General features: G+C 36.3%; 2 protein-coding genes and 1 long non-coding RNA gene across 6 annotated transcripts; 2 read left to right on the forward strand and 1 right to left on the reverse strand.

Moving 5' to 3' along the window:
- Positions 1 to 10655: 10655 nt before the first annotated feature.
- Positions 10656 to 38808, forward strand: STEAP2 (STEAP2 metalloreductase). Of its 2 annotated transcripts, none has more exons than XM_043463411.1 (5): positions 10656 to 10793; positions 23913 to 24437; positions 26856 to 27383; positions 30318 to 30482; positions 32559 to 38808. In XM_043463411.1, exons 2-5 carry the CDS (start codon positions 23946 to 23948, stop codon positions 32844 to 32846), a joined length of 1473 nt encoding a protein of 490 aa, XP_043319346.1. In that variant the 5' UTR covers positions 10656 to 10793; positions 23913 to 23945; the 3' UTR covers positions 32847 to 38808. The 2 variants fall into 2 exon arrangements, with proteins under 2 accessions (XP_043319346.1, XP_043319348.1); XM_043463413.1 differs by lacking the exon at positions 10656 to 10793 and adding an exon at positions 10831 to 11063.
- Positions 38809 to 39494: 686 nt separating this feature from the next.
- On the reverse strand, positions 39495 to 44780 carry LOC122438502. Its single transcript, XR_006268574.1, has 4 exons — positions 44666 to 44780; positions 44135 to 44272; positions 43086 to 43163; positions 39495 to 39612 (listed from the first exon to the last, which is right to left on the reverse strand). It is a non-coding gene; the product is annotated as an uncharacterized LOC122438502 (long non-coding RNA).
- Positions 44781 to 44821: 41 nt separating this feature from the next.
- On the forward strand, positions 44822 to 104017 carry CFAP69 (cilia and flagella associated protein 69). 3 transcript variants are annotated; one of them, XM_043463414.1, is made up of 23 exons: positions 44822 to 45151; positions 54444 to 54503; positions 55938 to 56003; positions 58548 to 58657; positions 61480 to 61556; positions 64256 to 64354; positions 67330 to 67479; positions 67579 to 67756; positions 69423 to 69546; positions 74062 to 74110; positions 74207 to 74328; positions 77085 to 77301; positions 80095 to 80259; positions 83288 to 83406; positions 85074 to 85192; positions 91596 to 91677; positions 95752 to 95944; positions 96940 to 97077; positions 97647 to 97723; positions 99201 to 99398; positions 101116 to 101202; positions 102493 to 102597; positions 103088 to 104017. In XM_043463414.1, exons 1-23 carry the CDS (start codon positions 45032 to 45034, stop codon positions 103256 to 103258), a joined length of 2826 nt encoding a protein of 941 aa, XP_043319349.1. In that variant the 5' UTR covers positions 44822 to 45031; the 3' UTR covers positions 103259 to 104017. The 3 variants fall into 3 exon arrangements, with proteins under 3 accessions (XP_043319349.1, XP_043319351.1, XP_043319350.1); XM_043463415.1 differs by lacking the exon at positions 44822 to 45151 and adding an exon at positions 45246 to 45562; XM_043463416.1 differs by lacking the exons at positions 74062 to 74110; positions 74207 to 74328.
- Positions 104018 to 111901: the final 7884 nt, after the last annotated feature.

Consider the following 111901-nt stretch of genomic DNA (forward strand, 5'->3'; position numbering starts at 1 on the left):
GGATTTGAAGTGCATAGGTCCACTTACATGTGGATTTTTTAGAAAGTAAATAGATGCTATAATACTGAATGATCCATAGTTAGTTAAACCTATAGATGAGGAACCATGGATACAGAGAGCCTACTGTAAATAAATACTTGGATGTTCACTGTGGTGAAGTGGAACCCCCTCTGTTAACCCCCTTAGCCCCCTCTGTTCAAGGGTCAACTGTATTTCATCTATGAATAATGATCATTCGTTTCCTCCTTTTTAATCATTTTGCCTTTTATTTCTTCTTCTTTCATTATTACACAAGCTAGGACTACAGGTACAGTGTTGAACAGTGATGGTGATAGAAGACATCTTTGTCCTGTTCATCATTTAAGGATATGCTTTCAACACTGTGTTAGGAAGTACTGCACATTTTTTGGACAGGCTCAATGGTAGGTTAAAAAAGTTTCCTTTTAACCCTCCTGCACAGTTAGTGGGAATGTAAATTGGTGCAACCACTATGAAAAACAGTATAGAGCTTCCTTAAAAACACTAAAAATAGAGCTACCATATAATCCAACAATCCCACTCTTGAGTATATACTTAGATGAGAGAGAATGCTAATCCAAAATGATATGTGCACCCAGTGTTCACAGCAGAACTACTGACAACTGCCAAGACATGGAAGTAATCTAAGTGTCCATTAACAGATTAATGGATAAAGATGTTGTACGTATGTGTGTGTGTGTGTGTATATACATACATGTAATGGAATGTTACTCAGCCATAAAAAAGAATAAAATATTGCCTTTCAGAAACATGGATGGATCTGGAGACTATCATAAGTGAGGCTAGTCAGACAGAGAAATACAAATATTGTATGATATCACTTATCCATGGAATCTAAAAAATAAAACAAATGAATCTGTTTATAAAACAGAAACAGATTCACAGACATAGAAAAGAAACTTATGGTTTCCAAAGGGGAAAGGAGTATATAAATTAGGAGTATGGGATTAACAGATACACACTACTCTATATAAAACATAGGAGCAACAAGAAATAACTGTACAACACAAGGGACAATATTCAATATCTTGTAATAACCTATAATGGAAAATAATCTGAAAAAAAAAACTGTATAAATAACTGACTCACTTTGCTGTACAACTAAAACTAACACAATATTGTAAATCAACTTCATTTCAGTTTAAAAGTTTCCTTCTATTCTGTTTGCTAAGAATTTTTTTATGAACAGAGAGTTATGCAGAATGCCTTTTCTGCATCTACTGAGATAATCACGATTTTGATGTATTATCTTTTTTAAAAATTTGCTATCAAGCAAATCAGGTTGTTCATTTAAAAACATTTTTTATTTAATAAAAAAATAAAATTGTACCATATCTTAGTAACTTTGGTTTCAAGAGTTATGCTAACCTCATAAAACAAGCTGGGAAACATTCTTTCTCAATTTTTTTTCTGGAAGAGTTTGTGCTTTTTTGGATTGTTCTGTTCTTTAAATGTTTAGATAACTGACCAAGAAAGCTTCCTGTGCCTGATTTTACTTCTTTTTTACTTTTTACTTTATAAAAAGTTTAATTAAAGATTCAATTTCTCAAAAATGTGTTAAAATCTCTTACTGCAGTGGCAGACTTTAAAAAATCTCCTTGTGATTCTGTCATACTGTGTTTCGAGGCTACATTATTAGAGGCATACAAATTTAGAATTATTTTACCTTCTTAGTGAACTGAATATTTTACCATTAAGTAGTAGCTCTCCTTAAAGTCATTTTATCTGGTAATAATATATTTAGATCATGTTTCTTTTACTTGACATTTGACAGGTACCCCTTTTGAATACTTAATTTTTAGTTTTTCTGTGTTCTTGCATTTTACACCTGACTTGTAAAAATAGCATAAATGTTTGTTTCAATCCAGTCTAAAAATTTTGCCTTTTGATTGGAAAGTTTATTCCATTCATAGTTGTGATTACTCATAAATTTAGACTTCTTTCTATCTTATTATGTGCTTTCTATCTGTCCTATTTTGTGTGCCTTTCCCTCTTCTCTCAAATTTTCATTTTCCCTCATCCTCACTCTCAGCAGACAAATGCTCCCTGTATCACTGAGAAAAAAGAAGCAGTCAGAAGAGAACTTCCCCACACTCACCCAGAACATCTAGCCACTTCACTGCATCTAGACCCATCTATAGTGTCTTTTCTTCCATTGAGGATAAACTATTCATCCTCCCAACAAAGGCCAGCCCCACCATTCATGCACTGAATCCCATCCCCTCTTACCTTCTCAATGACCTTGCGCCAGCAATTCTTCACTCTCTGTTATGCATCATCTGTCTTCTGCTCTCCTTGGGATTGTCCCTATACGAATATACATACAATTTTTTCTATCTTAAACTGTTCCTGGCTCTGGAACCTGTTTTCTCCTCCACTCATCACTCCAATTCTCTTCTTTATTTTACAGAAAAAGTCTTAAGAAGAGTTGTCTATACTTGGATTGCTCTGTTCTTTGACTTGTCTCCAGTTTCTGTTCTCCCCTTCTCTGAACCAACTGCCATGAGGTAAGTCATCAATGATCTTCACATTTTAAATCTTGTTCTTATTTCTCATCCTACTTGATCACATAAAAGCACCTGACACTCCCCTGAGTACTCCCCTTTCCTTGAAATACTCCTTTCACTCAGCTTCCAGGGCACTCAACAGTTCCACTTTTCCTCTTACCTCCTTAGAAGTATCTCTTAATGGTATCTTAATTTCTTTTGTCCTTTACTTTTCATCACTCTCACCACCACATGTTGGAAAGTTCCACAGCTCAATCCTTGGAATTCTTTTCTTTTTTAACTACCTGTACTCCATTGGTGAGTTTGTGATTTAAATATTTTAGATGCCGGCGCAAGCTTCATGGCAGTGGGGATCTGCTTTGTCTGTTGCTGTGTCTCCCAGCCCCTTAGAGAGGCACAGAAAGAATATTCAATAAATACTTGTAGAATAAATTAATAGTTTGAAAAACATAAAAATAAAAGTTATTAGTCACTGTTTTAAAATAAATATGAAAGTGGCTCAGTCATCTGACTGAGTCATCTGACTCTTTGCAGGCGACCCCATGGACTGCAGCCCACCAGGCTCCTCTGTCCATGGGATTCTCTGGGCAAGAATATTGGAGTGTGTTGCCATTTTCTTCTCCAAGGGGGTTTTCTGACCCAGGGATAGAACCTGGGTCTCCTGCATTGCAGGCGTGTTCTTTACCATCTGAGCCACCAGGGAAGCTCTCAAAAACAAATGTTCTTAACAACATACTTCTGGAAAAGATGGCTCAAAACATTAAGCTCCTCTTAAAATAGGTAAATTGACTGGAGTAAAATAATCTAGGAAATAATAAGGTCCAGTATATATGTATATTGAATATTGGAAAACTGGGGACTCGTTTATTAAATAATTGCTTAATAAAATAAGAGAAATGTTGTCCTGGGCATTTTTAAGCCAATGACCTACCTTTTACTTTTTGCCTTAACAAAGTATATTGCAAATTTTAGAAAGGGCCTTTAAATAGTAATACCCTTGATGAGCTGCTTAGAGAACAGTATTTGATTGTTCAAATTTAATGAACAGGAAAGGAAAAAGAGATTATAGAAAGTCCATTGATGGTATCTTTCCCAGAGTCTCTGTTTATTAAACAATTTTATTTCTTCTTTATTAAAATGTCCATCAATTCTTTTGTTCATTTACTGCAGCCTAAATTTGTGTGAGCTATTTTAAATAATTTGACAACAATTTTATAAATTTTCAGGAAATATGTTCCCCTCAACTTACATTTTTAAAAAACATAGAACTTCAAATTTTAACACTTTGACCTAAACAGAATTTATTTTGGGGTACTGTATGAAATTAAGTATTATAAAACACATTGTTATTTGTAAACACTATAAATTCTAAAAATATTTGTAGTAAAATAAATGGAAACCTCTTTTTTAGGGATAGTTGGATTTAGTTATAAAATTTCAACATCTTAAAGAACACTTCAATTTTACTTAAATGCATTTTAAGGTAAATAACCTAGGTTAAATATAATGTTAAAATAATAAAACAGATTTAAATGGACTACTGTTTAACATCTTTCCCACTCCTAATCTTCTCTGATCCTTTTATAGTCATAAGGGTCAAACATGTATGTTTATAGAAACAGTAGTTATGTTTTATTTCTTAAAGCTAGTTTCTTTCATGGGTATTAATAACAGGATTGGCAAAGTTGATGATGACTCAATTATTTCCGGAAAATGAATCTTAAACTGAGCATCAAAAAGATGATGAAATGACATGAAACCATGTGTTTGTGATTATTTTTTTTAATTAATGAAACAAAGAGGAAATTGTCTACTGAAAAAAATTATATGGCTATACTTTTTTAAAAAGGAGTTCATATGAAAGGGATATAAAGTAGATATAATTGATCAAAAGAGAAATGAGCATTTTTTTGGCCCTTAAACAAGCTTATCTATCACTGCATAACAAATTGCTGCCAAATCAACAGCTTCCAACAATTTATTATCTGTCACAGTTTTGTAAATTAAGTTATTTCGGCTTGGTGACTCTCATTCTGGAGTCATGCTTTTGCTCAGATAGTAGATGAGGCTGAAGTTATATGAAGGCTTGCCTTGGACATCCAAGATGGCTTCCTCATTTCACACTTCAACTGGATAGGCTCTTCAGGCATCTCTCTCTTCCATGGCCTCTCTATGGGGCCAGGTTGGGTTTCCTCACAGCATGGTGGTCTAAAGTAAATTTTAAGTGGCTACTTGTTTCCCCATAACATGAGCTCTGAGACCAAGACAGAAGCTACAAGGCTTTTTGTGACTCAGTCTTAGATGTCACAAATCATCACCACTACTGCACTCTTATTTGTTAAATGGGGCCAGCCCAGATTCACTGTGGAGGTATACTGCACAAGGGTGGTAATTGCTATAACTTGTTCTTCTGACTACATTCTCTTCTGCTACTTTGGAGAATTTAACTGTGTATTCACACTAACAGCAGAGAATGAGAAAAGGGCAGAACAAACACCTAAAAGTGTTAGTTGCTCAGTCATGTCCTACTCTTTGTGACCCCATGGACTGTACCCTGCCAGGCTCCTCTGTCCAAGGGATTCTCTAGGCAAGAATACTTGAGTGGGTTGCCATTTCCTCCTCCAGGGCATCTTCCCAAGCCAGGGATCAAAGCTGGGTGTCCTGAATTGCAAGCAGATTCTTTACCCACTAAGCCAACAGAGAATCTCCCAACTGAATGATAACACATGAAAGTTTGGCCCCTTGAAGGGCACATTTCTTTATTAAGTGCCAGATGTAATAACAACTTATCATACTATAACAGTGGGCATACTGAAAATGTCATAAAATTTTAGACCTTGAAGGGATTTGAAAGTCAATCTTTTTTTTCTGTTTTGTTTTTTGGCTATGTTGCATGGCTTGCAGTATCTTAATTCTCTAACCAGGGACTGAACCTGTGCCATGGTAGTGAATGAACCAAGTCCTAACCACTGCACAACCAGGGAATTCCCAAAAGCAAATCTCTATTTCAAAGACATTCCAACTAAGGCCAAGACTGGTTAAACAACTTGCTAAAGGTTTATTTAAATCATTGAAGACATTCTAACTCTTAGTTTACAAATTTGCATGCAACATGCCTCCTTCTTTTATCCACGAGTATTTGAACTAAAAGGCTTCCCTGGTGGCTCAGACGATAGAGAATCCACCTGCAGTGTGGGAGACCTGGGTTCAATCCCTGGGTTGGGAAGATCCCCTGGAGGAGGGCATGGCAACCCACTCCAGTATTTTTGCCTGGAGAATCCCCATGGACAGAAGAGCCTGGTGGGCTACAGTTCATGGGGGTCGCAAAGAGTTGGACATGACTGAACGAATAAGCACATGTGAACTAAAACTTTACTAACAAGACAACTGGACTAAGTATGGTTTTCTTTATTAATTTTTTTTCCTTATTAATTTTTAAGAGCTCAGACAGTGACACCTGTGATGTATTAAAAAGTATATATAGAGAAAAAAAGTCCAAGTTTATTCTAGACTAATGATTCTCAAATTTGAGTAAAGTATGAACCTCTTTTTAAAAAAAAAGAAGGGAGAAAAACTCTCAATGGCCACATTATTGACTTAAGTTTCTTTTTTAAAAAACTACATGATTATAGTTTTGTATCATATTTCAATTATATATTTGTATTATAGTTCAAATGCAAAACTTTATGTAAAATTCTTAGGATTAGAACATATGCATAACTATGAAACCAAAACAAATGTGCAAGTTTGTTAAATAATATCTAACAAATATACTAGTTAATGGATAATAGCCACTTTATATGTAGCAACTCATTTAACACCCACAAGAACTCTATAAGGTTGGAGACTATTACACTCATTTAATAGATGAGAAATCAAGATATAGCTGGTCAGTGGGGACCTGGGTTTCACAATTAATTGAGTATGAAAAATGATATTGTTGGACAGAAAGTAAATTGCTGCTTGCAAATTGAGTGTGGTACTGACTGTGCCTCTGTAGATCTTCTGGGTTTAACATACTTAAAATGAGCACTTGAAAAGATACAGGTACCCCAATGTTCATAGCAACATTATTTACAATTGCTAAGACATGGAAGCAACTTAAGTGTTCATCAATAGATGAATGGATAAAGAAGAAATGGTATATATACTGTATGTACACACACAGAAATACTACTCAGCCATAAAAAAAGAATGAAATTTTGCCATTCACAACAACATGATGGACTTGGAGGGCATTATGCTAAGTGAAATAAGTCAAAGAAAGAAAGACAAATTCTGTATGATATCACCTATACGTGGAATCTAAAACATACAAGAAACTAGTGAGTATAACAAAAAAGAAGCAGAGTCACGGATATAGAGAACAAACTAGTGATTACCAGTGGGGAGAGGGAAGGAGAGGGGCAACACAGGGGTAGGGCTTAAGAGGTATGAAGTATTAGGTATAAAATAAGCTACAAGGATATATTGTACAAAACAGGGAACATAGCCAATATTTTATAAAAACTATAAATGGAATATAACTTTTAAAAATTATGAATCACTATATTGTATACCTATAACTTATGTAAAATAAATTTTTAATTAAAATGAGTTGGAGAGTGACTAGTATCTCCCATCCCTTTTTTCTCTTCTGTCAGTTGTCAACTACATCTTGAAAAAGCACAAGTTAATGTTATTTGGTCTTCACTTGAAGAGAATGTTTTCTTAGAAACTAAGTCCGCAGATAACATTCAAATCATTTGTCCATTTTATAATTGGATTATTGTCTTTTTATTGTTCCACTCTAAGATCTCTCATTAGACTTTGACAGGGTGATATTGCTGGGCACCAATGCCATGACAGATGCAAAAAAACATGCATTCTGAAATTGCATACTTGTACTCGGTTACAAAGTGGTCATCTATGAGATCCAGAATCAAATCTGCTTTTACTGAAATTTTGTAGATAATTAAAAATATACATTTTAAATGTTTAATAAAATACTGATATCAGAAATATTCCTTCCACTTACTACAGCAAAGAGCAAATTTTTCAAAGAGGTTAAGGCAGTATTAATTGCAACAGCAAAAGAATAAAAAAATGTATTTTTCTAAAGCTCAGGGTAAAGAAAATAATTCTATACTAATATTATGGACTATAGCAATTAAAAATTATAAGCATCTGGACTATATTGATGTATGCAAAGTCATTCATCAAACAATGTTAGCCACAAAATATGTCTTAAACAGATATACACTCATACATTCTAATAGATTTATAAATGTGTCTACATCATTTGTCTTCAGACAAAATCTATGAAACATATTCTTATAAATCTACTGAAATTTATTAATGTACTTATAAATGTATATAATTTTATTTTCAATCTATTTCAAATGTACTATATATAAATTTATCAAAGTACATGAATATGCATTGACAAAAAATGTAAGGTAATGTTAACAGAATTTTATGTTTATTGGTTTCAGAGAGCAGTGTTTCACAAAAATGGTGCTATTTCATTAATATTCAGTCCTCAACAAAGTTTGGGAATTTGTTGGGGAGAAGTAAAGGAAATGTCTTTTAGGTAGAAATTCTCAGAGCCTTTAACCCAATAATTTGCATTGTGAATCTCTAAAATAAAGAAGTTCATCATATTATTTATCTGTTATTATCTGTTATTTTAGTCTGTTATTTTCATCATGATTTACATTTATTTTACTTGTGTAAACAAATTTGTGTAAATCTCATTTGTACTTGTTCACTAATTTATTGTCCCCAAACTATCAATTCTAATGGGACAGGTAAGTATGTCTGTTCTTCACCATTCTCCAAGTGCCTTAGCCAGGGCACACAGCAGGAGCTCAATAATCACTTTTGTAGTGAATGTATTACTTGGAAGAGCATTTTGAGGGACTAGAGCTTGAAATTACATACTTTGGAAATGACCACTCTCAAGTTATTCAATTGTATAATAACTTCAAAGAAAATACTGTGTGAACATCTTTAGGCCATTAGAAATCCATTTAATAACTTATTGCTGTGTACTTCAGTGGAATTCATTACTACTTCATGGAGCTAAAGCGATTTCTCAGAGAGCATGTCATGACCTGGAAAAATCTTGCGAAATCATTTTTATACTCTGCAACTCCAAATGACAACTGTAGTAAAAATGACAGTAACCATGGAAGAAGAAGTTGAAAGGAATCATGTTTGCATCAATACCAGCAATTCTGGGGAACACATCTGGTGACATGAGATTTTCCATCAAGAATGTCTTATTTTAATAGTTCAAGTAGACATGTCTTCTGGAAATTGCAAATTACTGACTCATTGCTTCTCTTTTAGGATAAGCGATTTCACATATAACTTGTTTTTTTGAATAGTTCAAATCCATGTTAAGACAGCTATTAAAAATATATAAAATATATGTCGTACCTACCTGTTTGATACAATAACTTATAGTTTAGGATACTTAAAAATCCTTTGTTTTTAATAACCCTTGTAGAAGTTATATGATGCTATTGTATATTTTAAGAACATGGGAAAGCTAAACACTTCATCAACTACTAAGTTTCATGAATTTCCTCTACCTGCCCTATAGAAGTGTTAAAAATACGAATTTCATTATTTCAGAGTAGTGTTGAAACAAAATAATAAAAATTGATACAAAATTTAATTATTTTTTTCCCAGTTACCTACGTGGAAAGAATTTTACCAGTTGCCAGTGCCACCACATCTTGACACATCATTAACGGGTAACTCATGCCTAAACTTTTGAACTTAATATTTGGCTGTGGGGGAGGGGGCACATGTTAAGTCAAACAAAGAATGTATTTCCAAAGCAGCATTTGCAAAGGTTAATCCCAGTATAGACTGCAAAGGGGAAAGTGCAGTGTCCAATAATCGATCCAAGACCTGCTTCAAGAGTTTTTCCCCCCTAGTTAATAAAACACCGGAAGAGATTATTTTTTAAACTTAAATTTGCTGAAATGGGGGTTTACTGATGTATGAAAACTAATTCCCCAAATTTGAGAATCTTCAGTAAATCGATTTGCTATTTGAGAATAAAGATCTCTTGCTTCTGCCTGCATCTTCTGCACAAAAGATGAAGGATACCTGGCTATTTGGCAGTCTGCGGGGTTGGGGGTGGGGGCTGGTATTTACATAATCCTCAAACCAAAGGCAGCCTTACCGCTCAGGAATCCTCTGAACACTCAAGGCCATTGTGGCCTAGGCAGTTAAGTGGCTTTCCCAGGAACCCAGGTATCCTATATCACCTGCGTTCCCCGGCCCCCCACTCCCGACCTAACCCTCTTTTTCTCCTACACCAAGCTCAAGCACCACCAGCTAGAGTGAAGGTCAAAGCTAACAAACTGCCACGTGCTCCGCCAGCTCTGAGGGTTCTCTCCTAGCCCAGGGAGTTGTTAAATGTTGTTCATTAAAGGGCATTTCTGAACATTTTATTCCAAGGACACAGTCAAGCCAAAAGATGATTTGGGTGGGTAAAGGTGAGGGAAAGAACACGTACAGCATAAAAAGCGCAGTTTCTTGGAGACTTGTCAGGAACTGGAGTGGGGAGAGCGGGGGTGTAATTAAAAGCAAAGTCTAGACTGGAAAAGGCGGCTGTACAGCACACAGGCAATGGAGGAGAAAAGTGGGCTCGACTGTTCTAAGCGGCTTCAAAATGAATCCTGGCGGAGCCCTGCAGGGAGGCTCAGGCCACGGGTGGATACTCAGCGGCTCCCAGGAGGTGCAGAGGGCGGGGGAAGGGCCAAGCTGGAGCCGTACAGCCAGCACTCCCCGCCGCTCTGCTTGCACTTCTTGATGGCCCTCGTACTCCCGGGTTCTCCCCAGATCTTCCCCTCACCCTCTCCCAGCTCTCCGACTCCTCCCCCGCCGCCTCAACTCTCCCGCCTAGCCCGCTAGGCGTCCCCGGTCCGGCTCCGCGCTCTGCGCGCTCCCTGCGCGCAGCCCCTAGCGGTGGGTCTTGCGAGGCCGGCCTCCGCGCGCCTCCCTCCCTTCTCTCTCCCTCCCTCCCTCCTCCCCGTGCTCCCCAGCCCTGCGCGATCCAGCTTGGGGAGGCGGGGAAGCTGCCCGAGCGCGACCGCTGCCCGAGCGCGACCGCAGCTGCAGCCACCCTGCCAGCCGCCAGCCGGAGGCACGGTCCCTAGGCCCTAGAGCCCGGGGAGGCCCCCGGGGAATCGGCACTGCTGGCGAGAGCTGCGAGGCCCGCCCCTGCCCGGCGCGGAGGGCGCGGAGGTGAGTCTTTCGGGGAGAGAGCTAGACGCGGTGGCGGCTGCAGAGTTGGGGGTCAAGATGCGGTCGGTGCCAAGCGCTGCATGCCTCTTTCCCAGGATTCTGCGGCGTCCGCTCTGAGCTTCTGGGGTTCCTGATCGCCTGGTACCTTGAGGCAGGGAGTGGAGAGGGAGTCTGTTCCACGGATTCCGTCCCCTACTTCCCCGAGCTCCCAGAAAGTCCTGGGGTTGGTTGGGCCCAAGAGAAAGAAGGCCCGGAGAGACACTGTCCCAGGTAGGATGTGGCCCAAGGGAACGAAGGGAAAGGACGGACAGGTTACCTTCGCCTGCCTGATACTCTTCTAGCCACTTTAGGTTCATGCAGCGTGTTTCACTGAAGATCCGGCAGCGCTGCTTTGCGAACGTGTATATCTTTCTAGTAGTCATTTTGTTTATTACCCAATGATGTGGCCGTGGTGTGTTCAGGCCATTATGTGTTAGAAAGTAATTGGCCTCTTCTTTGAGTGACCTAAATTATCTAAGCCCTGTATTCATCCACAGCCAAAACTTGTTGAAAATTATGGCCTAAAAATCTCGCTCTTAAAATAGAGCAGAGAGATAAAGAGAATTTTTGTCGAGAGATTTCCAATTGTTATCTTCCTTACTGCCTTGGAGAAGGATTGGTGTCAGTTTTTGCTCCTCAGGCAGTGCATTTTTTAGATAGAAAAACTTATTCCGGGTCATGGTTAATTATCACTCATCACCTTGAAAGTGGGAGAAGTAGAATTTCAACTCCTGCCCCACCCCCACTCTCTTGACTTTGATTGGATTCTAGTCCTGCTAACAACCCCCGCGCTGGGAACCTTTTTAGTTCTCTGCAAACCACATCCCCGCCACACCCACACACTTTTTTCACCTATATTATTTCTTCGCCGTGTTGATCTCCATTTATTTATTTTTTCTTTAAGTCTCTATTGTTTTTTAGTCTGCAGCTGTCTCTCTTTGTCTCTTCAGAAGAAAAATACCCATCCTAGAGATTTTGCAGGATATTTAGAAACATAATTTGAAAGGCTACAGTTTCTTTGTCTTAGCTAGTCAGACTGGGGGTGGGGATGTGTGAGGGGGTCGGGGATGGAGAGCTGTTGAGGGAGTGAGACAATATCAGTAATAATGAATTGAACAAATTGTTCAGAAAGGAAATGAAAGGCTATATATCCAGGTCACTTTTTATTATCTAGTGACATGGAAAACAGACTTATAGTGAGTGAGCATAATTATATTTTAGTACTGCAGTTTCAGTGAAGAACACATTCAGGGCATCCGGGAGATGCATTTATTCTGTGTTCAGTCAGTAACCATGACATTGACTTAACTATGACATTGATATATCACCCCCTTTGGGTCTGTGGGCTTGCTGCCTTCATCAGCAAAATGAGGGATCTTATCTGGAGACCTATTACATCTCTTTTGTCCATGACATTTTTGGATGCATTTGACAAGGAAGAATATTTATCGTGTTCTTATGTACTATGTGTCAGAGACTGTGGAGGGAGTGATGGACAAGACAAACATGGTTCTACCCTCAGGGAGCTGATTTTCCGGCCAGGAAAATAGTAATGAGTAAAGAATAATTCCATAAGAAAGGAAACTTAACAGGGGCTCAAACAAAACGAAATTGGAGTGAATCATTTCACTGAAGAGATACGATAGCCTGTTCATAGGATGGGAAAGTGATTGGTCCTTTCTACTTCAAGAAAAGGGTTCTGAGACTGGAACATAGGGAGGAACAGTCATACAGGATGATATTGAAGAGTTATACTGGGGCTAGCTAGTCCATTCAGAGCCTTCAGGTCAGGTTCATTTAGGTCAGAAAGGTGTGTGAGTGAGGGCTGAGTTGTGTCCAACTCTTTGTGGCCCCATAGACTATAGCCTGTCAGACTCCTCTGTCCATGGAATTTTCCAGGCAAGAATAGTGGAGTGGATTGCCATTTTCTTCTCCAGGGGATCTTCCTGACCCAGGGACTGAACCCATGTCTCCTGAATTGGCAGGCAGATTCTTTACCACTACCCCCGCCACCTGGGAAACCTGTAGGTCAGGAAGGTGACTGTAGTTCAAAATGCAACACGAGGCCATTGATTTTTAAGGAGGTGAAAGATATCATCTGATCTACATTTTAAGACAATCTTAGCTGCTACCTGGAGAATGGTTTGGAAAGAAGCGAAGAAATAAGAGACACCCATTAGAAAATGTCTGCAGAGTTCAGGTGAAAGATGAGAGAGACTTGGATTAAGCTGGTGTCATTGGAGAGAGATTTTTAAGAAATACTTTGGAAAACAGAAGCTGGTGTTGGGTTTTACGTTAGGGGTGAGGGAAAGCAAGGACCTGAAGTTCACTTCTAGGTTTCTGGCTTGACCAAAGGATGGGTGTGTGTGCTTAGTTGCTCAGTGTGGTCTGGCTCTTTCCAACCCCATGGACTGTAACCTGCCAGGCTCCTCTGTCCATGGGGTTTTCCAGGCAAGGATACTAGAGTGGGTAGCCATTCCCTTCTCTAGGGGATGTTCCTGACCCAGGGATCAAACCCACGTATCCTGCTTTGCAGGAGGATTCTTTACCACCTCAGCTACCAGGGAAGCCCAAATGGTGGGTAATGATATCATTTACTGAGAGGAGAAAATTTGGATGAATGTGAATAGATCTGAGTAGAAAAAGCTGTTTAATTTCATTGAACCTGTTGAGATGTCTCTGAGGAGATCATAACAAAAGCTGCTTGGAAGGAGAAAAGGGATGGTGTCCAGGCCAGAAATGGACAGACTGTCCTTTGATAGGTGAGATTGATAATGGTGAATTTAAGGTGAGCTGAGTTTTCAGATTTTTCTTTAGTAGCTTTCACCAACTTGAGTACAGATAACAGTAAAAATGGGTAGCTGGGTTCTTCCACAACTAGAGATTTGACAAGTGGATGTGATGGAAAGGAACTATAACAGACTACCACTGCCTGAGTAGCTTAAACCACAGACATTTATTTCTCCCAGTTCTGGAGGCTGGCAAGTCCCAGATCAGGACACCGGAAGATTCAATCTGGTAGGGGCCCACTTCCTGGTTCATAGACTTCTCTCTGTGACCTCATATGGCAGATGGGAAAAGAGAGCTCTCTGGGCTCTATTTTATCCTGTTGATAAGGGTTCCACCCTTGTGACCTAATCCCCTCCCAAAGGCTGTGCATACTAACACTCTCACATTGGGAGTTAGGATTTCAACATATAAATAGTTTGGGTAGGGTAATAAACATTTAGTGTGTAACAAGAGTCCATCTTTTTAAGTGAGTAATGATAAATACACACTGTGAAATCTAGGATGGATAAAGAAACTAGTAGAGTGAGAATATAGTAAACAGATCAGATTTCTCTTCCTATCTGGAATTATCAGTATGAGTATTTGACTAAATTATTGGAAGGCCAAGAGATAGTGCTTGGAGATATCTGAGGTGAGGTGGAGGCAAAGATTCATTGCCTTAGATGAAGGGAATGAAGCCATGAGATTGAATGGTTCATCCATTTGAAGGATGAAGTGGTTGGACATGACAACTGCTGGGGTAGAGAGGAATACTGTTAGTATTGGGGGCCAAAGTCACTAGTAATAATGAATAAGCCAGAAATCAGTAGATGATAGCAGTGAGCATAGGGAGAGGATGTTTAATTTTGCCATGAGCTTCAAAGGAGCTTGGGGTTTGCAGGACAGAAGAAGAAAGGTTCAGTGTAGCCTGCAAAGTAAAAAATATACCAACCTCATTGCCTGGTCCCAGGGGATTACCTTTTCTTGGTAACACATCCAAATCAGCAGGCTTTGAAAGTCATCAAGATCTCTGAGAACAACGGTCCTCTCAGAGTTATTACCATCCAACAATTAATGTTCTAGATGTTTGTGAAGCAAATGTGGTTCTGTTTTATAAAATTAATATAGCACAAGAGCTGCCATTCAGCCAGAGGAATATCAAGGAAATGCCACTAAATTGAAAATCTTAGGAGGTGATGTATCTGAGTGTAATAGAATTCTCTTAGCTTGATAATATACTTCAGGTGGAAACAGTGACAAATTTCTTCTTGGGCTCTAAAATCACTGGATGGTGACCGCAGCCAGAAATTAGAAGACAATTGCTTCTTGGAAGGAAAGCTATGACAAACCTAAACAGTGTATTAAAAAGCAAAGACATCACCTTGCCAACAAAGGTCTGTATAGTCAAGGCTGTGGTTTTTCCAGTAATCATGTATCGATGTGAGAGTTGGACCATAAAGAAGGCTGAGCACCGAGAATTGATGCTCTTGAACTGTGGTGCTAGAGAAGACTCTTGAGAGTCCCTTGGATAGCAAGGAGATCAAACCAGTCAATCCTAAAGGAAATCAACCCTGAATACTCATTGGAAGGACTGATGCTGAAGCTCCAGTACTTTGGCTACCTGATGTGAACAACTGACTCCCTGGAAAAGAGCCTGATGCTGGGAAAGACTGAAGGAAGAAGGAGAAGAGGACGACAGAGGATGAGATGGTTGGATGGCATCACCGATTCAATGGACATGAACTTGGCCAACCTCCAGGAGGTGATGAGGGAAAGGGAAGCCTGGTGTGCTACAGTCCATGGAGTCGCAAAGAGTCGGACATTACTTGGCAACTAAACAACAACAACATACTTCAGGGATTAAATGCATACATCAAGTCAAAGGTCCACTCAGGAAAACTGTGACCTTGAAATTTCAAGGAACCTATGTACTACTTAAATCATACTGTTAAATAAAGCTCACAAATTTGAAGTGTCATAGTGTTAAATATAAGCTAGCAATTCCCATTATTATATAGCTATTAGTCTTAGAAACAAAAGAATTTTAGGTTAGAAAGGACTGCAGAGTCAAGTACAACTCTTTTGTTTTAACAAAGGAAACTGAAATTCATAATAACAAGATGATTTCAGAAGCCTAGGCCTATTCTTTCTCCTTGACACCACATAAACAAAACTTTCTATAAATGCCATAGTCTTCTCATTTATTTAGCCTGTATCACCTGTAATTAAGATCAAAAGAAAAGGTAGAGAAACTCTAGAGCCATGCTAGTCCAAGTCTGGCCGGTGAACTAGGACCATGTGTATCACCTGGGGGCTTGGGAGAAAGGCAGGCTCTCAAGTCTCCTCCAGACGTAGAGAATCAGAATGTGCATTGTAGCAAGATCCTCAGGTGATCCTGCCCACATTAAAGCTTGATAATTGGTCCACCTGGAAACCCTTGTCTGCTCAGGTCAGTGGAACCTATGATGCCTGAAGAATTGAGGAAAGAAGCCCCTAGTCAGACAGAAGAGACACTCTTACTGGAACACTCTGAAATTTGAATATTATGAAATAACAGGAACAAAGTATGCTGTGCGGTGGGATGACACATTTTAAGGAATGGCACAGTCCTTTCCAAAAAATGAAGAGAGGAAATTGCAAAATAGTGAGTGGACTTTCTGAGACAGCTGAGAGCCTGCAAGGGAAAGGGCTGCATTCTCCAGCTTCCAGCATCCAGGGGCTGCTGTTAGTCTCTTGCTAGGGTTACTTTTATTGGAGAAGGAAATGGCAACCCACTCCAGTGTTCTTGCCTGGAGAATCCCAGGGACGGGGGAGCCTGGGGGGCTGCCATCCATGGGGTCGCACAGAGTCGGACACGAAGTGACTTAGCAGCAGCAGGGTTACTTTTCATTATTACAACAACAATGTGAAAAGAAATGTAACTGAGCATCAAAAAGCCATATCTGTTATCTCCAAATACCCAAATGAGTATGTGGTTGAATCCTACCTTTTTTAGTATAGTTGTTGTCAATCTTGGCTGCGAATTAAAGCACCTGAGGATATCGTTTAAAATCCTGATGAAAAAAACCTCTTAAAAAATTCAGGCTGAAACTTAGACTAATTAAATAAAAATCTGGGGTTCAGGGGTGGTGGTGACTGGGTATCACTATGTGGTAAAGCTCCTCAGGTCACTGGAGGGTGCAGCTGGAGTTGAGAACCACAGCTTTTGAAGGTTGTTCTCCATTGTGGAAAGAGGCAGCTCTGAAACTGAGATTCTGCCTCTCCACTTAAGCCAAGTAATAGGTGTCTCTATTATACCCATATAGTATCGAGCAGAATCAGCAAAAGTCAGGCCACAATCTGCTGTGTGAAAGCCAGTGGGATGTTTAGGACATTGCAGGAACAAGGATTTTTTTCTTTTAAGAAGCATATACTAGTTTAAAAAAAAAGAGGCATATGCTCTCAGCAAGTTTTTATTAAAATTTGAGTAATAACAGTTATTGCTGGTGGAAATGTTCTAAAACTGGATTGTTGTGATGGTTACATAACTGTAAATATACTGAAAATCATTAATTTATACATTTTAAATGGGTAGATTTTACAATATGTAAATTACACCTCCATAAAGCTTTTTTTTTAGTTGCTATATATGCTTCAATATTTATAATTTCATCATATTGTTTAGAAGACCAAGAAGCCAGTACTTGTTTAGTGTCACTGAAGTGTTAGTACCTAGCTGAATGCCTGGTGGGTCAGGCTCAATAAGACACTGGATAGGGGAATGGTTGGGGATGGATGGTGAGTATCCTCATGACCTTTGGCTCTGGACAGATTTCTAAATTGATGTCAAAAATAAATAAGTAAATAAAATGATGTCAATCATCAGAGATCCCTACAGTTCACAGCACCCAGTGGACACTGGTGCCTTTTCTAACCTATTTATGGTACGGCATTGAAAGGGGAAATGGGTTTGTGTAGAGGCTAGAGTGCTAGGCCTTTCATAGAAGATTATTTATTTGTAAGTTGCTACAACATAGGAAAACTTGTATTTGCTAGCCAGTAAACATAGGTGTGGGCTTCTCTGGTGGCTCAGTCGGTAAAGAATCTGCCTGTAATTCAGGAGACCCAGGTTTCATCCCTGAGCCGGAAAGATCCCCTGGAGAAGGAAATGGCAACTCACTCCACTCTTCTTGCCTGGAAAATCCCATGAACAGAGGAGCTTGGCGGGCCACAGCCCATGAGGTCACAAGGGTTGGAAACGACTTAGTGACTAAACCACCACCACCAAACATAGGTGTCCTTATCTCAAAGTATAATCTGCAACAAGTTATAAAATGGAGAGATTATATCAGCCATGATCTACCCTGCTATTCCCAGCTTCATTTGGGAATATGACGTACCCCCTTGTAATTCAGTTTGCATTGCTATGAGAGTCCAGGTATGCACAAGATCCCTGATTCTGCTTGATGTAACAGGCTTTCTTATAAGGTGGATGGAAGGATGTATATAGCATCTTCTGTGGCCTAAACATAGAGGAAAAGTGGGTGGGTGGGGTGGTCTTAGACAGATGTTGTTGCTTTAATTTATTGAAGAAGATCCTAAAATATTTTTATCAACTCAAGTTGTTGGACAATACATTTTTAAAATTGAATTTCTAGACTAACCTAAATTTAACCAGCAAGCTTTTTTGTTTAAAATGTTCCTACCATGAATTAGACTGCTTTCTTACCCTAGTAATTTCAACATAATAAACATATAAAGCTCTGTTTTGGTGATTTAGGACCTAGGAATATCATAAAATCATACCCATATAAAGGTGTATATTGAATACATATGGAGCCTAGGAAATATTTTGGGAGTTACTTGTAATTTTTAATATCTCATTAAATCATATTCAGGTTCTTTGAAAAGTCTGGAAGGCATGGAATTAGTTAAGCTTTTGCTGTAGTGCTATTATATTTCTTTTCTGAAAATTCTTCAGTTGGTTCTAGAAAACATGAACACAAAAAGACACTCAGATCCAAGTATGAAATATTAATGAATCATTTGTAATTACCATAGTTTATAAACAGAATTTCAAAGAATAAATCTGCATAGTTTTAATAAAATTACCATTTCATAATTTTGAGAGAATGATTTTTAAATGAGGATGCATACAAATTACCCAAGAGTTTCAGCTGAAAGAATTTAATAATCTGAGTTAAGTGGATTTTAATATTCAAATGGTGAATAGTGGTTGGACTGCATTACATTAGGGCAGTTATTCTCAAACTTTGATGTGCATCAAAACCACCGGAGGACTTTTTATAACAGATTGCTGCGCTCCACCTCCAGGGTTTCTGATTTAGGAGGTCTGGGATAGTGCCTAAGAATTCACATTTCTAACCAGTTCCCAGTACTGCTGATGCTGCTGGTTCAGCGACCATACTTGGACAACTGCTGTGTTAAGAAATCACATTCTGATTTTTCAAGCAGAATTGTTGCTTCTGGTCTTGTCTAAAGGACTTACAAATTTCTTCCAAAAAATGAAAGCCTAAAAAAAAGACCCCACCTCTTCCCTCAAATAAATTTTTTATTGTTATAAACAGTTGAAAGTGAAACTGAAAATTGCTCAGTCATGTCCGACTCTTTGAGACCCCGTGGACTATACAGTCCATTGAATTCTCCAGGCCAGAATACTGGAGTGGGTAGCCTTTCCCTTCTCCAGAGGATCTTCCCAACCCAGGGATCGAACCCAGGTCTCCCACATTATAGGTGGATTCTTTACCAGCTGAACCACAAGGGAAGCCCATAAACAGTTGGGTTTTATGTTTACTTAAATACTGAGAGACTGTAGAGGTTATCTTTTTGCAACCCAAAGATCATGATAGTAAAATCTCCAGTTACATAAAATTAGATGGGGATATTTGATATATCATCTGAGGGTTAAGCAAACATCTCCAGCAGCAGGGAACTTGTCCAAGGTGCTTTCCCCCTTCTCCCCAGAAAGGTTTTCTCTCCAAAAGGCTTAAGGAGCACGTTTATATAAGAGTTTCCAGTAAAATAAAAAGGGGGGGAGAGGATCTATATAGGACTGCCAACTCAGACAACTTTTATCACTATCCTTTTATGAAAAACAGACATTTTGACCCCTAAAGTTAGTCAAGATATACTCTCAGAGGAAAAGACAATTTGGCAAATTGAACAATTTTATGAAAAACTTCCTACTGTATCCATATACTTTTTAATTGCTATTGACCAGTTATAGCTTCATATTTGGGAGCCAGTGCCCTAGTGCTTTGAAAGTAAGGTCACAGAAAGCCAAATTTAATTTTGGGTCCTTGAGGTTTTAAGTTAGAATGAACCTGTAGTGTACCTCCCTTGAAACATTCTGTGTAATTTTGAGATTATTTTGCAGGTACAATTCATATATATAGAATGATTTGAGGTAAAGAGACACTATGTGACACTTTTCTCTTGCTGATTTTCTAGAATAACTATGCTCTGGTCATACTATATAATTCTTAATTATATGCTGATATGAGTTTGTTTTTCTTTTTCTTGCTTTTTAATCCAAGTATATCTTGTCTTTTCTTAAATGGAATATTAACTTAAGTGTAAGCACTGTGCTTCTCTTCTTTATTTCTTCTGTGCAAAGTACACAGTGGCCTGAATAAATTGATGCTGGACCACGGAAAAACAGATCTTTCTATTAAAGTTGCATCACTCCTTGTCAGTGGAAATGTACCATGTAAGATATTTATGACTCTTACTTTGTAAATAGGTAAACCTTTTTCAGCTGTTGACATTATTCACTTCTTATAACCCCATTAAAAAAATACTTATTTATTTCGCTGCACGGGATCTTAGTTGTGGCATGTGGGATCTAGTTCCCTGACCAGGGATCAAACCCAGGGCTCCTGCATTGGGAGCTCAGAGTCTGAGCCACTGGACCAAGGAAAGTTCCTTATAACCCCATTTTTTATGGACATCACAATTGTAAACTTCAGCTCAGCTGTTAACTAAGTGATCCAAAATGATGGCTTACAGAATTGAAAGGAGATTCATGAGATTTTTACTCCAGTGTCTCAGCACCCATAGTTTGTGCAGAGGAGGTGCTTTTTAGGTCTATGCACAGATGAGTTCCACAGGACCCACACATACTTCTTGCCTCTTTTTTCCTCCCCTCTAGAAGCAATATATACCTTCACGGTGTTTGCAGTGCCCCCACAGAAAACGGGTTGCTACCTAGGGGTTCTTCAAGAATTACCCAGCAATCAATCATGTTTTTTTTTTTATAGTATTAATAAAGTTAGGTCTTTGGTTGATTTTGATCTAAAATTTGGATTTACTGATGATTGATTGATTAATAGCTATAAATCCAAACTATATAGCTTTGTCATTGTGTTCAGTTAGTTATAAGTCGTGTCCAACTCTTTGCAACTCCATGGACTACAGCACACCAGGTCTCCCTGTCCCTCACTATCTCCCGGAGTTTGCCGACTTTATAGCTTTGGGTTTACCTAAAACTATCTGAGCTATGATTCATACTTTATTTAGAGTTAGTATTTCTTTTGGAGAATAAAACTAATGGGTGACTTTTGGTGATCTTGATAGTTTTAAGATATCCCATACAATGTTTGCACTGCAGTGTTAGAATTAGCAGAGGTCAAAGGCCTTATATGTGAAGCTGAGTTGTGTTAACTACAAAGTGCACTGTCTTTGATAAATTGCTAAAGTTCTCTAAGCCTCTGTTTCCTCATCTTTAAGATGGGTGTAGTATGTACTTCACAGCCATCTGAGAATTAAATAAGGTAATATATGTGAAAATATTGCAAACTACAAAATAGTATGTGCCATTATCATATGCTTACAGCAGTATACAAATAATCCATCTCTCAAATCCATTAAAAGTTGTTTTTTTTTCTTATGAATGTTTTTACATTACTTAAAACTTTGATGAGAAGAGTCTCATTTATTAGACCAACTTCTATTTATAGGCATAGTCATACTATTAAAGGGTTCAGTTAAAACTTGCCATTAGAAATACAATATGAATAAGGCCCAGACATGTTAGGACAGAGTCATCTATTAATATGTATAAGATACATGGTATTATGAGGTACCCAGAGATGACATTAATAGGCCCTAATGTATTTTTACTTGTTCACATTCTGATTTACAGAAAGGGTTTGAACTTACTTTGTAAAATAAGCAGATCAGTGATACTGTTTTTATTTTTGCTTTCATTTAAAAAGGTCTTGATCATCATGATTCTTGGATTTAAAGATTTTGCAATTCTTACATTTTGGGAGATGCTACGATCTCTACTCAGAAGAACTTGAGACTGGGATATAGGAAACTTGGTTTCCTGTGTGAGAATCGAGTAACTCTCTTTACCCTTAGATAATATATATGACTAGGGGTAGGTCAGTCAGTTCACCTTGAATTGTTTAATGAAATGAGCATTGATTTAATTACTTCTGGTTTCTTTAACTGCTTCTGATTCTCTAAATACCAGGAATATCTCTCGGAGGATGCTGACAGTTTTGTACCAACTTGGTGCCTCTGACACCTCCCCCACCCCCGCTTTTCAGGGTGTATGGGATCACCCCAAGGGAAAGCAAATGCTAACTTGAAAAGTGTGAAATGAAACATGTAATAGATTTAAAAATAGTGAGTTTTCCCCTTTCCCAGGACCCAGGTTAGACATTGAGATGACTAGGTAATGCTAAGGAACAATGACATGGCTGAAGAAGGAGAATATACTAATATGAACACAACCATCTCTCTTCCACCTTGCCTCTGCCCCTATATTTTTCTTTAATTCCTTACAGGCACCCAAATGACACATACCTTGCTAGATTGCCTGGGTTCTAATACTGGCTCTTCTAGTTTCTCTTTTGTGACCTTGTACAAATTATTTTCTGCATGTATCAGTTTCTTCATCTGCAAAATGGGCATGACAGTATTAGTACCTGTCTCATAGGGTGGTTGTGAGGATGCAGTCAGTAAATCTGTAATCACAGAGCTGGCATGCAGTGCATGCTATATAAGTATCAGGTAATGTTATTATCTTTCTAAAGATTAATTTACTGATATATTTGGAGTCATTGAACATGTTCCATTTCTAGGGTAAAAAGTTGAATTTTCCTGGCTCTAGTAATTTGAAATTCCAGTGACTAAAAACCAGAGAAACATGTTTTTTTAAAAACATTCCACCTGTTCCTGTAAAATCCATTAAGTTCTCTGAAGAGATCCACATCTGCTATTAGTATAAAAGAAATTGCACATTGCAGATAAAATGGAAGAGTGTTTTTCATTCAGACCCAACAGTGACACTGATTCATGGCCATCTGATTTGTATTCTTGAGCAAGTTACTACAAATATGAACTTTCCAGGTGTTAGTCACTAAGAAAAGAATTTGACAGATTTTTTTCTGGAAAAAAATATTCAAGGCAACTGATGCAAGAAAGGAAGAAAAAGATTTCATAAGTATTGTGTAATTTAAGACCATAAACATACTACTAACCCCCTTTATACGGGAAAACTTTCTCAATGATAAGTTAATGAGACATAAGGTTGATGATAGAAGTCTATAGTATTTAATTAATTCTTTATTATATTTTGATGGCTACTTTTCTGAAAACGGTAAACCCCAGATTTCATTTTTTTTAGTAGCTGATTTAGCTTACTCTCATTTAATAATAAAGCTCTTACTAGCTACTTACTAGCTACTGAGGTAATCCCAAATGACTTTAGACAGTTTGGGGTTATAAATGGTTCTTTGGGTTTTACTATTGTTTGTCTGTCTTCTCTTGTCTCATGAGCTATGATGAATCATCACAGTCCTTCTTTACCTCTAGTGGCATTTCTGACTTTGCTGCCTCTGGTCTGCTGAGAAACTGAATTTTCACACTGGTTGCAACTGTGTTTTTTAAAAAGTTCTCCCTTGTTGAAAACTTCACTCTCTGCTTTTGTGCTCTAGAGCCTTGCTGTTCAAAGAGGGGCCCCACAGACCAGCAACATTGGCATCACCTTATTAGAAATGCAGAATCTTGGGCCTCACTCCAGACTTACTGAATCAGAATCTGCGTTTTAACAAGATTCTCAGATGATTCAAATGCACATTAAAATTGGAGAAGCTCCAATTTAGCACATCAACTTTGTGACAGTTCATTTTTCTATTTCGAGATCCATTTCTGGCTTACAAATTGTGTTTTGTGGTGTTTGATGTTATATAGTTTGCCAGATTGTTTTACCTCTAGAAACAGGGATGTTGTTATAACATCAAAAGTGTATTCATGTTTGGTAATAAGTAATTGATGAGTGCTTTATTTTCTCTCCCCTAGGATATCCCTGGTGATCTTGGAAGAGTCCATATCATGGAATCAATCTCCATGATGGGAAGCCCCAAGAGTCTTAGTGAAACTTTTTTGCCTAATGGGATAAATGGTATCAAAGATGCAAGGAAGGTCACTGTGGGTGTAATCGGAAGTGGGGATTTTGCCAAATCCCTGACCATTCGACTTATTAGATGTGGCTATCATGTGGTAATAGGAAGCAGAAATCCTAAGTTTGCTTCTGAATTTTTTCCTCATGTAGTAGATGTCACTCACCATGAAGATGCTCTAATAAAAACAAATATAATATTTGTTGCTATACATAGAGAACATTATACCTCCCTGTGGGACCTGAGACATCTGCTTGTGGGTAAAATCCTGATTGATGTGAGCAATAATATGAAGGTAAACCAATACCCAGAATCCAATGCGGAATATTTGGCTTCATTATTCCCGGACTCCTTGATTGTGAAAGGATTTAATGTTATCTCAGCTTGGGCACTTCAGTTAGGACCTAAGGATGCCAGCCGGCAGGTATGTATTTTTACATTTTATTCTTATTTAGCTGGTATTTTATACTTAGGTAGACAAATACATACCTAAAAAACGAATTCTGATGCTCTCCCATGATTATCATTTTGAAAACTATGTGTGAGCTCCTGAAGATTTGTGTTCTGACCTTGTAAGGACATATTTCTATCCTCAAAATGATGTAAAAAGCTGAGAAAATAACTTGAACTTTCCTATCATAATCAGCTAATTGAAGAAAAAGACAAGATTTGTAGATGAATAATGGGTCGTCTCCTTGCTTCCTCAAAAATTAAAACAATCTCAAACATGTCTTTTTTCTTTGCCTCTCTTCCTCCCACCCTTTCTTCCTTCCTCCTCCTTTCTTTGCAAACAAAAAGACGTAAACAGTGTTTGCCTATTTGGTAAACAGTGTTCCAGCTCTGCTTTTATAAGTAAACACATAGAGTAGTGCACCTTAAAAATCTTTCAAAAGTGTAGTTATGCATTATATTGGAGCAAGATGATAAAATACTTTTATTATTTTTGCCCATAAAGACAGTTGACTAGATGTCTTAGAAAATAAATTCGAGTATTTACATCTCTGTATGCTGCATATCATGCTTCCCTGGTGGCTGAGCAATAAAGAATCTGCGTGAAATGCAGGAGACACCAAAAACATGGTTTCGATCCCTGGGTGGGGAAGATCCCCTGGAGAATAGCATGGCAACCCACTCTAGTATTCTTGTGTGGAGAATCCCCATGGACAGAGGAGCCTGGCGGGCTATAGTCCATGGGGTCGCACAGAGTCAGACATGGCTGAGTAAAGTACAGCACAGCAGAGCGTGCTGCACATGAGTGTCTTGATAACTATTCATTTTCAGGTGTTTAATTTGGAAGACCTAGTAAAAGAATACATACTTTCCTAGAGACTGTTCTGAAGCCTTTTTTTCTTTTGCATATCCACCAAGGTTTAGCGATAGATCAAATCAAGTAAATGAGAGATAAACCAGAATTTAATCCTTTGCCTATATTAGTGATAATTTTAATATTCAACAAAATAAATTATGGAACAAGAGATTCTTCAGTGGGAAATCCAGAGAGAGTTTCATCTGTATCTTCTGCCTTTACATATGTTTGATTTATTCTTTTAGGTAAATTATAAAGTTTTATAATTTTTAGTGTTTTTTCCCAATGAATTAAATAAAAAAGTTTAATTCACCATTGTCACACCTGTAATAAACTGAGAATGCTTTTCCTTATTTCTTTGATATCTATCTCTCTACCTTCACTGTTCCATTTTAGAAGTTCTAACAGTATAGACTTTTTCATTTATATGGCTAATGTTAGATAAAATTAATAATCCTAAGAAGTCTACATTCTTTCCATTGTATAACTAGGTTTAGCAGGCAAGAATTTCAATGTGGCCTGTTCCAGAGCACGTATATAAACATCTTTTGGGATATATTTAAGAATTTGTTTTCCCTGAACATCACTCAGAGATTTTACAGCAAACTTTTTCTAACACTAATCCAGGTTCACTCCAACATGAACTTGGTGTTCAACAAATATTTGTTGTCTTCTCAACCATATTGCAATATATAAGAGTATTTGGTAGCTTGAAAGCCCACCCTCACCCCTACTGATCTCGATCACATCAAACAGCAGTTACTTTTACTATTTAAATTAACTAAGCCTAATAATGCCATTTCCCCCCACCAAATATATTATCCTAATTTAAAGATGAAAGAATTTCATAATTCTGACCAATGAAGTAATACACCTGAGATTATCCATGGTTTTGGTGAATTGGTTTCTAACCCAGAAGGTAAATTTTATAAATAGTATAGCATCATGACATAATTTAGAAAATTTTAGTTGCAAATTCAACCATCTCATTCAGTATACTCATTCAGCATCTTTTCCCTTGCTGAACAGCCATAAAGGGCATTGCTTGCAATCACTCTGCTTGGCAGAATCACTGCAGTCCTAGAGCTAAGCTGTCCACCAAAGCCTGGAGAACCAGCCCCAGCCCACGCCCTGCAGAAGTGTGGGAGCTGAATGGGGGAGGGGCATGGCCAGCAGCTTGAATTTCACCTAGACTACTGAAGAGAAGACCTTACCTTATCTGTTCAGAAGCACGTGGTTTAGAAATCTTTCCTCCTGCCTTCCTTCCCCTGAGAACTTGGTCCCAGGTTCACGCTAGATTTTTCTGCATTTTCATTTCATGTCATCGAAGCTAGCAAGGGCTTTGTTGTATTTTTACAATACTATTTAACCTATAAATAAATAGATTAATAAATTAACAAATGCTTTATCACCTTAGTTTTTTGTATCACTCCAGGTCATCATATGTGATGCTCCATGGATTAAATGGAGCATGTGATTATTACCATTTTTATAAGCAACAATAGTAATGATGAGTCTTCTGGTTTTTCCCCACAGGTTTATATATGCAGCAATAATATTCAAGCTCGACAACAGGTTATTGAACTTGCCCGTCAACTGAATTTCATTCCCATTGACTTGGGATCATTATCATCAGCCAGGGAGATTGAAAATTTACCCCTGCGACTGTTTACTCTCTGGAGAGGGCCAGTGGTGGTAGCCGTAAGCCTGGCCACATTTTTCTTTCTTTATTCTTTTGTCAGAGATGTGATTCATCCCTATGCTAGAAACCAGCAGAGTGACTTTTACAAGATTCCTATTGAGATTGTGAATAAGACCTTGCCCATAGTTGCCATTACTTTGCTGTCGCTGGTCTACCTGGCAGGTCTCCTGGCAGCTGCTTATCAGCTTTATTATGGCACCAAGTATAGGAGATTCCCACCGTGGTTGGAGACCTGGTTACAGTGTAGAAAACAGCTTGGATTATTAAGCTTTTTCTTCGCTTCGGTCCATGTTGCCTACAGTCTCTGCTTACCAATGAGAAGGTCAGAGAGATACTTATTTCTCAACATGGCTTATCAGCAGGTATGGAGCATGTTTGATATTTATCTGATGCTAGTAAAATACTTGATTAGTATAAGTTATAAAAACTAACATTTAAAATAGTGTAAAACTTTACATACTTTGTAATAGAAATGTTGGTATATTTAGGGAGGGGAAAGAATTATTCTTTAAACAAGGTTTTTGCATAAGAATTATATGGCTAATTCAGAATAATTTATAGTTAAAGCTTCTGTCATCCCTTTCTCTGCAGAATAAAAGCAGAGAAGTGAAGAGTTGGGTTTTATTTTCCTTTTTTGTTACAACTGCAGTGATTACTTTCAGCATCAGTTAATTATGTTATAATTGGCCATGTTCCGTGAAATAATAAGGCAGCTTTTAGTAAACACATACAATAAAATTAAGCCTAGTGAAAATATAAAAAAGAATAGCAAGTCAGGATTGCTGGGTTTTGTTATCAAAAAGCAAGAAAGGTACTAGTTCCTCAGGTGAAGCTTTTCTAACACTTAACTCTTACAGAAAATCTCAGGGAGAGCCTCGTGGAATTGGCTTGATGATGGCATAGACTATGATTTTCCTCAACAATTTCCATTCAGTAAATATCAGGGGTTTCATTGAAGCTCTTTGATGTAGGATTTTTCATTGAAGCTCTTTGATGTAGCATTTTTCAGTGAAACTTGAGCACAGTATGCCAAACAAATGTGTAAGAGCTTTTGCATTTTATAAGGAAACAAAGCATTATGGTCCAAGTGTGTAGCATCCAGTAATTACACTTGTTTCAACAATAAAACCTAAAGTAATTTGAAAAAAAAAATTACTAGATTGATGTTCTTTAAGCCATTTTCTCTAAAAACCACTTCACTTAAATGAATGGTAAAGCTTTGATATCTACTCTACCAGCTTCCTCACCTCCTTCAAGTCTTCAAATTTGTTGACACAAATAGTAAACAATCAATAATCAGATTAGAAGAGAGTTTTATCCACACCAAGCTGAAGACTATAACCTGGGAAACAACCTCTCAGGAGCTCTGAGGGGACTGCTCTGAAGTGGCAGGGAAGGAGCCAGAATGTATATGAATTTTTTAGCTAGGAAATAAGTGTGGTCAAGCATACATCCTTGATAAAGGATTACTGCTAATCACAAAGAACAGATATTTCAAGTTAATAATTTCAGTGTTTTTCTATGTATTGGAAGATGCAGGAATCTGGGGTCATTGAAATTCTCCCAGAGGTATGCATCTTAACTATCTAGGGGCCTATATTTCACAGCCCAGAAAGCCTCATCCTGTTTTCCTCCTGAATTCTCCTCATGGCCCATTGTGAACTGACAATGGATTGTGATTAAACCCTTTGTAAAACTTGATGGTGGGCAGCATTCTTTTTTTTAATGGTAAAGCTGATGTACATTGTATGTTTGTACATAAGACAGGCTGTTCTTAGTTATAAAGTTCAAACCAAATCATGTATGAGCCAGAATGACTTCCCCATACCTCAGAATGTGAAATTTTTTCCCATCAAGTCCTTATCTCCTCAGCGAGGCCTTCACTGGACACTGTTTTACATTCTGCCACCTGCTTCTGACTCAACCCTGGTACTCCCAGCCTCTCCTACTTCCCCTGCTGTACCTTCTCTTTGTTCAATAGTATTTTCCACCTTCTAACACACTTTGTATTCTTTATTTACTATTCTCTGCCTTCTCTCATCAGAATGTAAGTTCACAAGAGGAGGACTCTGTCCATTTTGCTCACTGATATATGCCTAGTGCCTGAAATTGTGCCTGACACATTGTAGACACTCAAAAAACATACTCATGGAATGAAGGGGTGAATTGGGAGGGCAGGTGTTAATAGATAGATACAGGTTGTAGTCTCCGGGTATACTGGGATATGCTGTTATTCTGTATTGTTGTATAGAAGCCAAATAAGATAGTAAGTACATTTTCTCTACAGAGGAGCTCTGTGGCTTCTTTCAGAATGTTGGTATTGATTGCTTCAGTGAACTAGTGGCTAAGAAATAGCTTTTCTCTCTTTTTTTCTAAACTTAGGTGTGGTTACCTTGTAATGGTTCAGGTATGGTTACCTGAACTAAACTTCAGTTTGGTTACCTGGAAATGGACGAAAAGTCAAGTTAAGTTAGTTAAGTTAAGTTGGAACCTGTTTTCCTTGAATAGATCAAAACTTCAACCCAAGGAATCCAAACCTTGATTTGTACTCTAATTATATTGTTTGCATGTAAACAGACAATTCTAAAAGTAGTTCCTATGCAGAATCCGACGTATTCAGAGTTAAAGTCTGGCTTGATTATATGTGCATTATCAATGTAAGGGGAAGACATTTGGAAAAGTACTGAATGAGGCAACTAGACAGTTGAAAAGTATACTAATGAGGTCATTCAAGTAGATAAATATTTGTGCTTCGTAGGGCTTTATCCTCAGGGCAATTTCAGCTTCCTGGGGAAAAGAAGGTAAGAAGAAAGAGGCAAATCAGCATAAATATTCTATGAGAAAGGAAGGCACAAAGTTTAGAAATCCCCTGCTTGGATTCTAAGTTGAACTAGAATTGTCTAGTTGAACATTCAACCAAGTTTTAAAAATACCGGAAAATTAACTGCCACTACTTCTTTAGCCTCCCTCTGGAACCAAACACTTAGTATTTCAGTGTTGGGACTCCAGAGTCCATGTCAGCACAATGTATTACAAATGTGTCAACTACCCTTATCACACATGGGTGAGGAAGGAGAGGACCTTAGTCCTCTTTTTGTTTAACTCTCTCTTCTCTTTCCCACACACCTGGAACAAATACCATCCAGTAATAGGCTCTCCATACCAGTTCATTAAATTGAATTAGTGCAACTTAAATATGTCTGTATATGACGTATTCTTAGGCCAAGAGTGAACTCTGTGCTGAATCAGTTAATGTTCTACCAAACAAAGGAAATTCACATTTGCTTTCTTCTTAGGTTCATGCAAATATTGAAAACTCTTGGAATGAGGAAGAAGTCTGGAGAATTGAAATGTATATTTCCTTTGGCATAATGAGCCTCGGCTTACTTTCCCTCCTGGCAGTCACCTCTATCCCTTCAGTGAGCAATGCTTTAAACTGGAGGGAATTCAGTTTCATTCAGGTACATGGTGTTTGTTTGGTGAGGGGATGGGTGGTACAGAATTTTAATTACAGTTAAGTACAGTTAAATTTTAAATATGTTCCTTATGAAAGAATGCCTCTGGGACTGCTGTTTATGCAAGTAGCTTGTGGAATATATGCTGCTAGAGGCCAGTTTAGGACCATTCTGATTTAGTTAGTAAAAGACCAGCACAGGACTTTACTGGAAGGTTTTGATAGCACTGCCTACTATGTTATAGATAAAGGTTATTTTAAAAAGGAATAGAAAGTGGAAGGTCACTTTGAGTCAGCTTAGATCAAATTTAATACCAAAGTCAATTTGTTATTGGCCAACTCAATGGAGACTTAATTTATATTCTGAGTCATCTTAATCTGTCTAGAATTCAAGTGGAGAGAAGCTCAGTCTCAATATTTTAAAGGAAATGTGTATATATACACAAACACAAGCAATAACAAAACTATGTTAATGGATTATGGCAAGCTACCAGCCTTATGAATCTTGTTAGTATATGTATTTGGCACATCAGTTGTATACATATGTGTATGAGGGATTTCAAAATAACATTTGTTGTATGATAAGTTAAACATTCACTTTCTCTAGTAATAGCTATTTAATGAACTTGCATATTTTAAAAATATATAATTCAAATTTAGACCCTACCTAAATTATCATAAAACCAATATTGGCTGTATCCAAATGGTTTATAGCACAATATGCAGATGAGTGGCATCTGGTGGTACACTAACTTTTGGTTGTTTTGGGGTTTTGTTTTTTGCCTATTTGCTTGTGTTTTTTTTTTTTTTTTTTTAAGTGGTCTAAAAACCTCATTCAGAATAAGGGCCTATCCCTCATCTAAATTAATTTTTCCTTTTTGAGGGAAATAAAATGTGAATATTTTCCCAACTGCTAGTTTAATACCACCTGAAAAGAAATAGAAGGCCCTCTGATAAAAGGTGCTAGACAGGTGCAAAGTATCATGATAAATTTAGATGAGTAATTGCAAGCAGAACAATTTTCTGCTAGAGAGTTAATCCTTCCCCAGTGAAGTTAGACATTACATTATTATGCTGTTAGTGTGCTACGTTTTGTGTAACATAGACCATTTCTCAAGTAAGCAGTTAAATATAATATAGGGAACCCAAAATGCTGAACTTCTCGATTTTTAAACTGTAAACTTTTTAACAAAATACTCTCAAATCCATGGCTGATTCATGTCAATGTACGGCAAAAACCACTACAATATTGTAAAGTAATTAGCCTCCAACTAATAAAAATAAATGAAAAAAGAAAATAAAAACAAACAAAATACTCTAGCAATCTCATTCAATATGGTCAGTAAAACCATTTGAAATGCTTTTTATGTTACACATTAATACTATAAGATTTTTCATATTTATCTTCAAGTTATATGTGTGTATACCTATGAGAATGCTCTTTAGCATTTAATTATATACATGTGTATATATGTATACATGTATTACATATATAATATACATTTTAAAAAATATACACAACTGGTAGAAATGTGGATAACCTTTAAAAGAAAGTTTTCCAGTTTTTATCAGTATCCTTAAAGAAAAGCCAGATGTTTTGACCAGTAATCCCACTATTAGAAATCAATTCTAAGGAGCTAAACCAAAATATAGAAAAGGGCTTAAAGTGACATATAATAGTTGAAGAAGGTAAAAAACAGTAAATGATCAACAAAAAGGAATGGTTAGGTAAATTATAGCACATCCATTCAGTAGCATACCTTTTAAATTAAACTCATGTTTTCATGTTTAATAACATGAGGAAAGGTTCTAGATGTGATAAATAATCAGAATATTAGAATATAAGCAATGTGGCCTTATTTGTGTAAAACAAAGTGTGCATATAAATGTGTAAGAAATATATGAAAATATTAAAATTGTTTAATTCAGTAGATAACAAAGAGTAACTAAATAATTTAAGATAAAGTTGTATTTTCAAAATATATCAAAATATATCAAAATAGTATATCTGGATGGATTAATTCATGAGTTTGAATAATTTTGCTTCTTATTCTGTTTCTCTTTCTTCTTCCCCTGTCCCAAGTCTACCCTTGGATATGTAGCTCTGCTCATAAGTACTTTCCATGTTTTGATTTATGGATGGAAACGAGCTTTTGAAGAAGAGTACTACAGGTTTTATACACCACCAAACTTTGTTCTTGCTCTTGTTTTGCCCTCAATTGTAATTCTGGGTAAGATTGTTTTACTTCTTCCATGTATAAGCCAAAAGCTAAAGAGAATTAAAAAGGGCTGGGAAAAGAGCCAATTTCTAGAAGAAGGTATTGGAGGAGCAGTTCCTCATCTCTCACCAGAGAGGGTTACAGTAATGTGATGATAAATGGTGCTCCCTGCTGCTATATGAAGTTCTCCTCATGCCATTATTTTTATGACTTCCTTTATCTTCACTTGCAAGTGTACTGTCAAACTGCTGTGGGCTGAAACCTGTTCAATGAGATCTCAACTGAATTAATGGTAAAATTTTCTTCAAATTTGTTTTCCCTTATGTCACATTTTGCTAATATGAATTTTTATAGTCAATTTATGTTGAAATATAGGTATGTTTTGTTTTGTACAATTGTAATGCTATTGTTATTTTAATAAACTTTATTCCATAATCAGGCAGAAATATTTGTAGTTAATAGTACAGATAAAACATAATATTAAAAAAAAAAACTGTGCAAACCAGCAGAACTTTAAGTTTTAATATAATGTGATGGATATTTTTTTCCTGAAGCTTAAGTAAGATTCTAATTATTATTCAGCTTAAGAAATAGAAATGCATAAGTACATTATTTTTAAGAAAGGACACATTAGGTTAGCATCTAGGTAAGGGTATATGTTAATATCCCTATATTTCTTTCATAAGATAGGGTTTGAACCAATGTGATTTGTGAGCAAACACAAATTAAAGAGACAAACTGAACTTAAAATTATATTTAAAACGTGTTGTAGACATGAAATATATACTGATAATGTGTACCTCATGAAGAGTTTTATTCTTTATCTTGTTACAGAGCAGTTTTATTTGCATATTAATATACTGGAGGGAGAAGACAGTAATATATGGCCTCCAAAATTGATTTTTCTAATTTAATAACAATCCTTGGAATCATATAGTTATTTTTAGTTAGAGGGAAAGCATTAAGTTTACATACAAGTAGTTGTTTATCAGCTGATTTTTTCTGTTGCACATTAGCCAGTCATATTCTGAGTGATATAGGAATTTACTGACATTCATTAAGGGATTATAACATGCCAGGCACTGTTCTAAGCACTTTACTTATATTTTCCCATACAGTACTTACAACAACCCCTTGACAGAGGTGGTTATTATCCTCATTTTACATATAAGGTTACTGGATGGAGGATAGAAAAGTTAGGTAATTTGCTCAAGGTCATGCCAGAGCTAGTATTCAGGTCCAGGCAGTCACATTTCAGAGGCTGCGGTTTTAGCCACTAGGCTGTGTGGCCCCTGCCCCATCCCCATGCATTCCAATCTAGATGCTTCCTCTTTGGTATAAAGGCACTGACATTCTTTACAGTGCGTCGTGGGTGTCAAAAGATATGTGAAGGTACAATTGTAAATTTATCCTTGCTTGGGGATATAATTCACACTTACCCTAGGAAAGAACCTTGCCTGGGACAGGACCCTAGAGATCCATGGCAGTCCATACACCTCTGTATGCAGTAAGGGACTCCAGTAGAGATAGGACCATAGTAGTAGTTAACAGCGGAGGGTCCTACAGAGTCTTAAAAAAAGTCCCTGTAGATTTGGTCATCTCTTTCTCTCTCTTGAGATGTCTTCCTGCCTGCTCAGCCATTCGTTAGGGAGCAGTTTGCAAGTATGAAGGATATTTAGATGAGTGGGTTAATTATGAATCTGCTCTAGAGACATAGAATCATACAAATTATTCATGAAAGTTTTCAGTTCTGACATTCCACATTAAAAATTGCATTTTGTTCATACTTTGGTTAGAAAGTCCTACACTTTCCCCCCATTTGCTCTTTCTTCATTAAAATAGAAAGTTTCAGACAAGATACAATGATATGTATTCCTCTTCCTGAAATTCTAACATTTTAAAACTTAAGCAGTAAGGTTCTACTGAAACCAGCTGCCAAAAAGAAGAGGACTTTTAGTCAGTAGAAGCTACCTTTCCCACCAGTGGTTCGCTCCCTACCACCATATCATGTCAATTTGGTAAACTGCTCGTGTTTCTCTGATGTTCTCTTCTTGGTGAATTTTAGTAACTTGTACTTTTTAATTGAGCTTTTCATTTTAATTGTAGCCTATCTGTCTTGATAATCATTTACTTGTTAGTTCTCAGCAGGGATTCATTTGGGTGATAACTTCAAGGTAATACCTATAAACTATATAGTGGACTTGTGAAATTAACTACATATTTGTAATTATTTCTTGTCCCTTCAGTTCCACTCCCTTTAAGCCCACGCTTTCACCAGTTAATGTGAAAATACAGTGAAATATTTTTAAAACTTAGATTACTATTGAAGTATATTTATATTGTTGCATGTATATATTAATTAGCTAATAAGATAAAATTATCACTATTACAGATAAATGGGGCCTTTGAAAATATGAAAAAGCGAAGTTTATGAAGTGTATATATGATGTAAAAGTTGTTTGGAATGGTAATATCTTCTTTTCAGTACTACAAAGTTGACATAATTATGAAGTTTTAGAATAAATATAATATGTGCGTGTTCAGTCACTAAGCCATGTCCATCTCTTTGCAACCCCATGGACTGTAGCCTGCCAGGCTCCTCTGTTCATGAGATTTCCAGGCAAGAATACTGGAGTGGGTTACCATTTCCTTCTCCAAGGGATCTTTCCAACCCATGGATCCAACATTGGCAGGTGGATTCTTTACCACTGATCCACCAGGGAAGCCCAAGTGTAATATGTTCATTATAATTCTAAATGTTTAAAAGCTTTTCTGAAAGTGGAAAAATACTGACTTTTAATTGCTTTACTTAAATAACTTTTAACTGGTTTATTTTACTATTTCCTACCTGATTACTTTTCTTAATTATCATTTCTCATCATTCTTTAGAAATCATGACTCTGACCTCAGAAGTATGACTGAATTTTGCTCTTGGTAGATGTGAGAAAGTAGTGGAAACTTTAAAGTAGAAGGCTTGTTTTTCCTAAATTATATTTTGAGAAGTGTCCCTGAGAAAATTATAAGAATGTAGAAAATATATCTAGTTGTGAAAGTGAAAGTTGCTCAGTTGTTTCCGACTCTTTGCAACCATAGACTATGGAGTCCATGGAATTCTCTAGACCAGAACACTGGAGTGGGTAGCTTTCCCTTCTCCGGGGGATCTTCCCAACCCAGGTATTGAATTCTTTACCAGCTGAGCCACATGGGAAGCCCTAGTTTTAATCCTATGCAAAATAATTAATTTTTTTCCTAAAAGGAAATTAATTTTTGGGCTGAATCATGCTACCTAGCTTTTATGCGCAGATTTCATAGGTCTCCTCTATTAAGGATATTTAAAATCATGTTTAAATAGGAATATATTCATGTTAGCATATATTTTTCAAAGCATATATGGAAATTAGCCTAGATTGTCCACAGGTAGAGATTTTTATTTAAATTTTGAAGTATTTTAAAGTATGAATAAATTATATTTATAGGTATTTATCAGAGATAATTATTTTGTGCTACATATGGGATTGGTTAATGAGCTCCAATGTTAAACTACCTGATTATATTTCTTATAAATTAGCATAATTTTGAGTTGATTAAGGGGTTTTACTTTCAAAATTAATTTGCTAATAGTAGCCTAATATGTATTCACCCTTACAGTGAAATTATGAAAATTATTTGTGTAAAAGGGCTTTTGAGAATATATCATATCCAATTTTTTTGTTTATCTCTTATTAATGTGATAGAATCTTAATTATTTTTAATTGCCTTTTGCCATTAAACTGTTTCATAAAAAATTCTGTACATAGAGGTTCCCCCTGCCAAAAAAGTTTTTATTTGTGAAATTTAAAAGTTTCTCATGTGATGTTTTAAACAAAGTGCCATCAGTGTAATTCATAAGTATTTCTTTAGGAATACTATGAACACTGAACCTGTGTCAGTCTATAAAATCTGTTTTGAAAGAAGTATTTAAACAGCCTAAGATGTTGCATTGAAATTATTTTGTAAGTTCATGACTTAAAGTATTGTAACACATGGTATAGTAACCTGAGCCTGGTGTTAAGATTTATATTTGTGATGTGTTGTCATGAAAATGAGCTGCTCCACCCTCCGGTGTTCATAAGCCACTAAAGCAAATTCTGATACATATTCAGTATATGTAATTGCTCTAAATGAAACTGTAATAATTTTTGTTGGAAACAATTTGTTCATACTTTTTGAACAGTGAGTTTTATAGGAACGAATAGGTTCTTCGATTTTGTTTTAAGCAAACCTCTAAAGTGCTAATATTCAGAGATTCTGTCAATATGTTACCAAAAAACATTTAGTTTAGCTGAATACACGTACACACCATAGTCCCCCCCACAACGGTTTCATTCTCTGTGATTTCAGTTACTCACAATCAACCGTGGTCTGAAAATATTAGATGGAAAATTCTGAAAATAAACAGTTCATAACTTTTAAATTGTGTGCCATCCTGAATAGCATGGTGAGATCTTGGGTGTTCCCACTCCAGCTGGCCTAGGATGTGAATCAGCCCTTTGTTCAGCATGTCCTTCCCCTTAGTTACTTGGTAGCTGTCTTGGTTATCAGATTGGCTATTGTGGTATTGCAGTGCATGTAATTCTTATTTTACTTAATAATGGCCCCATAGTACAAGAGTAGTGACACTAGGAATTCAGATATGTCAAAGGGAAGTTGTAAAGTGTCCCCTCTAAGTGAAATGGTGAAAGTTTTTGACTTAATAAGGAAAGAAAAAAAATTGTATCCTGAGATTGCTAGGATATATGGTAAGAATGAATCTCCTATCTATGAAATTGTGAAGAAGGAAAAAGAAATTCATGCTAGTTTTACACTGCACTTCATACTATGAAAGTTATACAGTGTGTGACAAGTGCTTAGTTAAGATGGAAAAGATATTATATACAATAAGAGATTTTGAGAGAGACAGACTACATTCACATAACTTTTGCTATAATATTTTGTTATAATATTTCTATTTTATTATTTGTATTTTGTTGTACTCTCTTACTGTGCCTAATTTATAAATTAAACTCTGTCACAGGTATGTGTGTATAGGGGGAAAAAAAACAGTATATATAGAGTTTGGTACTATTAGTGGCTTCAGGCATCCACTGGGGGGGTCTTGAAACATCTCCTGAGGATAAGGGGAGGACTACTGAACAGATATATATATTTTTTTAACTTCCCAAATCATTGGATTAACATCATGCAGTCATCCAAAATTAGGGCGGACTATTTGGATTCTCCCAATGGCTAGATGGGCTAATATAAATGACCAAAGCAGGTGTTATTTTTAATGATTTCCAAATTGCCAACTCCAAGGATGATTCTCTTATTTTCTTTAAAGGTCTCTCATAGTTTTGCAGATACTGAGTCTGAAGGGGGACTGGAAATTGTCTCCCTGTGTCTAGTTACCCTACTTTAAAAGCTGCTGTCCATCACATTGCTCAACAGCCCTCACAGTTAAGTCTTCATTTGTGACTGAGTGTGGACCAGTGAGATGTAGAGGTGCAAATAAGTGAATTCTTAGAAGTCTCTTCAAAGAAAGCAGCATGTGTTCCTTTATCTTATTCCTCTGTCTTGCTGCCAGATCTGTAATATAATAGGAACTCTTGCAAATATTCAAGAAGACCAAGGCCAAACCCTAAGGAGGGCATGTTAGAAATTAAAAAGGTCTTGACTGCTTCACTAGTTCGACTGCCTTTTCCTGTATTTAAGCCATTGTAAATTTGGGTTTCTTTATATGAAATCAAAATTAATACATCCTGGCCTTCAGTTCTTTATTACAATACCGTATAACACTGTTTGAATAAACTAGATTGCAATAATTCTTACGTTTAAAAGTTTGTAAAGGATAGTGTGCAGTTCACATTAGAACTGATTTTCCATTGTTAATTAATGATACTCATTTTCCTGCCTTTATCTTTCATTGAGTATTTTGTATCTGCTTAGAAAATACTGTCTTCTTTATAACTGTAATAGATATTTGCTAAAACTTCATAATCTCCAAAATACTGTTATCAAATTATATGCCATGTTTTTATATCATTCTCATAGATCTGCCTTATAAATATATAAATAAAAACCTACTATGTAATGTGATTTAGTTTCTTTTTTGAAATGTTATGTACAAACAGAGTTTTCTTTCTTACTGAATAATCATTCCAGTATTTGATGGAAGCCATCTATACTTTTCTGGCTGTTTCTTTTTAGAAGCATCCAGAAAGCATTCATGTAATTGTTTTGGGTTTGGGGGGACTTTTGTTTGTTTTTATCAAAGAAGACATTTAGAAAAACATCCATCTAGTGAGATGGTATTCTTAAAAGTAATTCACTTCACTAGCATTTATTAAGTATCTTTAAACTAAGACTGAACGCAGTATTCAAGCTATATTCTATAAGTTCCTGATTTCAGGAACTCTGTCTTACCGCTATATTCCTTTGTTGTTGTTCAGTCGCTCAGTCGTGTCCTACTCTTTGTGATCCCATGGACTGTAGCACATTAAGCTTCCCTGTCCTTCACCATCTCCTGGAGTTTGCTCAAACTCATGTCCATTTTGTCAGTGATGCCATCCAACCATCTCATCCTCTGTCATCCCCTTCTCCTGCCTTCAGTCTTTCCCAGCATCAGGGTCTTTTTTAATGACCCTGATGGTCAAAGTACTGGAGCTTCAGCTTCAGCATCAGTCCTTCCAATGAATATTCAGTGTTGATTTCCTTTAGGATTGACTGGTTTGATCTCCTTGCATTCCAAGGGACTCTCAATTTGAAAGCATCAATTCTTAGCGCTTAGCCTTCTTTATGGTCCAACTCTCACATCCATACATGACTACTGGAAAAACCATAGCTTCGACTAGATGGACCTCTGTTGGCAACTGTATTTCTAGTGTCTAGTAAAACACGGTCCTGCAGAAACCAATGAGATAGTATGACTTGCCTCACTTTTACAGAAAATTATGTTATCTATCAGCCCATATCTGCGCAGCCGTGCCTGCATCCTCCTGCCCATACCCTCCCCATCACCATCTCAGCTTCCTGTTTTGCCTCCTGGCCAGTGGTGAGAGCTGCCCTGTGGGCCCAGAGAGGAGTCATTGCTATTGCTGCCACTGCCACCAGCACCCCACCACACTGTTGTACTGATCTTCGTGCCTGTGCACAGGCTCTGGGGAGGCTCTGGCTCCCCCTGCAGCTGCCTGGAAATGTGTGGGTATTAATATCCTGAGAGTAGGGTTCAGATAAAATACAGGACACTCAATCAAGTTTGAATTGCAGAGAAACAACAAATAGGGATAATTCTGTTACAAATACTGCATGGGTTTTCACCTACTTCGAGGATGAACTTTGATCAGAGTTGCAGCATAAGAGGGTGCTAGTAGGTAAATTCTCCCTTCATTTCCCCAGATGGACTGTTCCAAAGTTCAGTAATTCATAAGGCCTCCATGAAAATATCCTAAAAGACTGAGCACTTATTAATAACTCCATTGTTCCAAAGCTATGGCAGCTCAGTAACACCTATATTTGTACATCCTCCCACGGCCTGCCTCACTTCCATCTTTTCCTCCCTTCTGCTTAGCAGAGGCAGTGCCCACCCACCCCTGCCACCACCACCAACTGGCAGAAGGGGAAGGTTTCTTGTTTGTGGAAGACTCTAGGGAACCTAGGCTAGCACAGTAATTTTGGTAGTAGATTCTTCAAATGGAAAATAAAATATGATGATTTTCCCAAAATCAGGCATAGGACTCTGCAGACTCAAAATCCAGATTGGTTGAGAACCTTGAGTGGATACATCTCCCAGGGATGGATTCACATTGATAAATGTACAGTGATAGATTGTTAAGTCAGAAATATCTGAGAAATATCTGGACTTCCCTGGTGGCTCAGATGGTAAAGAATCTGCCTACAATGCAAGAGACATGGATTTGATCCCTGGGTTGGGAAGATCCCCTGAAGGGAATGTCTACGCACTCCAGTATTCTTGCCTGGAGAATTCCATAGACAGAGGAGCTATTGAGAAATATCAATGTCCTAACGACAAATAAACTGGTATTGCCTCAACTAAGCACATTCTACTCTTCAATCTGTTTTTTATAAGAATTCTAATTATAGTCCAAAGGATGTCGGGATCAATTACAGGCTAAATTATGTCCCCCTAAAATTCACATTGAAGTCCCAACCCCTAGTATCTCAGAATGACTACATTTGGAGAAAGGGTCTTTAAAGAAGTAATTAAGGTAAAATGAGGTCATAGTGGTGAGCCTTAATCCAACATGATTGGTGTCCTTTTAAGAACAGTAAGAAGAATAGATTAAGATACAGAGGGAAGACCATGTGATGACAAAGGGAGAAGCCAAAGAGAAAGGCCTCATAATGAAACCAATCTTGGACACCTTGATCTTGGACTTCTAGCTTCCAGACTGGGAGGAAATAAAATTTCTGTTGCGTAAGCCACTCAGTTTGCAGTATTGGTTCCCACAGCCTTCAAAGACTAAAACATGGTTCATAGAATCAGAACAAGTCAAGTTAGTTACAGAATTTGGGTAATTAATGTCACTGGAATGAGTTTGTCCAATTAGTCCTACCCCACAACAAAGACAGTTCTCTCCTGGGGTTACTATAACCTCCCACCATGTAAACACAATAAATAGCTTTTAGTTCTAAAAGTTCAAGAAAATTTTCAGTTCATGGAACTATGAACTGGAACTAAGTCATGGAGCTTTCATCAGATAAAAGTTGCTCTTTATAAATTAATTCATTTATTACCATTTATTTCGATGCTCCACTAAACATGAATAGCTCTTGCAGCTTCTTATTTAAAAATCACTTGCAATTTGGATTATTAGTACACTTCATTGGAATGGTTGACAACCGAACAATGGTTGACTTTGTTTTTAATGTTCCATGTACTTATTACTTAGTATCAAATTTAATGATTCTGTTAGAAGGAGGTAATTACTTTTGTTTCTCTTTTATGCTTTGTTTCTACAACACTCAACTTGAAAGATTTTTTAAAACACTAAAATAGATTAAATTTCAGCTTTCATGTATTTTTTCTGTTACTTAATTCCCCTACAGGGGACTATAACCACACTTCCCAAGTGCTATAAAATTTTTCTGTTTAAAATAAATTACTCTCAGAAAGAAACAATACTTGTGTGAACATTTAGAACATTTGGCACTAGGTTATTGACTACCAGATTCATATATAATCTAAAATGTTAATTAGAAACATTCTTAATTCATGCTAGTGAATAATTAAAATTTTACTAAATATTGTTAATTAGGGTGCAAACAAGTATCAAGAAAAAATCAGAAGAAGAATATTTATTTCCTAATATTACATTTAAGTTAAAAATATATTTAGCTTTCAATGTTACTTTTAAAAGTGGTGCATAGTTCAATAAATTATTAAAACTTGTAGTTAATCCTTAAGTCTACAGCAGCTTTTAAGAAATTATAATTTGTAATTCAACAGAAATGTTAAATTCTGCTGAACTGTTACCAGGTTGAAGTATTTTTATTCTCTATGTATGTCATCTCTCATACATTTCTCTACTATTAATTTATCTTTTTGCTGAAATAATTTACCATTTCAATAGTTAGCCATTTAACCCCACATCCTTCTGTGTTCTGCTGTCATAAAAATATCTCTTGTGTTCTTACCAGTTTTTAAAAATCAATACTAAAGAAGGATCAATGGGACTTCCCTGGCAGTCCAGTGGTTAAGACTCTGCTTCCAGTGCAGGTGTTAAGGATGCTGGGGGTGGTTAGGGTACAATGTGGGGTTAGGGACATTGATCCTGATTTGCATGAAAACCCAGGGGTAACATTACAGTTAACCCTCTGTATCCAAGGTTCCATATCCATGGATTAAATCCACCAGATTGTGTGGGACTGTAGTCTATATTTATCGAAAAAAATCTGCATGTGAGTGGAACCCGCAGTTCAAACCTGTGTTCTTCAAGGGTCAACTGTACATGCAATCCCTTGAACCCTGCCCCAACTTACTAAAGCAGACCCTGGAGATGGGACTCAGAAGTCTTTTAATTAGCTCTCCAGATGATTCTCATGCACATCAAGTTTTGAGAAATACTTCTCTAGACACTATGCGGAGGGCTTGGGGTGTAAAAACCTGGGTAAGTAACTCTCCTTGTTTTAAAAAATCTCAGTCTAGCAGGGAGTCTGCTGAGCCAGTAAATACCATTAAATGTGTGGAGAGTACAAAAACAGAATGACAGACAAAGCAGCACCTAAAATAGCAGAGTATATAGAGAAGGTTTCCTAGAAAAGGTCACACGAACTGAGTTTCATAAGGAGTTAGACATTGGAGGATAGTCATGGGTACAAAAGATACAAAGGTAATGCAGGAGGAATTTTGGCACCTGTGTAGAAGTAAAGTAATTCAGTCAATATGGCTTGAGCATGGGGTGATTGAGGATTCTATTCTGATTGCTTCTCACCTGTCAAAAGATAAAAATCATTAAAGCAAAAAAAAAAATTACAGTTAGATCTATTAACTTCCCAGTAATGGACTCACTGATGGAGAAAAGTCAAAAGTTTTTAAGTGCTAGAAAGGGGGAGTTCATGGGATTTGTGCTAATTAAGGATGGGAAACTGCTACTCTGGATATGGGACAGAACGAATATATAGGTTGGTACACAACTAGTTAAAATAAAAATCCTATTGCCCGTTTGTTAGAAAAATGTCTTCAGTTAAGTCCAGTGAAGAGTCTGACTTCCCAGGGCCATTGCGGTTTGTGGGCTCTTATCACCTTCAGTCTATTGTGCTAAATCACAAAAGTCAGTTGACATCTCCTAGGTAAGCTCTACTTTAAGTGGAAAATTTTCCTTGGCAATCCTTCTTCTCTTCATCCTTCCTCATCTTGAGATGCCAGGATGAACACACAGAGGATCGCAAGTCGTTGGGTTATCAGCTTTCCAACCACCGTCTTAGGCTTTGGTGCCATTCTCACAGGATTCCACTCTGTTTATCCAAGTGGTTTCAGTCTCCTCTTGATGTAGTATATTTACACAGTAATTAAGGTTACGTTAACAATGCACTTAACACACCCTTTGCACTTTCTCGGGTTAATAGCAACCTTAGACCTACTGAACTACCTCTAGGTGTAAGGCCTGAGAGGAACTCTGAAAGCACCAATGAGTAGCTGTAAAGATTAAAAAAAAAAAAAAAGAATGCTGAAAACAGAGCTAGGGAGTTTCAAGAAAGGGTGAGTGGTCAACAGTGTAAAATACTATAAACAAGTATACACCAAGATGAGGACATGAAAATGTACACAGTCTTTGACCACAAGTGGTGGTAACCTCAGTAAAGGCAGTTTCCGAGGACCAGGGTTAAACAGAATTGAGGAAACAGGGACTGGAAGCGTGCAGTACTCTTTCAAAGAAACTTGGTTTCTTTGGCTGTGACTCACATCAAGCGCTGCCAACCCCAATCTAGGTTTTTCATTTCTATTTGTAGAGCCAGAAATGTCATGTAGATCATCTTGCTTATGATGTGCCAAGCACCACTTTACAAAACCATCATCTCATTCAGTCCTCTCACAGCAATCCTATTGATGAGAAAAGTGAAAAAGTGATGAGAAAAGTGAAAATTTTATGAGAAAAGTGGAGTTTCCAGGGGTTAACTTGCTCTAAAATCAACGGTTTGACTCGAAAGCCTTCCAGCATCGTATACGATGCTTTAGTGCTCACTAAAGTACAGAAGAGGTAAACGGCTAGGGAATGTAGGTAATACTGGTCTCTTCTTAGGGGTGAGATAAACTTCTCAGCTTCCAATATTAGCATTCTATCATTCATCATTCCTGCATCCCACATCCATCCCTCATTCCTCCACCGGCCCATTCTTGTTTTAAGAAAGCCCAGAGCAAACTACAAAGATTGAGACACACAGCCGCAAAGATTAACACTCCACTGTTACCTACCGAGGTATTCGCCCCTCTTACCTCTGGAACGCATGCAAACCTAGCCACTCCAGAGTTTAGGGTGTAGATAAGGGTTTGGGGTAGTTTGGATCCTCCGGCTTCCGTAGGAGCCCTTTTGGCAGCCTCTGGCTCCGCCCCTAGCAACGTTTTAGCTTGTTAGCAACCTGCCAGCCTGAAAGCGGCAAGGTGTGCGGGTGGGCTGCAGGGGCGGGATGCGAGTGGCGTCGCAGCAGCTGAGGCCACGGCCGGACCCCTGGGACTTTTCGCGACTCTAGCCGCTCTTGAGCGGCTTTCACTTTTTGGTGGCAGCCTCTTTCGGTCTCGCGGCTGCGGGCACAGTGTAAGAAGGAAGGAGACGCACCCATCCCTCGTTCCGCAGCCACGGCCATGTCCACAGCGGAGGCCGCGGAGACGGCCGAGGCCCGGGAGCCCATCGGCAGGATCAAGTTCAGCAGCCCTCGCCAAATCCCGATAGTCGGAGTGGTGACGGAGGATGAGGAAGTGCAGGTATGGCCAGGTGTCTGTGCTTTGGAGGGTGTCAAGGAGTGGGCGGGGGTTGAAATCTGGGGGCGGGGACGATGCCTGGGGGCTGTGAGAGCGGAAGTGGGGGCCGGAGTGGAAACCAGGGCAGCCCTCGGGACGCAGGTTCCAAGCGCAAAGCTGATCCTTCGAACTGCGCTGCCTGCGAGGGGAGTTGGTTGTCGTCAATCAACCTATCTGGGGACTTGTGTCTCGAGGTCCTCCTGGGTCCTCCCGGAGCGTCCCAGTAAATTGAGTAGCCGAGGTTTGGAGACGGCTTTGAAAAGTGCGAGGCCACGAAAGGCCTGAGAGGGAGGGAAACATTCTTAGCGAAAATTTGATTTGCATTGGGCTTTTATATGTAGAACCCTGTTATCGTGTGCTGTTCTTGACATAGGGGTAAGTCCTCACGTGTTTGAATTTGCTGCTACCAAAACCTGCATCTGGAGGGGAGGAAAATACTATTAAAATTAGAAATTAAACAACACTTTTATATGAATTTGGAATCTGGTTTGGGAGGGCGTCAGAGAGAATTGGGATTGAATAGAATTGATTCTATTGTGCTCATGTTTTTTGGTTTTTAGTTACTTTTTGTCATACAAAACTAATTCTAATTTCTGTTGAGAAATTTCACTTCAGAACCCTGTGGCTCCGTAGCAGGGGTGTTTAGAAACTCCATGGTGTGTGTTTCATACTAGAGTTCCATTGCTCCTCCCCAGAGAGCCACGATCAAGCCCTATGTTAATATGAATTCTACAGAGGAATCCTGCCCTACCTCCTCACACTGATGATGTGGGGCCACTCTGGGAATTCCTGTTGAGGCCTCAGAAGGCTCAGGCTGCGTCAGGAACCCTGTCTCCTGCGTCCACATCCTGGAGCCTTGGAGAGTTCCTTAGGAGTGGTTGGTTGACTGGGGACCTCTGCTGTGGTGGGAATAGGGTTGCACCCTCTGAAGATGGACAGACATTTAACTCATGGAGCAGCAACACTTTTGCATGAAGAGGAGCAGGTGTTGAGGGAATTTACCTAATCGATTTTGTGGAAGTAGTGCAGTCCAGGCAGGGAGAAGAATTTTGAGGAGCAACAGATGTCCCTTCACTCCCAAGGCTGCAAGGGGCTCAACACTACCACTGTTCTCCCAGGCACCTGGCAAAACTGAGAAGTATGTGAATTCGGCATCTGAGAAGTAGGTGAATTTGGCATCTGATGGCTCTCATTCCTCCTTTACTTGGTATTACAAAAGGGGGTGGGGTGCAAAGTTATAGGAGGCAGACAACCGTGGGTTAAAAAGGAGAAAAGGGGGGAAATACTTTTAACAGACTATTGCCAATATAGTCCACAACATATCAAGTAATGCAGAACAAGAATACCTGTGTATATATGTATATTTTCTCCCTTCCCTTTCCCTTTCTTTTTTTCCTTTTCTTTCATTACTACCTCTTGTTACAGGCCGTAGGATTCTCCTCCAGGTAGAAATCAGTTTGTATTGATTATAGTTCCTACCCTGTTAATAACTGCTTCAAAAAGGCAGTTTCTACCAAAAGAAATGAAACTGAATAAAGACATTAGAGCTGAGAGAAATGGTCACTCAGCCTTCTTGGTTTTTGTTTGTGGTTACTCTTACAGATGAGGGCCCTACAGCCATGAGAAGTTACCATGAGTTACTTAGTTACTTTACTGGGAGAGAAGTCTAGTGCTCTTTTTGCCATTAAAAATGATAACCTTTTAGACCAAGGTAGTTCCTCTACCTTGGAACTCTAAATGTTTACAGTCTTTTCAAATCATTCCATATTTGCAACCTACAAATGACAGAACAGTATATCCTAGTTGCCAAAAGCGAGAGGCTAGAGTTTATCTCAGTTCATTAAGCCAGCTTCATCATATACTTGAGAAATCACAAATTGTTCACCTATTGTCTAGTTTCCATTTATTTTAACATTGTTTCTTTCATTATAAAGAATCAGAAGTCCTTTGGAACAACTGATTATTCAAGATTTAACATGCATTTGGAGCACTTGGGGAACTTATTAAACTATTTTTTTCTGGTTCTGTAGGTCTCGGGTGGAGCCCTGGATTCTACTTTTCTAACAAGTTTTCAGGTGGTGCCTGAAAACTTGTACTGGTTGAAGGATCCCATTTCCCACTCAGCAGTACTTTGAGTATCATAGCTGAAGTATGGTATGAACAGTGTGACAGTTTCAGAACAGTCAACTCCTGGAAAGCAACAGGAGATGATTTCATGTGGATTGGATTATAAATCAAAGTAAACAGTAACAACAACAAAAATTCCAATCCTACCCCTGCCAGGTCAGAAGATGTGGTACCAAATGGGGCTTTAAAATAACTACTTGCTCTTCTTTCCTGCCACCAGCGTCCCTCAGTCAATCCTGGATTAATGTCAGATCCTTTGGGTCGCACCTCTTTCTCTCTTCCCTTCTGTTCTCCATAAACACCACTTTATCATCCTTCTTCCTCCCTCTGAGTCCCACCTGTTCTTTCTTTCAGGCTTCCACAGTAGCTCCTTATTGCTTCCCTCATCTAATATCATGACACTGACCAGATCACTCAACTCTCTAGGCCTGTTCCCATTTTTATAAAGTGAGCCTGTACTAGATGAGTGTTCCCCAAACTTGGGTGACCATCACAGTCATCTGAGGAGCTTTTTTAAAAATGTACAGAGCTGGGTACTGTAGAGTTTCTCAATCATAATCCCCAGTGTGGAGCCTGGGACTCTTAAAAAACCTCCCTCAAATGATTTTAGCCTCGAAACCTCTGAACTCGATGTATGTAAGATCTTTGCCATCCTATGCGTCAGGTCTTCTGTCTGCAAGGTTTCCTAATGCACAGCCTGTACTTTATCTCTGCAATGCCGTCTGCCCAGTGCCACCTCTGTGAGGGCAGAAACCTTCTCTGTTGTTTTTTCTGTAGTGTCCCCTGTTATCCCCCAGTAGCAACCAGCACAACACCTGGTACACAGGAGGGGATATTAACTATATGTGAACTCAATGCCCTCCCCTGTTTTTGGAATTTAAATCTTACCCTACCTTCAGGTCCTACCTCTCCGCCATAAATTATCCCCAATAGGAAGCACTTCCCATTCATTTTCACAATTACAGACCTTCTTCTCATAAATGGGTATAGTCCCCAGCCTGAATCACACAGTTTCTTACCTAATGATCTCTTGTTTTATATTTATACTATTTCATTTGTCTTGTTTTGTCTCTCCCATTAGCGTATGGGTTCCTTAAGTGTAGGACATATATCTTAATACTTACATATCCTTCCCCACTCAACTCTAAACTCAGAGTATATATTTAAATCTTCTTAAGTAGCTTACAAAATCTGTGTTCCAGCCACACTGGCTCCCTGGCTTCTCCTCAACCATGCCAGCTATACCGGGCCTAAGGGTCTTTGCAATCGCTGTGCCCACTGCCTGGAAGTTTTCCCCTTGATATCCATGGCTTGTTACCTGACCTCCTTCATGACTGTAGTGAAATGTTACCCACTCTCCTCTCTTGCTGACAATTGCTTGAGCATCTTAGCACCGTTTACTCCCATTTCTCCAGAGCATTATCACCTTGCAGTACACTGTATAACTTACTGTCTCCCCCAAACCATATCACTTCCTTATGGAAGCAGAAATTTTGTTTTATTCAATACCATGTCTTTAGCACTTAGAACAATATCTAACACAGCAGAGGCACACAATAATATTTGTAGGTTAAATACATTATTGTAAACAGTTGACTTGAATGGGTATCATGGCTGAACTTCCTTGCCCAAATTTGTTTTCCTTCTGAGAGCCTCTGAGAACTTACACAATTTGTTGGTTGAGGTCATATCCTGCCACTATCTATAATTCTGCCATGCACTGTGTACTTAAAGTGGCCTATCCCTGTTGTGGAGTAATTGCTAGAAGTAATCTCTGGGTCAACTGAGGTGTCAGACAAAGAACTAAGGTGCAAAGAACCAGTGTTTCTGCATCAAACAGCCCTGCTAGCCCATACAGTTACTATGTGGCCTTAATAAGTTAGATCTCAGTTTCAACAACAGGGATAATGATGCTACCTTCATACTGTAGATTTGAGATATGTTAATTAAAATATAAAGTACCAGACACATAAATGGACCATAATAAATGTTAGTTCTTTCCCTATAACTAGGTATCAAATAAGCAGGATTTTCCACCTTTGAAATGTTCATTGGTAAAGTGGGAAAATAAGTTCATCTTATGACTTGAAGTAAGTGGAGGTATAATTTCCTTCAAAGCAGTTAATTAAATGAGCTTTTGATCTTAAAAGATTTTGTTAAATGTTTTTATAATTTCTCCATAAAATCTTATGATGATAATAAAGCAGTTATTTTTATATTTACATTTGTACATTCTCTTTTGCTGCTACATTCTGCTTGTGTGATCTCATTTACCTAATCTCTCCCAATTATTACTTTAAGCCTGTAATTTAGAAATCTCTGCCCCAAATTTAACTCATCTCCAGCCTCAACACAAGCCTCTTCCTCTAGTGTCCCTGTTTCAATAAATGGTGCTACCACTTATGTCATTCCTCAAGCCAGTCAGTCATCCTTAGCTTTTCCTTCTCTTTCCTGACAAATTAAATCACTCATTAGGACCTGATGATCCTGCCTCCTTGATGCTTTTCATTCCACTCATTGTTGTGTATCCTAGTGGCCACTGCTTTAGTCAATGCCTGAAGTCACAGACTAGTCTCCTACCTCCAGTCTAGATCTTTCCAGATCAGTCTGTACTCAGCAGACAGAATTATCTCTTTATTGTTACATTCCTCTGGTTAAAACCTGTGGAAATCAACAAAGATCACCCTAATGAGAATGAACACCGACTGTTTATACAGAGCTTACTGTAGAAAGAGAGTCAGCCAGCATTACTTACATTTGGCAGAGACTCCAAGGGAAGCTTCACTGTGATAAAAGGGAGGCTTCTGCTTTGCTCTTGTTGTTGACTGCATGATTGATTTGAGAAGCATACTTGGCTTTTTCTGGTTGGCTCTGAGTGGCAGATGGGGTCAAAAAATAGGGAATGTGATGATCATTGACCAAATACTGGCTTTTCTGAGCCAACAGCTGCAGAGGTTGTGGTTTGACTCCCTAGGTTGCTTGCTGCAGAGGTTGGAGGACAGAGTTCTGTTACCAAGTAAAATCTGGCCATTGCCTGTTTTAATATCCAGTCTCTCAAACCATTCAATATCTTCTGATGAGCCTTATCATAGTATATACAAGACCACCTGTAAAATGGAGTTAATAGTATCTACCTCACAGAATTCAGTTAGTAAATTAATTTAAAGAGCTTACAATTGTACCATCATTGTTATTATCACTAAGATTAGTATTCACGATTTGACCTCTGCTTACCTTATCAGCAGCATCTGTAGCTTCTATCCCTTGCACTATCCTCTCCTACCGTATGACTCACCAGTCCTCCAAATGCCATGTTTTTCTTGTCTCCAGGCCTTAACACATGCTACTCCCTTTGCTCCATCTCTCAAACCTTCAGTTGATCTCACAAATCCTATTCAATCTCACTCTGCCTTCGCTTCTTTCAGAAGCTCTCCCAGATTCCCACCCCTCCTCCCTATGCCATTCTGTCCCTCTCTGTATAGTTCTGGAATGCACCTCTCAGCATTCATGAACCATTTTGTAGCATGTTATCTATATTACCTATATCTCATCCCAGATTGACAGGTGCTTGAAGTCAGGGCAAATGTGTTCCTCACACCTACCATTTCTGAAATGTAGAAGCTACTTATAAATATTTATAAAAGGAAGAAAAGGCTAAGGGAAGGAGGGAGAAATCTTAAAAATATAACATTTGCCATGCAAATAAAAGACCGAGTAACATGAAGTGATAAGATAAATTTAAGATAATATAAGAAAAAAAATAATATAAGATAAATCCATGCCTTAATCTTTACCACTCTTCTTTCTTAAAAATGTTATACCTTGGAGAAGGAAATGGCAACCCACTCCAGTATTCTTGCCTGGAAACGTCCATGGACAGAGGAGCCTGGCGGGCTGCAGTCCATGGGGTTACATGAGCGAGCATGTGTGCACGAGGGTGGAGGGAGACGGGTTGGTAGCAATAAAGTGGCAGAACTAAAAAAAAAAAAAAAAAAAAATGTTATACCTGGTCATTTGGCAAGGGGAAATTCTGATAATAATACAGATTTTAAAAAGAAAATTCTGCGCTGACATTTTATTTCAGTATCTTTTCCAACCCACAAAACTGATATTGCAAAAAATCAGAAAATAAAAATTCACTGTACATTTTTATTTCTCTGAGAACACAGGGAGAAAAAAGGACAACTGAGGTGGTGGCAGATGGCACTGTTAAAACCCCAAATCTTAAAAGGCAAAATTCTATTTATCAAAAAAATTGTAACAGTAAATTTAATAATTTAAGCAATTTAATAGTAAGATATAACACTGTTAATGATAATCATAATACCTAGGATAAATAAGTACATAGTAAATCCTTTTTGATAATTTTTAAAGTAAAAATCATGTTGAGTAAACTCAGGGACTTATTCTGCAGACAAAGTTAGAACACTCAACTGAAAATTGTATTTGAATGACATTTCTGAAGATCAGAACATATTAGTTTGTAATTGTGAAAGGAAAGGAAATTCTAGACCTAAGAGGCAATGAAACAATGACTATGTAGAAATATGGAAATGTATGTATATAGACTTAAAAAGCAGAATAAAAGATGGTGTTAACAGTAAGTGAAATTATGTTAAGTATTTATATGTGGGGAAAAAAACAGAAAATAAAATATAAATATATAAAACAGAAAATAGTATATAAAAATAACAAGATGTATTTTGATGATAAGAATGGAGGCAACACATGAACTGTGTCTCAAAGGACCTGTGAGAATTAACCAAGGAAACGGATAGGATCGTGACAACAATGAAAACAGAGGAGAGGTGAAGGGTATTAGTGGAGTCATTGAATAATTTAGACGTGTTGCGTTCAGATTTGAGTGTTATTGTTCTGACCAGAAGGTAGAGGACAGTGTTGAAGGGTGCAAGGCTGGAGGTAGGGAGAACAAATAGCAGGAAACCTTCACAACTGAGTGAGAAATAAGAACTGAATAAATCATTAAGATGGAGTGGGCCAACTACCATAAAACTCTTAGAGGAAAACATAGGCAGAACGCTCTTTGACATACATCCCAATAAGATCTTTTTCAATCCACCACCTAAATGCTGGAGAGGGTGTGGAGAAAAGGGAACCCTCTTACACTGTTGGTGGGAATACAAACTAGTACAGCCACTATGGAAAACAGTGTGGAGATTTCTTAAAAAACTGGAAATAGAACTGCCATATGACCCAGCAATACCACTTCTGGGCATACACACTGAGGAAACCAGATCTGAAAGAGACGCGTGCACCCCAATGTTCATCGCAGCACTGTTTATAATAGCCAGGACATGGAAGCAACCTAGATGCCCATCAGCAGACGAATGGATAAGGAAGCTGTGGTACATACACACAATGGAATATTACTCAGCCGTTAAAAAGAATTCATTTGAATCAGTTCTAATGAGATGGATGAAACTGGAGCCCATTATACAGAGTGAAGTAAGCCAGAAAGATAAAGAACATTACAGCATACTAACACATATATATGGAATTTAGAAAGATGGTAATGATAACCCTATATGCAAAACAGAAAAAGAGACACAGAAGTACAGAACAGACTTTTGAACTCTGTGGGAGAAGGTGAGGGTGGGATGTTTCGAAAGAACAGCATGTACATTATCTATAGTGAAACAGATCACCAGCCCAGGTGGGATGCATGAGACAAGTGCTCGGGCCTCGTACACTGGGAAGACCCAGAGGGAGCGGGTAGAGAGGGAGGTGGGAGTGGGGATCGGGATGGGGAATACATGTAAATCCATGGCTGATTCATGTCAATGTATGACAAAACCCACTGAAATGTTGTGAAGTAACTAGCCTCCAACTAGTAAAAAAAAAAAGTGATTAAAAAAAAAAAGAAAATAAAAATAAACAAATGGGACCTAATTAAAATCTTCTGCACAGCAAAAGAAGCCGTAAACAAAACAAAAAGACAACCCTTAGAATGGGAGAAAATACTTGCAAACAAAGCAACTGAGAAGGAATTTATCTCCAAAATATACAAACAGCTCATGCAGCTCAATATCAATAAACAACCCAATCAAAAAATGGGTGGAAGATCTAAATAGACATTTCCCAAAGATGACCAAAAAAAAAAAAAAAAAAAAACACATGCAAAGATGCTCAACATCAGTAATTATTAGAGAAATGCAAATCAAAAACTACAATGAGGTATCATCTCACACCAGTTAGAATGGCCATCATCAAAAAATCGATAAACAATAAATGCTGGAGAAAAGAGAACCCTCTTATTCTATTGGTGGGTATGTCAATTGGTACAGCCACTATGGAGAACAGTATGGAGGTTCCCTAAAAAACTAAAATAGAGCTACCATATGAGCCAGAAATCCCACTCCCAGGCATATATCCCGAGAAACCCATAATTTGAAAGGATGCAGCACCCCGATGTTTATGGCAGCACTGTTTACAACAGTTAGGACACGGAAGCAACCTAAATGTCCATTGACAGATGAATGGATAAAGAAAATGTGGTACATATATACAATGGAATATTACTCAGCCATAAAAGGAACAAAACAATGCCATCATTGTAAAGCAACTCTATTCCAATAAAAAAATTTTTTTAAATGATGGAGTGGGCTCAATAAATCTATAATATGTAAACTCTGTAGAACTTGGCAGTTCCTGTTTTCTGATATGGGTGATGTAAGACTGCTGGGAGAAAGGATACCTAGTCCAGGAAGGTGCTGTCCTACCTGTAGTTTAGAAGCTAGTCTTAGGTGTATCTGCATAGGCAAACTCAGTGTATACGATATGTATGCATGAGATATATAGTATGTATGAAATCATTTTATTTCTCAAGACATGGAAGTGCTATTATTCCAGATGCTTTCTTGGGCCTTTTGGAACTATTGAAATTTAAAGACTGTAAGATAATACCAAAATTAAGAGGTTTTTTTTTTTTTTTTAAACTCCAGAATTTATTTACTCCTATAAGTCTCAGGTGCTTTTCATTCTCCCCTCACTCTGTTTTTGTCATAAGGTATTTTTAAGTTGCTAAGAGATAATACCATATAAAAATAATGTGTTTGATGTGATTTCTTGATTCTCATGATATAGAATACTGTGAATTGTGTGTTTTTAGGGTGCCTTCAAGTCTATGGACCTAAATCGTGTCATCAAACTCTTCGAAGAGACTGGTAAAGTAAGCTTTTGGAGAAAATTTCTCCATTTCACTTAGAAACTGTGATTTCCCTGAAAGGTAATATGTATTCCCCTAAATATAAGTCCCATTCCTCCTTTTGTTGACAACACTTCAAACAGTATATGTCTTCTGTTGAAGAACTGTTTAAATTTAGTATGAATATATTTAACCTGGTAGGTACATATATACAAATATAATATATACATATATTATATGGGTGAATATAAACAGAAATCATAAGAGTAGATTTGACTCATCTAGCCTTTGTTCATGCTTATTACCAAGTAGGATCTGGGTGCAAAGGTAGAAAACATGTATCATGATATAAAAATTTTCTGATATGAAATTAGGATATGTGCATACTCATACACAGTCATAAGTCATTTATTTTGAGAGAACTCTCATACAGAATGTAATGGAAATAAAGATACAAGACTGAGAACTGAGAGTTTAGGCTTTGGCAGAAAGGATAATAAATGCATATGCGTACATGTTTATAGGACACTCTGCTGATGTTACTCAAGAATTGACTGAATGCCTAAAAAGTCAGTATACACTAGAAAATTACTACAGGATGAAGATTGCATGCTTTCAGTTTGTGGGAAGTGGGCTGACCATGGTTTCAAAACAATGTCCTGTGATTAACAGGTGCAAAAATTTAGTCATTGTCTTAACATTTTTTAGTCTCTACACTTTTACATAGAAGAAAAAACAATAAAAATAATGCCTTTATAAGAACAGTTTCTTTTGTTGGCTCTGATTTTTGTGATAGTTATTTTTAATTGTTAATATATCTACAGTTTTTTAAAAAAGGAAACCCAACTACATAGAGCTCCTAATAGTTTGTTAATTAAGGGTAGCCAAAATATGTGTGTGTGTGTATGTGTATGTTTTGTTTAAATTGACTGAGATGTTTAGTTTGAGCCATTACATTATGCATATTTTAAGTTAAAAATACAATTTCTGGAGTCAGATGGTCAAATCTGACTTCATACATCATACATCATACATATTAGCTATATGATTTGGGATAATTAGTGTTTCAGCTGAGTTTCCTGTTCCGAAAAAGAAGGGTAATAAAAATACCCTCCTAGTTAAGGTTATTTTGAAGATTAATGAAATGATATCTATATATATTGCCTAAATAGTATTTGGCATAGAAAAATGCTCAACATACTTCAAGTATTATTAATATTTCCAAAAACAGTTACTGCTTTTATATTAATCTAATTTTGATTTGCAATTTCCTATTTGAATATAAATTAGTTTATTTTTACCTTCACTATTTTAGGAAACATTTTATAATGCTTACATTATAATATAGTAATTTAAGAATTACTTGATAATGTGTCTACTTTCTTCTTACATTAAGTGAAAATTTAAAAAATCTCAACAGAATAACACAAAAGAACTAAAATAGATAATTTGTTTTAGGATGATTTGGAAGAAAGACAACTTAAATCTGTCAAGAAATTGGTGCAGTGTTATCAAAATGGATTTGTATCCTTTACTTATATGTGTATGTTTGTTTCCTTTATCCTAAAATGGAAGGCTTTTTATTAGGAAACATGTTAGTTTCCCATTGCTGCTATAACAAATTACCACAGACTCAGTGCCTTAAAACCACATGAATTTTTTGTTTGATAGTCTGGAAGTCTCACTGGGCTCAAGGAGAGGTCTTGGCAGGGCTGGCTCCTTCTGAAGGCTCTAGGGGAGACGCCAGTCCTTGCCTCTGCCAGCTTCTAGAGGCAGCCAGCATTCCTTGGCTTCCTGGGCCCTTCCCAAGAGGTAGCGAGGGAGCACCCCCTCACCTCTACTCCTGTCATCACTTCTCCTCTGACCCTCTCCTGCCTGTTCTTTCCTGATAAGGACCCTGCAGTTGTATTTGGCCTACCTGGATAATCGTGGATAACTTTTCCATCTCAAGGCTTTTAATCACATCAGAAAATTCCCTTTGCCATATAGTAAGAAAGGTAACATTTGCAAGTTCTAGGGGTTAGGATGTAGATATCATTGCTGCTGCTGCTGCTGCTAAGTCGCTTCAGTCATGTACCACTCTGTGCGACACCATAGACGGCAGCCCACGAGGCTCCCCATCCCTGGGATTCTCCAGGCAAGAACACTGGAGTGGGTTGCCATTTCCTTCTCCAATGCATGAAAGTGAAAAGTGAAAATGAAGTCGCTCAGTCGTGTCTGACTCTTTGCGACCCCATGAACTGCAGCTTACCAGGCTCCTCGTCCATGGGATTTTCCAGGCAAGAGTACTGGAGTGGGTTGCCATTGCCTTCTCCCGAGATATCATTGAACAGGCCATTATTCTGTTTACCAAAGAAAATATCTAACATTTTATGTCTTTTACAAAATTATGTTTTTACCAGAGAATATAAAGTGGAAGAAGCAGTATAATGCAATATTAACTGTATAGTGTCAGTTTCTATAGACACAGAGAGACAGTGGATATAGTTAGGAGGGCCAAGTAAAAGTCTTGTTTCCACCAATTTACTTGAGTATTTGCACTGTTGATAAACTTTTAAATTTTTTCACCCTTATGAAATAGGGATAATAGCTCCTCATGAGGTCATAAGGAAGACTAGATAACACACCAGCATTGCTTGATAATCGTCAAAACATTCTGTAAATGTGTTATTCCCAATGAATATACCACCATGATTAGAATATGTAGAGACCAGTGTGTTTCAAAACTATGTGTGATTAAGAACCAGTTTGCTGCCGGGGGTTGTTTTCTTTTTTAACCTTTGCATATACATGCTATTGTAAAATGCAATAGAATTGTCACAGGAAACTCACTCTCTGTAGTTATTTTTCCATAGACCGGTAACATACAGTTCCAGAACTAGCATGTCCCAAACCACAGTTACAGTAGTATTGATCTAAATAAACTTTTAACAGTTGTCCAACCAGGTTTAAAGAAGATACCAGTCTCTAATTTATCTTGTTTAATATTTCAAAACATCTTAAGCCTACCATTTAGGGAAATGTGCCTTATAATTTTATCTGACTCTTTTCTCACCTTATTTTAGCCTTGTTTTATAGGGATTTGTTTGGTCAGTCAGTTACTGAGGGCTTATGGATATCAAGCATTGTTTACTGGTAGCCAAGAAAGTCTACTAGCAAGTGATTTTTCCTGTCTTAACCTGATAACTCAACACCTCCATTGTTTTTTCTTCTTCAGGCCAGAGAGTTGGTGGCAAATGGCTCTGTTTCTGAATGTCTTTAGTAGTCTGACTTTAGACATTATAAAACATAAAGCAAAGATAGGTTAGAGATGTATGTTAGTCATTTCCCTAGGAAGTTAATAGAAGTTTGTATTTCTAATACATCCAGCTCACCTGTCTTTTTCAGAGAAGCTCCTAGAAAGAGACTAGAAGTGATCAGATTCAGTTAAGAAGTGCAAGTCACAGTTACCATGTCCCCTTAACTATTAAAAAAAAAGTGAAATTTGTTTATGTATCAATTGGGTTTTTTAAATAGATAAAATAAAAGTTGCTTTTACCTGAAGATTTAGAGAGGGTACATTTTGCTTTCATAAACTAGTCTTAAATAAAATTTCAACCAATATAAACCTTATAAACAAGAAAAGGCAACTGAGTAATGTTAATAAAATAATGCAGGAAAGTAAGGTAGGTTTGGGTTGCTTATTCCTGAGCAATGTATGTTTTGTATTTGGGTGGAGATGAAGGAGATAATTGAGCCATTAAGTTATTTTTTTTCCAAGTGTTATTACTCATTGCCAATAGTTATTGCTCAACTGAGTATGTGATACAGTAGTTGGTAATCAGATTCTAAAGATGTGGTGAGAAACGAAAAAATATTTTGAATAAGAGGTTACTAAGACAAAAATTAAATAATATTCCTTAAAAAAATGGTTCTGTTTTTCTCTACACTTCAAAATTAGTGTAATTAAAATAGGGTCAACCATATTTAACAGAATAGATGAAGTTCTATAGACTTTCTTGATAGAAATACCATAAAGAATATGTTAATAAAAATCTTAATTTTATTTCTTAACTAAAAATATTAAAGCCCCTAAGGGATTTAGCACAGATATTTAAAATTCTGAATCTATGCGCAGAAAAAATTAAAACACAGCCCCATTTTATAGAACCTGCATATAATATCATAAAATTATGTGGGTAAGTTTTTAAACTTTATTTTACATTAGCATGCATGCAGTATTTTATGTTTTATCTTACAAAGATATTATGCATTATGGTGTAGCAAAGCAATATAGAACTCGGGAAGCTTCACTTGATCACTTGATTCCAGCAGCTGATATCTCAAAGGTAGTCCACTTTACTATAGTCTGAGATTGCTGGCCACAAGAACTTAAACTGTAAGTATAATAAAATGTTTTCTCATAATAAGTTACCTCAAGTGAATTAAAAATGTGAAATGTAAATAAGAAGTTATAGTATTTTTAGAGAATCCTTGAGAAAATTTATGGGTAATAGAAATTTCTGTCTAGTTTTTTTTCTATCTCTTTAAAAAATTTGACTGTCAAAGATATGAGAGTCAAAATGTTTTATTTGATCTTCCAAATTTGAATAAAGAATGATTTATCACCAAATTATTTTGGGGATTTTTTTTAAAATGTAAATTAGAGATCAGAATTATCAAATTTATATATTCCATCCTCTGTACTATTGTTTCAACAACCATTTGGGGGAACAGCCATATAGTTGTTAATCAAGATGTATATTAAAATACTTATTCCCAGTTTTCAATATAATCGGTAGAGGAAATTTCTTTAAAAAGAGATAAACTTTTTGACAATTGAACCTTCTAAACTTTTCTACCAATTTTAACTTTAAAAAGTGAGTTTCTTTACACGTATTCCCCATCCTGATTCTTATCAATGTATGACAAAACCCACTGAAATGTTGTGAAGTAATTAGCCTCCAACTAATAAAAAAATTAAAAAAAAAATTAAAAAAAAAAAGTGAGTTTCTTTTAATTATAAATATTAGTATTTATACATAGTATATCTCTCACTTTTAGATTTAGTAACAGTAATATTTGCAATTTTGTTACTAAGTTCATTTAAGTGTCTTGATATCTGAACAAATGATTGAAAATAATTTATTGAATGTCCTTACCATGCCTTTTTAATGGAGTCCATGGAAAATAAAGAAATAAATTATTGCTCTGGTGCTCTCAAGGAACTGTAATACACTAATTGGAAATTATTTTTATATTGATGTGAGATAATATTATGTAAAATAGTTCCAGATTTTGAGGCCATGCAATGTTAGAATACCGTGTTCACAAGCATTACTTACAATATCAGTGTTCCTAGAGCACTCCACCAATAATTAGTTCTCTAGGAAAGCTGTGACTGGATGTTTCATTGCATAATATGAGAAATCTTTAGAAATGCACTCTTCACTTACTTCATAGTTCATAATTGTCCACATTATTTATTTTTTAAAAATTTCCTAATTTCTCATTTTATCGTGCATTTTTCCATACCATACCCTCACTTGATTCCCTTTTCAGGTCATTTTGGGGATATAAAAACACTGAAAATTTAAAAAGTAAAATCAAGCCCTTCTGTTTTGGCCTCTAAGTAATTCATTTTTCTCAGTGCATCAGAAGCATAATGCTTACTTTTTTTCATAACCTTTTTGGTGGGAATCTCTTCTGATGCTTTATCCTTTAGGTTATTTTCTTTGGTAATAAAAGGAAAAAAATATGACAAGAAGAATTCATTTTAGAGTTTTTCACTTTAGAGACTCAACAATGAGCTGGGTGACAAGTAATAAATTACTTCAAATGAAAAATTCTAGAAATGAAACCTAGAAATACTAGAAAGGAACCTTGATGACATTTACAAAATTTTCCTTTTCATAGCTTGACCCTGAAATATCTTTTAATTCTAATTGGCCTATATAAATATATACCTATATGTGATAGTTCCCAGTGCTGTTTTTCAACCCCTTGGTTAATTTTTCTTGAAAAACATGATTTAAAAGTACTATATGAAAAAAAAAAAGTACTATATGTAAGATATATTAAATATCTTTAAATAGCATATAAAGTTCAAATTTTGAACTCCTGAAGTACTGAAATAGTTGATATTTTTTATTTAGGAAGTTACTTTTATCTCTCCTCTGACAGACTAATGACGTAGGTTCAAGTGCCCTATCTTTTCTGATTTGTGAATAAATAAATTATTTTCAAATAACTTTGGTTATATTAGTTGTGAAATATGATTCTAATGTAATTAATATTTGTTAAATTGAATTCTTTAGTGTCTCAAAAAGTATATTTGTTATTTTGTGGATGGTAACTAATCCAATTAATAAGGAAAAAGTCACTAACCCTTAAGAACAAATAGACCATTGATATACTAACTGGAGTTTAAAAATTTCAGGGAAAAAACCCCTAAACAGCCTTTAAGCTATAGGTAAAACTAGACCTGTGATTTGTATCAGCTTTTCTAGTGTATTCCTAATTTTGATAGAAGTACGGGTATAATATTATCTTACCCTCAGAGAGGAAAGAGGATTCTTAAGTTTTGTATTTATGTAGAATTGCAAGATGGCTTTTGTAACTCTTGCCTTTTATGTCCATCTCTCTTCATTCTTATAAACTGATTTTATTTTGTTTTATTTTATTTTGGTCAGCTGGTTAGAAAAACAAAAATTTTTTTGGTAGTTAATTCTCCAGGACTAAAGAAACAGGATATTTATCCTCATTTTTTTTTAATATATATTTATTTATTTATTTGACTGCATGAGGTCTTAGTTACAGCACATGGGATCTTGTTCCCTGACCAGGGTTTGAACCCAGGCCCCCTGCATTGGAAGCACAGAGTCTTAGCCACTGAACCACCAGGGAAGTCCCTATCCTCATTTTAATCTTTAGAAGAGAAATTTTCCTCTTATTTTGCAAATGATTCTTCAGTGAAGGACTTCATTAAACATAATTCATATATTCTTCATTCTTATTGAAGCTTGCCATTTTTGAAAAAGAAAGCATCAGATGAAATAACATATGCTGAAGATACTGCTAATTCAGTTGGACTTTTGGGTGAGTTAAGATGATTGGACCACTGACAAGAAGGAAATCTCTCTCTCACTGAGTTTCACTAAGAATACTCCTCTTTTCTTGTTTTCTGGTTGGAGATTAATCATACTGTGCTTGGTGATATTTTTTGTGTTATCTTCCACTTGCGTGTTTCATGATACCATCAGGATTTTTTGTTCCTTAATTATAAGGACTGGCAGATATTTCTTTGTGCTTATATGTCTTGATGTTATGTATTTAGTTTGTTGAAATGTTTAACATTTTTTTTAAAAATCAGAAGTACGTGTTCCTCTCAGTAATCACAGAAATGTTTTCATCTTTGAACTCTAATAACTGCTTGAATCTAATTGATTGCTGGAATTGACTGAGGGCCCAATTATTCATTACATAATTTAAAATCATAAAATGCTGGAATATTGGGAACTTTAATATAATATACATAAAGATGCCTGTATTTTGTATACAAAAATATAAAAAAAATTACAGGCAGGTTTTATATTTGGGCTTATTGCTCAATTTTCTAGAGAAAGAAAATAATATCTTAGAAATGAGATCAAACACTGTGGCTCCTTGAATCAGCCCCTGAGTCATGACATCATGTTCCCAAAACAAATCCTAAATTAAATTTATGCTTATTAATTTAGTTTTTGTTTGTATAGTAGAAGTAAAACAAATACAAATTAAAAATAAGTATTTACTGTATATTTATGTTCCTAGCATTATATTCCATATTGAAAGATGACAGAAACTAGTAAAGTACTAGTATCATTTAAAATTTTTAACATAGACACTAACACTTTTATGTCTAAATAAAGTTTCATAGTCTTCATCTGTAGATACTTTGGGAGAAATTATTGTGGCCTACAGTGGGTGAGGAAGGAAATTAGAATAAACATGCGGAGTTAGATAAGATGACCTTAAGGAACAGGCAGGTTGGAAACTAATGGGAAACTTTAATTCTGTGAATCTCTATCATCAATAGAAATTTACAGTGAGAAGCCAACCTGGAAATAGGATATGATAGTATTAACGGATAAAATGTGTAGATTTGGTTGATAACATTTAAAAAAATCTCTGTTGCCCTTATTACTTTTAAATATGCATTTGTATAGTAAATACATAGCCCTTTCTTACTGTGTCAGTTTGCTGTTGAATGCCTGCTCACAGAGCATGTTATTGCCTCATTTGAGGGTAATATGAACTCTTAGCTAAAATATGAACTCCTTTCACTGATTACTTATGATAAGAACTGCCATTCTGTCCTTTATTAATTGCTGGAAACATGAGTTGAAACTAAAATAATTGTAGTACAAAATTTTGAAAAAAGGATATTCATTTTTACTAATAATTTCCAGTTTCTACTATGTGCTATTTATAAAAGTGAATAATATTACTTTTTCTCCTGAATAATAGATATTTTTCCACTTAACAGCAGGATTCTGGAAACATAAAGGAAAAAGTTGGTACTCTGCCCTGAGATTGTAAAACAGGAAACCGTGAAAGATGATCTGAATTTACGGGAACTAAAATGATAGTAAAACAGACAAGAAACCTTAGCATTTCCCGTAAACTTGGTTTGGCTAGTTTTGTTGGAAAAGTTTATTTGTTCCTGTTGCCTAATTTGTTTCAAAACATAGTGAGTTTTTAACCACAAAGGAGAGTCCAGAAAAATTAAGAGAATAATCTCAAGCCTGTCTTTTTTTTTTCCCCCAGTGTTAGTTTTTGCAGATAGATTCTCCTAAATCTAGGCTGTTTCCTTCATGCTCCCTCCTCCCGTCCACTTGCTTACCCACTCACTGACTACACTCAGAGATAAACATTATGCAAGAACTAATGCAAAACACAGATCTTCAAGGGGCATCTAATTATCTCTTTCCCTCAGAGAATCCAAGCAGATCTTCTTCCGTCCTGAAGCTGATACTCCTGACTGCAGTTGTTCTCAGGTGCCCAGAAGGCATGGATCATTTTCAGAATCCCACTGATCATTCTCAGATTCTCTTAGGAATCATACTTAGAGGACTTCACCAGAGCAAATGCAATCCAGTTTGAAGTATAGGCTGAAGCCAATTCAAAAGTTGTTTAGATATGACTGAAAAGGAATCTTCCCTATTCTCCATCCCCGCCACAATAACTTGAACATAAAATTATTACCAGCAGGACAAAGACTGCCTAGAAACACTATCTTCCAGTCTGTCAATAAACTGAGGGGGCAGAACTCAGCTGGAACTTTTCTAAGCAAATGATACATTATTAGAGGCAATAGATTACTGACTCTCTAGCTAGGGAGGAAAACTCTCAGCCCTTTTCTCAGGCTAACTCATTTAATTCTCACAGCAATCTTTAAAGTAGTAACTATTTCTATACCAATTTATGGGATGAGAAAACTGAGACACAAGTTTATACAGGTAGTGGTCAAGTGGTCAAGCAGGATTTAATCTTAGGCAATCTTGTTCTAACTGCTAATTACCATTCTTTTCTTCTTGGAAAGGAAAGGCTGAGTTGATTGTTGGCCAAGTGGTACAAGGATAGATAGAGTGTTTTGTGTGTATGTTTGTATGTGTGTATGTATTTAAAATTACATGATCCAGTTTGAATCTCTGATGATGATATTTTAATAATCATGTTACTAATACTTTATCCTTAAAACTGTAAATAAACATATGTCATTGTTATTAAATAGCATTCATTCATCTTTCTGACAGGTGACTTAATGAAAATACCAAATTCTGAATTGAGGATTCAAATTTGTAAGTGTATTATTGACTTTTATCATGCAGAACCACCAAAAAAGCATATTACAGGTAAAGTTTTCAATGCTGTTTCAGTAATAACTTACATCTTTATAAAACAGAGCATTCTCATTTCTCTTTGAACTTGTAAAGACAGAGTGGGGATCATAAATGCAACACAACAAAAACAGGCTGTTTTGGCAGTCTCAAGCTCTTCAGTCATTTTAAACAAAAAAGTTATATAACTTGTCTCAACTTTAGATATTTATTCTGATGCTAAATATTTATAACAGAATTTTTAAGGTTAAACCCAAACTAGTTTAATTATAATTATTACTATTAATGTCATTTAATACTGTTGATAATATTATTATTCTCTAACATTTATAATGTTAGATCCCTAAAGCTAGTAATATTCTCCACCACTTCTGGAAAAAGAATTCTGCATGTTACAGCTAAGGGATCTTAATATATAATGATAAAATGAGTCACACTGAAATGGGTAATATCAAGATATGGGGCACTTGCAATATGGAGGATATAATGTTACTTTAGGTTATATTTCCTACATTCATAGTTTCCATAATTTATAATCAATCTAGAAAAGGAGAGAAGATATAAAATACATTTTAAAGTTCTCTGTTCCTTAAGATAGGTGAAAATAAGACTCTGGTAGGAAAAAAAAAGATAATTTATAAATAGGGAAAATGGGAAGACAGCTGAAGTGAAGAAATGAGTAGAGAGATTAACTGTCAGATTTGAGCTATCCATGAGATAAACAGGAGGAAGTGTTTGATAGATAGTAGACCCTGAATACTAACAGAAATACAGGTTTAGAATTCACCCAAATAGAGATGAAAATTGAAACCATCTGGATGCTTGAGTTTTTCCAGGAGATAAAACACATAAATCAGAAAGGACCAAGAGTAACAGCGTGGAGAGGGCCCATACTGAGATCCAGGGGGGAAAACGATCCAAAGAAATTGGCAGTGACAGAAGGTTCAAAGTGGAGGATGAAAAGCAAAAGATTGTCATGTCTTACATGCCAGTGGATAAAATATTTGATGAAGGAAGCAGTAGTCCTAGTGTCAAATACTGTAGAGGCTTCTGTAATTGAAGAGTCAAAGTACCAATTGATGTGATATCTGGAAAACTCTAGTACATCTTTGGTGGAACTATTGCCGTAAATAGGACAGATACAAGACCAGAGAATGAGAGGATTGTGAGATAGAGGCAGTGAATGCAGACTTACACATTAAGATCAGATGGAGAAGAAAAAGAAGGAAGATGCAGAACAACTCCACTGGTAGCAAAATCAAAGAAGATTCTTGGCTTTGTTCATGATTTTTTTCCCCTATCGGCAGAGGAACAAGAAGCTAGTATTTGGAAAATGAGGGGAAGAAATTCCCAAAGCATGAGAGGATGGAATTAAGAGTACAAGCATAAGGTTAACCTAGGCAATATATACACTGTCTTTTTAAGATAGAAAAAAAGGGGGGTAAACAAATGATGTATAAGGTAAGACAGAGGAGTTAAGGTGCAGAGAAGTGAGGCGATCTTAATTTAACCAGGCTCTGAATATTGGAAACCTTAGGCAGTGCTCTCAGTAGCTGTCACGCAGTTGGCTTCAGGTGATGGCATGGCTGGATATCTGGGACCACAGCTGAAAAGTCATCAGTAGGGCAACTGTATGAGACATATCCCTGGGGACAGGAATCGGGTTCATGAGCCTTAATATTACAATATCCTTCTATATAAATGTAAACTAAATATATAAAGATACAGTAAGCATAAAGTGCAGGCATGCAACCAGGCTATTATGCAAATAAAACCATGATTTGGGAAAATGTTTTATAGAATGAGAAAAGGCTTACAATAAAATGTTTAGTGGCTACAATTGAATATAAAATTCTACATACAGTGTATTGTTAAAATTATATGATACATTAAAAATATCAGTACTGTAAGAAATATACCAGAATGTTAAGGTTGTTATCTCTGAATGATGAAATTATGCAACTTTTGGTTTCCTCTTTATACTTTTTAAACACCTAAAGTGAGTCGATAGGGCATACCATAGAGAACCCATCACAGGAAAGGACAGGGCCATGTCCAGGGCTAAAGATCAAATTCATAAAGATGAAATAACAGACATCTCAGAACCATGGCAAAGAATCTAGTTGGTCTCAAAAGTCAAGAAATCAGGGAGATAGATAGTGTATCACTATGAGAGAAAATAGCTGCATCTCAAGTGAACAGGTACCCTCTGCTGTATATTTAATCTCTCTCGAGTTGAGAGATTGTTTGGCAACCACCCGTGCAGCTGTATCAAAGGAGAGGTGGTAGTGTTTCTCATGGGAGTTATTATCACCAAGAATCATGCTTCCTTAAAATGCCATTATATTTCACTAGCATTTATCAGAATAGCATTATATTTTCATTGCCAAATTACATCACCAAGTTGCATAATTGTGGTCCCTTGAAAGCACTAAAGTCGTGCATTGACTTGAATATGAATATATTTAGTATTTGTAATCATGCCATTTTCATTTATGGAAAGGTATATCTAGACACAAGAAATAATGTTCATTTTAGCATTTAAGATATGTCTCCAAAACTGTGGTCCTATTTCAAATTCTACACTAGGGATCAGCAAACTATGGATCCAGAGCCAAAACCAGCCCTCTGTAAATAAACTTTCATTGGAACACAGCCATGCCCACTTATTTTTATACAGTTTATACCTGCTTTTGTGCTCTGGTAGCAGTGTTGAATATTTGAGAAAGAAACCTTATAGGCTACAAAACCTAAGATACTTGTTACGTGGCCTATTATGGAATAAGTTTGCCTACCCCGTGCTATACCATTTTAAAATGCCATATCAGTTCAGTTCAGTTGCTCAGCTGTGTCCGACCCTTTGCCATATACTTTTTAAAAATTTTTGTTGTCGTTGTTGCTGTTTAGTGATAAATTACTCATTCCTTTGTTTAATGTAGATGATTTCTATGTGAAATGGTTGCACATATTTATTCACTAATTGTTGTTAGGTTACCAGCAGGCTAGTTCCTCATATAAGATTAAAATGGCTGAAGTTGGAGGACTGGCAAAAACAATGGTTCAGTCGTTGGAGTTGCTTGAAAATCAACTTGTTGAGAAACTTTGGGTACTTAAAGCTCTGCAACATCTCTCAACTTCTGGTTTGTATATTATGTACATAACTGAACACTTCATTCTCAACTGTTTTTGTTTTTATCTAATAATGTCGAGTCTAAAACAATTTTAGAATTTATTTTCAGAAGTTAATTGTACTTTAATGGTGAAAGCACAAGCAGCCAGTGGAATCTGTGCTCACCTCAATGACCCAGATCCCTCTGGACAACTTTTATTTCGTTCATCTGAAATACTTTGGAACTTACTGGAAAAATCTTCAAAAGAAGAAATCATACAACAGCTTAGTAACTTGAAATGTTTGCTGTAAGTATATAGGGTTAGATAGGAATGTTTTTAGCCTTAAAATGATAGCTGGTGCATAACTAAACTCTTCGTTTAAATTTGTGTTCAATTAGGTTTTTGATTCATATGATGGCTATGTATCAGGACTTTTTTCTGTACCATGGTATAAATGTATTTGCATAATAACAAGTCTTTTCTTTCTATGTGGAAGACACTTAAAGTAGCTTGCTAACAAATGTAAATGTAAATGTGTCCTTGAGTATATATAAAGTAAAATTAGATATTTAAAAGGACTATCTCATTTGTACATTTAGTAAACCTGTTTTTGAGTATTTACTCTCTTCCAGATATTGCAGTAAGCATTAGCAATAAAATGAGTGAGACTTTAAGTTACTTAATAATTTATTTATCAAATAATTACTGTCTGCTCTGTGCCAAGTTCAGTACTAGGCTGTGGAAGTAAAACTGGAAACAGTATAGAGATGGTCTCTGCTTTCATGGCACTTGTATTATGTTAAGAGAGACAGACAAGTAAATAGGCAACTAAAAGAGAGCATACTAAATATTATGAAGGAGAATTATTGCAAGGTTCTTCATGTTCTCCAGAAGAGGGTAGATCAGTGCATTTTTCTTTGCAAGTGACAGAACCCCCAACTCAATTGATATAAACCAAATAGGACATTTATGAGCTCATGTAACTACGGAGTCAAGGATAAAACTGATTTCATGTGTAGCTGTATTCAAGACTCAGCAAATATCAGGACTTGGGCCCTCTTCATCTCTCTTCACTGTTTTCCAGTGTGTTGGCTTAAGTCTCAAGATCCATATGGTTAGCTCAAAGAAGTCTAGGATCACATCATCACAACCCCAAACCAAGCAGAAAAAAAAGCTATTCCAAAAGCTCAAAGAAAATTTTTCTGAGTTCCTGCTAACCTGGTGCTGGCCATATGCCCATTCCAGAGTGAATTACTAGTGACAGAAAGAAGGAATGCTCTAACTAGCTTCCTTTTAGTTAAAGACAGCATCACAAGACCAAAAGTGGGGAAAGAGTGACTGCCTAAATAAGACTAAGGATATTGTTATCATAAGAAGAGCAAGGAGGTCCTAGAAGATAAAGTGACAAATGCCCGTTGTACAGGAAACCTAACCCATACTTGGAGAGTTAATGAACACTTCATAACAAACTCTAATCTGGTATCTGAATGCTAAATGTGAGTTAGCAACACAAGAATTTTGCATGTAGACAGCACCCTAGACAGAGGAATAGAAGTGAAAGCAGAATTTAGCAAAATTGAAAAATTTAAAGAAATTCAACATAGAGCAGAAAATACAGGGTAGAATAGTGAAAGATGAAGCTAACAATGTTAGCAGGGATCACAGCATGGAAGGCCTGATAAGTCGTGGTAAAGAGGTAGGACTTTATCCTGAGAACAAAGGAAAAAGCCCTTAAGTAATTTTAGAAAGAAGAATGATGTAACTGAATCTTTTAGAAAAGTCACTTTGACCACCATTTATAGACTCGATTGAGAGATTCTTATTTGCTCCCTCAGTGAATTACAGGTAGATTTGGAAAGAGAAAAGATTAGAAATATTTTGAAATGAATAAAAAAGGGAGATTTTGGTGGGAAGTACTTAAGGAGTATTTCTGTAGAAATATAGCTTTAAAGATATGATTTTATTTTTTTAGGGCTTTGAAGGAAGTATTTAAAAATCTGTTTATAAGAGGCGTTAGTCATTATGATCGTCAGCTTAGAAACGACATGTTAGTGATCACAACAATTATATCTCAAAATCCTGGGGCACCAATGATTGTAAGTATAAATCAAATTGCATTTTAATTTTAATTGTGGAAGCGGTGGGTGTAGCGGGGAGGAAGGAGTCCTAAACTGTGTTGTAACATTTATGTGAAAATGAAAGTCACTCAGTTGTGTCTGACTCTTTGTGACCCCATGAACTGTCCATGAAATTCTCTAGGCCAGAATACTGGAGTGGGTAGCCTTTCCCTTTTTCAGGGGATCTTCCCAACATTTATGTGCTTTGTTGTAATACCAGGTTATAATATCATTATGGTCACCAGTATACTTGCACTCTGCCAATTCTTCTTTTTATCCCTTTGGACAGTTGAGATCTTCCTCGTGTACTATAATTTACTCACATATTTACTATTCATGATGTTTTTCATCTCTTCCTGATGATATGAGTTTCTAACTGTTATCATTTCTTTCACCCAAAGAATTTCCTTCACCATTCCTTGTGATGCAGATCTGCTGACTGCTAGCAACAAATTTTCTTAGCTTCTTGTATCTTAGACTAGCTTTAATTAACTTTAATTCTTGACATCTGTGTTCACAAAATATGGAATTGTAGATTGCAATTTTTATTCTGTTTTAGCACTTTAAAGATATCATTCCACTGTCTTCTGGCCCCCATTGTTTTCTATAAGAAGCAGTCATTATTTCAAATTGCTGTTCTATGTAAAGTATTTTTGGTTTTCAGCAGTTTTACTATAATGTGCCAAGATGTGATTTTTCTCCGTATTTACCCTGTTTGAGATTCATACATCTTCCTGAATATGTTACTGTTGTTCAGTAGCTTGGTTGTGTCTGACTTTGTGACTCCATGGACTGCAGCACACCAGGCTTCCCTGTCCTTCACCATCTCCTGGAGTTTGCCCAAACTCATGTCCATTGAGTTGGTGATGCCATCCAACCATCTTATCCTCTGTTACCCCCTGCTCCTCTTGCCTTCAATCTTTCCCAGTGTCAGGGTCTTTTCCACTGAGATGGCTCTTGGCATCAGGTGGCCAAAGTATTGGAGCTTCAGCTTCAGCATCAGTCCTTCCAATGAATATTCAGGGTTGATTTCCTTTAAATTTACTTATTAACTTTGATTTAAATTTCCTGAATATGTAAATTTAAGGAAAAACCAGTGATTCAATGGCTCAGATGCTAAAGAATCTGCCTGCCATGTAGGAGACCCAGGTTCAATCTCTGGGTTGGAAAGATCCCCTGAATAAGAGAATGGCTACCCATTCTAGTATTCTTGCTGGAGAATTCCATGAACAGAGGAGCCTGGAGGATTACAGTCTGTGGGTCTCAAAGAGTCGACACGACTGAGCAGCTAACACTTCCACTTTCACCTGGAGAATTTGGGACCACAATTCTTTAAATATTTGTCCAACCCGCTTCTCTCTCTCCTGTCCTTCTGAAACTGATTATAGTTATGTTTGATTTCTTTGATATTATCCCACAGGTTGCCTGTGATTGCCTCTGTCTTCTGGTTCTTCAAACCACTAAGATTACAGGTTTACCCTGAATTTTAGCATCTCTTTAAGGTGCAAACTGGGGCCTGGCCTCAGTTTAAAAGTCATTTTTTCATTCATTACCTATATAGCTTCCTAGTCAAGGCTGCAATATGTACGTGGACCTATGTTTCTGTGGAAGCCCTTGGTCAGCCAACAAATTCTCATTAACATCCTTGCAAACACTTGGGTGAATTCCATGAATGTGAATCAACAGATATAACATCTTCACATTTTAAAGAACATGTGGATATATCTCTGGGCTTTCTATTGTGTTCCATTGACCTATATCAGTACCATATATACCATATATACTGTATACCATATATACAGTACCATTGTGCCAGTACCATACTGTCTTGATGACTGTGGCTTTGTAGTAGAGCCTGAAGTCAGGCAGGTTGATTCCTCCAGTTCCATTCTTCTTTCTCAAGATTGCTTTGGCTATTCGAGGTTTTTTGTATTTCCATACAAATTGTGAAATTACTTGTTCTAGTTCTGTGAAGAATACCGTTGGTAGCTTGATAGGGATTGCATTGAATCTATAGATTGCTTTGGGTAGTATACTCATTTTCACAATATTGATTCTTCCAATCCATGAACACAGTATATTTCTCCATCTATTTGTGTCCTCTTTGATTTCTTTCATCAGTGTTTTATAGTTTTCTATGTACAGGTCTTTTGTTTCTTTAGGTAGATATACTCCCAAGTATTTTATTCTTTTTGTTGTAATGGTGAGTGGTATTGTTTCCTTAATTTCACTTTCTGTTTTCTCATTGTTAGTGTATAGGAATGCAAGGGATTTCTGTGTGTTAATTTTATATCCTGCAAGTTTACTATATTCATTGATTAGCTCTAGTAATTTTCTGGTGGAGTCTTTAGGGTTTTCTATGTAGAGGATCATGTCATCTGCAAACAGTGAGAGTTTCACTTCTTTTCCTATCTGGATTCCTTTTATTTCTTTTTCTGCTCTGATTGCTGTGGCCAAAACTTCCAAAACTGGTCAACCACTTGTAAAAGAATGAAACCAGAACACTTTCTAACACCATACACAAAAATAAGCTCAAAATGAATTAAAGATCTAAATGTAAGACCAGAAACTATAAAACTCCTAGAGGAGAACATAGGCAAAACACTCTCCGACATAAATCACAGCAAGATCCTCTATGATCCACCTCCCAGAATATTGGAAATAAAAGCAAAAATAAACAAATGGGACCTAGTTAAATTTAAAAGCTTTTGCACAAGAAAGGAAACTATAAGCAAGGTGAAAAGACAGCCTTCAGAATGGGAGAAAATAATAGCAAATGAAGAAACAGACAAAGGATTAATCTCAAAAATATATAAGCAACTCCTGCAGCTCAATTCCAGAAAAATAAATGACCCAATCAAAAAATGGGCCAAAGATCGAAACAGACATTTCTCCAAAGAAGACATCCAGATGGCTAACAAACACATGAAAAGACGCTCAACATCACTCATTAACAGAGAAATGCAAATCAAAACCTCAATGAGGTACCATTACACACCAGTCACAATGGCTGCTATTCAAAAGTCTACAAGCAATAAATGCTGGAGAGGGTGTGGAGAAAAGGGAACCCTCTTACACTGTTGCTGGGAATGCAAACTAGTACAGCCACTATGGAGAATAGTGTGGAGATTTCTTAAAAAACTGGAAATAGAACTGCCATATGACCCAGCAATCCCACTCCTGGGCATACACACCGAGGAAACCAGATCTGAGAGAGACACGTGTACCCCAATGTTCATCGCAGCACTGTTTATAATAGCCAGGACATGGAAGCAACCTAGATGCCCATCAGCAGACGAATGGATAAGGAAGCTGTGGTACATATACACCGTGGAATAATACTCAGCCATTAAAAAGAATTCATGTGACTCAGTTCTAATGAGATGGATGAAACTGGAGCCCATTATACAGAGTGAAGTAAGCCAGAAAGATAAACACCAATACAGTATACTAATGAATATATATGGAATTTTAAAAGATGATAACAATAACCCTATATGCAAAAGAGAAAAAGAGACACAGATGTACAGAACAGACTTTTAGACTCTGTGGGAGAAGGCGAGGGTGGAATGTTCTGAGAGAACAGCATTGAAACAAGTATACCGTCAAGGGTGAAACAGATCACCAGCCCAGGTTGGATGCATGAGACAAGTGCTCAGGGCTGGTGCACTGGGAAGACCCAGAGGGATGGGATGGAGAGGGAGGTGGGAGGGGGGATCGGGATGGGGAACACATGTAAATCCATGGCTGATTCATGTCAATGTATGGCAAAAACCACTACAATATTGTAAAGTAATTAGCCTCCAACTAATAAAAATAAATGGAAAAAAAATAAAAAAACATGTGGATCTTAAAGTAGTAGGAATATATAGTTGCAAGCTCAAAAGCCCAAAGTTTGTCTTATAAATTCTTCCTAATGTACATATTAGGTAGATATTCCTAGAATATCTCTGTCAGGAGTGAGTTCCCTCATGCTGAAATGTCTGCAGTTCTCATCATTCTTCAGGGCTTTTTGGGTTAAATAGGAATTGTTTATTTTCTCTTGACCAAGCCTTTCATATAGGAGAGTGGTTGATGTCAGGATGGGCAACTGGGGGGTGTTAAGAAGAAAAGCTGTTGAAAATAACTATTTTCTTTCCTTCTTTTGTCAATTGAAGCTATGGATAATGAATTACATAAGTAACTTGTAGTAATACATTTTTAGGTTCCTAACAAATTTTAAACAGCATCTTATAAAATATTCATAGAATAATTAAAAATGTTTCTTAGGACCTACAAAATTAAGTTTAATATTAAATAAATTACAGGTATATCCAGCTATATGTTTTTATTTTCTTGCTTTCACCCCTTCCTATTATTAGTGCTTTATGAGTTCAAGTCAATGACAAGGAGAATGTGACAAATATACTTAAATATTAGGTAAATATGGGCATCTGTAACCTAATTTCCATATAATTAATTCATCCATCTGTTTCTTTTGTGCATTTTTATTAGGAGTCTGGCTTTACCAGGGATTTGATATTATTTGCAACATTTAATGAAGGTAACAAACATAAAACTTTCAAGTTATAATTATCTTAATATGTCTTATACATCATTTCAGCTTTTATTTTCCTTTTCTTTTTTTTCTCCCTCACAGTTAAAAGTCAAAATCCTTTGGTAAAAGGTGTTAAGGTTTCTAATTCCTATGAAGATTTTGAGTTGAAGAAATTGCTATTCAATATAATTGTGATCCTATGTAAAGATTTATCTACTATACAGGTAAAAAGTAATCAAAGCAAAAATTAAAATTGTCTCACTTTGTAGTATAATTTTTTAAAAGTCACAACTGCAAATCTTTCATCAGCCCATATGTTTACCTTCAGTTCAGTTCAGTCACTCAGTCGTGTCTGACTCTTTGCGACCCCATGAGCTGAAGCACGCCAGGCCTCCCTGTCCATCACCAACTCCCGGAGCCCACCCAAACTCATGTCCATTGAGTTGGTGATGCCATCCAACTATCTCATCCTCTGTCGCCCCTTCTCCTCCTGCCCTCAATCTTCCCTAGAATCAGGATATTTTCCAGTGAGTCAGCTCTTCACATCAGATGGCCAAAGTACTGGAGTTTCAGCTTCAGCATTAGTCCTTCCAATGAACACCCAGGACTGATCTCCTTTAGGATGGACTGGTTGGATCTCCTTGCAGTCCAAGGGACTCTCAAGAGTCTTCTTCAACACCACAGTTCAAAAGCATCAATTCTTTGGTGCTCACCTTTCTTCGCCATCCAACTCTCACATCCATACATGACCACTGGAAAAACCATAGCCTTGACTAGACGGACCTTTGTTGGCAAAGTAATGTCTCTGCTTTTTAATATGCTATCTAGGTTGGTCATAACTTTCCTTCCAAGGAGTAAGTGTCTTTTAATTTCATGGCTGCAATCACCATCTGCAGTGATTTTGGAGCCCCGCAAAATAAAGTCTGACACTGTTTCCACTGTTTCCCCATCTATTTCCCATGAAGTTATGGGACCAGATGCCATGATCTTAGTTTTCTGAATGTTGAGCTTTAAGCCAACTTTTTCATTCTCCTCTTTTACTTTCATTAAGAGGCTCTTTAGTTCTTCTTCACTTTCTGCCATAAGGGTGGTGTCATCTGCATATCTGAGATTATTGATATTTCTCCCGGCAATCTTGATTCCAGCTTGTGCTTCTTCCAGCCCAGCATTTCTCCTGATGTACTCTGCATAGAAGTTAAATAAGCAGGGTGGCAATATACAGCCTTGACGTACTCCTTTTCCTATTTGGAACCAGTCTGTTGTTCCATGTCCAGTTCTGACTGTTGCTTCGTCACCTGCATATAGGTTTTTCAAGAGGCAGGTCAGGTGGTCTGGTATTCCCATCTCTTTCAGAATTTTCCAGAGTTTATTGTGGTCCACACAGTCAAAGGCTTTGGCATAGTCAATAAAGCAGAAATAGATGTTTTTCTGGAACTCTCTTGCATTTTTGATGATCTAGTGGATGTTGGCAATTTGATCTCTGGTTCCTCTGCCTTTTCTAAAACCAGCTTGAACATCTGGAAGTTCACAGTTCACGTATTGCTGAAGCCTGGCTTGGAGAATTTTGAGCATTGCTTTACTAGCATGTGAGATGAGTGCAATTGTGCAGTAGTTTGAGCTTATAGTATGGTGATTAAGGCTTTAGTCAGGTAGACTCAAGTTTCTTTGCTTTCTAGTAATGTGATCTTGATTAAGCAATTTAGCTTCTCTCAATTCCAGTTATCTCAATTTCAAAATGGAAAAGATACCTATCTCATAAAATTATTATGAGGATTAAAATAGCTAAGAAAAATTTTTGGTAGTGCCACTTTGAGGAATATACCAAAAAATGCTCAGGAAAAAGCCTGTCTTTACAATTATAACTTAATTATTCATATCACAAGCATGTACTCTGTAGAACCTAAATGTATTTTCTGAAATGCCATATAGAAACTTAATAGAATGTGTTTTATTATTACAATGGAGTATCATATAACCATTTTAATGACAGTTACAGGGTCAAATGGCACAGAGACTGTGGTAAGTTACTTAAAGCACAGATGTAAGCAATGGAATCAGTCCATTTTTTTCCTGTCATATGTTTGTGTTTGTGACTCAGTAGTGGTAGTGATAATGAATATGTGTACTATTACAGTTCACAGAGTATTTCAAAAAAAATTATTCGTTTAATATAGCAATGCTAGAACTAATAGTTATTTTTGCTTTCTCAGTTCTAAATCTTGTGCTCTTTCCATGTGGAATAATATAAATTTCAGAAAAATTCATAGATGCTGTTGTGAAAATGTCTTTGTAGGATAATGCCAGATGAAAAGAAAGTTGAATAGAATATAGCACATGGTGTGTTACTATCTTATGAACCATAAATATGTATCAATCAGAATCAACTATAATATTAACTTGATTGTGTCATATTATCATAGCATTGTACTTTTTATCGAAATCATGGATTCAGTACAAACTAAATAGAGTATTTGTGTACATTCTGTTGCCTGTGCTTAAAAATTAGCCATAGTCATGATCATAATTTCAGACAAAATTGATTTCTTGAAGTGTACAATTTATTAAAGTATACAGCTCAAATATACAATTGAATTTCTAAAATGTTTCTTTTTTAGGAAAGCAAGGAAAGCAGAAATAACCACCAGCTTATTTGCCCCAAATTTTTGACTCTTGTGGTTTTATCATAAGCAGGAGCTAAACTGCATATATAAGTAATATAGATTTAAAAATTACTACTTATTATGTATTATTGTCAGCCATAGAGTGCATAGCCCAGAAAGGGGAATCATAGTGAACTGTTGCTATTATTGAGTTTGGTTTTTGGTTTTTTAGTTTTTGGTACTTAACATAGCTTGGAATCTTTAGGAAGGAAATATTTTGAAATCATCAGTAACACATCAAATTGGAAATCTGTTATTAAATTTCCTTAGATTAAATTGTTTTATATGTTTCTAACATAGTACTTTTGCCTTTCTCATAGCTATTAATTGATGGCAAAATTATTTTGGCTTTGTTTACCTATGTTAAAAAGCCTGAGAAACACAAAATACTTGAATGGTCTGCAGCACAGTATGAAGAACTACAGCTGCATGCAATTGCCACTTTGTCATCAGTGGCTCCTTTTTTAATAGACGAGTACATGTTCTATACGGGAAATGCTCGAGTCCTTGAATTTCTAACATGGTGTGACAATGAAGGTAAGTGGGCTTTCAGATTCCTGTCAAAATTTCAGTTTACATATTTCAACTGAATAAAAGTGAAAGTGAAGTCGCTCAACCATGTCCAACTCTTTGCAACCCTATGGATGGTAGCCTGCCAGGCTCCTCTGTCCATGGAATTTTCCAGGCAAGAATACTGGAATGGGTTGCCATTTCCTTCTCCAGGGGATTTTCCTGACCCAGGGATAGAACTTGGGTTTCCCACATTGCGGGAAGACTCTACCATCTGAGCCATGAGGAAATCCTTCAACTGAATGGTGGTATACAAAAAGAAATACAATTAAAAGGAGAACTAAAAATGTTGATCTGACCTTCAGTGATTTTAATATATTTAAATGATGTTTTAAGAAAAAAGTCTGAGATTTCATTTAGAATCAGACATTAGTAAATGTTAGCTATACCTGATGCTTACCTTTCAGTAAAAGAAATCATTCATTTAAACTGATTTAAATTTTTTGACCTATCCAATAATTATAATAAGTCCTATAATATTGTAATTAGTCATTCAACAAATATTTATTGAGTGCCTACTAGTTACCATATATTGTTTTATCTGCTAAAGAAACATATGTTCAAAATAATAAAATCCTACCTTCATGGAGCTTCAAATCTAGATCTCTAGCCACAGGTTGTCTGCTAAATTAACAGAGCCATAATTTATATGACTACTTCATTTCAATTCTCATAATTCTTAGAAGGGAAATAAATATATTCTTTAAAAAAATTATAAGGAAGATACTGCATTCTTTTCTGGTAGTAACTTTGCTTTGGAAGTAATTTTACATGGCACATTTTCATTAGATCAGGAATAGCACTCATTTATCAATGAGGGAGAGAAAACAATGGCTTATTTTTATTCTCTAGCTTTTAATATGATGAGTTATTAAATTTAGTCATGTTAAATTCAGTTCAGTTCAGTCGCTCAGTCGTGTCCGACTCTTTGTGACCCCATGAACTGCAGCACGCCAGGCCTCCCTGTCCATCATCAACTCCCAAAGTTTGAGTCGGTGCTGTCCATTGAGTCAGTGATGCCATCCAACCATCTCATCCTCTGTCGTCCCCTTCTCCTCCTGCCCTCAATCTTTCCTGCACATTAAATAAAACAATTCTCCTGCATCTCCTTTATGTCATTTATGTTTATAGAAATCTATAAGACAAAAAAAAAAAAAAATGGTAATGCTGCTTAACCAAAGGAAGCCTGATGGCTAACAGTTATTGAGTACCTACTGTGAGGTAGGCCTTAACCCTTTCAACACTATTAAATCATTTAGGCCTCAAAACAAATCTAGGAGTTAGAGGTTCTGTTATTAGCCTGGTAGGTCAGTGGTTAGAACTTAGTCAGAGGAGTTCAGTAACTTGTCCCTTTCACATAGTAAGTAGCAGAGCCAGGATTTAATACAGGGAGTCTGGTCCCAGAACCCACATTTTTAAACCTATACACAATACTGAGAACAGTACTTTGAACTTTTTTTTTCTAGCACGAAACAAAAAGATACCTCTAAAAGAGCCTTTCTAAGAATGCATATTATATCCAAGAAAGAGGACTTCTCTTGTTACTTATCAAGACTGACCATAAAGCTATAGTAATTAAAATTATATTGTACTAGGCTTGGAATAGACCAGTGAAATGGAATATATGGGAGGTGGGCATTATCAGAGATGATATTGCCAATCAATGAGAAAAAAATAGTGCTCGGGCAGTCGGTGCTCTGTGAAAAAAATAAAGATTAGATTCTTTTAACTTGTTTTAAAAAATCAATTGCAAAATGAACTAGAACCCTAAATGTGAAACACTGTAAAAATCTTAGAAGAAAATATGGGAGATTATCTCTATGATAACAGGATGAAAAATGATTTTTTTAAAAAACAGAAGAACTTAAAGTATTTATAAGATTATAAAAGATTATTAAATGTATCAATTACTGTAAAATAGAAATATCTGTGTGACAGAATGACAGAATCTGAATAAGATAACAATCTACAAATTGAGAGAAGATATTTATTCACCCCTCTGACTGATAAACAATTGGAATTCAGGCTCATAAAGAACTCATAAATATCGAAAGGAAAATAACTCAGTAGAGTAGACAAAGAATAAGGTTTGCCAAGAAGATTCTTCAAAATATTTGGAGAAAATCTCAAATTAAAAAAAAAAAAAATTTAAAAGACATTCAACCCCGCTGCACTACAGAGGAAATGTAATTGCTCTGCAAATTAAGATAACAGTGAACTACCATTTCACATTTAATAGAGCAAGGAAAAAAATCTATTTCTTAAACATTGTATTCATATAACCACTTTGGGAAACAATCTGACAACTTGAGTAGAACTCCATGTGGGTGTACCCTACAGGATTCTGGTGTCACAGGCAAAACACTTCTTTGTGGGAACAAGAGGACAGGAACTAGAATGTTCATCTTAGCAGTTTGTACTAGTGAACAGATAAACTGTTATTTATAATGTGGATGTGGAAAACAGTTAAAACTGAGTGATCTAGATCTACTTGTAACCATGTGAATAATTTTAAAAACATAATGTTGCATTAATAAAAAACAAATGACAAAAGATACATGCAATAATGATACATTTGAGTAAAATTCAAAAACATGTATTTGTATACAGGAAATAGAGGAAGGGAATCGAATCACATTTACTTCTCTAAAAAGAAAAACCCTGAAGTATGACAAAATTTTACCATCTCTTTAAACTTATATAGATAGAAATGATGTCTAAATTTCTTGATGTAAACTAAACTATTAATATTTTTTACAGATTCCTTCTTTAGTCATGGTAACAGTTTTCATGGTGCAGGTGGCCGTGGCAACAAGTTTGCCCAGATGCGTTACAGTTTAAGACTCTTGAGAGCCATGGTCTACCTTGAGAATGATACTATAAACAAGGATCTGTGTGAAAAGGGAGCAATTCAGCAACTAATAGGTAAAACGTAACATGTTCCTGTCCTGATGAAAGTAGGATTTTTATAAATTAGAAATTTTGTTTGAAATGGTTTTCTATACATTTATTTTGTCCGATAGCTGACAAACTCCTGATTTTTGTTTCATACTATGGATATAAATTAGTTTGTCTTTACTGAAACACCATGATTACTTATCCTTTATACATTTATTTAATTCAGATATGGTTTCATTTAGGATTATCTTTGTCCTTTTTTTAATGGACTATTGTTATGTTTCATTCTTTTAGTAGTAAGATCACCACTTTTTGGCCAGGCCTTTTGGAGTCATTTTAAAAGAGGATAGCATTACACTTTCTAGTGCATTTGACATACCAGAAATTTACATAGGCTTTCTGGTGTGAAATATCAGGATATCCTTAATTTTTAAATTAGAGTTGACAATGCTAAGTCACTTTATCCCCCAAATTCATACATATGTGCTCAAAATTGAGTTCAAAATTGAGCTCTCAAAAAATTGAGAACCCCTAGAGTTAAAACTTTATGCCTTTTATTATTAAAAAAAAATAAATAGTTCTCTGGCCCTAACCTTTCCTGACTTTGAGAAGTAAGAGTTATATTAGTCATATTCATGATCAGTGATTGCCACATGGGTAAGTGATATAATTTGCTGGATGTCAGTTTATTATAAATGCTTACTTAAAAACTTTCTTGTCTGTTAAGACAAGTGCCCACTCTTCCATCAGTAGTGAATTAGGGTGAAAGTGAAAGTGAAAGTCGTTCAGTCATGTCCTACTCTTTGTGAACCCATGAACTATAGAGTCCATGGAATTCTCCAGACCAGAACACTGGAGTGGGTAGCTGTTCCCTTCTCCAGGGGATCTTCCCAACCCAGGAATCGAACCCAGGTCTCCTGCATTGCAGACAGATTCTTTACTAGCTGAGTCACCAGGGAAGTCTGGATAGGGGTGGTACCCTCTAACAATAATACAAATAAACAAAATGAAGATATTGAAAAAAAGGTGTAGGCAAAAACATTCAGTTTATTGATGAGTTTACTTAGGATGATCAAACCTGAAAGTAGATTTTATCTCTTCTGTGCACATTTTATTATGCAGAACTCAATGTTAAGGCCCCAGCCTAACAGGATGAATACAGTTTCCATCTATCCAGGAGAAAGTCTTAATCTTACCTGGGTGGCAAGAGGGGAAGGAAAAGCAAATAGCAAGGGTTCTTTTCTTCTTAGGACCTCATCCCTTTAACTTGAAAGAAATTGATCTTTATTATGTGAGTTCCTAGAGGTAGGGATCGTCTCTTACTGAGTCTAACAGAGGGCTCCGTAGTAGTAATAAACTCAATAAATAGTAATTGCATTGTAAACACAAATGTTTATATACCTGTTATCTAGGCACTGATGTTATAAATATGTATAGAGCAGAACTCTCAGGACCTTGCCTTAATGGAAACAAAAGGAAAGATATATGTCATAGAAAGATAGTATGAGTTACCCTGCACTATCAGTAAAGCACCTAGTGAGTAATACAGAGAGTAAATGCCACAGAGTAGTTTTCAAGGCTGGGCAATCTTAACAGGAAACTTTATGAGTTAGGGTGTGAAGGTAAGGCTGTTTCAAGGGGAAAAAAAGAGAAAGAAATGGTCCTTCACACAAGGGGATAGCATGAGCAAAGACATGAAGCCAAAATATACATGATGGTGTGTTCAGAGCTAGTTTAAGTGGAGTCAAAGTTTTATGAAGATAAATAATATGAGATAAAGTTAATTGTTTAGTCAGACGGCAAGCTAGAAAGAGTTTTGAATGGCAGATAATAATAGAGTTTGAACTTCATCCACTTTAAGCACGGGGAGCTATTAGTAGTTTGGATTAGGGAAGTTATATATACAATGCTATTTTGGAAAGAGGAAAAAGGAAAGAAATATATCTAACGATTTAAAATAGGACACGGAGAGGGTAAATGTAGGGAGTTAAAGGATAAATATTAAGAAAATAATTCAATATTAACATAACATTTATTACAGATAACAGGGAAAGTGACATACCTGTACACAGATAGGAAGAAGAGGAGTTAATCTAGAGAAGAGAAGCCAACTTGAGGCAAGCCAAGCTGGGTTCCTAGAAGGTGTCCTAATGAGAGAACATAGGCCTCTGTCCATGGCATACCTTTGCCCTGGCCTCCAGCACACTCAACTAGCCTTCCTAGACTCTGATCCTTCACCTGTAATTCACTGTAACAGGACCAACAACTGTCCCTTCAGGGACAACTATGGAAATAGGCTATGGTTTCCATGGCCCTTTTACTTTGAAATATAGCTCCACACCTTGCTGTTAATGCTAATTCCCTTTGATTCCCTTTAAGTGAAGAAAAGTGACTTTAGTTCCTTATATAAAGTTTAAAGGAGAAGTCCTTTTCTGAAGCAAAATGTTCTTGTGAATGACGTTCCATCAGTGTAAAGTGACTGTTTTCAAGTCTTTTAAAATTTTGATTGGAAGCAAGGGAGAACTTTTAAAGGACACAAGAATATTGCTACCTAAGTTGTCAAAAATGCCTTCAGGTAGACATAAGTAGACAACACAGAAAGAAGTAACAGAAAAAGAAAACATACTTAGGGCACTCTTCCACCTTTACTTAAAATTGACCCTGTTAATCATAAGGAAAAGAAGAGATGAGGCAAGCTAAGATCGGTATTTTGGTCATATATTTGCAAAGGCATGTGTCTTTGCCTCATGAAACTGCATATTTTTAAACAGTTTTGTTTTCTTGGTGAAGTATCAGGTTGTAAAAGGCTGCTTTTAATGATATTCAATTAATTATGTACTAGAAATTCTATATATATCAGAATATTGATTGTATTAAGATCTCAAAGAATCCATTTATCATCTGTCTACAGCTTCTAGGAAATCATGCAATGAAAATAACGCTTTTAAAAATAGTTCTTCTAGTTGAAATTTTATAAGAATTTCAGAACAGTAATTGATCAAAATAAAAATACAGTGTTCAGTAACTTTACATTCTTTAACTTTCTTCAAATCAGGAATCTTTAAAAATACAATAAGCAAGTATAATGATAAGGAAGAGGCCATTCTTCTGGAAATTCAGTCTGATATTTTACTTATTTTATCTGGTCTTTGTGAATATCATATTCCTAGGAAGGTATGTATGCTTGTGAATCAAAGTTTTGTTCAGATCTCTCAATCACATGACATTAGGAACTATTTCTTAGTAAATGTCCATAAATGTTGGTGTTTCTTAATCTTATGAAGATTTAATATTCTTTTTATAATTAGAGTATAATTACATAAAGTATATAGATCTTAAGTATATAGTTCGATTTTGACAAACGTCATCCATTTAACCAGTATCCCAATTAATATATAGAATTTTTTCTCTCTATAATACTTCCACGCTGCTTAGCAGCCATGCCCCTACTTGCCTCTAGGCAACCCACTGTTCTGATTTCTATCTTCATAAATTAGTTTTGCCTATTCTTTAACTTTATATGAATAGAATCACATAATTATCTACCTTATTATTTCTGGTTTTTGTCACCCAGCACCATGTTTCTGAAATATATCCATGTTGTTGCATATATGAATAATTCATTCCTTTTTATTGCTGAATAGTATTTCATTGTATACCAAAATTTGTTTCTCTATCCCTTGGTGATAAGCGCTTGGGCTGATTCCATTTGGGACTACTATCTTTAAAGCTTTAATTAAGGTTGCTGTACTAGTCTTTTTGTGGGAAAAAAATGCTTTCATTTCTCTTTGGTAAATACCTGGGAGTGCAACTGATCAATCATAAGCTAGGTGTCATGTTTTGAAGTAACTGGCAAATAGTTCTTCAAAGTGGCTGTACCATTATAAATGACATTTTGTGTTTAAACTGGGTTCATACCTAAAACTAAAAGTTAAAAAAGAGTTTAATTCCTTTTGATCTTTTTAATGCCTTAGAAAACTCTGAGTCTCAGAGATTAATAACTTACATAATAATGCAGATTTGGAAAGGTAAAAATTAAAAATTATGAAGGCTTCAATACAGTGATTTGAGGGAGAAGCAAAAAGAATAGTAAATACATACTTAGCTCCAAGCTTTGGTGAAACTTCTTATATTCTATCATCTTGTGCCTATGTTCTTCTGGAAAATACTCATAGTCTTGCTTACTGGGACCCAGAATAGAATAACAGGACTATAAGAAAGGTACTTAGTATGGGACTAATATTAACTGGTAATAACTTTATATAAATTATTAAAAGTTTTAACTGCTATTGATTATTTCTGTCTTGGAAACATTAGAAAATCTTCCATAATAGAATTTTAACCCCTTAAATTAGTTGTTGCTATCTGGTATTTATCTGACATTATGTTAGACTACATTCACTACAGTGTGGGAAAAAAAACCATGGGACAAGTCTTATGGGTTTTTTTTTTTTTTTTGTAAAGAAAGAGAAAAAGGAAAAATATAAATGGGCATTAAGTTGGCATATTGATTGGTATCCTCTCTTAAAAAATAATCAACTTTACAATAATTTGCCTTAAGTTCCTGAGAATAGTGAGTAAAAATTTGAAAACAAAACAAAACTGTATTACTGTACTATTTTCCCTGTTGAGATAATCCCATGAACAGAGGACTCTTGTGGGCTACAGTCCATAGGGTCACAAAGAGTTGTTCATGACTGAGCAACTGAGCATGCACATATACACTATTTTCTTAACAATGTTGTATTTTCCTAGTTGAAAAGTTTTATGGGACAAGATGAAATGGGAAAGAAAATGATTATTTGTTTATTTCAAGAAATAATTGTAAATAAATCTCTTAGGAAATTTTTGGAACTGGAGGAGTGGATATAATTCTTCATGTAATGAAAACAGACCCCAAGAAGTTACAGAGTGGATTAGGCTATAATATACTTCTTTATAGTACATTGGACAGCATTTGGTGAGTATGGCTGTACCCACAGTAAAAGAAAATTACTTCTCCAGCTATGTATCCATTTTCTTCCCTTAAAACTGCAGAAGAAAGACAAGCCTTTTTCTTTTCAATAGTCCAAAAATGACACTTACAAGTATACCTTAGAAAGTAGTCTTGTCCATCACTCAAATATAAAAACCATTCTTGTATCTAAACTTAGATCCTTATATTTGTGATGTGAATGCTTTCCATTTTGGCCTGGCCTGGGAAAACACAAGCATCTACTGTTTCTCATATAGTATTCTTCATATCCTTTTGAAGGATATGAAGACTCTTGAATTCATCATTCATCTTATCTTAAAGAGTTGAAAACCAATTGATTAGGTATTTCCTAGTCAATATTATTTCCCAAAAAGTTTAGCATTCCAAAGGGCAAATAATAAATAAACTGCTTTTTTTAACATCAATTTATGAAATTTTGTCTTGGGGGAAATTACTTGAGTTTCATATATCATTAACACTTAATACATTTCTTTTGTTCTATTTGGGTGGAATTCATGAGAGTCACACCACACACATTTGTTTAAGAAAAAAAACAAAAAAAAAACCCTCATGACTAGAGACCTAATAGATGTATGTAGATTATTCTACCAATAATAGCAGAAAACACATTTTTAAAATCACTGTAATATTGTGATTTATAATTTAAAATTTATATTTGGTCCATTTCTAGTACAGAAGTCCCCAAACTTCTTAATTTCTTAATAAGAGCAATGGGAACATCTTTTGTTACAATATTTGGGCTTTTATTTTTAGTTCCTATAATACTTTCAGAGTAATAAAGATGAAAGTAGTATCTTTCTTTATTCATAACAAGCCACTTTCAACTACATCTGAATTTATGGTACTAAGGTGATTTTTGGAAAGCCCCTAAATAAACACAGGATGGGAGCCTAGTTGCCAAGGAACTAACTATATAGTTACTTAAAGATTGTAACTTTCAGCTCCACCCTCAACCTCCAGGAAGGGGAGAGAGACTGAAAATTGAGTTTAATCACCAATGGCCACTGATTTCATCAGTTACACCTACACAATGAAGCCTCCATAAAAATCCTAAACTATGAGATTGAGGAACTTCCAGGTCAGTGAACACATGGAGTTGCTGAGAGGGGCATGGAAGCTCCAGGCCCTTTCCCTATATACTTTGTCTTGTTGATCTCTTCCATCAGACTGTTCCCAAGTTATATTATTTTACAGTAACCTAGTAATCTAGTAAGTAAGTTATTTCCTGAGTTCTGTGAGCTACTCTACATCTGGTTGGTCAGAAGCACAGGTGATGACCTGGACTAGAATCTAATTTTGGGGGGAGGAAAGCAGCATAATCTTGTGGGACTGAGCTCTTAACCTGTGAGACTGGATGCTAACTCTAGGTAGTAGTTTCAGAATTGAATTGAATTGGAGGATACCCAGTTGATGTCCACTGAAAATTGAAGAATTGTTTGGTATAGAAAAAATCTACACATTTGGTGGCCGTAAGTGAAGTATTTAGAGTAGTTTTGAGAAGAGACATGGAGATTTTTGTTTGTTTGTTTTACAAGCACATGTGACGCATTCTCTAGGGCAAGTCATGTACAAGGTCACAAAACAAGCCTAGACAAATTTAAGAAAATGAAAATCATTCTTTTCTGACTACAACTGAGTTCAACTAGCAATAACAAAAGGAAACCAGAAAAATTCACAAAAGCATGGAAATCAAACAACACACTTTAGTATAACCATTGGGTCGAAGACAAAAACAAAAAGGAAACCAGAAGATTTCTCAGGGCAAACTAAAATGAAAACACAACATACCTAAACTATTAATAGAAATATACAATCTGCCAAGACTGAATCAAGAAGAAACAGAAACCCTGCACAGATCAATAACAATAAAGAGATTGAATCCATAATCAAAAACCTCCCAACCAAAAAAGTCCAGGTCTGGAGAGCTTTGCATTTTTATCAAAAATTTAAAGAATTAATACTAGTCCCTTTTAAACTCTTCCAACAGATAGTAGAATAGAGAACATTTCAAAACTCATTTTATGAGGCCAGCATCAACGTAATAGCGCAACCAGACAAAGACATCATAAAAAAAAGAGAGAACCGGGAGATCCCTGGCATCCAGGGGTTAGGACTTGGTGCTCTCACTGTCATGAACCTGGGTTCTAGTCCCTGGTGGTGAAACTAATATCCTGCAAGTCAACCACTGTGGCCAAAGAAAGAACTACAGACCAAAATCCCTGATGACCATGGAAGCAAAAATGCTCTGGAAAATATTGGACTGAATCCAACAGCATATTAAAAGGATTATACAACATGACCAAGTGGGACTTATCCCTGGAAAACAAAAATAGTTCAATATATCCATATTAGTCAATGTGATACACCACATTAATGGAATGAAGGACAAAAATCACACAATTATCTCAATGTATGCAGAAAAAGCATTTGACAAAATTCAACACCCTTTGATGATTAAAAACTCTTAGTAAATTAGGTATAGAAGGAATTTACCTCAACACAATAAAAGCTATATGAAAAGGCCACACTGAATGGTGAAAAGCCAAAAACTTTTTCTCTAAGATCAGTACGAGGCAAGCAGGCCCACTCTTACCACTTTTACTCAACATAGTACCGTAAGTTCTACTTGGAGCAGTTAGGCAAGAAAAAGAAAAAAAGCATCCAAATCAGAAAAAAAAGGGTACAGTTTGCATCTGTTTGCAGATTACATTGATCTTAATATGTAGAAAACACTAAAGACTCCACCAAAAGACGGTTAGAACTAATAAATGAATTCATTAAAGTTGCAGGATACAAAATTAACATACAAAACAACTGCATTTCTATATACCAGTAATGAAGTGTACAATAAAGGGAAATTATAATCACATTTGTAATTTCTAAGAATAAAGTTCTTAGAAATAAACATAAACAAGGGGTGAAAGACTTAGTGGTACAATCACTATGGCAAGCGATATGGAGGTTCCTCAAAAAATGAAAAATAGAACTGCCATATGATCCAGTAATCTCACTTCTGGGAATATATCCAAAAGTATTGAAATCAGTATCTTGAAGAGATAGCTTCATCCTGTGTTCTATGCTGCGTTGTTCACTGTGAATAATTATTCAAATGTCCATCAGATGAATGAAGAAAATATGTTATGTACATGCAGTGGAATATTACTCAGCTTTAAAAAAGAAGGAAATCCTACCATTTGCAACAACATTGAATACATTATGCTAAGTGAAATGTCATTCACAGAAGGATATCTCATACATAATTTCTCTTAAAAACAGCATCTAAAATAGGCAAAAGTGTAAAAGTAGATAATAGTATATAGTATGATGGAGTATATAGAATGATGAAGTGAGGGAGGCATGATATGTTGTTCAATGGATATAAAGTTACAGTCATACAAAATTAGTAAGTTCCAGAGATCAGCTCTGCAGTACAACACATTGCTCATAGATCTACTCTAGAATATAGTGGCTACAGTTAAGGTAAGATGTTGTGTACTTAAACATTTGTTAAGTGAGTAGATCTCATATATTCAATGGTCTTATTCCCGCCCCACCAAAAAACACCACCAACAAAAACCCACAAAGGGATATAAGGAAACTTTTTAATAGGTGATGAATGTTTTTATTACCTGGATTGTGGTGATAGCAACACAAGTATTTGCATATGTCCAAACTCACCAAATTATATACAGAAACTATATACAGATTAAAAATTCTAATTATACTGCAATAAACATGGGGGTGGTAGGGAAACTCGGATGAATTTTACTTTCCATAGGATAAAGTAACTAGATTTACCCCCTGGAAATTCTCTCGTTTTATACAGTTGGAATACTCAACTCTCTTCCAGATAGACATGGGCAATGGGCTAATCAACTATCTGGTTTCTTTTTTACTACAGAGAAGAGAAGGATATAGTGATAACATGATAACCTGATCTTTAGTTTCAACAGCAAAGTCTTATTGACCAAAGTGCTGTATTAAGCATAGTAAAAAGTTCAGACGTGAATATTGAGTACCATTCTTGCTATATGCCAATACATTGGGATTCAGTGGTTACTGCGGAAAATGATTTGATGTTTTATCCCTTTTTTATTTGATATCTCATAATTATACTAAGATAAAGATAAATGGCTTTATCTTTGTATTTTACTAGAGCACAACTTCAAATACCTTTGTATAATAGATTAGTAATAAATAAGTTGGACATGAGTTTCAGCAAACTGGGAGATAATAAAGGACAGAGAAGCCTGGTGTGCTGCAGTTCTTGGAGACGCAGAGTTGGACACAACTTAGAGACTGAACAACAGTAACAACAAAGTTCAGTGTTTAATTGGTAATAAAAGCCATCAGATCTTTTTCCTTTTCTTAGAAACTTAAATGGGAGAAGTTCTCATCTATTCCTTTGCATCATGAAAGGACTTTAAATATTATCAAACACTTTTAGTTCTATTGAGATATCATATTTCTCCTTCATTCTGTTTACATGAATCATCACATTGTATTTCTTGAATAAGCCTGACCTGGTTATGGTGTATTATTTCTTTTTTTTTTTAATGTTGCTAGATTAAATTAGCAAATATTTTTAGATTTGGGGGAAAGAATATCATGTTAATGTTAAGTTTAATATTTCTTTTTTATTAATATTCCCTGAATGGTTTTGGAATCTAGTTTGACCTCAGAAAACAAGTTTGGAAGTATTCCTTCATTTTATTTTCTCTAGAAAGAGTTTGCATAAGATTGTTTTTATGTCTTTCTTAAGTAATTCATGGAATTCACCAATTAAGTTGTCTATGCCTGGAGTTTTCTTTGTAGAAAGATTCTAAAGTATAGGTTTCATTTCTTTAATGTGTATATATCTGTTAAGATTTTCTACTCATGCATAGGTTCTGATGTCTTTTTATAGGGACTTAGTTATTTTGTCTAAATGTTTGTTATTTCCTGCTATGTGAGTGTTTATAATATCCTCTTAGTATTTCTAATGTCTGCAGGATATAAAGTGATGCCTTCTTTTCCTTTCTTGGTATTAGTCATTTCTGCCTTCTCTCTTTTTTCTTGATGGGTTTCACCAGGGTTGATCAATATTGATATTATTAGTATTTTTAAAGAATCAATTTGTGTGCATCATTGTTTCTATATTATTTTGTTTTTCTATTTAATTAATTTTGTGGAATTTTTTTTCATTCAATTTTATCTTTTCTATTTCTTGAGATAGATGCTAGGATCATAGATTTTTCAACTATTCTTCTGCTCTAAAATATCCATCTAAGGCTGTAAATTCACCTGTAAAGCCAACGAGTTTCCATATTCTCTTATCATTAAATTCAAACTGTTTTCCAGTTTTCATTGTGATTTTCTTTTCAATCTTTGGAAAATTTAGAAGTATATTATTTAATTTCTGAACAGAGAAGGATGTTCTATTTTTTTTTCTGTTATTATTACAATAATGCTATGAATTAAAGAGGCAAAAGACGCCATGATCGGCATGAGAGAGTTACTGCCTCAAAAGTGGGAACAAAATAAGTGTGATTCATACCCATAGGTGGTAAAACTTGAAAGCACATGAGTGAAAGAGGCCAAGCTGATGGCCTTTATGTACCAACCCTCACAACCACCACCACACACAACCACCATTGCAAACAGCCAGCAGAAACAGGTCTCTCTTTTTTTTTCCAAGAGGGAGCCATGTTAAATAATTATCATATTATTGTTGAATCATAGATAAATAAATAAATACCATGTTAAAGAGAAAAGAGATTTAGATTGACCCCAGCAGGCTTGCCATTCCTGGGAAGACTAGAGGGAGATTGGGCTCAATTTACCACTACCACCAGCAGTGGCTTGTTCAGCCCATGTCTATTGCAACCCAGGAAGACAGTGAAAGGAGCCCTGGCAACAACTTCAGTCCCTCACTCCATGTGAGCTGCACAGGTTTAGACCTGTGCTGCAGGCACTTCAGCAAATAATCTCATGCCAAGATAAGATGTAATTAAAAACAATAAATAAAGCAAGTATTTCAGGTATGCCAGCACTGTAAAAGACAGTAAATGAATAAAGCTTGAAGAAATAGCTAATAGAGCAACCAGAGGAGACCTTTAGGAATAATTAATATTGGGAAAACAAAGGAGAATATTGCATCACAGAAAATAGGCAGTAATGAAAAACAATTGAGATTAGTTTTTAAATAGTTGAAATTAAACTACACTGGAAAAGTCTCTTCAAATTTCAGTTTTTAAGCAAAGAAATAAACTGATTTGAGAGAATGAAGAAAAATATTCTTTGAAAAGATATTTTTGATAGAAATAAACTCACAAATTGAATTTAACAATAAAGCCTTGTTAAGTTATTACCTTCCTTTTTATTTAAGGTGCTGCATTTTGGGATGTTACCCCTCAGAGGATTACTTTCTTGAAAAAGAAGGCATTTTTCTCCTTTTAGATTTATTAGCAGTAAGTATAATAACTGTTTAACAAAAATTAAATATGTCTTTATTAGCTCTTTCCAAACTGAGTATCACAAAACACTACCCTGTGATTAAGTGTGCCCCCAAATAGTGTTTAAATGTTTGTTTTAAACAAAAATCCCTCCTGGAGTTCCATAATGTGCATTGGCATAATAAAGAGTCTGAAAATTCCTTCAGTGAAGAAATTGGTTTACTTAGATGAATGTTCCCAAACACATGACAGCAGGGAATTTGTTTTATGTGGATTTTTCCCCACAAAATTAAAGAAACAGCTACACTACTTCAAAATCAATAATCATTTACTAATAACCTCTAGCTTTACAAACAAGGAAAGATCAACATTAAAAAAAAAACAACCGTATGATTTGTAGGTAATGTGAAGACTCTAGTGTGTCATAGAACGATCCAGAAAGGCAGATGAGAAGAATGGCAAAGACTCATTTATCCTTAGAGTAATCCCCTCCTAGCCTCAATTTTAAGTGGGTCCATAGTTAAGATGATATAAAAGAAAAGATATACTTTTGTTTCAGTAAAACTCTCAGAGATATTCTCATGCAGAGTTCTAGGTATGTCACTGCCTGTGATTGCCACCATTCTTGATATTATTAACAGAATAACGAACCTACTTTAACTTAGCAAAGATACTAAAGTTATTTGTGTCCTTTCAGCTCTCTGAAAGAAAATTAGTTGACACTAGAGATGAGAGCAAGCACACAGCACACACATCTCTCTGAAAAAAAAAAATTAGCTGACACTAGAGATCATAGCAAGCTCATTAGATATAAAACACTCCAAACAAAAAATAAGTAAATAATAATTATAAAAATAAAAATAACCCACCTTGAATGAGTCATAAGCAGAAGCCCTTTGAAAGTTCAGAAAATTGAGCATAATAGAGGATGTATGCATAGCTCTACTTAGGCAGTCCTAAATGACATATATCTCACCATGTTTCTCTGACTAGAGTATATCTAGAAACACATGGTCAGTGTCAGGGAATTCTCAAAGCTACAGAATTAATTTGGCATATCTTCCTGGAATGTGGCTTCTACTTAATATTTGGAAGTGAGGAATGATATTATGCACATATATATATATATAAAGTAATTAAATTTTATTTTAACATTATATAGAAGACTTAAAAGACATTTCTTACTTGTATTCATTCTCCTTCACCATTAGGGTTTCTGGATGGAAAGACATGAAGACTGGTAGGAGAAGCCATATAGCACAGTGATTGTGAGCACAAACTGGAATCAGTCTAATTGAGGCCTCTGGGAGTTGTTAGCTGTGTAACTTTGACAAATTATTTAACATCTCTGTCACCAATTTTTCATCTATAAAATAGAGATAACAGTATTATCTACCTCATGCACTGTTGCTAGGATTGTATGAGTAATTATGCACATGTGTGTATACATATACATGCAGTGGTTTGAATAGTTCCTGACATATTTTTGCTGTGTTTTCTTGAATGTAATTATTAGATTGTCCTTAATGTGGATTAAACCAACCAAGCTAATTATAAATTAAAAATAATCTTTAATGAAGTTTCTATATAAACTTCAACCATTGACATTTGCTTCCCTCCTAAAAGTGAAGTATGTGGCAGTAGTTTTAGTTGTTAAGTCATATCTGACTCTTGTGACTCCATGGACTGTAGCCCACCAGGCTCCTCTGTCCATGAGATTTCCCAGGCAAGATTACTGGTGTGGGTTACTATTTTCTTCTCCAGAGAATCTTCCCAATCCAGGGATCAAACCCATGTCTCCTACATTGCAAGCAGATTCTTTACTGCTGAGCCATCAGGGATTCCCAAAGTGAAGTAGAGGAATAAAAAACTCACTTGATTGAGGATTGTGCTTAATACAATCTGTTAAAATATTTATTCAGTGTGTAATAATAATTGCTCATAAAGGTTAAATATTACTGAGAATTTACCATGTGACAGTGTGTGTGTTTGTTAGTCGCTCAGATATGTCTGATTCTTTGCAACCCCATGGACTGTAGCCCTCCAGGCTCCTCTGTCCATGAAATTCTCCAGGCAAGAATACTGGAATGGGTTGCCATGCCCTTCTCCAGGGGATCTTTCCAACCCAAAGACTGAACCCAGGTCTCCTGCATTGCAGGCAGATTCTTTACTGTCTGAGCAGCCTCATATAACTCAGGCGTGCGTGTGTGCCAAGTTGCTTCAATTGTGTCTGACTCTTTGCGACCCTGTGGGCTGTAGCCCTCCCGTCTGCTCTTGTCCATGGGATTCTCCAGGCAAGAATACTGGAGTGGGTTACCATGCCCTCCTCCAGAGGATCTTCCCAACCCAGTGATTGAACCCGTGTCTCCTGTAGCTCCTGCACTGCAGGAGGACTCTTCACTGCTGAACCACCAGGGAAACCCCATTTAAGTTATAATAACTCTCTAAAGCAGGTAATATTATCCATAATTTAATCAAACAGGAAACTGATAATGTTTATAATTCAGACAACAGGTTATATGTTTCTTTTGCCATATTCTATTATCAGTACACTGTAAGAGTTTCTCAACCAAAAATGAAGCCATGACTGTGTGGACACCTTTGCTCTATTTGGACTTCTCACAAGCTGGAATCAAGATTGCTGGGAGAAATATCAATAATCTCAGATATGCAGATGACACCACCCTTATGGCAGAAAGTGAAGAGGAATGAAAAAGCCTCTTGATGAAAGTGAAAGAGGAGAGTGAAAAAATTGGCTTAGCTCAACATTCAGAAAACTAAGATCATGGCATCTGGTCTCATCACTTCATGGGAAATAGATGGGGAAACAGTGGAAACAGTGTCAGACTTTATTTTGGGGGGCTCCAAAATCACTGCAGGTGGTGATTGCAGCCATAAAATTAAAAGACGCTTACTCCTTGGAAGGAAAGTTATGACTAACCTAGATAGCATATTAAAAAGCAAAGACATTACTTTGCCAACAAAAGTCCGTCTAGTCAAGGCTATGGTTCTTCCAATGGTCATGTATGGATGTGAGAGTTGGACTGTGAAGAAAGGTGAGCACCGAAGAATTGATGCTTTTGAATTGTGATGTTGGAGAAGACTCTTGAGAGTCCCTTGGACTGCAAGGAGATCCAACCAGTCCATCCTAAAGCAGATCAGTCCTGGGTGTTCATTGGAAGGACTAATGCTGAAGCTGAAACTCCAATACTTTGGCCACCTCATGCGAAGAGTCGACTCACTGGAAAAGACCCTGATGCTGGGAGGGATTAGGGGCAGGAGGAGAAGGGGACGACAGAGGATGAGATGGTTGGATGGCATCACCGACTCAATGGACATGTGTTTGAGTAAACTCCGGGAGTTTGTGATGGACAGGGAGGCCTGGTGTGCTGTGATTCATGGGGTCGCAAAGAGTCGGACATGACTGAACGACTGAACTGAACTGAACTGATACCTAAATTTTAGTTTGCTGAAAACTATTTGTAGAAAAACAGGAAATATGCTTAATAAGATAATTTTTCTTAAGCGCTGATATACTCTTTAATGGTTGCTGAGTTTCAAACTACAAAATTATACTTCATTTTGATTTATTTTCACATGTGACTGCCACTTAGAGTTACCATCAGTTAGTCTCTTAATAACAATGAGGTTACAGCGAGGATGTCTTAAACTTTAATAAACCAGGTAAATTGTAAAGATCCTATAATTGCCGTCTGTGTATAGCACAAATGACCTTGCTCCACTTAATTTCAATATTTCTTTTTCCTATTCAGCTAAATCAATGACATTTTGGTTCATGATGTGTTTATGACTTCATCAGAATTATATTCAATCTTTTTATTTCTATTTTTTAAAAGTCCCTATTGTTTGAAAATGAACTCATTACAATGGTATCTATTTTAACAGGAGATGGTCACAGATCATACTTAGAGTCTTAATTTTATAAGGCAATCATTTAGGAAAAAACCTACTGATTAACACAAATATTTCTCTTTTTAAAGACAATAATTCTTAAAATTTTTATTTTTTTATTTAAAAATATTTATTTATTTATTGCAACATTTTTCTTTTTCTGTTTCCTTGCAAAAGTTGAACCAAAAAAAATTCTGCAATCTAATACTTGGAATAATGGTTGAATTTTGTGATAATCCCAAAACTGCGGCTCATGTCAATGCTTGGCGAGGGAAGAAGGACCAGACAGCTGCTAGTCTTTTAATTAAATTGTGGAGAAAGGAAGAAAAAGAACTAGGAGTAAAACGTGATAAATATGGGAAGATTGTTGGTAAGTGTATTTGTAACTGTTTGTAGAAATAATTAGATCCGTATTTTTAAGAAGAGACATTAGGAAAGTATGGGGACTTCTACCTCTTTGTTTGAAGTTCTTTTCACAGGGGTCTGCAGAAGTTGCTATCATAAATTATGAATGATTGAAAGAAAACTGAGTAAATTAGTAGCAGGTTCATGTTTTTATAGAATATTTTCAGGAAATGGTATTTGATTGTATTCTTTAACTTGAAAAAAAAAACTTAACAGGACTTCCTAAAGAACTTTCTTTGGGTTATCTGCTTTTGTAAGCATATTCAGTAATATTTCATTTACTAATAAAATTTGAGATATAAGTAGAGCGCTTAAGAACAGTTTTTATAATATTTTGTACATTTCTGTTGATTCTCATTTATAGTTTACTTTTTATGTAAAGGAGGAAACTTTTCTAAATAAAAATAAACTGATGGTCTATAGTGCTATATTACGTTTTCTAAACCTCTTATGATTCTTATCACAATTTCATATGTTAGTATTGTTTATTTTTAAGTGAAAATACTTCCCCTTTAACTCCTGGTAATTTCTCTCTTCAATCCATTTTTATTGTATTCTAACTTCTAACCCATAACATCATAAAATAGTTTTTATATTTATACGATAACATATAGAAACCAAAAGCAAACAGGAGATTAAATCATTGTTAAACTGACATGTTCAGTTTCTAGATCTCAAAATTAGAAAAGTTTTTTATGTGAAAGTTTCACTTCTAAAAAGGTAATTTTGTGAAATTTTTATACTTTACATAAATAGTAAAAAAATTAAAATTTTCCAACAGAATGGGGAAAAATTGCTAATTACTTATGTTTTTAAAAGAGAAATCATGTATCAGGCAGTACTGTATGCTGTTACAATATTTTTGTATATTTTATGATGTCTAAACTAAAATCTTAAAATTGTTAATTTACTACAATTTTTATCTGTCCTCTCTATATTTTTATGATATCCAATGATTAGATACAAAGAAACCTCTATTTACTAGTTTCCAAGAAGAGCAAAAAATCATACCACTGCCTGCTAACTGCCCAACTGTTGCAGTTATGGATGTTGCTGAGAATATCAGAGCAAAAATTTATGCTGTGTTGGGTAAACTAGGTAAGAAGTCAAATTCTAAAGTGCCTCTCTTTCTTTGCTGAGTGTTGTGAATTGATTTCACTTTGGAGTCCATTTTTCAAACATGATGAAAAAAAGTCCCTTTATATAGACAAATGCATATTCCATTGTTATCACAATGCACCAGCTGCCCCCTTGAGCTCTGGATTTGGGGGAAGGCATCAGTATTTTTTAAGCTCCCCAGGCAATTCCAGAGTACAGTCAGGATCAAAGACAGTTAGTTTATAGATGATTAGACTTAAATACTAGAATTCTGAATCACCTGAGGACTTAACTTCGCTTCTTATTAAGAAAAAAGTCCTCACTCTTCAGACTATAAAAGTACAGTATCATGGTCTGACCACAGCACAGAAAGTGTTCCTCTTTTAATGACTACCTGAGGATGACCTGGCAGAGGTTTGTTACAGAAGGAAGTCAGAAGTTTACAGAAGTAACATTTTCATGAATCAGGATGAAATCAAAAGGAATCATTTGCATTTTTATGATAGATATATGCCTTTTAGAATTACTTGCTCAGTTAAAGTAATTCTCTCTTTATAAACTTTGTTTAGATTTTGAAAATTTACCTGGCTTATCTGCTGAAGATTTTGTCACTCTATGTATCATACATAGATATCTTGATTTTAAAGTGAGTATCTTCTTAGCCTTGTTATTAAAATCTAGTATGCAAGTCATCAGTTGGGAAAGATCTATTCATATTTGTGAGCAATAATCCACATACTATGTAGCTTTTATTTTTCATTTTACATCTGATACTATTCAAGGAGCATACAATTAATTGATTGGGTATTTCCATGGGATAAGATTTCATCCAACTTTTAGTTTATAAAGGAAGATAAACATTACTGACATAGAAGCCTAACAGAATCTTTAAAATATAATTTCTTCTCTTTAAGAGGGTATTTAGAGCTAGAATTGGGACTTCCCTGGTGGTCCAGTGGTTAAGAATCTACCTGTCAATGCAAGGGGCACAGGTTCGATCCCTGGTCCGGGAAGATCCCACATGCCACAGGGCAACTAAGCCCGATGCCGCAACTACTGAGCCTGTGCTCTAGAGTGAGCCTGTGCTTTGCAACAGGAGAAGCCACTGCAATGATAAGCCTGTGCACGGCAATGAAGAGTAGCCCTAGCTCTTAGCAACTAGAGAAAGCCCACACGCAGCAACGAAGACTCAGTGCAGTCAAAAATTTAAAAAATTATTTTTTAAAAAAAGAGCTAGAATTGAATGAATTATTACTTATTAAAATAAATTATTAATACTTATTAAAGTATTGTTTTATCATTACATTATTCAATTGTCAAATATCAACTAATAGTCCTGGGTTGCTTACTTTGCTGGTTATATACTTTTTGGTAAATAAATGCCTTTGAACTTTTAGGAAAGCCTTTTCAAGTAAACATTCTCTTCTAATATTAGTACTATGTATTGAATGCTGTAAATGAAGAAATCTCTATTTAAAAAGGGAAAACAAAGCTTAATTTTACCCATATCCTGGATGCATATCTTTTTCCTCTAAATTTAAACATACTCAAATGCAGTAATTTCCATATATCCCAGTATATGAGGTGGAGCTACAGCATGATGAAATCAACATGTTAAGAGTTTTAGGTCAAGTATTACCTTAGGCAGAAGATGAGGGACAAGGCCCTATTTCTCAGGTGACTAGGTACCAAGATTCCAGAAATCTCCATCTTCACTGTTCTACAAATTCATCTTGACTCAGCCTTCAAATAGGGCTTTAGGAAGGAAAACATCAGTACTTCAGGAGGATGAGAGTAAAGCAACAATTTGTGCAGCTGTGAAAACAGTGACTATAAAGGAGAGAGCAGTGATGATGGCAATGAACTACACTTAGATAGTAGAGCCTTCTCTGTGAATACTTATCATTGAAAAACATTAGGTAAGTGATTCCTGAATATTCAAATGTAACTGTTGCCCCAGATCATTCCCAATGCCACTTACTCCCAAAGAGTAAGTTAGGAAAAGCTGGTTCAGTGTTAACTTTGGAATGATCACTCAAATACATTTTAGGTTACCTAAATATGTATCATTTATTTTTGGTTAATTTAACTTTTTAAAACTTTTTAAAACTTTGCTATAACAGATTGGAGAAATATGGAATGAAATATATGAAGAAATAAAATTAGAAAAGCTAAGACCAGTCACCACAGACAAAAAAATTTTGGAATCTATTACAGCAGCATCAGAAAATATTGGGAAGATGGTTGTTTCTCTGCAAAGTGAGATGATTGAAAGCCAAGCACGCCAAGATGTGCAAAATGAACAAAAAGTATATGCAAAAGTAAGCCAAAATAATTTCAGCGTATAAACTAGTTTAAATTATCCCTAACGTGTATTTGCCTTACTTGTGAATGCTTCAGCACTTAAGAGTCATTTTGTGATTTTCTTTTATAGTTATTTTCTGTGTCTTTGTATAGACTGAAAGAAAACATGGAGTGAATAGCTTGAAATTCAACTACTGTACTCAATGTTGGCCTATGACATTATAATTTTATTTCTAAAGGCTTACATTTCCATTTTTGAAATGTCAGAGTTTCAAAAATTGTGGTCTGTTTAAGTGCACACATTTAGAAAATTCCGACAAACGGTGTATCTCTGTGACTATAGGTTTAACCTCAACGAGAAAGTCGGCCCTTGTCCCTCACTCTGTGACAGGTCCTCATTAGCATGCCAACCACAGGCACATCTCCTCACCTCAGTGCCAGATCACATGCTGTGAGCCCTCTGTAAATGCGCTCTCTGACTTTAGCTAGTCAGAAAAAGCCTGTTGGGAAAATATAAGCCATTTTTTCCCAAAGCTTTACACAGGTGAGAAACAACACATCTGAAGTTTTTGAGCAAATAGATTAAGTGACTAAGTGAACTTGTCCACCAATGCTGAGATGATATAGACTCCCCATTGCTGCTTGGTGATCCTTTATGACTAAAGTTAAATATTTAGACCTCTTTAAGGTGGGGTCGCACAGAGTCGGACACGACCGAAGTGACTTAGCAGTAGCAGTAGCAGCAAGGTGATTTCCAAAAGTGTTTTTCTATTGCCTGATCTTTTCACTTATACTATTAAATGTTTATATCTTCAGTCTAGTGGAACTTAGCATCCACCTATAAATTCTGATCCATCTTAGATACCTCCCTTCTTAAAACTTTTATTTGTTGGAGAGTTTTTATTGCAAGGATGCTGCCATTTAAGCCATTCCTTTGATCTTTAGTGGAGTACCCCTGTTGGAAGTTCTGCTTTCTCATTAGTTCTATTGAGTGGCAGTATTCTGCTGTGTGGACTAGCTATTGCTGATTTGCTGATTATCATTGATTTGTTATCATGGCTCTGACCCCACTTATTTTTTAGCAGTTGTTTAATTAAATACTCTTAGGTTCATAACTTAAGCTTGATAATATACTACATACCAACCAACGGCATGTGTTTTCTGATTATATATTTAGTGGAGAGTCTGTTGAGAACCATAGTCTTTGTAGTTTGTCAGTAGTATTTCCCTAGACTGTAACTCCACAACAAACTCAGCACTCACAAAATTGCTTATCTTGCTGAAGTCATAAATTAGAAGACGCTCCACCAATATAATCTTGCCTAAACTATTATCAGTGGCAGCAGAAATCTCTTTATTTTCTCCTGTGAATTTGCTGTTGGGTCATTTATGTAACTTGCTCTGGATTATACTTTGTTTTTGCAAGTAACACTTATTTAAAACAGTCTTGCTGAGAATGATTATTGTTATTCTCATATTTTATATTTTTATAACAACAGTTTTTCATTACATTTCATGGGAAGCAGTTCAAACCTTGGCTATATAGTGAGGAAAGGATTTTTTTTTTTCCTTTTAAGACTTTAGTTATTTAAGTTGTTAAACTCTAATCTTTTTGCTAGTTGGCCTTAAAATTTACGTTGGCAAAAACTAGCTCTTTCTTCAAAATGGAGGTATTCAAGCCCTTTGGTATCGTTTCATAGAAACTGGAACTCTTAATTATCTTTCTCATTTCAGATACAAGCCACACACAAGCAAAGAGAATTGGCTAATAAATCATGGGAAAATTTCTTGGCCAGAACATCAAATGCTAAAACTTTAAAGGTAGGATTTTTTAAATATTATGATATCCACAACAAACAGAATTTTTCAGGGAAATATTCATTCACCTTTTTCTGTTGATCTTTCTGTGGGATACAAACACTGTTGATCCTCATTTGCAGTTTAGGATGATAACTCAAACTAAGCATTTTTCACAGTTTCAGAAGATACCACTCTGAGTTTCATTTGGCTTAGCAGGGTGAAACAAGGATGGTGTTCCTGGTTTGCATAAAAGAGATGAGAGTTAGTCAGGAATAAGCAGAGGTGTGCTCCTGCTTTTCATTCTGAGCCTTCTTATTCACTGATCCTTTCTGTAAGAAGCAGAGAGAAGGACACAAAAAACAACTGTCCATATTGCCCTCTCGATCAAGGATGTTTTCCCTGTGGCCACCACAAGAAACATTAAAGCTTAAATAGGAATTTGAGATAAACACCCCTTCAGGAAAATGTGATAACCCGCTTCAGCAATAAGCTTGAAAGTAATCTAAAAAGTTTATAATGCTAATTGTTCACTTTAAATATGTAAGAACACCATAGAGTTCCAAAATCTTATTACTTTTTTCCAACTTTTCCATTTGTGCTTGGGATACACTTTTACATAATGTTATAATTTTTCCTCTAAATATGAAATCATAAAATGATATATTAGCCCATGAAAATAGTGGAACCATATTAAGATAGCAAAACCAAAATTAAGAACAAGCTTATTCAAGATACCATGTCTCCCCCTTCTCATGAAAAGTTCTTCCCAATGTTATTTACAAAATAGCCCCATAACTACCTGTACTCTTAAGGAAGAGTTTATGAAAACCCTTCCACACAGATCAGTTGTTACCTAGGATTTCACCTGTTCCAGTGCCTCAACTATTGAATGTGAAGGTAGCTACAGCAAATTATATAGTTTGCATTATTCTGAATTCTTGAAACATTTAAGTGTACTGGATTAGTATTTGTACAAAATAATTTGAAAACATGCTTCATCTATTGTAAATTTAGTAGTTTATTCAACCATGTGCAAAAAATTGAGCCTGATTTCCTTAGGAACTACTTTATCCCTTGGTCATATAGTGCCAGTACCTCTGGAAATCTCAGTAACATTTTTAGTTGTTTCCTGCAATGTGCAAAGGATATAACTTCCTAATAACTATTTTCTTAGCCCAAGTGAATAAATGCTGGATCTAGTGCTAATAAATTATAAACCAGATACAAATATATTTTGTATACTTCTTTGTAAGTACCATAGTTAATGCTTTAATAACAATTTTATTTTCTTTCTAATTTAAAAATCTTCAGAAAGCAAAAAGACTTCAAGAGAAAGCTATTGAATCCTCTAGATATGGTGAAAGACCACCAAATGCAATATTTCACAGGACAGATATTAAAGGCCTTAACGCAACAGTAAGAATTTTTTTCTCCATAACTTTTCTTAATAGATATTGAATATCTTAAATAATGTTATTTCCATGAAGTTCTGTCTCATACTTTTTCTCTTTGCTGTTAAAATGTCAAGTAGTTAAGGCATGTTTATCCCTGCCCTTACCTAGTGCTGGTTTAGACCAGACCCAGCCCTCCAGGATTCCCAAGAAACTGCTGTAAACACTGGTCAAAGTAGGGCTCTACATCTCATTGACAGGAAGCGTGCAGTGCCTCCTTTGCTTGGCAAATAGATCCATGCCATATGCCAGTGTTCTTGGTGTCCTCTTCTGGAAATAATTTGGCCCTGATTGCAAAGGCCCCAAAGCCCTGATTTTTCCATTATTACACACTGCCTCCTAGTTACTATGTGCATTTTGTGTCTTTTCCAAAGTTAGCTAAAGGATGAATAGATTTCCCTCTTAGTGAAAATTTTTATAAATGGACTCTTAAATGTTTAATTTTGCTTTTATAGGTGCCCTCTGGTGGGGTAGTAACAGTGGAAAGCACTCCTGCCCGATTAGTGGGAGGACCTCTGGCTGATACAGATATTGCTCTTAAGAAACTGCCTATTCGAGGAGGAGCCTTACAGAGGGTGAAAGCAGTAAAAACTGTGGATGAGCCAAAGAAGAGTGAGCCCACATAAAATACTCTAAAGGATTTTTGAAATAAATTCCACTTATAATTTTTAGCTAAATATCCTTATATATAAATGTAAAGCAACCATTTTAGAGTAAATATTTTAGTAAAATACTATTAAAAATAAAAGTAAGGGCATATAATGTATTTTTATTGAAAATATCAACATATACTTTGAGAAAAGTTGTCATCAATTTCTTTCTAAAGATTACAGTTCTCTTAACTGAAAATTGTAAAACATATTGTATCAGTTAAGACTCTTTCAACTGATATGAGCAGCTCCAACTGGTTTGAGCCAAAACGCAAAAGCAAATAAAAACACAACAAAAATCAAATATAAAACTAATTAAAACTACAGGTATTGTTGGATCCAGGAACTGAAACTCTGTGAGTAGGCTCTTCTCTTTTCCTAGAAGCTCCTGAATTATATTCTCCCAGGTTGATATCCAGTAGGAAAGAGTGCATGCCTACCTCTCAACACTCTCTGCAACTGTCTCTGCATCTTGGGACATCTGATTGGCCACATGCCCACTCCTGAACCATTATGACCTTAGCCAGATCTGAGAACTGCTTACACCCAGAGCCTGAAGGAGGCCAGTCCCATCTAAAGCATATGGGTGGAGTGGGGAATCAGGATAAGTACATAAGTTGTTATAAATATATATAAGTATGGGCAGCAAAAATTTTGCAGCAAATATGCTGGTCAAAGTAAAAGTTCTTCTCCTATAAAAACCAAATGTTAGTTATAAGCTAAACAATAAAAATTTTAAAAAAAGATTTTTTAAAAAATTTATTTATATTTAATTGGAGGAAAATTGCTTTACAATGTTGTGTTGTTGTTCAGTCGCTCAGTCATGTCTGATTCTCTGTGACCCCATGGACTGCAGCACACCAGGCTTCCCTGTGCTTCACTATCTCACAGAGTTTGCTCTAACTCATGTCCATGGAGTCAGTGATGCCAACCAACCATCTCATCCTCTGTCACCTCCTTCTTCTCTTGCCCTCAGTCATTCCCAGCATCAGGGTCTTTTCCAATGAGTCAGCTTTTCACATCAGATGGCCAAACTATTGGAGCTTCAGCTCCAGCATCAGTCCTTCCAATGAATATTCAGGGCTGATTTCTTTTAGGATTGACTGGTGTGATCTCTGTGCTGTCCAAGAGACTCTCAAGAGTCATCTCCAGCACAGTTCGAAAGCAGAGTTCTTCAGTACTCAGCCTTCTTTATGGTCCAACTCTCAGATATGTACATGACTACTGGAAAAACCATAGATTTGACTATATGGACCTTTGTCCGCAAAGTGATATCTCTGCTTTTCAATATGCTGTCTAGGTTTATCATAGATTTTCTTCTGAGGAACAAGTGTCTTTTAATTTCATAGCTGCAGTCACTGTCCGCAGTGATTCTGGAGCCCAAGAAAATAAAGTCTGTCACTGTTTGCACTTGTTCCCCATCTATTTGCCATGAGGTAATGGGACCAAATGCCATGATCTTCGTTTTTTGAATGTTGACTTTTAAGCCAGCTTTTTCACTCTCCTCTCTCACCTTCATCAAGAGGCTCTTTAGTTCCTTTTTGCTTTCTGCCATTAGGGTGGTATCATCTGCCTATCTGAGGTTATTGATATTTCTCCCAGCAATCTTGATCTTCTTATTCATCCATCCCAGCATTTCACATGATGTACTCCACATAGAAATTAAGCAGGGTGACAATACACAGCCTTGTCGTACTCCTTCCCCAATTTTGAACCAGTCCATTGTTCCATGTCCAGTTCTGACTATTGCTTCTTGACCTGCATGTGTTGGTTTCTGCCATACATCAACATGAATCAGTCATAGGTATACACATGTCCCCTCCCTATTTAAGATCCCTCCCACCTCCCACCCCATCCCACCCCTCTAGATTGTCACAGAGCACCAGGCTGAGTTCCCTGCGCTACACAGCAATTTCCCATTAGCTATCTATTTTAACTCTTAGTATATAAATAAATCCCAATGATACTTCTCTTTAATGGGGATGGAAAGGGGGTATGGAGGGAAATGTTTTTGGTGGTGGAGGTATCTTGCCAAATAGAGGTACATCCCTTAATATTGGATGTAGAGCAATAAGTGTCTGTGTCCCTGTGTGTCATTATGTGTTTCCAAAGCCTGAAACCCCATCAACCCCCTTATCACTCAGGAAGCTGCAAATTTGAGTTCATGTCCAGGGCTGGGAGAGACAAGAATCTATTTCCTCAGAAAGGAAAATATGTTGGAATTTGAGTCTAGTCTCTAGGCCCATAGAGTGCACATAGCAGTGTACTGGTTAAATGTATAACAACCAGCTCTTCAAGGGGAAAAAGCTCTTATGTATAGTGTTTGCCAATTTGCATGATATAAATATTCCCAGGATGACTTATTTCAAGCTACCAACATGGTGCTACTGAATGCAGAGTTGGGAAGACATGCATAGGATCCACTTGCATTATCAAATAAAAGAGGGTTCCAATACCCCACTGGGCCCACCCTCTCCTACTTTCTTCTCCTTCTTCCCCTTACACTTCCTCCAACTCACATTCCTCCAGGAATCTTTTCATTATTCCCTCTGTGAGGAGAGTAGCATTTGCAATGAGAGAAGAAATGGCAGCTATTGATGATGTTCTAATTAGAATGAGTTGCCAGTGACCTCTCACCCTGGCCTGGCTGCCCACTCTCCTGTGGTTCATAGGGGTACATAATATGCATCAGCTTATCAGTGAGCTTTGTCTTCTCTTGAACCCCTTTCTCTATTACCACCACCCCCAAGAGGACAGCAGAAGGCAAAATTTGTTCCTCTTCTTCACAGGCAGTTCTAAGCACAAAGGTTCCATGTAAAGGGGAGTTGGGGCTTCCCAAGTGGTGCTAGTGGTAAAGAACCTGTCTGCCAATGCAGGAGACTTAAAAGACATGGGTTCAATCTCTGGGTCAGGCAGTTCCTCTAGACAGGCATAGTAACCCACTCCAGTATCCTTGTGTGAAGAATCCCATGGACAGAGGAGCCTGGAGGGCTACAGTCCAGAGAGTCGAAAAGAGTTGGACACGACTGAAGCAACTTAGCATGCACGCACACATGCAAAGGGGAATTACTAAGACACAAGAATGGATGTGGAAAGGAGCATGCAACAGTGAGATGGCCCATACAAAAAGCACCAGATACACTTTGGGTACATCTGAGATGCGTACAGAAAGGAGATGAAGTGTCTGTGACTAAGAGAAAGGAATGTTTACTCCATTTTGTAGACTGTAAATTCCTTCCTCAGATTCCAAGCTCCCTAAAGACAAGACAGAGACCATATCTCATTCATTGTGGTAACCAACACCTTAGTTAATTACTGAATAAGTGTGATGGTAGCCCCAGGTCTTGTCAGCCTTTCCCTCAACTTACGCAAATACAGCAAAGTCCTGAACTCAAAGGGAAGGTTCAACCAACAAAACACTATACAGGGAATGCTAAACACAGACACGTTATGGTAGTTCAGATGCATTCACTTCATAAGAGTGGTAGACTTTCTCTAAAATGAGGCATAAATACTACTACATTAATATGACCAGAGAGTAGAAATAGAATTGATATTACTTGGGTGAATATCATTTTTTGTATATAGTACAACTTGGTATCTCCAGATTTATTAGGACTGACTGTAATCAAAAAAATCTGTGCCTTCTGTAGAATTTCTCCCTGTTGTTGTAAATCTCACCCATCAGAAAGAGGAAAGGTAAAATAGGGCAGGTTATTACCTAGCAGCCATTTAACAGAGGAAGAAATGTATGTGGATGAAGGGTAGTAAGGTTGCTTAATCCAGACACTTGTACTTGGTAGACAGACAATATCCAAGATCCCATATTATAGTTCTAGGCACTCAGCAGTGAGCCAGCAGATCAGTCCCCCTGTCTGACATTGTCACTAATTCTAACAAGTCTCCGTCTCTCCTCACACCTGTGCTCCCACTACATCACTCCTGAGTCCATCCAGCCTGGCTGAAAGGTGGATAGTATATTTCCTTCCATGAGTCAAGTGAGACAAAATTTTAGCTCCCAAACTTTTGCTAATAAACTAAATGAAAAAATAGTCAAGAAAATAAAAATGGAGTTTAGGAGCCCAGATGAAAGTGGCTTCAACACTGTTCAATAATGAGAATTTTACCACATGAGGGAGGAGTTCATTACATGATTAGATCCTTTCAGCCAGTGCTTGCTCATATTGGATGAAAACCAGTGAATAATTAGGTGAACAACAATTGTTCTTCTGTTCCTCAGTCTGTTTCTGGAACACAGGGTACATTTCATATCACAGGGTAAAACTATGATATTCACCCTAAGTCTTTGGGGGTCAAATATCCAGTTTATTTAATCATTCCAGACTATGAATCTGGCCAGCTCTTTCTGAAGTGCTGAAATTTGTTACTTTCCTCTATACTGAGACCAAAAGAACCAAGCAAAAATTTACAGGTTTAACATAGATACATAGAGGGTATAATAAAACTAGTCCCTCTCATTTTTACTCACTTGCGGCCAACACAGCCTAAGCTTACATCAGTCATTGGCAGCCATGTTTCATGACATAAATATCTACATATTTATGTAGATAGTTCTTTTTCAAGGAAATGTAACATAACTTCCCATTCCCTAAAGTGTGGGTTATCCTTAATGCCTTGCTTTAAAGAATACAACATAGAAAGAGAAGGGAAAGTAACTTTACAGTCAAGAAATCTGGTAAATACTACCTTGCATACTAAGTCACTTCAGTCGTGTCTGACTCTGTGACCCTATGGACTGTGTAGCCTGCCAAGCTCCTCTCCCTATGGGATTCTCCAGGCAAGAATACTGAAGTGGGTTGCCATGCCCTCCTCCAGGGGATCTTCCCAACCCAGGGATCAAACCGGCATCTCTTATGCCTCCTGCACTGGCAGATAGGTTCCTTACCACTAGTGCCACCTGGGAAGCCCAAATACTACTTTAGCCAAGGTTAAACTCCATCTGTGGGGTATGTCATGTAGACAGCATGTACCCTTGATATGAAGTGTTGAGAACAGTGCTTTACCTCTATAGTTTTCTTCCCCCAAAACCTATAACCCTCGTCAAAACCTGAGAGAAACATCAGGCAAACCCAAATTGAGGGACATCCTGCAATATACCTGGCCAGTATCTGGAATTATCAAGGTCATCAAAAACATCATCTTAGAATCTAAGGAGACATGACAACTCAATGTAAATGGTGTCCTGGATGGGATAGGGTTGAGTGGGGAATAATTGCATAGTTTTCTTTTCCCTTATTCCAAATCATCAGACTGGAACAGCAAGAGGACATAAAAGGGGGAAAATTAGTGGAATTCAAATAAAAATGAAGCTTAATTTAGAATGTATCAATACTGGTTCATTAGTTATGACAAACATACCAGACTAATGTAAGATGTTAACAATATGGAAAAATGGGTGAGGCGTATATAAGAACTCTCTGCACTAGCTTGCAACTTTTCAGCAAATTTGAAACTATTCCAAAATAAAAAGCTTATTTAAAGTTAAAAAAAAAAATCTATAGGAAGAGTAGAGGAATTTTAAGCATAGGCACTCAGTAAATTAACCATTGTATCACCTCATGAAGAAATATTTTGGGAGCAATATCAGATGGTTTTATTTGTTTTGTTTCTCTGTGCTTTGAAGCATGTGGGATCTTGGTTTCCCATCTAGGAATCAAACCCATGTGTCCTGCAGTGGAAGCAAGAAGTCCCAACCACTTGACTTCCAGTGAGTTCCCAATATATGTTTTGCTATCTTTTTTCCCTCCTCAGCTTTCAGCACTCTGGAAAATAACTGGTTTTGAATTAAGCTATAAGAGTTCAGCATATACATAAAGCTGTGAAACTGATTGAGTCTTTACCATACCACCACTGCAAGAATGGGTGGGTTTGGGGTTTTATTTTTTGGATCATCGTCTTGTCTGACTAGTCTGATGATTTGGAATAAGGAAAAAGAGAACTATGAATTTTTCCCCACTCAACCCTATTCTGGCTACTATTTCTCTTTTTTTTAAAAAAAAAAAAAAAGCTTATATTTTGACATCATAAAAGTGATTTTGAATTAGTAATATTATTTCCTGCTGCATCTTTGTCCCACAGCAGTGACAACTCTGGGAGCAAGAATTGTGTCTGGATTGCTCAGCAGTGTACCTCCAAGCTCAATGAATTTGTGTTGGATGAATAAGTGAATGATGAAAAAAATTTTTTTCTTCTGTATACAAATGACATGATTTATGCCCAAAACTGGGGGGATTTAACAGAGCATTATATCTAAGTACCATCAAAGAGACTTAAGATGGACGGCTCTAAAACCAGAATGCTCAGTTTAGGAAATATCCTTATTTTTAACTTCTTTAATAATCCAAGGTAGCATGTAAATTTAACTAGGAGAACTAGGAAACCATTTTCAGTTAATCTGTTTTGGAAGGTTAGAAATTAATTTTATTAATATTAAAAAGCTCATCATTGCTGCAATAAAATTTTTATGACAACAAGGATTGCTGACAACTGGTTGAATAATTTTTTAGGCTAAAATGACATGATCTTGCTTTATGGCATTTTGGAACTTCTGAAGTTCCAAAAGAGGACTGTTTTCTAAGGAAAAATCATGACCCCATGCCTCTATAAAAGGAAATGAATTAATCAGCTTCATGGGTATTTGGTCATTTTTATAAGAGAACATATGGTCTACCCTCTAACTAGTTGCTTTTCTGAGCTTAGGGATCTATCTGTAATCGGCAAGATCAAATATTCTCAATCTAGAAATTTATAATATTAAACTTAAAACCTCATATTATCTGTAACCAGTTATTATACAAAACTTATTTATATGAAATGCTACTTATAAAAAAAAATACCTGAAAGCTATGCAGTCCATTCATTCCTTAATACTGGAGTTTCTTGACCTAGGACTCATGGGACACCTGAAATTATGTACAAAGTATGAGTGTATATATATATATAAAACCCCTAGTAAAGGGTCTATAATTTCATCAGAATTTCAAAGTGGTCCACAACTCAAAGAATGTCAGGCCCCCTAATTCAAAATTTATTCTTGGATCAAATCAAACCATCAGACAATTCATATTATTTTTGATGCTTTTGAAATTGTTTGTATTTAATTGTGTTTGGGTATGCTGGCATCAAGTTACATTGAAGGCTATCTGTCATTGTTGGGATACTTGAAAACACAATGCTTTAACCCATGGCAGCCATTATAAAAAACCTATGGGACAGACAGACTTCTATTGATCCTCAGACCTAGGAAAAGCTAGGCTCGCAAACATATTGCTTGGTCCCCACTATGAATCTTGAAACCACTCATGAGCCCCAATTCACACTGGAAATTCAGACTAAATTTATGGCTACCCTTTATCAAAGGTACAGAACTTTATGACATACATTTAAAAGCTTTGATCTAAAACTTTAACTGCATATTATTTGTTTCCTATTTCTCATCATCCCAATCTCTTAATCTAATTCATGTTATTCTATTGTTTGGTATATTTCTTTAAATTCCACATCCTTTTTAGAATAAAATGTGTTATATAAAAGGAAATATAAGAACAATTTTTGTCTTCTAGAGACAAAAATTCTATCCAATTACATTTTACTAAAGGGCTTCCCTGTTAGCTCAGTTGGTAAAGAATCCACCTGCAACACAGGAAACCCCGGTTTGATTCCTGGGTTGGGAAGATCTGCTGGAGAAGGGACAGGCTACCCACTACAGTATTCCTGGGCTTCCCTTGTGGCTCAACTGGTAAAGAATCTGCCTGAAATTGCAGGAGACCTGGGTTTGATCCCTGGGTTGGTTGGGAAAATCCCCTGGAGAAGGGAAAGGCTACCCACTCCAGTATTCTGGTCTGCAGAATTCCATGAACTATAGAGTCCATGGGGTCACAGAGTTGGACATGACTGAGTGGAGCTGGACATGACTGAGTGACTTTCACTTTAATTTTGCACTTTACTAAAATGAAGTTTCTTACTACTTTTCTGTTCATTATTCCTTTTTTTAAAATGAGGACAATAAAAATGAGAACATAAAATGAAATTTTAGTCCTTAATGGATAAAAAGTAATAATAAGATAGCTTGGTGATGAGACACATATATCAGAAGCCACAGAGTATACTACATCAAGATTATAAATATTACTTTTTAGGATAATATTGGCATTAATTTCGGCACAGTTTTAAGGTCAATATTATATATAACACCAGATAAAATTGGTTATTATTTTACTCCACTGATCATTGTATTAAAATATATATATTGTATTTGCATTTTAAGTGATGTTTTCTTTTAAAAAAAAGATGCTTTACAAAGATGCCTTCTAAATAAAAAATTATTGACAAATTATCCAAAAATATAGAAATGATGATTCTAACAATTACACATCAACAAAAATACAACCTTCATCAATATTAAAGAACTGGAAATAACAATTTTGATAAATGCTGTAGGAAATATTTGAGCTCATAAATACTGACACAGGGTTTAATTTTCAGGTTGGTGTCATCCTGCTTGAGGTATTTTTCCATGTTCTCTTAAAGGTAAAACTCACGTTTTATAAAATCCAGTCCTGTAAAGTCAGAGAGGAAAAATTGTTAACACTTATTTTA

This window comes from Cervus canadensis, chromosome 3, assembly GCF_019320065.1.
Source record: "Cervus canadensis isolate Bull #8, Minnesota chromosome 3, ASM1932006v1, whole genome shotgun sequence".
In the NCBI taxonomy this organism is placed as follows: domain Eukaryota; kingdom Metazoa; phylum Chordata; class Mammalia; order Artiodactyla; family Cervidae; genus Cervus; species Cervus canadensis.

Coding starts and splice junctions, on each gene's coding strand:
- STEAP2 (XM_043463411.1), top strand. CDS start 23,946: ATGGAATCAATCTCCATGATGGGAAGCCCCAAGAGTCTTAGTGAAACT. Junction 24,438..26,855: donor CTAAGGATGCCAGCCGGCAG/GTATGTATTTTT, acceptor TTTTCCCCACAG/GTTTATATATGCAGCAATAA. Junction 27,384..30,317: donor TCAACATGGCTTATCAGCAG/GTATGGAGCATG, acceptor CTTTCTTCTTAG/GTTCATGCAAATATTGAAAA.
- CFAP69 (XM_043463414.1), top strand. CDS start 45,032: ATGTCCACAGCGGAGGCCGCGGAGACGGCCGAGGCCCGGGAGCCCATC. Junction 64,355..67,329: donor ACCAAAAAAGCATATTACAG/GTAAAGTTTTCA, acceptor AATTGTTGTTAG/GTTACCAGCAGGCTAGTTCC. Junction 80,260..83,287: donor AGCAATTCAGCAACTAATAG/GTAAAACGTAAC, acceptor TCTTCAAATCAG/GAATCTTTAAAAATACAATA.